Source organism: Triticum aestivum, chromosome 2B, assembly GCF_018294505.1.
Source record: "Triticum aestivum cultivar Chinese Spring chromosome 2B, IWGSC CS RefSeq v2.1, whole genome shotgun sequence".
In the NCBI taxonomy this organism is placed as follows: Eukaryota; Viridiplantae; Streptophyta; class Magnoliopsida; order Poales; family Poaceae; genus Triticum; species Triticum aestivum.
In genome coordinates, this window is record NC_057798.1 from 57088659 (window position 1) to 57232837 (window position 144179).

The 144179-nt window shown below is 45.2% G+C and overlaps 2 protein-coding genes, 1 long non-coding RNA gene and 2 pseudogenes across 5 annotated transcripts; 3 read left to right on the forward strand and 2 right to left on the reverse strand.

Annotated features, from left to right (window-relative positions):
* LOC123040397 (5'-3' exoribonuclease 3-like) overlaps positions 1-5558 on the forward strand; it is a 6901-nt pseudogene extending 1343 nt beyond the window's left edge.
* Positions 5559-6957: 1399 nt separating this feature from the next.
* Positions 6958-9761, reverse strand: LOC123043455 (F-box/LRR-repeat protein At3g26922). Of its 2 annotated transcripts, none has more exons than XM_044465908.1 (3): positions 8680-9761; positions 8419-8559; positions 6958-7567 (listed from the first exon to the last, which is right to left on the reverse strand). In XM_044465908.1, exons 1-3 carry the CDS (start codon positions 9673-9675, stop codon positions 7175-7177), a joined length of 1530 nt encoding a protein of 509 aa, XP_044321843.1. In that variant the 5' UTR covers positions 9676-9761; the 3' UTR covers positions 6958-7174. The 2 variants fall into 2 exon arrangements, with proteins under 2 accessions (XP_044321843.1, XP_044321842.1); XM_044465907.1 differs by having other exon boundaries at positions 8659-9760.
* A 5589-nt stretch (positions 9762-15350) lies between these two features.
* Positions 15351-56694, reverse strand: LOC123038946 (uncharacterized; annotated as a pseudogene).
* Positions 56695-57222: 528 nt separating this feature from the next.
* On the forward strand, positions 57223-70554 carry LOC123040398 (uncharacterized). 2 transcript variants are annotated; one of them, XR_006418153.1, is made up of 9 exons: positions 57223-57641; positions 58310-58418; positions 58498-58617; positions 58896-59014; positions 59109-59347; positions 59448-59536; positions 59665-59769; positions 69489-69603; positions 69804-70554. It is a non-coding gene; the product is annotated as an uncharacterized lncRNA (long non-coding RNA). The 2 variants fall into 2 exon arrangements; XR_006418152.1 differs by having other exon boundaries at positions 58307-58418; positions 69804-70553.
* Positions 70555-74751: 4197 nt separating this feature from the next.
* Positions 74752-81810, forward strand: LOC123038948 (ent-kaurenoic acid oxidase 1-like). The gene is made up of 8 exons (XM_044462315.1): positions 74752-74776; positions 77029-77606; positions 78942-79091; positions 79833-80105; positions 80182-80265; positions 81158-81343; positions 81425-81543; positions 81705-81810. The coding sequence occupies exons 1-8, from the start codon at positions 74752-74754 to the stop codon at positions 81808-81810; spliced, it is 1521 nt and encodes a 506-aa protein (XP_044318250.1).
* Positions 81811-144179: the final 62369 nt, after the last annotated feature.

Here is a 144179-nt window from a genome sequence, read left to right on the forward strand (position 1 = left end):
ACCTCAGGTTGAATTATGATCTTGGATGGAAAAAAATTAAAGTAAGCATGACCTTTTTTTTTTTTACTAATTTGGCTTTAAAATGCATTTGTTAATATGCTTAGTCATAATATTTCCTTAAGATTCAGAAACTCTATGGATTGTTATTAGAAAGTATGTAGAAATAATATGTGTCCTGATTTACAATCTTTTGAAGGTTATTCTCTCTGATGCCAATGTTCCTGGTGAAGGGGAGCACAAAATCATGTCCTACATTCGTGGCAATAGGAACCTCTGTAATGAACTTAACGCAAATACCCGACATTGCCTGTATGGCCTGGTAAGTTCTGTTTTTGTATGCTTAATGTTCTCTTTGTTGTTTGCTAATTTATCTGTTATTAGTCTCGCTAACGCATAAATTTAATCTCATGAATGCAGGATGCAGATCTGATCATGTTAGCTCTAGCAACACACGAAGTACACTTCTCCATACTGAGAGAGGTTCTCTTCTCAAAATACAGAATTTACACTTTTTGACCATATTATACATGTCACAGCCTTGTGCTAAGAAAAATTTATACGCCTTTTTGAATTTTACTGTTGTCTATGTTGCTACTCTACTTTTAAAAAAGTAAAGTTTTTTCTTTCTTTTAGAGCACTCATTTTCCTTGAACATTTTGTTCGACGTTATGCCATGAAATCTTATTTGCATACACTTTGTGTTTGCAGGTGGTGTTTACACCTGGACAGCAGGACAAATGCTTCCTGTGCGGTCAAGTTGGACATCTAGCAGCAAAGTGTGAAGGAAAGGCAAAACGGAAAGCTGGGGAGTTTGATGAGAAGGGTGATGAAATAGTACCAAAGAAACCTTACCAGGTAATAATGATCAATTTCTTTAGTTGCAGCTTGTGGTGTGGCGCTATTCAGTGGACTTACCGACGGACTTATTCTCATTTGTACTGCTCCACTTTCATGCTTGCACAGTTCTTGAATATATGGACCCTACGAGAGTACCTAGAATACGAGTTCAGAATGCCAAATCCACCTTTCAAGATTGATCTTGAACGCATCATTGATGATTTCATCTTCATGTGCTTTTTTGTTGGCAATGATTTTCTTCCACACATGCCGACACTAGAGATTCGTGAGGTTAGTTTGTGTAGTGTTACATTTTTCTTCTTTCAAAGTTTGAAACGTTCCTCTGTTTTAGTTCACTTTCTTAGATTGTTGCCACATGACACAATGGTTACTCTCATATCTGTCTGCAGGGAGCTATTAATTTGCTAATTGCTGTATACAAGAAGGAATTTCCTAATATGGGTGGCTATTTAACCGACACTTGCACGGTATTGTACATCATCTGACCTATGTGGTTTCTTTGTCAGAAATTTATTTTATGTGAAATGATCCTCATGGGCACATCAGCAATAACACATTTAATCTTCATTGTTGTAGCCGGATCTGAATAGAGTTGAACACTTCATTCAAGCAGTTGGTTCATACGAGGATAAAATATTTCAGAAAAGGGCTCGTTTGCACCAGGTATAAAAAAGATGACTGTCTTGATTTTGCTTATCAATCTTGCTTAACTTCAGCTATACCTGGCGTGTATATTGTGAAGAGCAATATGCCTATATGACATTTCTTACCTATATACACTTGATGCTCAGCTGTTACTACTTACTAGTAGTGTGTGCTTTCACTGACAGTTTACGTTTACAACGATGCTGTCCTTTGCAGCGTCAAGCTGAAAGAATAAAACGTGATAAAGCCCAAGCAAAGCGAGGCGATGATCTGGATCCCCATGTCAGTGCTGATCTTATTGTACCTGTTGCAAGTTTCCAAGGGCCTCGCCTTGCCTCTGGGTCTGTGGCTTCACCATATGAACATAATGGACCTCATAAAGATAGCACGGAAAAGGGCGGTCGAGCTAAGAAAGCACGCGTATCATCTTCAGATTCCAGCCTTTCTGCTGCTGTTGTTGAAGCTGAAATTAGCATCGAAGCACAGGTACTTAATTTGATCTTGTTTGAGAAGGTATTATATTTGTTTTGAAGATATTTTTATGGTTTCATCTGAATCTTGCTGCATCTCTTACAGGCACGTGAAAACAAAGAAGAACTGAAGTCAATGCTTAAAGTCGCACTTCGTGATAAATCAGATCTTTTTAATTCTGAAAATCCAGAGGAGGACAAGGTATGCCTTGTATCTTTGGTATCTGTGCACAAGTTTTCTTCTGCTGCTGTATCAGTTGGTTGCAGTTGTAAGTTCAAGTTTGTCCTAATATAAGTTCTCAGAGACTATTCCCTGCTGTGGGAGCTAGTGCCCCACCCCTTGTTTTTGGAACTTCTAATATGTTGCACACAACACTAAGTTATCAAAGATATTTGGGGCTTTGGGAATTGAAAGTACACTTCTATTTTTTTGGATCTTCTGAAACTCTATTTTTTATATTTTACTCAAGTATGTTAATATTCAGATAAAGCTTGGAGAACCAGGATGGAGGGAAAGGTATTATGAAGACAAGTTTGGGGCAAGAACACCTGAGCAAATTGAAGAAATACGTAGAGATGTTGTAAGTATCATGGAAGTGTCTTTAATATACTGCATTCATGAATAAAAGCAAACCGCATTCATGATTCATGTGGACACCATACCCTGTTGCCATTATTACTGAATTCATGATAGAAATTTTCACTTGATCATTATTTAAAAAAAACATTTCCCCTAATTCTCTATTATCTTCTTATATGATGTGCTCTATGCTCCTTCAGGTTCTCAAATATACCGAAGGTCTGTGCTGGGTAATGCACTACTATTATGAAGATGTCTGCTCATGGCAATGGTAATTTAGCTTGTTTTAATTGGCCAATTATATGCCACACAGTTCTATTTGTAGCACGATTGCTGATATTTTTAATTAATTCCTCTACCCATCCTACCAATACCTGTTTCATTCTAATTTATTCTCACTATGTGTAGGTTTTACCCTTATCACTATGCCCCTTTTGCTTCGGATTTAAAAGGTTTAGGCCAGCTTAATATATCTTTTGAACTTGGGTCACTATTCAAACCTTTCGATCAGCTTATGGGAGTATTCCCAGCGGCGAGGTGAATATTCTAATATTATATTTTTTTTCAATCTTAGTACCTTCATGTGGTGGATTATTTGATAGTTTGTTTCTTTGCATTTCAGCTCACATGCACTCCCTCTACGGTATCGGCAGTTGATGACTGATCCAAGTTCGCCCATAATTGATTTTTATCCGATTGGTATGCTTATTTTTCAAAGATATAATCACAAATAGTATCTGATTCTCCTAGCTACAACCTTAAGCGAATTCTAATCCGGTTGAACCTTTGTACGTATGCTGCAGATTTTGAAGTAGATATGAATGGAAAGAGATTTTCTTGGCAGGTACATTTATCTTAGTAAGCATAATTATGTATATCATACTTCTTCCATGTTGAATTTAACTAAAATTTGTACTTAACAGGGGATAGCCAAACTGCCCTTCATTGATGAAGCTAGGTTGCTGTCTGAGATTGAAAAAGTCGAGCATACTTTGACGGTATGGAACAGTGTCTCGTGTGTTTTTGTTTTTATGGCATACATGTAGTAGAAGATCTTGTTTTAACTTCTAAGATTTCCATATTTTCCTCATCTTTTGTGTAGCCTGAAGAAGCAAGACGAAACAGTACAATGTACAATATGCTTTTTGTGAATAGCTTGCACCCAATTGCGCCTTATATCTATTCTCTCAGCAGCAAATTCGGACATCTGCCCAATAATGAGCGAAATGAAATTAAAGAGCCACTCAAGCCTTCTGCCAGGTTAGCTAACCCTACCAGGATTCTTGATTGACTGCAGATAGTATTTTCTTGTTAAACTGTACTAGTTCCACCATATTATATAGTACTCCCTCCGTCCGAAAAAGCTTGTCCCAAGCTGACACTCAAATGGATGTATCTAGCACTAACTTGGTGATAGATACATCCATTTAAGGGACAAGCTTTTCCGGACGGAGGGAGTACTGTATAACAAATAAGCGGCTCTTATTTGAGCTGCTATAACTACAACATCACTTAATTAGCCGCTCTTGCTTATTTTGTGCAGTGGAGGAATGAGTGGTTACATCTCACTTTGTGGTGGGGATCCAAGTCCACCTGTCTTCAGATCTCCTGTCGGTGGACTGGAGGATATTATGGACAATCAAGTGATGTAAGTTCATCTTCCCCCTGTATTATTGATATGATCTAGTGGCACTTGAATTCAAGATTGTGACATTTGGCTTCTCTAGATGCTCAATTTACAAGCTTCCAGATCCTCATAAGCACATAGAGCGTCCACCTGCTGGTGTCATCATGCCCAAGAAGGTACAGAACTGTTGTTTATTTTCGGGTAACATCAACATGTGTATATCATTCCACTCGGGAAGTGTTCACGGTTAACAAGCGTTGTTTAATCTGCTCTGAAGATTGTTGAAGCTGGTGATCTGAAACCACCGCCTGTGCTGTGGCATGAAGACAGTGGCAGGAGGCCTTATGATGATAACAGGAGGCATTGTGATAATAGCAGCAGGTTGGTAGTGTATGAGCCTTTTGCCCTTCGATTTAGTCAATCCTTGCTTCCACGCACTGAGAATCCTAACCAACTTTTGAAATGGTTCAGGCAAAACCCTGCAGGATCGACACAGGGACGCCAACTAGGGGAGGCCGCACACCGACTAGTTGCAAACAGCTTGAATATTCGCGGCGGCGGGCATTACCCCCCTGTTAGGCCATATCAAACTATAATGAGTGGTCTGCATTATCCAAATGGAATGCCAGCATGGATGGAGCAGCCTGCTGGACGTAGTCCTGCTTGGCATGTTCCTCCTGGTGATAATCTACCCAACAATCAGGTATCGGCCTATGCGCTGCCATCAGGATCAGGCCATCAGTATACAAGAGATAATCGCGGAAGGCACCAACCATACGCAAGAGACAGCCACAGCGATTCAAGAGGAGCGGGCCAGCATCCATCTCGATACCATCAGAATAGTAGCAGCAATGCATATTCATCGCATCCTGCTCCTCCATCATCAGGTTTTGGACGATACGGGCAACCCCCATCGTATGCTGGGGACTACCAGCCTGCGCCGTATGCAGGAGCCCAGCAGTGGCAGCAGCAGCAACAACCTCATGGTTCCTATTCTGGAGGAAGGGCGCTTCCTGCAAGACCTAATTCACGACCACAGCAGTCACAGAACTCCTACGGCAGCTTAGATAGGACTTTAGACAGGAGACCACCAGGCCAGGGGTTTACTACTTACTAGAACTTTACTTCGACTTAGATCAGGCATAGGAATAGGCACGGCATTTGCAAAGTCTGGTGATCTTCAAGCCTCTTGCTCATGGTATAGAAATTACCTAGGGGGAAGTGTTGTATACTAGCAATTATTGCCATTTTTTGAAAAAGAAGAAATTTGGCTCCTTCTGAGAAAGAAATTGATAAGGCGGCTTCCTCATCACGGCTCCTGGCCTGGAACCGGGTTTCGGTTACGTTCCTCTAGAAATTTTATAACATCCTCAAACCTTCGTCTACAAAGTTATTATAGGTTTTTGTATTAGCACGGTCGACATCAAATGTCTGAATTAATACCTTATTTATAAGGTTAACGGAGCTGATAATATTTGTTTATTTTGATCTATTGCCTTAATTAATAATTTCTGTAAGTTCCATGTAAAATGCTTTGCCGCTCGGCTTTTCCTGGTGGCCCATCGTGTGATTAGTAATACTCAAACCGCCTTCATTAAAGGTCGCTTTATTTTGGATAGGATCCTGACCATCCATGAGATTATTCACGATATTCACTCTTGGGGGAGTGAAGCAATCATCCTCAACCTCAACTTCACAATTATTCACTCAAACACTTTACATTCTGAAATGGGTGGTAGAAAAATATATGAATAAAAAGCAGGAAAGTTAACTTTTGAATTCAGAGAAGTTTCTAAAAGATAATAAAATTGCTATCAACGACCAATGTTGACTAATGCTTCTATGAAACAATTGTACTACAAAACTCAAATTGATGGGTAGTTATCTTGACACATCTGACTTAGTTATTGAAGTTTTATAGTATTTCATTTTGTTAACATCTTTTGTGAAGTTTCAAATTATTGTCCTTCAGGACATTGATGCAGTCTTCAATATGATGCTTTGATCATTAATTTCTACAAAAGTAAGTTGCTTTGGCAAAAAAATGTTATAAAATATTGAAAGGGCATTTCATGGTATATTCATTAGTATCAATTTCATGTTCTCATTTTCAATATCTTTTTCTGAACTTCCAAAATAACTGAAGTTCTGGGTTTGTCCTACATCAAACTTGTTTAAGTTTGACCAATTATTTTGGAACAGAGCGAGGAATAGATAGGAAAGATTGATGACCACAGCTGCCCACACGTCATAAGAAAAAAAAATCTTATGTCATCAATTTAAACCTCTTTTTGCAGAACTGATACAACTTTTTATAACCAGAAATGGCTCTCAAACAAACTACATCAGAAACCCAGAAATGACGGCTTTCTGTTGATCTAAGAGGGGGAATGTCAGATCCCGCTACGGATCAAACAACCAAATCACAGATCACACAGGACAACAATAACGATAAGCTCCCGATATGGAGACCCTTCTATCAATTGGGGAATTTGCTACACTAGAGTCTACAGATAAGAGCTAGGGTTTAGCTTTTGATACAATGGTTGGCAGTCGCAGGCGGGTGAAGGTAAATAGTGAATCACAGCGGAAAAGTAACTATTAGCAGTTAAACGCAGTGTCTTCATCCCAGCTGTTGATCAGCATCCGCGGCGTCTCAGCCGTCAGATATCAGTTAACTGTAGCTGAACCGATACGCTACAGTTAACTGAATTTAAGCAACACTTGGGTTCAGAGTTCAGTTACCTTCCAGGGAAACCCAGCAACTGCAAGGAATTAAACATGTCGCCACAAATGAAATGGCTCGTGGAGCATACATAGATAGACCGGGTAACAGGTAACACAGGTTACATGCAGGGCAAGCAAAATATCAGCTCATCAAGCCTCAAATTCGACGGACCATCACAAGGGCACGGCTAGCAAGAGACAGACACCATACTTACTTCATAGTTTGCACCAGAAAACAGCCAGCCCACTTCTCCACAGAAACTAAGCTCACCTGACCAACACCTGGGAAAAGGGGTCATGGAAAGAAAAATCTGCCCCATCTTTGAACCTCCAAACTTCACCTCCTGAAGGGCCGGTACTCCCACGGACAACCATGTGGCAGGACTTACTCGCCTTGTTCCTGTAGCAATATTTCACTTTGGCGTGCGCCTCCTCCGCCGAGAACGGTGTGAAGCTTGGATTGGCCATGGAAACAGATGCGGTCTTCAGCGCCCTCGCATTCCGGAAGAAGAACTCCAGGAAGCCAACCTCACCTGGGTCCCCTCTGAACTCACGGATACTCATCACGTTGATGCGTGAGAGGACATTCTCAATGGGACCGGACTCTTCCCAGAACTTGAGGCTCAGGTGGTTGCCAGTGGGTTTATCACATTTCTCACTCTGCAAAAAAATAGATTAAATAAGTGAACAGTTGGGAAAGCATCCGAGGAAGGTGGGCTCACGACACGGTGAATAAGGGAAGCCTCAAATTATATTTTGTTAGAGAAAACTAACACAAAGTAGCCTAGTGTAGTTAATAATCAGAGATAAGTGCCACTTACTGTGGCATTGATTGGCATAATGTACAGACCTCCAAGATACTGTACACAGCAAATGTGCAAATATCCATACCGTATACCATTCGTGCCAAATAAGCATTACATGGTATGAGTAGCATTTGGTAGGAGCAGCAAATGTGTTACTCATACCACGTAGGTACGAGTGCCAAGACATTTATATGTGTAGTTTAAACAGTTTGAAATAAGCATTGCATGCCATTTGCATCATCCACATTCCACATCACAAATACTACTAGCTAGTATGAACAGAACGCGAACAAACTAAAACAAGGAACTCTGGAAAAAACAGAAAATCAAGAAGCAAAGAAATAGAGATCAAAACAATGGCATTATAAACTATGGCACAACAAAACTTCACAAATGTCTTACATAAACAGATGAACATGCAAGCCCAATCATTCTAATTGATACTCCAGTCTGCGTGCATAGAGACGGCCTGATGGCTGAGAATAATAACAATGCTTGGCTTTTTAGATATATTGGTCAAGAATGTATATGACCATTGATCAAGTATGCCTACTCGTATTGATGATGTTGTCATCATCTTATTCTGTTGTGAGGGAGGTTATTCTAACGGGGTGTACATGTGCCCGGGAGCAGACTATCACAACCAGCAACAATAAGCAAGAAATCCGTACAAATGCAAGCAGAATATGGATTGATGACAAATACCAAAATATGGAGTCTCTCAGCGTTGGGGAAGCATCTCAGAAAGTTGGGCACCATCTTGACCTCATTGCGAACTCCGAAACGCACATTCAAGCTCAAAATCTTGACGCTTCTCATCATGGTACTTGTGCTTGCTATCCCGGGCTGAAATTCCCCCAATTCAAGAAGGAATGTCACACAAGTGAGTCATGGACATAATTGCCAACTGAACAAAAATGGAGAAACCAGAGATGAGAGATGTACCATGATGATGGTGTCTCGGACCTGTAGGACCTGACCTGGATCCAAGTATCCAAAAGCGTGCAGCTTGGGGACATCGCCGATCTTGAGTCTGCTGCACAAACCACGAGCGATTTCGCCAGATCCAAAAATGATGAGCCGCTCGAGGCATGGAGCCTTCACCACGGCGATGTGCTCCATTTTCGAGCAGCTGATCTGCAGGCAGCGTAGGCTCTGGCTGAGGAGGCGGAGACGCAACCCATTGATGCATCCCAGGATGTTGAGGACCTCCAGGACGGGGCTCCTGGCGACGAGGGAGTCGACGACGCCGTGCTCCATTTCGACGCTGCAGAGGCCGAGCTCGCGGAGGTGGGGGAAGGAGGCGCCACGCAGGGCGGCCGTGTCCGGCAACTTCCAGAGGCCGAGGTAGAGGCGGGTGAGGGTGGTGATGGTGAAGAGCGTGGGCGGGAGGGGCACGTCGCGCGGCCACGGGCGGTTGACGAGGACGAGGTCCTGGACGGCCTTGGCGGCGAGGAGCTGGAGCCAGCGCGCTAGCTGGTTCCGGTACGTGCTCTGAGTGCAGATGAGGTGGATGCAGCGGAAGGGCCCCGGGTGCGCTTCGAGGATGTCGGAGACGGCGGCCGTGAGTGCCGGCGAGTTGGCCGGCGTGGGGCGGAAGCCCTGGCCTTTGGGGAGGAGGAAGGAGTCGATGAGGACGAGGGGCGTGGAGGGCCAGAGCGCGCGCCAGCGGGAGGAGAGCACGGTGGTGCGCGCGGCGTCCTTGACGGGGAGGCGGGCGACGATGTTGCGCAGGGGCTCGTCGGGGAGGAGGCTGATGCGGTCGACGCCGTCGGAGGAGGCGGCGAGGGCGGGGAGCCGCGTGCCGGGGTAGACGGGGAAGCTGGGGAGGGTGGCGTAGATGTAGGATAGGACGTTCTCCGCGGCCTGGTCGAGCTTGCGGGGGTCGCGACCCTGGAGCCGCGCATCAGCCGCCGTCGCTGGGTCGACGTTGGCGAACGGCGGCTGCTCCTGCTCGGCCATGGCCGTCGGCGGCGCCGGCGAGGGTTTGTGGTTGTGGATTTGGGGTTTCTGAGTGGTGTCTGTGGGGATGTCTGTGTGTGGAGGGGACACTCTCGGTCGTCGTCCACTGAGTGGAGGTTTCGATGTTGGTTGGGCCAAAACTAACCGGCCCATGAGTGCGGAACCCACTGGTCAGCTACTTATTTATTGACCCCTCAAAAAAAAACTACTTATTTATTGAAGCTTGCCTAAAAAAAACTTATTTATTGTTGCTAAAAAAACTACTTATTTATTTATTTTGTCTCAAAAAAAAGCTACTTATTTATTTATTTTATCTCAAAAAAGCTACTTATTTATTTACCTTTGAGCTATGGTCAGCCACTTATTTGATGCTTTAAAGCAAATGAAACCACACTTGCCTAATTTAGGCCCCTATATGGTCTTAACCCTCTGTAACCGTCTCCGTCATTTCTCACCCTCACATCCGTAGTGAATCACATAGAGTTGCCCCTACCTGCCAGCACGCAGATAGATAGGGCAGGCAAGCGCGGGGATGGATGTATGAGCGGTTGAAAGAGTCGGTCTTGAAAACTGAAGTATTGATAGGAATCGAGTAAGGAGCGTCGCGAGGAGAGCGAGAGAATGAAGTGGCCTTTGATCATGTCAGAATTTGCACCTATTTGTATCTATTTACTGATCAGTCCGCTAGTTTCTTTGATTCCACTCGGTGTTCCTTTTCCATTTGCTTCCTTCCTGGCCTTATACCGAAAGAGGTCAGCAATTCTTTCGTGTAAATCCTTTTGTTTACTGGTCTTCACTTCAAGCAATCCTATTAGTCCAAGTCTGCAGCGGTAATAGGAGATAAGAAATTTGTGGTCGTGGGTAAACGTCGATGTCTGGAGGAGGAGATGAAAGCTTGGGTCGAGGAGGCTATCAACAAGTATCAAAGGCGATAGATTGGTTAAATTCGGATTCATTTGATTTTGATTTTTTTTTTTGAAAGGTCTGAGTCCACAACCGGGGAAGAGTCGTCAGATGACAATTGAAGTAGAGAATGCCTCTTTCAAAGGGAAGCAAGAAGGAGACCCTACTCCTGGTATTTTTTTTTGAAAAGCTTCCCTTTTCCAATGATGGTGGAACCAGATCCAACACTTTTGGGTTTCATTCGTTTTGTTATGGATTGAATGATGAAAAAACCAGCAAGCAAGCGTAGTTAGAAAAGTTGCCGTACTACGGAGTTGTACAAAGTAAGCAACCGTTTTAGAGCACAAGCATAGGACCGATGACGGGGTGGGCGCGCAGTGAATTGGTTTTCTAAAAAGATTGGACCAAAGAAATAGCTTAGTAGCCACAGTAGATGCGCTTGGGATGATTTTAGGCGCGACGTATTCCCTTTGTCTATATAATCGTGTGGTTTCTAGAAATTTAAAACCCGTGGTTAGTTTCAGTTCAAATGACGAATTGAGACAAAAACTAATGGATTCCGATGGCTGGGGATCGTATGTCTAGATAGATTCAAGTACCATTCTATACCCCTTCCCTATCGCCCTATATATAGACCTGTTCTGGTTCTTTGATTTATATGTAGAAGCGGTAGTAGTGAAGAAAATGGTGGGAGGAGAAAGAAAGTGAATGGTGAATTGAGGTAGAGTAGACCGATGATCCGGTAGTAATTTGGCCGTATGGAAAGAAAAAAATTGCATCAGCTCCTCCTAAATTATAACGGGTCCTATCTCTCTCCAAACCTAATGTCCAATATGTTTTATCCTTTTCCAAGGCTTCTTCAGCAATTATGATGGGTCATTCCTGTCCTGTAGCTCAATACACTAGTCTAAGGCCAGTTGCCTATACATGACCTCAAGTTTCTAGTATAGTCAGATTTGGTTATCGCTACACACTCTCTGGATTTCTAAGGAAGAAAAGAGGCATCCACCAGTCATTGAGAATAGCTAATCCCGGAATTAGCTGGTCAGTATGCGAAGAGAAGTCTTTCGGTATTGAATCTGTGAGGCCAGGTGAAGAAAAGTCCCGATACTACAGCACTTATCCAATACAGCTCAGATCAAGGGAGGTTCAACTAGATTGCAAGGGAAGAGAAATGATCCAAAGCCATATACTATGAATTTTACTAGGAAAGGAGAGGATTCACTGCTTTGCCTTGCCCTCCCCATTCTCATCTTGCATCAACCAGTATACTCGCGTATGATGTTTCACAAAGAAATGACATCCATGGTAATCTTGCAGAAATGACCAAATCATAGCTATAGTGAAGAACAATGTTTGATGAAAATTAATGTTCCAATTGTATTGTCTTCACTAAGAGTATCACGGGTAACACATCACACGTGAGTAGAATGGCATACCAAGTTTGATACCCCAAACTTTCAGAATTTCAAAAAATTCCTAGTTTTTTTTTTAAAAAAAATATTCACATGGGTGTGCATGAAACCATGTTCACCTTGGTATTTTTGGATGGATGGGTAGATATCATAATGCATTTTGGATCTATGGGGAAAAAGATATCTTAATGCATCTGGTGTAGTTATTATATCTGTCTTCATTTTGTTGAGATTTTTTTCTGAAGTTTGTTATTAAATTCTTTTATTAGTACTCCCTCAATTTCAAAGTATTGTTCCTTAGGACACGGATACAGTCTTCAATGTGATGCCTCTGACATTAGTTTCTACAAAAAAAAGAATTATAAAATATTGAAAGTGCATTTCTTGGTATACTTGGCAGTATCAATTTTTTTTCGCGAAATGGCAGTATCAATTTCATGTTCTCGGTTTCAATATATTTTTCTCAAACAACAGTTAAAAAAGATTGACGACCACACAACGGCGCATACGTCATAAGAAAAAAAAATCCCATATTGTCAATTTTAGTATCTTCATCTAGGCTGATACAATTTTTAACAACCAGAAATGGCTCTCTGCTAAGCCGGTTTGGGTGGCTAGCGTTGAATGCTATGGTAAAGCAGGTTCTGTTGGTTCCCCTGCCTGAAGTGCAATACTTAGCTACTGCTATCATAGTTTGCTTACTGCTTTCATGTTTTGAAATTAAAGAACCTGATCTTTTTATCATGTTTCATTCATGCAGAGTAATGATAAGGGTGGGGGGCGTTTTCGGCTTCCCGTCGGTCTAAAAGAAAGAAAGGAAAAACCAGGTACTGCAAGGAATGAAACATGTTGCCACAAATGAAATGGTTCAAGGAGTATAGATAGATAGACAGGGAAACTGGTAGCACAGGTCAAGCAAAATATCAGCTCATCAGTCTGCCGCATAGTTTTGCATCAAGCCTCAAATTTGCCAGACCATCACAAAGGGCACGGTTAGCAGCAGACAGAGTTTTGCATCAGAAAACAACCATCCCACTTCACCCCACAAACTAAAGCTCAGCCGACCACCTCCACTTCAGAGAAGGGGTCATGGAACGAAAAATCCGCCCCGTCTTTCAAGCTCCAGATCTCACCTCCCGCGGGGCCGGTGCTTCCAAGGACAACCATGTTGGACTCACTTGCCTTGATCCTCGAGCTGCGTTTCACTTTGGCATACGCCTCCTGCGTCGAGAACGGTGTGAAGGTTGAGTTGGCCATGGAAACAGACGCGGTCTCCAGCGCCCGCGCACTCTGGAAGAAGAACTCGAGGAAGCCGACCTCGCCTGGTTCCCCGGTGAACTCACGGAAACTCATCACACTGATGCGCGAGACGAGGTTTTCTTCGAGGTCAGACTCTTCCCAGAACTGGAGTGTGAGGTAGTTGCCAGTGGGTTCAGCGCATCTTTTACTCTGCAAAAATTGGTAGAACCAGCGAAAGCATCTCAGGGAAGCTCAAATTAATTATCTTGTTGGAGAAATGACAAATCAATACTACCACGCATCAAATGCTGGTTTATTATGTATAGTTTGGTCAGTTCGAAATAAGCATTACATGCCATTTGCATCATCGGCACTCCACAACACATTGCCAGGTAGCATGAACACGATGAGAAAAATTATAAATCTGGACATACTGGCAAATCAAGAAGTGAAGCAATACAAATCAACTGTTGCACAACAAAACTAGGGTAACAAATGACTTAACATAAAGAAAAACAGATGAACATGCAACCCCAATAACTATAATTGCATACTCTAGTCTGCATGGGCAGTAGAAATGGACTGATCGCTGAGAATGAATGGCAATGCTTGGCCTTTTAGCTATATTAGTCAAGAATGAATATGGTCATTGGTCACTTACGCCTACTCATATTGATGATGTTATCATCATCTTATTCTGTTATTCGCGGGCCGCCTAGCATCCATAACTACATACATGGCTCACATTCCCAAGTTAAAAAACTAAAAAGAGCATAAAGGAGTCCAATGATAATTGACTTGACAAATCTATGCAAACAAGAGAGAACACTGCAAGCAACAAAATCTGCTCCAAGATGAAACAAAAAATTTAAGTGGCATGCACAGAAATTTATTAAGCAGAGCAAGAATAAGGTGAGATAAATTGGTCCTTAGTTTCCATTAGCTTTCCGGAAAGACAAGGTAAGAAAAGGGAATTGTATTATGAATGTCTTTATTTTTGTGAGCAAATAGAGCATGTTTGCTGCCAAGTTCAAAATCTACACCACGTGCAGTGCAAACTGCTCAACACTAAAATACTGCGAATCATATACTGATCCATAACTAAATGCTGGATCCCATTTGTAGGAGATGTGATGACTAAGGACACTTACAGATAAGTAGCAGAATGTACTACTAAGTACTAAAGAGCCTAGTAGTGCAGAGAAGAAGAAATCAGAATGGTGTATGTGGCTGCGCTAAACAAGATCTGACAGCATAATTCATGAGCAGCAAATAAAGGTATATGTGAGGCTGCAAACTTCAGTCCACAATGGATGACTTTAGTCTTAACAAAATTTTGTAATGTTGGTATACCAATACCCTAAAAGCAAACTGTCAACATGAGCGCGCTAGTTTACTATGTGTAACTCTAACAAGTCTCAAATAAGCATTGCCTCCTGACAATAACATACTCCCTCCGTCCGGAAATACTTGTCGCATAAATAGATAAAAATGGATGTATCTAAGAACTGAAATACGTTTGGATGCATCCATTTCGCTGACAAGTATTTTCGGACGGAGGGAGTAGCAGTTAGCACAAATACTCTTTTTCTAAATAAAAAAGTTGGCACAAATACTAGTAGTTCGTAAGAACACTGTGAGAAACACTAGAACAAGAAAATCTGGATATAAGTAAAGAAGTAAAGCAATATAAATCAAGATACAGGAATAATAATCATTGTGCCACAAGAAAAAAAAATCTTGCCAAATGTCATTGACACAAACAGATCAGCACGAAACCCTCCATAATTCTAACTGTGTATTCTAGTCTATAGATTGTCGAGAAGAACTGGTATGGTGGCTGAGAATAAATGGCAAGGCATGAAATTTAACTTATAACACATATCTTACTCTGAATTACAGGGTACGAAACCAAAAAGACCAAAAAAAAAGACCATTTAAAAGAGCTATCACAAGTTCACAACGACTGACTTGATGTATGCAATCAATCATAATATGCAGCGGTCTCCCCCGCAACTACCACATATAAAGAGCAGAACATGTATTGGATGAATTACCATGATATGCAGTCTCTCGGCGTTGGGAAAGCATCTGAGGAAGGTGGGCACCATCTGGACATCACTGCGAACTCCGAAACAGACATTGAAGCTCAGAATCTTCACGCTTGTGACCACGGCACTTGCGCTTGCTATTCCTGGCTGAAATTTGCCCAATTTCAAAAAGTAAAACACACAATTGAGTCATGGACCTCCACCGGTCGAACATACAGTATTTGTTAACTGAACAAAATGGAGACCAGAGATTTACCATGACGATGGTGTCTCGGACCTTTAGGACCTGCCCTGGCTCCAAGTACCCAAAAGCATGCAGCTTGGGGGCATCGCCAATCTTGAGTCTCGTGGAGATGCCACCAGCTATTTTGCAAGATCTAAACAGGATGAGCCGCTCGAGGAGCGGAGCCTTTACCACGGCGATGTCCTCCGTTCTCGAGCACGCACCGTAGGCTCTGACTGATGAGGCGGAGGCGCAGCCACTTGCATCCCAGGATGTTGAGGACCTCCAGGAATGGGCTCCTGGCGACGAGGGAGTCGACGACGCCCTGCTCCATTTCGACGCAACCCAGGCCGAGCTCGCGGAGGTGGGGAAAGGAGGCACCACGCAGGGCGGCCTTGTCCGGCAACTTCCACAGGCCGAGGTAGAGGCGGGTGAGGGTGGTGATGGTGAAGAGAGCGTGGCCGGGAGGGTCACGTCGCGCAGCCACGGGCGGTTGACGAGGGCGAGGTCCTGGCAAGGATTTAGTTACTGAATGAGGCAATTTTACCGAGGGGGGCGGGTAAACGTGGTTACCACGGTTACCGGAAAATACCAAGAATATTTCAAACAAATTTTGTAGTTGAATTTTGAATTCAAATGAATGAATGAGTGAACATTCAAACCAGAGACCTGTCAAAACAGGAACTAGACTGCTAAGAACACGTCGGAAACAACTCTCATGGCATTAATTAGATCGTACGTACTTTACTACAAATGGAGCGTTTAAATTCAAAAATTTCAAAAAAGATATTTTTTTTGCTCTGTATGACGATTTATCGAGGGGCATGGAAATATGCGCACTAGTAGAAAACAAGGCTATCGTTCGGGCCTGGCCAGCCCATTAGTCCCAGTTCTTTAAGAACCGAGACCCATGGGGGGTATTAGACCCGGTTCGTGAGCCCAGGGGGCCGGCCGGGGCCTCGTGGGCATTGGTCCCGGTTCGTATGGAACCATTTGTCCCGGTTCCAGGCACAAACCGGGACCAATGGTCCTTGCTCCTGGCGCACAACCATTGGTCCCGGTTCGTGGCTTGAACCGGGGCAGAAGGGGAGCTTTAGTCCCGGTTCATGCCATGAACCGGGACAAATAACTTGCCTATATATACCCACAGCCGCGGCAGAGTACTCCATAGTGCTCTGTTTTTTCAATCCGGCGAGGAGAGGGCATTTGGGTGCTCTAATTCACCTCCTAGGCAAATGAGGTGTTCGATGAAATGCCCGAGCCACACTAGTTAAGGTTTCTCCTCTCGAAGCTCGACCTCGGAGCTCCATTTTTTCCGAGATTTGTCTAGATTTAGCGGTCCGTCACGCCCCGTCCCCGTTTTCACCGTCGTTGATCGGCCGCGCCGATCTCGTCGCCGGCGCCACCGTGGTGAGCCTCTTGTTCTTATCTTCTTTCTGATACTTATCTGATTTTCTTACTTTAGATAGATATTTGTCTGATTTTCTTACTTTTGACACACATAATTATATATAATGCATGCAGATGAACCGACAATGGATGTATGGTGACAGACACACCTCCGAGTACATTAAGGACGTGCATAATTTTCTCGAAGTGGCTGAGGCAAACAAGCAGAATGGTTTTATGTGTTGTCCATGCACTAAATGTGGGAATACGAAGTCTTACTCTGACCGGAAAATCCTTCACACCCACCCGCTTTACAAGGGTTTCATGCCACACTATAATGTTTGGACGAGGCACGGAGAAATAGGGGTTATGATGGAAGACGACGAAGAAGAAGAAGACGATGACAACTATGTGCCCCCTGAATACGGTGATGCTGCAATGGGGGGAGCTGCTGAAGATCAAGAGGAACCAGACGATGTGCCCGATGATGCTGCAATGGGGGAAGCTGCTGAAGATCAAGAGGAACCAGACGATGTGTCCGATGATGATCTCCGCCGGGTCATTGTCGATGCAAGGACACAATGCAAAAGTCAAAAGGAGAAGCTGAAGTTCGATCGCATGTTAGAGGATCACAAAAAAGGATTGTACCCCAATTGCAAAGATGGCAACACAAAGCTGGGTATCGTACTGGAATTGCTGCAGTTGAAGGCAGAGAATGTTGTGCTCGACAAAGGATTTAAGAAGCTACTGGAAATATTGAAGAAGTAGCTTCCAAAGGATAATGAATTGCCCGACAGTATGTACGCAACAAAGAAGGTCGTATGCCCTCTTGGATTGGAGGTGCAGAAGATACATGCATGCCCTAATGACTGCATCCTCTACCGTGGTGCGTACGAGGATTTGAAAGCATGCCCGGTATGCGGTGCATTGCGGTATAAGATCAGACGAGATGACCCTGGTGATGTTGACGAAGAGCCCCACGGGAAGAGAGTTCCTGCGAAGTTGATGCAATGGCACAGTGAGGACCGTAAGAAAGACGGGAAGTTGAGAGCACCCGCAAACGGGTCGCAGTGGAGAAAAATCGAGAGAGAGTACTGGGCTGAGTTTGCATGTGACCCAAGGAACATATGGTTTGGTTTAAGCGCGGATGGCATTAATCCTTTCGGGGAGCAGAGCAGCAATCACAGCACCTGGCCCATGACTCTATGTATGTATAACCTTCCTCCTTGGATGTGCATGAAGCGGAAGTTCATTATGATGCCAGTTCTCATCCAAGGCCCTAAGCAACCCGACAACGACATTGATGTGTACCTAAGGCCATTAGTTGAAGAACTTTTACAGCTGTGGAATGGAAACGGTGTACGTGTGTGGGATGAGCACAGACAGGAGGAATTTAACCTGCACGCGTTGCTGTTTGTAACCATCAATGATTGGCCCGCTCTGAGTAACCTTTTAGGACAGACAAACAAGGGATACCACGCATGCACGCACTGTTTAACTGACACCGAAAGTATATACCTGGGAAGCTGCAGGAAGAATGTGTACCTGGGCCATCGTTGATTTCTTCCGACCAACCATCAATGTCGAAAGAAAGGCAAGCATTTCAAAGGCGAGGCAGATCACTGGAAGAAGCCCACCATGCATACCGGTGATCACGTACTTGCTATGGTCAATGATTTACACGTAATCTTTGGAAAGGGTCCCGGCGGACTAGCTGTTCCGAGTGACGCTAAGGGACACACACCCATGTGGAAGAAGAAATCTATATTTTGGGACCTACCCTACTGGAAAGACCTAGAGGTCCGCTCTTCAATCAACATGATGCACGTGACAAAGAACCTTTGCGTGAACCTGCTAGGCTTCTTGGGCGTGTATGGGAAGACAAAAGATATAGCTGAGGCACGGGAGGATCTGCAACTTGCACGAAAAAGACGGCATGCCTCCAAAGCAGTATGAAGGTCCTGCCAGCTACGATCTTACCAAAGAAGAGAAGGAAATCTTCTTTGAATGCCTGCTTAGTATGAAGGTCCCGACTGGCTTCTCGTCGAATATAAAGGGAATAATAAATATGGCGGAGAAAAAGTTTCAGAATCTAAAGTCTCATGACTGCCACGTGATTATGACGCAACTGCTTCCGGTTGCATTGAGGGGGCTTCTACCGGAAAATGTCCGATTAGCCATTGTGAAGCTATGTGCATTCCTTAATGCAATCTCTCAGAAGGTGATCGATCCAGAAATCATACCAAGGCTAAGGAGTGATGTGGTGCAATGTCTTGTCAGTTTCGAGCTGGTGTTCCCACCATCCTTCTTCAATATCATGACGCACGTCCTAGTTCATCTAGTTGACGAGATTGTCATTCTGGGCCCCGTATTTCTACACAATATGTACCCCTTTGAGAGGTTCATGGGAGTCCTAAAGAAATATGTCCGTAACCGCGCTAGGCCAGAAGGAAGCATCTCCATGGGCCATCAAACAGAGAATGTCATTGGGTTTTGTGTTGACTTCATTCCTGGCCTTAAAAAGATAGGTCTCCCTAAATCACGATATGAGGGGAGACTGACTGGAAAAGGCACGCTTGGAGGGGAGACAATAATATGCAGGGACGGATATTCTTGGTCTCAAGCACACTACACAGTTCTACAGAACTCTACCTTGGTGACCCCTTATGTCGATGAACACAAGAACAGTCTGCGCTCCAAACACCCAGAGCAGTGTGACGACTGGATTACACGTGAACACATCAGGACTTTCAGCAGTTGGTTGGAAACACGTCTCAGAGGTGAATACACTGTTTGTGAGGAGTTGTACTCGTTGTCCAGGGGACCATCTTCGACTATAATAATTTGAAAAGGATACGAGATAAATGGGAATACATTTTACAGGATCGCCCAAGATCAAAAGAGCACCAACCAAAATAGCAGTGTCCGCTTTGATGCAGCCACCGAGAGGGGAAATGACACATATTATGGTTACATAGTGGACATATGGGAACTTGACTACGGAGTAGATTTTAAGGTCCCTTTGTTTAAATGCAACTGGGTCAATCTGTCAGGAGGCGGGGTACAGGTACACCCACAGTACAGAATGACAACAGTGGATCTGAACAATCTTGGTTACACTGACGAATCGTTCGTCCTAGATAATGATGTGGCACATGTTATCTATGTGAAGGACATGTCTACCAAACCGAGAAAAAGAAAAAATAAGAAAGCGAATACATCATACGATGAGCCAAAACGCCACATAGTTTTTTCAGGAAAAAGGGATATCGTGGGAGTGGAGGGCAAGACAAACATGTCCGAAGATTATGAAAAGTTTCATGAAATTCCTCCCTTCAAAGTCAAGGCTGACCCAAGCATCCTGATAAATGATGAAGATTATCCATAGTTACGACGCAATAAGGAAAGGACACAAGCGAAGAAAAAGTGAAGACTTTGTCCACAACTATTATGATGATACCATGCCAACTTTCAACCTTTTCGTAGTTCATTTAAAATGCCTATTGTAACAGACAAGTTTCCGTATGAAATCCTGATACTTCGAAGGAGATTGTCCGTTTATACATGAAGTGCATCCAGTTTTTGCCGTAACCCTCTCATCTTTCTTGCACATGCTATGTGGATGAAATGATGATACCATGCCAACTTCCAACCTTTTCAGAGTTCATTTGAAATGTTTTTCAATTTCAGGGTCTTATACCTCAAAATAATCAGTAAATGCATGAAAAATAACAAATGAAGTCAGAAAGGGTTGAAAATTGATGATGTGGCTTTGAATGGTGCATTTTGAACACACAAAAAGTAAGGAGTTCAAATAAGTGTGCATTTTGAACACACAAAAAGTCAGGAGTTCAAATAAGTTTTAAAGAATGAAACCCCTTTGTATCAGACGAGTTTCCGTATAAAATCCTGATACTTCAAAAGAGATTGTCCGTTTTGTACACGAAGTGCATCCAGTTTTTGCGTAACCCTCTTAACTTTCTTGCACATGCTATGTGGATTAAATGATGATACCATGCCAACTTTCAAAATTTTCAGAGTTCATTTGAAATGCTTTTCAAGTTCAGGGTCTTATAGCTCAAAATAATCAGTAAATGCATGAAAAATAATAAATGAAGTCAAAAAGGGATGAAAATTAATGATATAAGTAGAAACCAAATAAAATAAAATAAACTTTAATAAAATATATAAGTAGGAACAAAATAAAATAAAATAAACTTTGATAACATAAATAAAATTTATGGACCTAAAATTAACAAAGTATTTTCTCTTCAAAACATTATAAGCAAAAGAATTTTCCTGAAAAAAAATAAAATAGCAACAGTAAGTATTTTGTTGTAAGTAGAAACAAAACAAAATAAATAAAGAAAAAAAGAAAATAAAAAATTGGGAAAAAATTAAAAAAATGCCACCTACTAAATGCATGAAAAATAACAAATGAAGTCAAAAAGAGATGAAAATTGATGATGTAAGTAGAAACCAAATAAAATAAAATAAACTTTAATATAATATATAAGAAGAAAATAAAATAAAATAAAATAATGTAAACTTTGATAACATAAATAAAATTTATGGACCTAAAATTAGCAAAGTATTTTCTGTTCAAAACATTATAAGCAAAAAGAATTTTCCTGGAATAAATAAAATAGCAACATTAAGTATTTTGTTGTAAGTAGAAACAAAACAAAAAAATAAAGCAAAAAAGAAAATAAAAAACTGATATTTTTTTTAAAAAAAATGCCACCTACTAGGCCACCACGGTGTGAATACGACTAGAAACTCATCCATGGGCCAGGATTCAGGCCCACAGAAGGCCCAGCAGACCCACATGCATAGCTGTGCGAGAGTAGGCCTAGAGGCCTACAGTTGAAGGAGCTCAACGGAGTTGGCGGGGCAGGGCTTATAAACCGGTCGTGCCGCTCCTCGGCTAGTGAGGTGGGACTAAACATCCCACCGCACCGCGGCTTTGGCAGCAGGACATTGGTCCCGGTTGGTGCCACGAATCGGGACCAATGCACACCTTTGGTACCGGTTCGTGGCACCAACCAGTACCAATGCCCCCCCCTTTAGTCCCGGTTGGTGCCACCAACCGGGACCAAAGGCCCGGTTGGTGCCACCAACCGGGACTAAAGGTCATATTAGTCCCGGTTTGTCTCACGAACCGGGACCAATGCGCCATCTATATAACTGGCACTCGTCAAAATTTCGTTCAGTTCGTTCTTCCCCGCCCCAACGCCGCCAGACTGCCCGTCTCCGCCTCGCCATCGCCGTCGTCGCCCCGCGCCCGCGACGCCGCGGCCCTGCCTCCCCCGTCGCGTCGCGCCGCCCCTCACGCACCGTCGCCGTCGCCGTCCGCTGCCCGTCGCCCTCGCCGCGCCCCTCACGCCATCGCCATCCCGTGAGCTTAATTATATGCATTTTGCTAATTTAATTAGATGTGTAGTTAATTTAGATATGTAGTAATTTAGATGTGTAGTTAATTGAGTTAGATTTTGTTAGATTTTTTTGTAGTTCATAGATTTTTTTGTTAGATGTGTAGTAATTTGGATGTGTAGTTCATAGATTTTTTTGTTAGATTTTTTTTCATATTGTGTAAATTGTTCATGTTGTGTTAGATTTTTTTTCTGTTAATAGATTTTTTGGTGATATTATTGTTGAATATGCATGTTTGTATGTTCATATATATGCAAAGATCGAATATGTCAATTTTTTATGATTTTTTTCTGTTCACAGAATTTTTATGATTTTTTTCTGTTCATAGAATTTTTATGATTTTTTTTGTTCATAGAATTTTCTTTGTCAATTTATGTATATGTTCATATTGTGTATGTATAGGAAAATTGTGTATGATCAAAGTCATTTATGAATATGTTCATATTTAGAAGAGAGGAAAAAGGAAAATAAGAAGAGAAAGTGTTTAATATAATTTGTTAGAAAAATAATAAAACTAGTTAAACTAGTTTATTTTTAGTAAGTACTACTTTATTTTATTTATAATAAGTGCTTAATATATAGTTAAACTAGTTGATTTATTAAATTACTTTATTTTACTATAGAAGTAGTTTATTTTTAGTAAGTACCACTTTATTTATTTATACTAAGTGCTTAGTAGTTGAACTAGTTGATTTAATAAAACTACTTTATTTTACTATATATAGAAGTAGTTCCCGCACCGACGTCGACGATGCCTATCCCGCATCCTCGTCGTCGACTCGGTGGTGGAGGCCTGCTTGATCAAGGCCATGTCCGGGACTGGGCTCTGCCGGGCTGGTATTGGGAGGTGCTACCTTCCGGGGGGCGTAAGTTGGTGAGGAGCCAGCCCGTTGTTGACCCGATCCTTGTTTGGTGGTGGTCGCTTGGGCCAGTGACGGTGCCGAGGCTTCCGGACACCGCGGAGGTGGTACGTTACCGTGTCAGCGAGGAGGACGAGCACGTCCGTCACTACATGGTTGCGTTGGAGGGCAGGTTCGACAATACCTGGCAGGTTCTTCAGGGATCTCACTAGAGCTATGATCATGTGATGGTTCCTCATCTTTGGGTGTCCACCGCCCGCGACGATACCCGTCAGGCGCTACGGTTCTAGCTGTATTAGCGATGCTATATGTATGATAGTATTCGAGAAGTATTGGTGATAATATTCGACGATGTACGGACACAAGAGATGATGTACTTTTGCTTATAATTGAATGCATGCTAATTTGAATACTACTTTATTTTACGATTTGGTTTTGCTTATTGAATGCTCATATTGAAAAAGTACTCCTCCTTTGAATGCTAAAATTGGAGAGCACAATGCAGAAATCTAGGAGCCCCTCCATCATCCACGCCATCATGGGGGTAGCTTCTCCTTCATTCTCGTGTGTGCTAGACAATTTGGTGTAATAATGCACTCGGAAATGAAAGGAGGAGCTACCATCACCGATAGTCAACCCGTGATTAATAATAATGATCTAATTTAGGTTGTTTAGTACATATATTTAATTGTACAAGTTTAATATTTTAATTATGAACATAGGCCGAAAATGTCGTACTCGGACGATGAAAACCGCCCGGGGGAGTGCGACTGGTGCCACAACGGCCGAGGTATATGCGACAGGTTCCTTGAGCTGGACGAAGATCGGCGCTACAGCATTAAGCTCGAAGAGACCTTCGATGTTGAAACGGTATATGCAACGACGACAATAGTTTTTTTCGTAATTAAGCACGACTTCAACTATTTTAACATGTATTTTTCATCTTTTCCAATTCGACTAGCTTATCGCATGCTATGCAAGACGCTATGTCTTGGAGAGGATGGGTTTTGAAGACCATGAAAGTGTGGAAACCAAAAAATCCACTTAAGTGTTGGGGAACGTAGTAATTTCAAAAAAATTCCTACGCACACACAAGATCATGGTGATGGCATAGAAATGAGAGGGGAGAGTGTATGTCCATGTACCCTCGTAGACCGTAAGCGGAAGCGTTATGACAATGCGGTTGATGTAGTCGTACGTCTTCACGATCCGACCGATCCAAGCACCGAACGTACGGCACCTCCGAGTTCAGCACACGTTCAGCTCGATGATGATCCCCGGGCTCCGATCCAGCAAAGCTTTGGGGATGAGTTCCGTCAGCACGACGGCGTGGTGACGATGATGATGTTCTACCGGCGCAGGGCTTCGCCTAAACTCCACGACGATATGTTCGAGGTGGAATATGGTGGAGGGGGGCACCGCACACGGCTAAGGAACGATCCGTAGATCAACTTGTGTTGTTATCCCTTGAGGTGCCCCCCTGCCCCCGTATATAAAGGAGCAAGGGGGAGGGGTTCGGCCGGCCAGGAGGGGCGCGCCACGACAAGTCCTACTCCCACTGGGAGTAGGACTCCCCCCTTCCTTGTTGGAGTAGGAGAGAAGGAAAGAGGGGGAGAGGAGGAAAGAAAAGGGGGCTGCACCCCTTGTCCAATTCGGACCAGAGGGGGGCTGCGTGCCTCCTTCCTTTCGGTCTCTCCCCTCTATTCCCGTATGGCCCAATAAGGCCCATATACTCCCCGGCGAATTCCCGTAACTCTCCGATACTCCGAAAAATACCCGAATCACTCGGAACCTTTCCGAACTCCGAATATAGTCGTCCAATATATCGATCTTTACATCTCGACCATTTCGAGACTCCTCGTCATGTCCCCGATCTCATCCGAGACTCGGAGCTCCTTCGGTACATCAAAACTCATAAACTCATAATAAAACTGTCATCGAAACCTTAAGCGTGCGGACCCTACGGGTTCGAGAACTATGTAGACATGACCTAAAACTATTCTTGATCAATAACCAATAGCGGAACCTGGATGCCCATATTGGCTCTTACATATTCTACGAAGATCTTTATCGGTCAAACCGCATAACAACATACTTTGTTCCCTTTGTCATCGGTATGTTGCTTGCCCGAGATTCGATCGTCGGTATCCAATACCTAGTTCAATCTCGTTACCGGCAAGTCTCTTTACTCGTTACGTAATGCATCATCCCGTAACCAACTCATTTGGTCACATTGCTTGCAAGGCTTATAATGATGTGCATTACCGAGAGGGCCCAGAGATACCTCTCCGACAATCGGAGTGACAAAACCTAATCTCGAAATACGCCAACCCAACATGTACCTTTGGAGACATCTGTAGTACTCCTTTATAATCACCCAGTTACGTTGTGACGTTTGGTAGCACCCAAAGTGTTCCTCCGGTAAACGGGAGTTGCATAATCTCATAGTTATAGGAACATGTATAAGTCATGAATAAAGCAATAGCAACATACTAAACGATCAAGTGCTAGGCTAACGGAATGGGTCATGTCAATCACATCATGCTCCTAATGACGTGATCCCGTTAATCAAATGATAACTCTTTTGTCCATGGCTAGGAAACATAACCATCTTTGATAAACGAGCTAGTCAAGTAGAGGCATACTAGTGACTATATGTTTGTCTATGTATTCACACATGTATCATGTTTCCGGTTAATACAATTCTAGCATGAATAATAAACATTTATCATGAAATAAGGAAATAAATAATAACTTTATTATTGCCTCTCGGGCATATTTCCTTCAGTCTCCCACTTGCACTAGAGTCAATAATCTAGTTCACATCGCCATGTGATTTAACACCAATATTCATATATGTATATGATTAACATAGTTCACATCGTTATGTGACCAATACTCAAAGGGGTTACTAGATTCAATAATCTTGTTCACATCGCTATGTGATTAACACCCAAAGTGTACTAAGGTGTAATCATGTTTTGCTCGTGAGAGAAGCTTAGTCAACGGGTCTGTCATATTCAGAGCCGTATGTATTTTGCAAACATTCTATGTCTTCAATGCTCTGCATGGAGCTACTCTAGCTTAATTGCTCCCACTTTCAATATGTATCCAGTTTGAGACTTAGAGTCATCTGGATCAGTGTAAAAGTTCGCACCGATGTAACTTTTACAACAAACTCTTTTATCACCTCCATAATCGAGAGACATCTCCTTAGTCCTCACTAAGGATATTCTTGACCGCTGTCCAGTGATCTACTATTAGATCAAAATTGTATTCCTTTGTCAAACTCAGAGCAAGGTATACAATAGGTCTGGTTCACAACATAGCATACTTTATAGAACCTATGACTAAGGCATAGGGAATGACTTTTCATTCTCTTTCTATTTTCTGCCATGGTCGGGTCTTGAGTCTTACTCAACCTCACACCTTGCAACACAAGCAAGAACTTCTTCTTTGACTGTTCCATTTTGAACTATTTCAAAAATTTATCAAGGTATGTATTCATTGAAAAATCTTATCAAGCGTCTTGATCTATCTATATAGATCTTGATGCTCAATGTGTAAGCAACTTTTACCGAGGTCTTTCTTTTAAAGAACTCCTTTCAAACACTCCTTTATGCTTTGCAGAATAATTCTACATTATTTCCGATCAACAATATGTCATTCACATATACTTATCAGAAATGTTGCAGTGCTCCCACTCACTTTCTTGTAAATACAGACTTCACCGCAAGTCTGTATAAAACTATATGCTTTGATCAACTTATCAAAGCGTATATTCCAACTCTGAGATGCTTGCACCAGTCCATAGATGGATCGCTGGAGCTTGCATATTTTGTTAGCACCTTTAGGATTGACAAAACCTTCTGGTTGTATAATATACAACTCTTCTTTAATAAATCCATTAAGGAATGTAGTTTTGACATCCATTTGCCAAATTTCATAAAATGTGGAAATTGCTAACATGATTCGGACAGACTTAAGCATCGCTACAGTTGAGAAAATCTCATTGTAGTCAACACCTTGAACTTGTCAAAAACCCTTTTGCGACAAGTCGAGCTTTGTAGATAGTAACACTACTATCAATGTCTGTCTTCCTCTTGAAAATCCATTTATTTAACATGGCTTGATGATCATCGAGCAAGTCAATCAAAGTCCATACTTTTGTTTTCATAGATGGATCTCATCTCAGATTTTATGGCCTCAAGCCATATCGTGGAATCTGGGCTCATCATCGCTTCCTCATAGTTCGTAGGTTCATCATGGTCTAGTAACATGACTTCCAGAACATGATTACCGTACCACTCTGGTGCGGATCTTACTCTGGAAGACCTACGAGGTTTGGTAGCAACTTGATCTGAAGTTTCATGATCATCATCATTAACTTCCTCACTAATTGGTGTAGTAGTCACAGGAACAGATTTCTGTGATGAACTACTTTCCAATAAGGGAGCAGGTACAGTTACCTCATCAACTTCTACTTTCCTCCCACTCACTTCTTTCGAGAGAAACTCCTTCTCTACAAAGGATCCATTCTTAGCAATGAATAACTTGCCTTCGGATCTGTGATAGAAGGTGTACCCAATAGTTAACTTTGGGTATTCTATGAAGACGCACTTTTCCGATTTGGGTTTGAGCTTATCAGGTTGAAACTTTTTTCATATAAGCATCGCAACTCCAAACTTTAAGAAACGACAGCTTAGGTTTACTGCTAAACCATAGTTCATACGGTGTCGTCTCAACGGATTTAGATGGTGCCCTTTTAAACGTGAATGCAGCTGTCTCTAATGCACAACCCCAAAACGATAGTGGTAAAACCGATAAGAGACATCATACATCACACCATATCCAATAAAGTGCGATTACGACGTTCGGACACACCATAATGTTGTGGTGTTCCAGGTGGCGTGAGCTGTGAAACTATTCCACATTGTTTTAATTGAAGACCAAACTCGTAACTCAAATATTCGTCTCCGCGATCAGATCGTAGAAACTTTATTTTCTTGTTACGATGATTTTTCCACTTCACTCTGAAATTCTTTGAACCTTTCAATTATTTCAGACTTATGTTTCACCAAGTATATATACCCATATCTGCTTAAATCATTTTGTGAAGGTCAGAAAATAACGATACTTGCCACGAGCATCAACACTCATTGGATCGCATACATCGATATGTATTATTTCCAATAAGTCAGTAGCTTGTTCCATTGTTCCGGAGAACGGAGTTTTTAGTCATCTTGCCCAAAAGGCATGGTTCGCAAGCATCAAATGATTCATACCCAAGTGATTCCGAAAATCCATCTTTATGAAGTTTCTTCATGCGCTTTACACCGATATGACCCAAACGGCAGTGCCACAAATAAGTTGCACTATCATTATTAACTTTGCATCTTTTGGCTTCAATATTATGAATATGTGTATCACTACGATCGAGATCCAACAAACTATTTTCATTGGGTGTATGACCATTGAAGGTTTTATTCATGTAAACAGAACAACAATTATTCTCCGACTTTAAATGAATAACCGTATTGCAATAAACATGATCAAATCATATTCATGCTCAACGCAAACGCCAAATAACATTTATTTAGGTTTAACACTAATCCCGAAAGTATAGGGAGTGTGCGATGATGATCATATCAATCTTGGAACCACTTCCAACACTCATCATCACTTCCCCTTCAACTAGTCTCTGTTTATTCTGTAACTCCTATTTCGAGTTACTAATCTTAGCAACCAAAAAAGTATCAAATACTCAGGGGCTACTATAAACACTAGTAAGGCACACATCAATAACCTGTATATCAAATATACCCTTGTTCACTTTGCCATCCTTCTTATCCACCAAATATTCAAGGCATTTCTGCTTCTAGTGACCATTTCCTTTGCAGTATAATCACTCAATTTCAGGCTTTGGTTCAACTTTGGGCTTCTTCGTGGGAGTGACAACTTGCTTGTCTTTCCACTTGAAGTTCCCTTTCTTTCCCTTTGCCCTTTTCTTGAAACTAGTGATCTTGTCAACCATCAACACTTGATGCTCTTTCTTGATTTCTACCTTCGTCGATTTCAACATCACGAAGAGCTCGGGAATCGTTTTCGTCATCCCTTGCATTATAGTTCATCACGAAGTTCTACTAACTTGGTGGTGGTGACTAGAGAATTCTGTCAATCACTATCTTATCTGGAAGATTAACTCCCACTTGATTCAAGCAATTGTAGTACACAGACAATCTGAGCACATGCTCACTAGTTGAGCGATTCTCCTCCATCTTTTAGCTATAGAACTTGTTGGAGACTTCATATCTCTCAACTCGGGTATTTGCTTGAAATATTAACTTCAACTCCTGGAACATCTCATATGGTCCATGACGCTCAAAACATTTTTGAAGTCCCGATTCTAAGCCGTTAAGCATGGTGCACTAAACTATCAAGTAGTCATCATATTGAGTTAGCCAAACGTTCATAACGTCTGTGTCTGCTCCTGCAATAGGTCTGTCACCTAGCAGTGCATTAAGGACATAATTCTTCTGTGCAGCAATGAGGATAAACCTCAGATCACGGATCCAATCCGCATCATTGCTACTAACATCTTTCAACACAATTTTCTCTAGGAACATATCAAAATAAACATATGAAAGCAACAACGCAAGCTATTGATCTACAACATAATTTGCAAAATACTACCAGGACTAAGTTCATGATAAATTTAAGTTCAATTAATCATATTACTTAAGAACTCCCACTTAGATAGACATCCCTCTAATCCTCTAAGTGATTACGTGATCCATATCAACTACACCATGTCCGATCGTCACGTGAGATGGAGTAGTTTCAACGGTGAACATCAATATGTTGATCATATCTACTATATGATTCACGCTCGACCTTTCGGTTTTCGTGTTCCGAGGCCATATCTGTATATGCTAGGCTCGTCAAGTTTAACCTGAGTATTCCGCGTGTGCAACTGTTTTCCACCCATTGTATTTGAACGTAGAGCCTATCACACCCGATCATCATGTGGTGTCTCAGGACGAAGAACTTTCGCAACGGTGCATACTCAGGGAGAACACTTCTTGATAATTAGTGAGAGATCATCTTATAATGCTACCGTCTAACAAAACAGAATAAGATGTATAACAGATAAACATCATATGCAATCAAAATATGTGACATGATATGGTCATGATCATCTTGCGCCTTTTGATCTCCATCTCCAAAGTACTGTCATGATCTCTATCGTTACCGGCACGACACCATGATCTTCATCATCTTGATCTATATCAATGTGTCGTCACATGGTCGTCTCGCCAACTATTGCTCTTGCAACTATTGCTATCGCATAGTGATAAAGTAAAACAATTATTTGGCACTTGCATCTTATGCAACAAAGAGACAACCATAGGGCTTCTGCCAGTTGCTGATAACTTCAACAAAACATGATCATCTCATACAACAACTTATATCTCATCACGTCTTGACCATATCACACCACAACATGCCCTGCAAAAACAAGTTAGACGTCCTCTACTTTGTTGTTGCAAATTTTACGTGGCTGCTACTGGCTTAGCAAGAACAGTTCTTACCTACGCATCAAAACCACAACGATAGTTCGTCAAGTTAGTGCTGTTTTAACCTTCGCAAGGACCGGGCGTAGCCACACTCGGTTCAACTAAAGTTGGAGAAACAGACACCCGCTAGTCACCTGTGTGCAAAGCACGGCGGTAAAACCAGTCTCGCGTAAGCGTATGCGTAATGTCGGTCCGGGTCGCTTCATCCAACAATATCGCCGAACCAAAGTATGACATGCTGGTAAGCAGTATGACTTGTATCGCCCACAACTCACTTGTGTTCTACTCATCCATATAACATCAACGCATACAACCTAGGCTCGGATGCCACTGTTGGGGAACGTAGTAATTTCAAAAAAATTCCTACGCACACACAAGATCATGGTGACGGCATAGCAACGAGAGGGGAGAGTGTATGTCCACGTACCCTTGTAGACCGTAAGCGGAAGCGTTATGACAACGCGGTTGATGTAGTCGTACTTCTTCATGATCCGACCGATCCAAGCACCGAACATACGGCACCTCCGAGTTCAGCACACGTTCAGCTCGATGATGATCCCCGGGCTCCGATCCAGCAAAGCTTCGGGGATGAGTTCCGTCAGCACGACGGCGTGGTGACGATGATGATGTTCTACCGGCGCAGGGCTTCGCCTAAACTCCGCGGCGATATGACCGAAGTGGAATATGGTGGAGGGGGGCACCGCACACGGCTAAGGAACGATCCGTAGATCAACTTGTGTTGTTGTCCCTTGAGGTGCCCCCTGATGGGGTCATGTACCTAGGGTAGGGTCACAGACCTGATCTAAGTACCCTGCCTAAGGACACCCTTAGAAGAGGTCACCTTCCAGTCGACCAACGAGAGACTCACTCGACTAACTTGAAGGACTCGACCACGAAGAATCACTCGACTACCGGGAGGTCAAAAGGCACTCTGCACTGCAACGGCCTGTAGTTAAGTAGACTTTATGATAGTTAAAGACACTTTATGTGGGGCGTTACCTATAACGCCCCGGACTTAATACACCTTAAACCCTTCATTACGTGGGCTGGCTGGGGTCCTGGCGCACTCTATATAAGCCACCCCCCTCCACAGGCAGAAGGGTTCGGCACCCTGTAACTCATATACACATAATCCACTCGACCGCCTCCGGGCTCCGAGACGTAGGGCTTTTACTTCCTCCGAGAAGGGCCTGAACTCGTACATCTCTTGTGTTTACAACCTCTCCATAGCTAGAACCTTGCCTCTCCATACCTACCCCCACTCTACTGTCAGACTTAGAACCACGACAGTTGGTGCCCACCTTGGGGCAGGTGTTTTAGCAATTTTGTGGAGAAGTTGCGATTCTTCCGAATACTTTCATCATGGTGGCTGCTGGAGTTTTGGTCGAGGGTCGAGAGATCCGTCTTGGCGCTCTCACCTTCATCGCCGACGACTCCGCCTGGCTCCAGGAGACTCCACTCGACGTTGACGCGCTCCCCGTCCGCGGTGCGACGCATTTTCGCGCATGTGTCCGCGGCGTTCTGCTGCGGCAACCGTCGACCCCGTATCGGTCGACTCCCCCATCGGCCACCCTCCCGGTCTTCCGCCAGCGCAAGCGCTCGGGCCGGTCGAGGCTTCAGCGGTGGGTGAGGCACGCGGTGGCTCGCCAGTCGGCCACCACCCAAGTTGCGGCAATCGAGCCCGACGAATCCCTCTACGGCCTGTTTGATCTGTCGACTGGCTCCGTAGAGACTGCATCCGAGTGCGATAGCAGTGATCCAGCGGCGGAAGTCCTGATGGTCGACGGGCCCCGCAGTCCCCCTGGCTTCGCCCGTGATGGTGGAGCAGGAGACGGAGGCGACCCCGCACGAGACCACGAAGAGTACCAGCCCGAGCCACTCGACTCTCTGCAAAGAGAGGAACTTCGCCGCAGGAACGTGGATGCCCTGCGTACTCCCATCGCAGGAGAAACCCACGAGGCTCGCGCCTTGGAGGAGGCACGTTTGGCCAATTTGGCCGAACGCACTCAACTGGAGAATCTTCAGCGAGCACTCGACGAGCGCGCGCGGCAACGAGTTCCCGACACCAGTCGACGTCAACTCTTCCCGCCGACTCAGGTATATCGAACCCCAATCCAGAATTTAGCAGCTGCGACCCGTATAGCAGAGTCCATCCAGCCTTCTCAGTCGGAAGCTGGCAGAGGCTTGATGCAGATCAGGGATCTGCTCCGGGCAGCAGGAGATCAGAATTCGGCCGTGTCGCAGTCGCGCAACAGAATTCACAGTCGATCCGTCGCTGCGAATACGGTTCAGTCGGCTCACAGCCCCAGATCGCCTCCGCGGCGTGAAGGGCGCGAGAATCGGCGAGACCAATATGGTGACCGACTCGACCGAGATGATAGGCGTCGAGTGCCCAATTCCCCTCCGAGGGGCGGGTCTTACGCTCCTCGGCAGCAAGATGACAGGCGTCAGCCCAGTGCGGGGCGAAGAGTTCCAGTCGACCCCCGAGAACCAGGCTTCGACGCGCGATCCATTATCGTGCAAGGTTTGGTCGACCGGAACAGAGCCCATCGAGGTGGACTCGACAGAGATGCGCCCACAAGCAGTCGAGTGCATGTTTCTGGTCCTGAATGTTTCAGCAGAGCTATCAGAGCCGCAGTTATCCCTCCCAATTTCAGGTTGGCAACAGGAGTCAGCAAGTTCACTGGTGAGTCTAAGCCTGAAACTTGGCTTGAGGACTACCGAGTGGCAGTTCAGATTGGTGGTGGAAACGACGAGGTGGCCATGAAGCATTTGCCCCTCATGCTGGAAGGTTCTGCCAGGGCATGGTTGACTCAATTACCTCCTAGCAGCATTTACACTTGGGAAGATCTGTCCCGAGTGTTCATCAGAACGTTTGAAGGAACTTGCAAGCGACCGGCTGGATTGACGGAGCTGCAAGTCTGCGTGCAGAAGACCAATGAGACTCTCAGAGAGTATATTCAGAGATGGATCACTTTGCACCATACTGTGGAGAATGTGTCTGATCATCAGGCAGTCTGCGCCTTTAAGGATGGTGTCAAGAACAGAGAATTAAGTTTGAAATTTGGTCGAATCGGTGACATGACCTTGAGTCGGATGATGGAGATTGCTACCAAGTACGCCAACGGCGAAGAAGAAGACCGACTCCGAAGCGGCAAGCACAAGCCGAGTCAGTCGGAAAAGGGAAACACCAGTCGGAAACAGAAGCGGAAGGCTGAACCGGCAGCTCCTGGAGAGGCTCTGGCCGTGACTCAGGGAAAGTTTAAAGGGAAACCAAAAGGATCCTGGAACCCTAAGAAGGTGAAGGATAAAGAAGGGAACGACGTGATGGATATGCCGTGTCACATCCACACGAAGAAAGACGAAGAGGGGAATATCATCTACCCGAAGCATACCACTCGCCAATGTCGACTCCTGATCCAGCAGTTTCAGGGAAAACAGTCTAAGGACAAGGAGAAGGAGTCGGACAAGGCCGAAGACAAGGAGGACAGTGAGGAAGGATATCCGCATATCAACTCCACTCTGATGATCTTTGCAGATGTGGAAAGCAAGAGTCGATTGAAAGTCATTAACCGAGAGGTGAACATGGTTGCCCCAGCAAAAGCAAATTATCTGAAATGGTCCCAAATACCCATCACATTCGACCAATCTGATCACCCGACTCATATTGCCACCCCTGGGAGGCAAGCTTTGGTGGTCGATCCAGTTGTCGAAGGCACTCGACTGACAAAAGTGCTGATGGACGGTGGTAGCGGGCTGAATTTGTTGTATGCAGACACACTGAAAGGAATGGGCATTCCGATGTCCCGACTGAGCACCAGTAACATGAGCTTTCATGGAGTTATACCAGGGAAGAAAGCCGAGTCACTCGGCCAAATAGCTCTGGACGTGGTGTTTGGTGATTCGAAACATTTTCGCAAAGAAAAGTTGACGTTTGAGGTCGTGGATTTTTAGAGTGCATATCATGCCATTTTGGGGAGACCAGCTTACGCACGGTTCATGGCTCGACCATGTTACGTGTACCTCAAATTGAAGATGCCCGGCCCCAAAGGAGTGATCACTGTCACCGGTGATCGGAAAAAGGCAGAAGAGTGCTTTCAGAAGGGCTCAAAGATTGCCGATTCCCAGGTGACAGCGGTCGAGTTCGAAGAATACAAGCAAAACGCAGATCCGAGTGATTTGCTGCGATCCAAGAAACCCGCCACAGAATCTGCATTTCAGTCGTCCGGTGAGACGAAGCCTGTTCACATTCACCCGACCGACCCCGATGCAGCTCCGACCCACATCTCCACAACACTCGACCCGAAATAGGAAGAAGCGCTCATCCAGTTCCTCCGTGAGAACTGGGACATTTTTGCATGGAAGCCCGCTGACATGCCAGGTGTTCCCAGGGGACTGGCTGAGCATCGCCTAAGAGTCGACTCATCTGCAAAACCAGTCAAAGAGCATCTTCGGCGGTCCGCCGTCCAGAAGAGAAAAGCCATTGGTGAGGAAGTGGCTCGACTGTTGGCGGCAGGATTTATCCGAGAGATATACCACTCCGAGTGGCTCGCTAATGTCGTCATGGTTCCTAAGAAGGACAAATCGCTCCGAATGTGCATTGATTTCAAGCACATCAACCGGGCCTGCCCGAAAGATCATTTTCCTCTCCCTCGCATAGATCAAATTGTTGACTCGACCGCGGGATGCGAGAGATTATCTTTTCTAGATGCCTATTCCGGGTACCACCAGATCCGTCTGTACGGACCCGACGAGGTAAAAACAGCTTTCATCACTCCATTCGGGTGCTTCTGCTATATCACCATGCCATTCGGCCTCAAGAATGCCGGAGCCACATTTATGCGAATGATTCAGAAGTGTCTACTCACTCAAATCAGTCGGAATGTGGAAGCGTATATGGATGATATCGTCGTCAAGTCACGAAAAGGTTCCGACCTGCTCGCTGACCTCGCCGAAACATTTGCCAACCTCAGAAGGTATGATATCAAGCTCAATCCATCAAAGTGCACATTCGGAGTTCCTGGTGGCAAGTTACTCGGTTTTCTCGTTTCCGAACGAGGAATCGACGCTAATCCAGAGAAGATTGGCACTATTCTCCGAATGAAACGCCCTGTGCGAGTGCACGATGTCCAGAAGCTTACTGGATGCTTGGCCGCATTAAGTCGATTCATCTCACGACTCGGTGAAAAGGCATTGCCTCTTTACCGACTGATGAAGAAGGCAGACAAGTTCGAGTGGACTCCAGAAGCTGATGCAGCGTTTGCCGAGCTAAAAGCTCTGCTCTCCACCCAGCCGGTGCTTGCTGCTCCAATCAGCAAAGAGCCTCTGTTGCTTTATATCGCAGCCACAGGACAAGTCGTCAGTACTGTGCTTACGGTCGAGCGGGAAGAAGAAGGAAAAGCTCTCAAAGTTCAGCGCCCAGTGTATTATTTGTCTGAAGTCTTGACTCCATCCAAGCAGAGATATCCTCATTATCAGAAGCTTGTGTATGGAATATACATGACCACAAAGAAGGTTGCTCATTATTTCTCTGATCATTCCATCACAGTCGTCAGCGACGCTCCACTATCAGAGATTTTGCACAACAGAGATGCAACTGGTCGAGTGGCTAAATGGGCGATTGAACTTCTTCCCCTTGATATCAAGTTTGAGGCAAAGAAAGCCATTAAGTCCCAGGCAATAGCAGATTTCCTCGCCGAGTGGATTGAACAGCAGCAGCCGACTGAAGTTCACTCGGAGCATTGGACCATGTTCTTTGATGGCTCTAAGATGTTGAATGGTTCCGGTGCTGGGGTTGTCCTGGTTTCCCCCAGAGGAGATAAGCTCAGATATGTGCTCCAGATTCACTTTGATTCCTCCAACAATGAGGCAGAATATGAGGCCCTCTTATATGGGTTGCGCATGGCCATTTCACTCGGCGTCCGTCGCCTGATGGTCTATGGCGACTCGGATTTAGTGGTCAACCAAGTGATGAAGGAGTGGGACGTGAGAAGCCCAGCCATGACTGGATACTGCAGTGCAGTGAGGAAGCTGGAAAAGAAGTTCGAGGGGTTGGAGCTCCATCATATACCCCGACTGAAAAATCAAGCAGCTGATGATCTAGCAAAGATAGGTTCCAAGAGAGAAGCCATTCCGAGTGGTGTGTTCTTGGAGCATATACACACTCCGTCAGTCAAAGAAGATCCTTTCACCGAAGAAGCTCCACAGCCCAAGAGTGCCACAGATCCGACTGAGGTTGAAGTCCCAGCGGTGGTCGACTTGATCATGGAGGTCTTGGTGGTCATTCCCGACTGGACAGTTCCATATATCGCGTATATCCTGAGAAAAGAGCTTCCGGAGGATGAGGAAGAGGCTCGACAGATCGTCCGTCGATCTAAGGCCTTTACCGTAATCAAAGGACAATTATACAGAGAAAGCGCGACTGGAGTTGGTCAGAAGTGCATAACACCAGAAGAAGGTCGACTCATCCTCAATGATATCCACTCGGGGACCTGTGGTCATCATGCGTCCTCTCGGACCATCGTGGCCAAAGCATACCGAGCCGGATTTTACTGGCCAAAGGCGAATGAGATGGCAAAGGAGATAGTGGATAAGTGCGAGGGATGTCAGTTCTACTCGAATATGTCGCACAAGCCTGCATCGGCTCTGAAGACCATCCCACTCGTCTGGCCTTTCGCAGTATGGGGGTTGGACATGGTAGGTCCTTTGAGAACAGGGCGAAGTGGCTTCACGCATGTACTGGTGGCAGTCGACAAGTTCACCAAGTGGATCGAGGCTAAACCAATCAAGAACCTTGACGCCGGTGCTGCTGTTAGCTTCATCAGAGAACTAATATTCAGATATGGAGTCCCGCACAGCATCATTACGGATAATGGGTCGAACTTTGACTCGGAGGAATTCAGAGATTTCTGTAACTCTCAAGGCACACGAGTCGACTACGCTTCAGTCGCTCACCCGCAGTCGAATGGACAAGCAGAGCGAGCCAATGGCCTGATTCTCAAGGGACTGAAACCCCGACTGATGCGTGATCTCAAGCATGCAGCTGGAGCTTGGGTCGACGAACTTCCCTCGGTGCTTTGGGGATTGAGGACCACACCTAATCGGTCGACCGGAAGAACTCCATTCTTCTTGGTCTACGGAGCTGAAGCAGTCTTGTCGAGTGATCTTCTCCACAATGCTCCTCGAGTTGAAATCTACAATGAAGCAGAAGCTGAACAAGCGCGGCAGGACGCAGTCGACCTTTTAGAGGAAGAAAGGGAGATGGCTCTGATCCGGTCGACCATCTACCAACAAGATTTGCGTCGTTTCCACGCCAGAAATGTGAGAGGTCGAGCCTTCCAAGAAGGAGATTTAGTTCTCCGAGTGGATCATAAGAAACAACACAAGCTTGCTCCTTCTTGGGAAGGACCCTTCATCGTCACCAAAGTTCTCCACAACGGGGCGTACCGTCTTTACAACGTCAAGCATGATATCGACGAGCCCCGAGCGTGGAACGCGGATCTACTCCGCCCATTTTACACTTAAGTTTTATCACTCGGATGAGTTGCAATAAAGTACTTCTGTAGTCCATGGACCTCAAAATAATAGTGTCATAGTTCCTCCATAATTTTTGTCACTTTTTATTCCAATAAAATTTCCCCTCAGTGGGTGACTTAGCCGCGAATCCGTTTCGCCTAAGTTTGTAAAAAATCCTACCGAGTGGTGAGCCAGACTCCCACTTGAAGTCTTAGCTGCGAATCCGTTTCACCTAAGTTATCAGAAATCCTACCGAGTGAAGAGCAAACCTCTCACTCGGGGGCTTAGCTGCAGTCCAAGCACTCGCCTAAGTTATAAAAATCCTGCCGAGTGGTAAGCCAGACTTCCACTCGGAGGCTTAGCTGCAGTCCAAGTACTCGCCTAAGTTATAAAAATCCTACCGAGTGGTAAGCCAGACTTCCACTCGGAGGCTTAGCTGCAGTCCAAGTACTTGCCTAAGTTATGAAAATCCTACCGAGTGGTAAGCCAGACTTCCACTCGGAGGCTTAGCTGCAGTCCAAGTACTCGCCTAAGTTATGAAAATCCTACCGAGTGAAGAGCAAACCTCTCACTCGGGGGCTTAGCTGCAGTCCAAGTACTCGCCTAAGTTATAAAAATCCTACCGAGTGGTGATCCAGACTCCCACTCGGAGGCTTAGCTGCGAATCCGTTTCGCCTAAGTTATCAGAAATCCTACCGAGTGAAGAGCAAACCTCTCACTCGGGGGCTTAGCTGCAGTCCAAGTACTCGCCTAAGTTACAAAAATCCTACCGAGTGGTAAGCCAGACTTCCACTCGGAGGCTTAGCTGCAGTCCAAGTACTCGCCTAAGTTATGAAAATCCTACCGAGTGGTAAGCCAGACTTCCACTCGGAGGCTTAGCTGCAGTCCAAGTACTCGCCTAAGTTAAACAAAATCCTACCGAGTGGTAAGCCAGACTTCCACTCGGAGGCTTAGCTACAGTCCAAGCACTCGCCTAAGTTATAAAAATCCTACCGAGTGAAGAGCAAACCTCTCACTCGGGGGCTTAGCTGCAGCCCAGTGCTAGCCTAAGTTATCAAAATCCTTCCGAGTGAAGAGCAAACCTCTCACTCGGGGGCTTAGCTGCAGCCCAGTGCTCGCCTAAGTTATCAAAATCCTACCGAGTGAAGAGCAAACCTCTCACTCGGGGGCTTAGCTGCAGTCCAAGTACTCGCCTAAGTTATAAAAATCCTACCGAGTGGTAAGCCAGACGTCCACTCGGAGGCTTAGCCGCAGCCCAGTGCTCACCTAAGTGGACTAAGGAATAAGTCGATTGCAGTAAAGGCGCCCTGCTTTGAACCTGCAAAAGACATTTCGAGCCAAAAGCAATCATATTCAAGCACCAAATTCAAGTTCGAATCGATATCTAAAGGAACCGAAAGTGCTCAGGCGCTAAGCCCGTTAAGGTTTATCGGTTACAATTCCACTCGGCATACCGAGGCAAATTTAAAGCATCGAGCTTAGAAGAAGTTTTTTACCCCTCCTGTGGAGGGCTGGAAGGTGCAACAAACTCATCAAGATCAATTCTGTCTGCGATCCGAGTGGCAGCCGCAAGGAAAGTTTCCATAAAGGACCTGAAGTCGTGTTTTTTGGTGTTGGCCACCCGGAGGGCCGCCAGCTTGTCTTCTCGCGCATCTTTGCAGTGGACTCGGGCCAGACACAGAGCAACATCTGCACCACACCGAGCCGAGGATTTTTTCCACTCCTGCACTCGACCAGGGATCATGTTCAAGCGAGCCCTCAGCGACTCGAGGTCGTTCTGAAGTGTCTCCCCGGGCCAGAGCGTCGAGTCGATGCGAGATGTGGCGACCTTCAGCCTTGCAAGATAGTCCACGACAGCTGCAACACGGGACTCCAGTCGGAAAACATTCATGGCAACTTCGTCGGTTATTGGAGAATTGACGGGGTCAAGGTTTGGTTCCAGCCGGCTAGTTTCTTCTTCAAAGTTTTGACAAAATTCTGCAAGGACGATCACCGAGTCAAGACAATGGTCGAATAAAAAAACCACGTTTGGAAACGAGTGCCGAGCATAGAGATTTACCTTCAAGCATAAGAAACAGCTTCTTGGCAAGACCATTCAGGAAGGCCTCCAGATCTTTTTTCTTCCCAAGAGCAGCTTTCAGATTGGCATTTTCTTGCTCAAGCTTGGCAACTGAAGCTAACTTCTCGTCAACAAGCTTGACCTTCTCAGCTAGTTCAAGGTCCTTCTTCCGTTGGGCCTCCCTCACCTTACCTGCAAGTTACAGCAAGATCAGATTTTGAAACAAATGAAGGGAAAAAGCAGTCGTCAAGGTCTCACCAAACATACCTTCGGTCTCCTCCTTTGCCTTCGTCAGTTTTTCCTGAACCAGCTTCAAATTCAGCTCGAGGTGAATGTGCTTATTTTCCAGCTCAGAATAGCGAGCCACAAGATCACAGGTGTTCTGCGAAGAACCAATCGACTAAATGTCAAATATAGTTCACTTCCGAGTGGAAAAGGAAAAATCACGCGTTTCTAAGACTACAGCCGAATTCAAGCATTCGACCGTAGTCTCGGGGACTACACCCCGTGGGTGCACTCAGCGTGCCCCCACTAATCCTGTTGAAAATAGAGTCGACCAGTCGACCTCAAAAAAAAGGGAGATATATTCTTTAAGACTGTAATCGACTGCAAGCAGTCGACCACAGTCTCGGGACTACACCCAGTGGGTGCACTCAGCATGCCCCCACCGGTTTGCGAAATCCAGTCGACATAGTCGAATGACGGAAAGATTGAAATTATAAAGCCTAAGGCCGACTGCCAGCAGTCGACCTTAGCCTTGGGGACTACACCCAGTGGGTGCACTCAGCGTGCCCCCACTAATCCTATTGAAGACAGAGTCGACCAGTCGACCGGTTTGCGAAATCCAGTCGCCATAGTCGAATGACAGAAAGACTGAAATTATAAAGCCTAAGGCCGACTGCCAGCAGTCGACCTTAGCCTTGGGGACTACACCCAGCGGGTGCACTCAGCGTGCCCCCGCTAACACGGAGTTTAAATCGACACACCCAGTGGGTGACTACTATAAATTCTGGAAAGGAAAAGTTTTTGGTAGCATATCCTAACAGAACAAACGGTGGTCGACTGACCTGAACATTGCTTTGGAGGGCAGAACTGGCGTCGTAAGCTGCCTGGCTCGCATCCCGGATGGTCTTCAACTGCTCCATCATGATTCCTGCCTGGCGTATCGCCTCCTTCGCCGCGCCAGCTTGGTCCTCTGGGACGTGGTGCGTCGTGAAGAGGGAGGGCTGCGGGGCACTCGTCAGTGGATCTGCGAAGGACACGGTGTGTCGAGTGGTGTTCTCCTCCGCCGCGACCAGAGTCTCAGGCACCGTCACATCCTGGGTCACCCTGCTGGCAGACGCCTTCCTTCTCATTCTGTGCTTCAGTGGTTCCTCATCTTCATCATCATCAGGGAGAGTGATAACAACATTGGATGGAGCTACAGAAAAGAATCAGAGTTAGAGATCATGAGTCAGTCGACTAAAAATGGCGTTAAGAGTATAGTACCTGGTTTTGAGGTTGCTGCGTCCTCCATCTCATGGTCATCAGCCTGGGCTGAGGTCTCAGAAGTAGCAGCACTGCAACTCCAAAGAATCAATCGACTAACTCCAGCGCCAACTAGAGACAAAGTTCACACAAAACAAGAAGACTTAAGCAACATGATTACCCTGATATGGTGGGGATGGACACCTTCATCTTCGGCAGGTGCTTGGTCGGCTTCGACGGGGCCGCCCTGGGCTGCTTCGACGCCTTTTCAGTCGGCGCCGGAGTGGTGGTCCGAGGGCGCTTGGTCGACTGTGTAGCAGTTGCAACCCCTTCGCCGCGTTCGGTCGCAGGATCATGGACAAGTTTCGACCGCCTTTCCGAGTGCGGTGGTGCGACCTCCTCCTCCTCCTCCTCTTCCTCGTCCTCATCGTCATCGTCATCATCGTCATCGTCATCATCATCGGCCTCAGCGGCGTCCGAGTCCCACTCCTCCTCCTGGCTCTCGCCCCCGCTCGCTTCTCCCTCCTCAGTTGGAGCCTGCGCTCCGTTGGGCATTGAGTACAGTTCAGTGAGGGCCTGATGGACAACAAGACAAAGATCAGTCGACCGATCGGCAGAGAAAACAGAGATAAATATGACAAGAATACAATGGGAAGTGGAGCAGGCATACCTTGTTTGGATCGCTGTGGCAGTCGAGTGGAGGAATCCTTCTGGCTCCGCGAGGGTTATCTTTGTTCCCAGTAACAGCGGCCATCCACCTTTCCAGAGTGGTATCGTCGACTGTTTCTGGATTGACCCGAGTCACATCCTCAGTCCCGCAGTACAACCACAGCAATGGCTCCGGAACTGGAGAGGCTGGATTCGGCGCCTAAGGAAAACCTCCAGGAGATCCATACCCATCACTCCCTCCCGAACCAACTGAACTACGCGCTCCATCAGCATCTTCACGTCAGCTTTCTCCTCCGGAATCAACTTCAGAGAGGAGGGCTTGTTCACTCGGTCCATGGTAAATTGAGGAAGTCCACTCGACTGCCCCGGCGTCGACTCATCCTGGCAGTAGAACCAGGTCGACTGCCAGCCTCTGACTGACTCGGGAAATGTCATGGCTGGGAAGGTGCTCTTGTTCCTCACCTGGATCCCCAGACCTCCACACATTTGGACCACTCGGGTTCTTTCATCGCCTGGGCTCGCCTTCTTCACGGTTTGAGAGCGACATGTGAATATGTGCTTGAACAAGCCCCAATGCGGTCGACAGCCCAGAAAACTCTCACACATAGACACAAACGCGGCAAGATAGGCAATAGAATTCGGGGTGAAGTGGTGGAGTTGCGCTCCAAAGAAGTTCAAGAAACCACGGAAGAAAACGCTTGGCGGCAAAGAGAACCCGCGGTCGACATGGGTAGCCAGAAGCACGCACTCACCCTCTTCCGGCTGGGGCTGCCACTCTTTCCCCGGAAGCCTCGCAGCTCCATGAGGGATCAGGCCTTCGTTGGCCATGTCGAGGAGGTCCTTCTCCGTGATGGTCGACTGGATCCAATCTCCCTGGACCCAGCCTTTCGGCAGGCGAGATCTAGACGAAGACCCACCGCGGCTGGTGGATCTCCCCTTCGCCTTCTCCGTCGCCGACGCCTTCTTTGCACGCTCCAGCGCCGCCGTCTTCTCCTTGACCATGGCTACCGGCGAGGCGCGTGAGGAGAAGTGGTGCGGAGGCGAGAGCGAGCACGTTGGGCGGAGACGGAGAGGGCAGAGAGAGGATGCTGAGGCACTGCTTCAAAGAAAACCCTCGCCGGGCGCATTTATAAGATCCCTTCCGAGTGGATGACAGGTGGGCCCGGTCGATCTAATCATATCCTGGAACTGTTACACGGGCGGGATACGTGGCGAAGAAAGCGGCGCGGGGATCGAGGCGTCTATGTCCCGTCCCATCCGAACGCCACGGTCCGCTCCGCTTCGCGCGTTTCCCCAAATTTCGCATCCCGCGGAATCCGCGAACGGCAGATCAGTCTGTCAGGCGCGGGATTTCCTGCGATCCGTTGCTCGGAAATCGACGAAGCCCGAAAGATCACTCGACGAAAGAAAAGAATGGATCGAGTCGACTGAAGACAAGTTGCTCACTATCAACGAAGAGATTCTCTGGATTCAGAACAACGCACGACCAGTGTGCAAAGGTTAATCGGAAACAGCATCAACTCCTCCGTCACTCAAAGCCTCAATCCATTCGGGGGCTAATGATGGGGTCATGTACCTAGGGTAGGGTCACAGACCTGATCTAAGTACCCTGCCTAAGGACACCCTTAGAAGAGGTCACCTTCCAGTCGACCAACGAGAGACTCACTCAACTGACTTGAAGGACTCGACCATGAAGACTCACTCGACTACCGGGAGGTCAAAAGGCACTCTGCACTGCAACGGCCTGTAGTTAAGTAGACTTTATGATAGTTAAAGACACTTTATGTGGGCGTTACCTGTAACGCCCCGGACTTAATACACCTTAAACCCTTCATTACGTGGGCTGGCTGGGGTCCTGGCGCACTCTATATAAGCCACCCCCCTCCACAGGCAGAAGGGTTCGGCACCTGTAACTCATATACACATAATCCACTCGACCGCCTCCGGGCTCCGAGACGTAGGGCTTTTACTTCCTCCGAGAAGGGCCTGAACTCGTACATCTCTTGTGTTTACAACCTCTCCATAGCTAGGACCTTGCCTCTCCATACCTACCCCCCACTCTACTGTCAGACTTAGAACCACGACACCCCGACCGATCAACACCGAAACTACGCACTCGAGTCCAGACAGTTCAGGGATGACGTCCCTCGAACACGGTTCGGAGACTCGCACCAGAGGTGCGCGCAGCGCAGGAGTTCGTACTCCCACCAGGAGTAGGACTCCCCCCTAGTCTTGTTTTGAGTGGTAGAGAAGGAAGAGGGGGAGAAGGAGGAAGGAAAAGGGGCTGCACCCCTTGTCCAATTCGGACCAGAGGGGGCTGCGCGCCTCCTTCCTTCCGTCTTCCCCTCTATTCCCGTATGGCCAATAAGGCCCATATACTCCCCGGCGAATTCCCATAACTCTCTAGTACTCCGAAAAATATCTGATCACTCGGAACTTTTCCAAACCTCCGAGTAATAGTCGTCCAATTATCGATCTTACATCTCCGACCATGTTCGGGAGACTCCTCGTCATGTCCCCAGATTCTCATCGCCGGGACTCCGAACTCCTTCGGTACATCAAAACTCATAAACTCATAATAAAACTGTCATCGAAACCTTAAGCATGCGGACCTACGGGTTCGAGAACTATGTAGACATGACCTAGAACTATTCTTGGTCAATAACCAATAGCGGAACCTGGATGCCCATATTGGCTCCTACATATTCTACGAAGATCTTTATCGGTCAAAACCGCATAACAACATACTTTGTTCCCTTTGTCATCGGTATGTTACTTGCCCGAGATTCGATCGTCGGTATCCAATACCTAGTTCAATCTCGTTACCGGCAAGTCTCTTTACTCATTACGTAATGCATCATCCCGTAACCAACTCATTTGGTTACATTGCTTGCAAGGCTTATAATGATGTGCATTACCGAGAGGGCCCAGAGATACCTCTCCGACAATCGGAGTGACAAAACCTAATCTCGAAATACGCCAACCCAACATGTACCTTTGGAGACACCTGTAGTACTCCTTTATAATCACCCAGTTACGTTGTGACGTTTGGTAGCACCCAAAGTGTTCCTCCGGTAAACGGGAGTTGCATAATCTCATAGTTACAGGAACATGTATAAGTCATGAAGAAAGCAATAGCAACATACTAAACGATCAAGTGCTAGGCTAACAGAATGGGTCATGTCAATCACATCATTCTCCTAATGACGTGATCTCGTTAATCAAATGACAACTCTTTTGTCCATGGCTAGGAAACATAACCATCTTTGATAAATGAGCTAGTCAAGTAGAGGCATACTAGTGACTATATGTTTGTCTATGTATTCACACATGTATCATGTTTCCGGTTAATACAATTCTAGCATGAATAATAAACATTTATCATGAAATAAGGAAATAAATAATAACTTTATTATTGCCTCTAGGGCATATTGTCTTCATTAAGGACCCATCATGGTGTGGATTTTGACGTATAGATGTACAATGCTGAGAGTGTAGCCCATTTTGGTTGCAAAAATTGGGAAGCACTTCGCAAGATGTATGGTTTTGATGAGGGTATGCTTGTCACCATGGATTTTGGTGATCCTACAATCGAGCAAGACAATATGGACATTTGGGTCCTTGTTGATACACTTCCAATTCTTCCCCCATGTGAGCTTCTCAAACATAGTTATTAAGTAATTTATATTGTTTATTTCAAAATAGTTGACAACTTATTTCCATTGACAGCTTATTTTCATTCTTCAAATAATGTGCGGAAGATGATAGACAAAATCCACTACACCGATGGCTTCGAATTAACTTATAAGGAGAAAAATCATCTGATCGCAGTTTGTACTTATCTTGAGAATTACAATGTCTATAATCGAACTCCTCAACATTATGGTCAATACGTGTCACTAGTGCACGTGTTGAACTACGGTAACTACCATGAAGATACCCTGGTAAGATTTTTTACTATTACGACATCCGTGCATCTTTTTGCATACTTCTAAAACTAGTACATCATTGCTAACTACGAAGTTATTACTATGTTTTTCAACAGATAACCCTGAATAATTGTGTGCCTCATCTGATGTATAAGCACGGTCGCCTTGATCTTTTAAACATACAACCAGGTCGTCCTACGAATCTCAACTGTCCATACCGAATTTTTAAAAGAAGTGGAGACATGACAATCAAAGAATGGAAAAAATGTATAGACAGTCGTAAGGAGCTTCTTGAAAGCAAAGGGAAGCGAAGCGCAAGAATTGGAGACAGGATGATCTCCATTCTTCATAATGGAAAGTCAGGGTCTATATTGCTTTATGTTATTTTACCTTAAGTGTGTTTAGGTCCTACCTGATACTGATGATCATGTGCGCTAAGAACAATTATGTAAGGTTGGGTTCGATGACTATGAGGATGATGATCGTATGACTTGTTATTAATAACGAGTAGAAGTTGTATGATGATGCATGATTAGTAGGACTTGTTATTATATATGATGATGTATGATGCGAACATGAAGAGTTATTATATATATCAGCAGGTGAAATGAACATAGCAGTAGCGTTGGTAAACCAAGCACGAAGATATAAGAAAGGACACTTCTCTCTATTAGCTAGCTAATAACAACCTAAATTAACCCCCAAACCCCTAAACCAGCCACTTAAAAAAAAAACCTCAGCTCCAGCCAGCTGCTGACGCGTGGAAGCCTATTAGTCCCGGTTTATGTCACCAACCGGGACCGAAGGTCCCCCTGCCTGGACTGCCCGCAGTGGCCACGTGGAGGCCCATCTGTCCCGATTCGTGTAAGAACCGGAACTAAAGGGGGAGAGCATTAGTACCGACCTTTTAGTCCCGGTTCTTAAGCCGAGACAAAAGACCCTTACGAACACGGACAAATGCCCTGTTTTCTACTAGTGACGGTAACCATGAAAAATGTTGAAATTTCGACCGGTAACAAAACCATGGGTCCTGGACGCCCTTGGCGGCGAGGAGCTGGAGCCAGCGCGCGAGCTGGGGGCGACGCGTGCTCATGTTGCTGCAGACGAGGTGGACGCAGCGGAAAGGCCGGGAGACGACGGTGGTGACGGGCTTGTGGTTCACAACCCTGACATGGCGCGCGCACCGGCCGCTGTGGCTGGGTCGACGTATGAAGCGAACGACGCCTGCTCTGTTTCTGGCTTGGATTCGATCCGATCCGATCCAGCGCAGGTCGTTTCGTTTGGTTTCAAGGGGGCGAGACGTACGTACGTAACCCAGCCAGCCAGCCAGCCAAATCTCTACGCGCGACCACATATGTACGTCTTTCCTGAGCGAGCGAGCGGGTCTGCCGGATCTGCTCTGCTCGTCCTTTCCCCTTCCTTCCTCTATGTTCCTGCATGCAACAACAAAGCCAAATTAACGACCCCTTCCTCTATGCTCTTGCCTGCAACAACAAAGCCAAACGACAGATATACACACACGCCCAGAGCAAACACTCACTCACCCACTCACTCACAAGTCACAAGGAAGCATCGCCTCTCGCCGTCGCCCAAGCCTCAAGTCCAAGTCGCACACGTCCCCCGCACGCGGATGAACGACTGCTTCTTGTTTATATAGAAGAACATGGAGGCATGGAGAGAACAAGCTCTAGCTCTTGAGGAAAGGCCTTGCCGCACATCCATGGGGTGGCGCAAGCCTGGCCCTCCATCTCCCTCGCTGATGGGCATCGTCCCTAGGAACATGCAACTACTGTTATTAATGGCATCACCAAAGACTGAGCGTCCATTTATTTATTTTGCGTGCTGCTTGCCTCAACCCCACCCGCCTCTACCTTTACTGTCCAAGCATGCATGCATGCATGGACGGCTGGGCTGGGCTGGCTCGCATTAAAAAAATGTGCGCATACAAAAGTGAGTGGGTGGGTGTCTGGGTGTAATAGTAAACTGCTTGCTTGCTCGTCTTCATGCCGAGTTCAACCGACTTCTTCTTTGCCTCCAAGCCCGGCATCACACGCTTCATGCCGTCGCCTGACACCCTACTAAGACCCCAATGAAAAACCATCTTGGTTTGGCGGCGTGGAATGCAATTTCTCAGAATCATCGTCCTTATAAAAGGATACATCTTCTCCTTTACTATATGCAACCCCAGGGTACAGACAATCCAATCAGCTGACATGTTTGAAAATTACATGAGATTGATTGATTCAGAACCACGACAGGTTTGTACCTGATTCATTCAATCCAAGTCAAAAGGCTCCACAGGAAGAAGCATATTTATACCAGCTAGATAGATTGAGTTTATACAAGTAAATGGACCATAGGCCAGGTGACAACAAATGGATTGTGTCATCAACAGGACAAGGCCTTTATTTAGATCATCAGAAAACAAAGCCTTTGTTTTGTTTTCTTGATTGCATCTAATTACTACAGGATTACAAAAGGGTACATAGGTCGGTTTAGATCGTCAAAAAGGATTTCTTTCTCGAAACCAACTCATTCAAACAACTACAAGATTTCAAAAGATAAATTTCACGAGTCGAGGCCCCTGCATTATCATCAAAGCAAAGGGCTCCACACCACAATAAAATTCGCTCCCTCCCAGTACAAGCAACCATCCAGACCCAACGCTACAGCCTACAGGACTACAGAAAACAAAAGTTAAAATGTAAACTCCAATCCATCCATGTCTGTTGGTTCTTGGCGCGGACCAGCAAAAACATGATGATCATCCATTGCTTCCTGCAGGACAAACATGACAGGGTACATACAAGGTCGGTCAGTAGGATGCTTGATGGACATGACTTCATTTCTCTCTGGTTCCCCACCACATAGCCAAAATGTCAAACCACAAATTGCTCCCATGGCATCATACTATTTCACAACAAAATCATGCTACACAGAAACATTCTACTCTTATACTTGCAACATGCACTTGATTGAATGCTAGCATGCTAAATCCTACTCCCTTCGTCCCTAAATATAAGTCTTTCTAGAGATTCCAATATAGACTACATACAAAGCAAAATGAATGAATCTACACTCTAAAATATGTCTATATACATCCGTATGTAGTCCGTACTGAAATTTCTAAAAAGACTTATATTTAGGAACGGAGGGAGTACAATGCACAACATCACCACACAATCTGCATCATTTTGTTCTACAACAAGGAAACAATTCAATAATGTCATCATGTATTGACATATCATTGCAACTTCATTTCAACATCGTACTAGCACATGACAGACAAAGCATTGCATCAATAGTGATGGTCATCCTAAATTGGAATGCAACAGGTCCCACTCCCACGGTGGGTAGGAAGTTGATAAATTTGGTGGGCATGGGGATGAAGAGGGTACCTTTGATTGATGCTCCTTCTCCTTCTCCGTCCTGTCCTGCAATGTCTTTTTCCTGGGAAGTATTCATGCCTCAGACAACACGTCTTCACCAGTCTTCACCTCTGTTTTACTAGAGGCATGCAAGGGGGAGATCGATGGCTCTGTGTGCGGCAGCTCTTTCCTTGATATCTGAAATGCACAAACAACAACGAGGTAATAAGAAAGAGTTCATGCTCTTTTTTTAATATTAAGGGAAAACATAACCAGACTTCCAAAAATGGAGAAAAACCCAGTGGGTAGCAAACAGGGAGGGACCTCATAATTGACTTCCATATAAAAAAGTTAACATGCTAATACAGAACGCGAAACAAATTCGGCACATGCCTGCAGTTCCACTGTGGACGTAGTAAGTGAATATTCATGTTACACTATTGCAATTTTTATGTGAGGAAAACTATAGCTCCTGTTACAACAAATAAACAATACCGGTGGTCCAACTCAAGCAACTACATGGCATACCCCTGCCATAGGTACAACTCCAGCGATGGACTCCAGTAGTCATTAATACACCCATAACTGGCTGAATTAAGTCGATTTCTCCGTGGTTTATACGAGAGAAGAAGTGCTCTACAAGTCACCTCCTCAAAATCAACCAAAATTAGTTGACATTTTCAAGCAGTAGCATGGTAAGTTCTCAGCAAAACACACTAGTATTGTCAAGTCAACCCCCTCCCCTCAAAAAAACAGTTGTGGCTTATTTGTTAGCAAGTGAACCGTATGACTCGGATTTGATAAAACAAGGCATGAGCTATGTTATCGCATCTTAGATTCCAGTATGGCTAGCTGGCTAAAAGCAGACCAAAATTTGAGGACAAATTTTTCTGGAAGTAAGAATGCATTTTATGTAGTACGTTCGAGGGCAATCTAATAATACAAGAGTCCGGACTGAACCTCTGACGCTAGCAATGAAAGGAGTTGCTTTGACTCAACAGCGATGATCAAGACATGTACAGGCGTATTTCAATTCAACAACAAAATTCTCAACAAATATAACAGCTAGCACATGCTTCATATTTTCTCAAGCATAAAATTCAAATTACATGAGAAGGCTTTTCTAAACATAAACTCCTACAAGAAAAGCGCCGCTAGGCTGCTATACTAGCTACTACAGTATGATAAAACCCTATAAGTTAGCATGGCACGGTGGCCAGCCCAAAAGATTCTCTTTGATTGTTCAATCTAAAACTTCAGAAATATAAAGTGACCATAGGAACAACCCGTCTTGAATTGCTCAACTTAATAAGCTAGTATTGATCAATGATATGTTCTTTTCGGATGGAACAAAGGAGGAAGAGGAGCTCATAGTGGAGTTTTGTAGGCGATGCCAAATAGTGCCGCCGGCGGCAGTGGGTCCGTCCAATGGAAGATGCTGCTGAGGCCGCCGCGCACCTTGCTTGGCATGATGAAATGGGCTCCTTCACCTCTGTTGTACCGAAATCATCCTCCTGCTGCTGCTGCAGAATGATGAGAGAGAGAGAGAGAGAGAGAGAGAGAGAGAGAGAGTTTAGCACAAGGCAATCATCCTTAAACAACAGACAGGCAAATGGAGCTATTTATGCCCAAACAATTGCAGAACCTTAACTAGCCATAGATCATCCATGGACATGAAACAGAACATTACATATCATGGAGATACACATAAATAAACCCTAAATAATTAAGCCCATTCAGAGCAAGATGACCAATCAGGTCATACAAAGCATTATAAGGTACCTCTGTCTACATTTATTAGAGAGTGCCATGCAATTAATAGTACTCCCTACATTTTTATATACAAGGCCACAAACTTAGATTACATGTACCAACGTAAAATTTAATGCCTGCTTTGCAAGTTAGATTTTTTTTGTTTACTGAGATCATTAATACGCCGCATGCATGCAAGCAAACTGAGTGGAGGAAGTAGCTGACTGTCATTATAACTGCATGCATGCAAGTATTAAACAAGTTGCTAGTACAAGAAAATATAATTAATTTTGCCTTGATTACTGTTGGTGGCCTTGTATAGATGCAAAATGTATATTTTATAGTGGCCTTGTATAAGTAAATGGAGGGATTATCACTATTGAAAAGGAAGCACATCTAAGAGGACAAGAACGATCTAGCCTACAACAGCACATATACACACAAGCATAAAGGCAGAAAACAAACACACAGTTGTTCAAGTTTCTTTACAAGTGAAATAGCTCGATTTCTTCACTTGGTAACATAAACTTTCACTTGATAGCAAAATCTAGAGGCCATACATAGCAAGCGGCATTTAGCACAAGCAATCAACGTTAAACACTAGGCAATCGAGCTAATTGAGCCAAAACAGTAGCAAAATCCTAAATAAGCCCGAATCATCCATGGCTCGACAATGTCTAGGAAATAGAGCATGGTCGATGGCCACAAGGCGTAGAGCAGAGGAAGAGAAAGAGCTGGAGTAGCTCACCATGGTGATTTTGTAGCCGGTGCTGAACAGCATGCCTTCGTTGCATGGTTGCGGGGCCAATATCTGATGTCCCGAATCCATCATTCTGCTGCACAAGGACAAGAGATCAACCTTAAACAGCGGGCAATGGAGCTAATTAACTTCAGAAAAAGCGAATGCATAATGAATGATCGTCCGGATCAGATTGCATACATGAAGATGAAACTGAATGACACACACAAAACAAGTTGATCGGGAGCGAGGAAGGCTTCCAGGGATGGAACCCACCAGCTCTTGTGAAATTCAGCAGCCCCTTGTTGATGCTGTCCCTTGACTTTGATCCCCCCAAGTCATCAAACTCTACAAAAATTAAACATTCAAATTTCGCTGACTAGGGATTGAACATTGGTTTAACGGGAAGCAAGGCATGTTACTTTCAAGGACACCAACCTAAACTTTTAGGATAATGCTTACATCACAACACTACAAACACAAGATTATAAAATAACATTTGCCAATGCAAACCAGAACTAGCTGGGTTGTTTTCTGAAAATTGACACTACAAAGACTTGAGAGTTGAAAGTAATGGCACTTGTTCACAGAAAGAAGAACATACATTTGTATGTACACAAAAAGCCATCTTTTAACTGATTTTATTCATCTGTCAAAACTCATGAGCAAGATCTCGGGGATAAACAAACACCACAGGGAAGAAAGAAACAAGACCTCCACAAAATAGGTAGCAAGAGATCATAGCTAGAAACAAAGCTGGGCTTGTTTTCTAGCTGTGATCTCTGGAAACAGAGTTGAAAGCAAACTAAACATTGCTATCTACTCGTATCAATCAAGCCTCTGCGGATTTCATTCATAAACAATAAAGCACACAAAGCTGGGAAGATGTTGATGCAGAAAGTACAAAAGTGAAGCTAAAAATGGTGCAGATTCATGGAATAAACTGAATGTCCAAGCACAATTAATTTAATTCTGGGCATGCACATATATATACAAATTGAAGGACCAAACTTCTAGTGATGTGTATCCTGTATGTACCTACAATTTGCAGGTGCATATCAGCTAGCTAGTATATATGGGACCTCTGCTCTCTGAAGCAAGGAAGAAAGATTCAGTTTTCTTGTCACACATATATAGCTAATGTGGTTGTGAAGAAGAAAGTTGCAGTTTTCTTGTGACGCTCTAGGTGATGTGGTGTAGCAAGCAAATTGGATGGCCATGTTTGGTTTGATATGCCATAAACACAAACATGAGAGGAGGCTACAACTGAAATACCGCTGCTGCAAATTAGCTTATTAAGTGGATGAACATGAAAGGTGCAAACTTGAAGTCAAATGCTACTATTGTCAACTCCCTGCCTGCTCTTGCCTTTCTAGTGGACCACAAGCAGTAGCAGCAGCATGACACCCAACTAACAGAGAAGAAGAGAAAGGAAGTTGAGTGGCTTACTGAAGCGGCCATTTAAGAGGTGTTCGTTGCGAGACCGTCTTCCCCTTGCTCTTGACCCTGCCTCTTGCCTCCTTAACATTCCCATGGTCCTGCAGCCCGTTTGGCAAGGGGTCCATCGTCAAGGGCCGAAGCAGCAGCGGTGTGCCGCGCCCTGTTGAGAAAGGGGGTGGACAGAATTGACCTGATGCTGCTGACCTCCATCACGCTGCAAATTTCATTCATAGATAAATAATACAACACACACATGAACTAAAGCAAAAAGCGGTGCAAATTCATCATGGAATAAACTGAACATCAAAGCAAATTTAATTTTCATTTTTGGGCATGCACATATATACAAATTAAAGGACCAAACAACCAGTAGTGTATATCTTGTAGGCATAACATGCAGATGCATATCAGCTGGTTACGATAGGACCTGACCTATCATCTTTTTTTTATTATAGAATTGACCCCTCATCTTATCTCTGAAGAGAGAAAGCTTCGGGTTTTTTACTCACACCTAGTGTGGTTGTGAAGTGAGATTCAGTTTTCTTGACACATTCTAGTTAGGTGTAGCAAGCAAATATGATGGCTCCCAAAGATAAATTTCCAAATACGAGTTACAGTGATTAATCACATAAACAAAACAAAAAAGTGGACAGTAGCATCCTGAGTGTTTCTTTCTTCTCTTCAATTTAAGCAAGCGGAGATGTAGCAGAAAGGATAAAACAGTATCATTGCGGCTTTAACAGGAACAACCATGACAGTACATTTGTAGGATGAAAAAAAGGTTTAAGACAACCTAGTTTATTACATACATGACCACCAGAATTTATTAAGATGTGGAGATTAACAGACCGGAATAGACCCTATTTAGGATATCTCTTAGTAAAAAAGAAGATCCTAGATTATCACAGCAAAATTAAATGGCATGGTAGGCACTAATAAGAATGCCAGTAGGAGACCTCGGTTTGTGGCCTCATTTTGATTTGTAATTTATTCACCTAGTGTGCTCCCTACTCCCTCACCCCCCCCCCCCCCCCCCCCCCAACAACAATACATGTAATCCTTTTGTACTCGTTTGATGTCTTAATTTAAAAGTCAGTAGGAGACTCTCCTACTGTCTGAAAGTTATTTTTTTTAAAAAAAACTAATAAGAATGCCAGGTACAACCTGCTGCATACATTCCTTCGGTTTGGTGCCGTCTTCATCTCCTACTTGGGCCTTTAAAGCTTCCATCTCGGCCTGTAGTAATTATTCAGCTATGAGATTCACAATAATGGATCTTCCACAATAACACAAGAAAGCATGACGGCAACTTGTTCTAAATTTGTGTGGGCACACTTTAAATAAATCACAATGTTGTTAAGCTGGTTGATCTTGCAAACAAATCCACAAGCCGTACATTCGTTCAGGTTGCAGCTCCAAGTTCAACCACAAACAACAACATCTAGCTTTGTTTTCTATCCCACAAGCAAGAGACCATGTATAGCAGGGAGAAAAGCTCTACCAGAAATAAACAAATGCTAAGTAGGAACCTGTAGCATCAAAAGGCTATTATTACTTCAGGAAAGAGTGCTCAACTTGAACTAGCACATAAAAATATCTACACTGGCCTAGCCAGACCACAAACTTGTAAAGCTAAATTCTAACATGAACATATATAAGCCCAGAGTTTAACAAAAAAAAGGACCAGTTGTTCTCCTCCATAATAACAACAGTACATAATTGTGCAAACAAGGCAGATCCACTTACACATCATGCAAACACAGGTATACAAGGCATACAACAAGCATGTGACAGCAAGTGGGCAATAGCATCCTGAGCATTTCTTCTCTCCAATTTAAGAGGAGATGTAGCAGGTAGGGAGCCATCATCTATGTAGAGCATAAATAAAATCAGCATCTAACTTGAACTGCCTTGCAGATTACAGACAAGATCACGAGCGCATGAATAAGAAGCCATCTCGAGTAGCACCACAAGCAAGCTATGGTCCTGAGAGAGAAAGGAGAAGGAAGAGGAGGAGGGCATACCTCGGACGAAAGGACTCAGAGATGCTGTGGGAGGCCTAGGGCGACCAGCAGGTGGTGCCCATGATGGCACTCGCTGGCTCCCAGCTTGCCGCCTTCAAGGACCACCACAACAGTGAGCCTTCCAGCATCCTCTTGTCGACGCGGCCGATCTTGCTAGGCGGCCACACCATGTGCATCACCTGTAGCACAAAAAGACACAGAAATAAATTAAGATGATCATCGCCATTGCTAGGAGAGCACTATGTATGGTTGATTGCCTAGAAACAAGCCGTGAGTATTTTTAGTGTGGTTAATAAGTAGTAACACAGGAAGAACTCAACGTTTACTCAGATATATGGTTAAACCTGAATCCCAATGTATTTCACATACAAACAAAGGAGGGGCTCTGCTTGCTCATGTCCTCTGCTCAACATGCAAAGACATTCAATGATAAGTAGATAGGAGAGTTTTTATCTTTTGACTGACAAAAAACTGAGCATGTCCTCTACTCGCTCTATTTTAACACAAGACATCAAACATTCTTCTGAGTGAACAGCAGCCACAAATAAGTTGCCCTAGCAAAGTAGCAATAGCATGCTCGACGTTGTTAACCAAGACAAAAACCATCATTAGCCACACTACAAGCTGCCTGAATTAGCTAGCGTCTCGAACGAAACTAACTGACCACCCTATCAACATATACTGCAACGTATAGGTGACTCACACGGTCTGAATCCATGGTGACCCACTGCGCCATCCGGTACGCCTCCGACGCCGAGCTATTCTGGCGCACCAACGACAACCAGGACGCGTACTCATTGCTGTAACTGCAGTTGCAGTTCCCACGAGACGGCGTCTACTGCTCCGTCTTCCTGACCGGCGCCAACGCGAACAACAGCGGCGAGCATAGCCCCGACGACGACGACGAGTAGCTGCTCGCCTCCCACTTGAAGCTCGCGTTTACGCTGGACCCGGTCCCAAAGCTCATGTCATCATCACACTTCCTAGCTCCTGCTATATGGCCACACAGTAGAAACTGAAATAAAAATGGTGCAGATTCATGGAATAAACTGAACGTCTAGGCAAATCTAATTTAATTTTGGGCATGCACATATATATAGAAATTGAAGGACCAAACTTCCATTGATGTGTATCCTGTACATACGTACAATTTGCAGGTGCATATCAGCTAGCTAGTATATATAGGACTTCTGCTCTCTGAAGCAAGGAAGAAAGATTTAGTTTTCTTGTCATGCATCGAGAAATAAGAATGACAGTGATGCTCCCGGCTCCTCAGCCATTTGGATCCCTAGTCGTCGGATCTGGCTGCTTGATGGGATCTGGGCCGTTGGATCCAGCCCTGGGAAGACCTCGCTCATCGGATCAAGGAGGAGCTCCTGTAGCAATGAACAGTTTACCCCGCCGTAAAGATCTCGTGCCACCGCCGATATTACGGTGCCCCCACTAGGGTATTTTCCTCATTTCATGTATTAGGTCACCACGTGCTCATCTTAGATTCGCTGCCTCCTCCCCAATCGATCTCTCTCTCTCCCGCACATCTCTCTCGTCCGCCGCCGCCACAAGCCATCCTCCCCGTCCTCTCACCTCCTCCGTCCACTCCCTCCTCCCTCCTCCCTCCTCCTCAGATCCCCTTCTCCGGGGTTGGGGAAGCGATGGCGGCGACAGACACATCTCCTTCCCGTCCGCCGCAGCGAAGAGCCGACGACCACGAGCTTCCGCGTCGGGCCGTCGCGATTCGCATCTCCTCCCCGCTGTTTTCCCGCGCCGGCCGCCGCATCTACTTTCCCGCCAGGGCTGCCTTCTTACCATCCACGATAGTCACGAGCCGACGACCGCATCTCACCTTGCTCGACGTCCACCGCAGAGGACCGGTAGCTGTTGACCTACTGCCTACCCGTCCGCCACAAGTGCAAGGTATGTTCTTGTTCCTACATTCAGTGGATTTGTTCCTGTATTCAGCAGCTCAGTACTGTATTGATAAATTTGTTCTTTACAATGATTTTGCTGCTGCTGCTGTATATAGCCTATTCAATGGACTTGCTGCTGCTGTAGCAGGGTATCCAATGATTTTGCAATGGATTTGCTGTTGTTACCTCTGAAAATAGTCCAGTTTGCCGCTATTTAAGTATTGCTGTCAAAATATTAGTGTCATGTGGCTGTGAACTGCTTTTGTATTTTTGTCAAAATATAGCTCTTTTGCTATCAAATGTTTGCTTTTTTTGCTGCCAAAATACTTGCTTTTTCGCTAATAGATTATTGGCATTATGCTGCTGTGAAGATATTCCAGTTTTCTTGTTGAAATAGCACTGTTTTACTGTTGAATTTGACATGTCTCTGATGGGCAAAAGTTTTTGTACTGATGAGCTTATGTTTAACTACTCTAATTCAAAGTGATATGCTTAGAACAATATTGATAGGCAGGATTGTTTGAAGTTTGTTAATCTTTTCAAAAGAAGCAGGAGCAAAGCAAAGGTCAAAGTGTTTCTTCTTTTCAAAAAGTAATTTTTGATGTATGAAGTTTGTGCCTCCAGGATCTTGTGCTCCTACTAATCTTTTCTGAACTTTGTTAATTGTGTCAGAAGAAGCAGGAGCAAAGCAAAGGCAGGATTCCATGGTGAGTTTGGAGTTTACCCTCTGTCCCTGGAAATTGAAATTGGCTCTCATGCGAGCGTCCACCTTTTCTTAGCCATGGTGAGTTTGAGGCTTACCCTCTGTTCTTGCTACCCAAAATTGCTTTCTCATTGAATAATGTTCATCACATTGTACTCAGGAATACAAAGGAAGCTACCGAAATGTGATAGATCCTACTCTTCAGTGGCTTAAATTTGAAGATGTAGTGGCCGAACAAGACTAGGATCATGTTTATGATGCATTTTCCATCGATACAGAGGTATGAATCCTATGATTGACATTGTAAAAACTCTCAGTGAACAGCCTACCTCCTGAATTTATAGTGAGAAGCCGTATATTTTACTTTTAGTGTAAACAAATAGTGAAAGATGAGGTAGCCATCTCCTACTAAATTAATAGTGAGAAGCCTACCAACTGAATTTTATTCTTAGATGATATGAAGAATTATCGATATTTACTATTTAGGGTGTATGCATATATTTTACTGGTCAGCATGATACTGTTAGTAGAAGTTTTAGTGCTCTTTATGGTTGACAGTGGTGTGCCTCTCCAAGCCACTCTGCTTTCCATCAACGCCGACAACCACAACAGGGGTGGATCCAGCCGACAAGAGGTAGAGCGGCGGTCAATGGTGGGGGGCTGCTACCAGGCTGCAGGTGAGATGGTGACGCGGTAGTGGTTGGTTTGCATAAATATTGATCAATGCATTCTGAGAATATTTTGTGATGTATCCTGATTGGCATATCACAGGTTGCTAGAGTTGTTCAAGCAGGCACGTGCGTTCTACTTTTGGTAAATTTGTTTAGTTTGAGTCGGTACCATAACAAAGCTAGGTTCTGTAACTTATTTTTTTTGCATTTTTACATACGGCTGAATCAAATGCTCAAGTTAGTGTGTATTGGTTAACAATGGAGGGTTGTTGTGGTGCCTGTTGGGCCTTTGGTGTTGTGGAGTGTCTGCAAGATTGTCTCTGCATTCCTCACGACATGGTGGGTGCATATGGATGAGCTGTCTACTCTCTGGTCTATTCTTAAATAGGCATGTTGGTCTTTTCTTACATAACCAGCCTGCCATTTCTATTACTCGCAGAACATTTCACTTTCTATCAATAAGCATTCTTCTTCATGCTAACTTGGTGTAAGGTAGCCTTGATGATGTGTTGAGGCGGTATGCTCAGTGTAAGAACAAATAGATGGCCGCTCCCATTTTGATCTCATTTCGTAACCACAGTATGCCTATGTCAGTATCTGAAAGTTTTTGGTGTTTGTTTCTCCTCCTTAAATCAATATTTTCTTTTGAATTGTAGGACTGTTAGTAAGGTTGATCATAGGCAAGCAAAAGTGCTTTGTGGATACTTGCATAACCAAGGAAGAACTTTGTTATTTGAAGTATGCACTAGAGATATTGCAAGGTATTTCTGTTACCAGATTCATATCTTTTGGGACCTATGTACAGATAATGAATCATAGCTGCAGTTATTTTTGTCCTAAAGATACAAGCAAATTGAAGAGTTAGACTTACGTATGGAAATTTAAATAGTGGTTACCTGGAAAGTAGTTTAATTTCTTGCACTGGTTCCAGCATGGCGCCATGCTGGTTCCAGCATGGTCGTCCGCCCGACCGTCGCAACTCGCAGCCTTGCTGGTTCCAGCATGGTCGGCCGCCCGTCGCACCTCGTGGCCTTGCTGGTTTCAGCATCTTGTGCCGCCCATAGTAGCACATTGCCATGCCAGTCGTAGCAGAAAAAAAATGGTGCCTTCCATCTCAAGCCGTAGCCCATCACCGTAGCCGATTGTAGCAAAAAACAGATGCCGGTTCCAGCATTTGGACATGCTCTATAGTAAGTTGCTGATTTCCAAGTGTTCAGGCAAAAAAATGTGTGTTTAGTCAGATTTAGCTTTTGAACTTCTCTCGAGATATGTCCCAACCATCATATTTTAAATAGCTTCTATTTTATAAATAAATACATTGGACATGACAGTATGTAACAATGTGTCGATGTTACTTTTCATTCACATTCACATGCTGCTGTAGTGTCCCAGGCTTGAAAATGATAAAACATTGTGGCAGTATAGTTGATTTAATAAGATCCTTAACAGCTGCATCAAGGTCCTGAAAGTTTTATGCTATCTTCATACAAGTATCTGCTAAAATTTTACAGTGTACACCGACCTCTTTTCGTCTGAAGTTCTATGGGTTCAATTTGCAGTATTACACGGTACTTGTAGCAAGGTAGAGTTCACCATAGCTGATCTGAACTCTAAAAGTCTATGCCGCCATGATGTAAGCATGTAGCATTCTAGATTTGTTTGATTCATACTTTCACAAAATAGGGTATGCTTATCATGGTTTATATATTTTGGATGTCCATTGTGATAAGGTTTACGTCTGATTTCCCCAGCAAACCTATTAGCCGTTTTGTTGTTTCGAGCTTTTTGAGATAGATCCACGCATAACCATGTATTTATTGGGGAACGTTGCAGAAAATAAATTTTTTTTCTATGGTTTCACCAAGATCCATCTATGAGTTCATCTAAGCAACGAGTCATGGGAGAGAGATTGCATCTACATACCACTTGTAGATCGCGTGCGGAAGCGTTCAAGGGAACGGGGATGATGGAGTCGTACTCGCTGTGATCCAGATCACCGATGACCAAGTGCTGAACGGACAGCACCTTCGCGTTCAACACACATACGGAGCGAATGACGTCTCCTCCTTCTTGGTCCAGCAAGGGGGAAGGAGAGGTTGAGGAAGATGGCTCCAGCAGCAGCACGACGGCGTGATGATGGTGGAGAGGCAGTACTCCGACAGGGCTTCGCCAAGCACTCGACGGAGGAGGAGAGGTGTTGGGGAGGGGAGGGGCTGCGCCTTGGATCAGGTGTTCAACCCTCCCCTCGCCCCTCTATTTATAGGGGAAGGGGGAAGGGGCCGGCCCCCTCTAGATGGGATCTAGAGGGGGGGCGGCGGCCAGGGAGGGGGCTTGCCCCCCAAGCAAGGGGGCGCCCCCACTAGGCTTCCCCCCCCAACCCTAGGCGCATGGGCCCAAGGGGGGGGGGGGGCGCCCAGCCCTTCAGGGGCTGGTTCCCTGCCCCTTGCGGCCCATGAGGCCTTCCGAGAAGGGTGGCCCCTCCCGGTGGACCCTCGGAACCCCTCCGGTGGCCCCGGTACAATACCGATATGCCCCCGAAATTTTCCGGTGTCCGTATGACAACTTCCCATATATAAATCTTCACCTCCGGACCATTCCGGAACTCCTCTGACGTCCAGGATCTCATCCGGGACTCCGAACAACATTCGGTAATCACATACAAGTCTTCCTAAAAATCCTAGCGTCACCGAACCTTAAGTGTGTAGACCCTACGGGTTCGGGAGACACGCAGACATGACCGAGACGGCTCTCCGGTCAATAACCAACAGCGGGATCTGGATACCTATGTTGGCTCCCACATGCTCCTCGATGATGCCATCGGATGAACCACGATGTCGAGGATTCAATCAATCCCGTATACAATTCCTTTTGTCAATCGGTACATTACTTGCCCGAGACTCGATCGTCGGTATCCCAATACCTCGTTCAGTCTCGTTACCGGCAAGTCACTTTACTCGTACCGTAATGCATGATCTCGTGACTAAACACTTGGTCACTTTGAGCTCATTATGATGATGCATTACCGAGTGGGCCCTGAGATACCTCTCCGTCATACGGAGTGACAAAATCTCAGTCTCGATCCGTGTCAACCCAACAGACACTTTCAGAGATACCTGTAGTGCACCTTTATAGTCACCCAGTTACGTTGTGACGTTTGGTACACCCAAAGTACTCCTACGGTATCTGGGAGTTACATGATCTCATGGTCTAAGGAAGAGACACTTGACATTTGAAAAGCTCTAGCAAAACGAACTATGCGATCTTGTGCTATGCTTAGGATTGGGTCTTGTCCATCACATCATTCTCCTAATGATGTGATCCCGTTGTCAATGACATCTAATGTCCATAGTCAGGAAACCATGACTATTTGTTGACCAACGAGCTAGTCAACTAGAGGCTTACTAGGGACGTATTTGGTCTAAGTATTCACACGTGTATTACAATTTCCAGATAATACAATTATAACATGAATAAAAGACAATTATCATGAACAAGGAAATATAATAATAATCTTTTTATTATTGCTTCTAGGGCATATTTCCAACAGTCTCCCACTTGCACTAGAGTCAATAATCTATTACATTGTGATGAATCGAACACCCATAGAGTTCTGGTGTTGATCATGTTTTGCTCGCGAGAGAGGTTTAGTCAACGGATCTGCGACATTCAGATCCGTATGTACTTTGAAAATATCTATGTCTCCATCTTGAACATTTTCACGGATGGAGTTGAAGCGATGCTTGATGTGCCTGGTCTTCTTGTGAAACCTGGGCTCCTTGGCAAGGGCAATAGCTCCAGTGTTGTCACAGAAGAGTTTGATCGGCCCCGACGCATTGGGTATGACTCCTAGGTCGGTGATGAACTCCTTCACCCAAATAGCTTCATGCGCTGCCTCCAAGGCTGCCATGTACTCCGCTTCACATGTAGATCCTGCCACGACGCTCTGCTTGTAGCTGCACCAGCTTACTGCTCCACCATTCAACATATACACGTATCCGGTTTGTGACTTAGAGTCATTCAGATCTGTGTCGAAGCTAGTGTCGACGTAACCCTTTACGGTGAGCTCTTTTTCACCTCCATAAACGAGAAACATGTCCTTTGTCCTTTTCAGGTACTTCAGAATATTCTTGACCGCTGTCCAGTGTTCCTTGCCGGGATTACTTTGGTACCTTCCTACCAAACTTACGGCAAGGTTTACATCAGGTCTGGTACACAGCATGGTATACATAATAGATCCTATGGCTGAAGCATAGGGGATGACACTCATCTCTTTTTTATCTTTTGCCGTGGTCGGGCATTGAGTCGAGCTCAATCTCACACCTTGCAGTACAGGCAAGAACCCTTTCTTGGACTGATCCATTTTGAACTTCTTCAAAATCTTATCAAGGTATGTGCTTTGTGAAAGACCTATGAGGCGTCTCGATCTATCCCTATAGATCTTGATGCCTAATATGTAAGCAGCTTCTTCAAGGTCCTTCATTGAAAAACACTTATTCAAGTAGGCCTTAATGCCGTCCAAAAGTTCTATATCATTTCCCATCAAAAGTATGTCATCTACATATAATATGAAAAATGCTACAGAGCTCCCTCTCACTTTCTTGTAAACGCAGGCTTTTCCATAAGTCTGCATAAACCCAAACGCTTTGATCATCTCATCAAAACGAATGTTCCAACTTCGAGATGCTTGCACCAGCCCATAAATGGATCGCTGGAGCTTGCATACTTTGTTAGCATTTTTAGGATCGGCAAAACCCTCCGGCTGCATCATATACAGTTCTTCCTTAAGATGTCCGTTAAGGAATGCCATTTTGACGTCCATCTGCCATATCTCATAATCATAGTATGCGGCAATTGCTAACATGATTCGGACGGACTTCAGCTTTGCTATGGAAGAGAATGTCTCATCGTAGTCAACCCCTTGAACTTGTCGATAACCCTTAGTGACAAGTCGAGCTTTATAGACGGTAATATTACCATCCGCGTCCGTCTTCTTCTTAAAGATCCATTTGTTTTCTATCGCTCGTCGATCATCGGGCAAGTCTGTCAAAGTCCATACTTTGTTTTCATACATGGATTCTATCTCGGATTACATGGCTTCAAGCCATTTGTTGGAATCTGGGCCCGCCATCGCTTCTTCATAGTTCGAAGGTTCACCGTTGTCTAACAACATGATTTCCAGGACAGGTTTGCCATACCATTCTGGTGTGGAACGTGTCCTTGTGGACCTACGAGGTTCAGTAGCAACTTGATCCGAAGTACCTTGATCATAATCATTAATTTTCTCTCCAGTTGGCGTAGGCACCACAGGAACATTTTCCTGAGCTGTACTACTTTCCGGTTCGAGAGGTAGTATTTCATCGAGTTCTACTTTCCCCCCACTTACTTCTTTCGAGAGAAAACTTTTTTTCCAGAAAAGATCCATTCTTGGCAACAAAGGTCTTGCCCTCGGATCTTAAGTAGAAGGTATACCCAATGGTTTCCTTAGGGTATCCTATGAAGACGCATTTTTCCGACTTGGGTTTCAGGTTGTAATTTCTTGACATAAGCATCGCATCCCCAAACTTTTAGAAACGACAGCTTAGGTTTCTTCCCAAACCATAATTCATACGGTGTCGTCTCAACGGATTTAGACGGTGCCCTATTTAAAGTGAATGTAGCTGTCTCTAGAGCGTATCCCCAAAATGATAGTGGTAAATCGGCAAGAGACATCATAGATCGCGTCATATCCAATAGAGTGCGATTACGACGTTCGGACACACCATTACGCTGAGGTGTTCCAGGCGGCGTGAGTTGTGAAACGATTCCACATTTCCTTAAGTGTGTACCAAATTCGTGACTTAAGTATTCTCCTCCACGATCTGATCGTAGGAACTTTATCTTTCGGTCACGTTGATTCTCTACCTCATTCTGAAATTCCTTGAACTTTTCAAAGGTCTCAGACTTGTGTTTCATTAAGTAGACATACCCATATCTACCCAAGTCATCAGTGAGAGTGAGAACATAACGATATCCTCCGCGAGCCTCAACGCTCATTGGACCGCACACATCGGTATGTATGATTTCCAATAAGTTGGTTGCTCGCTCCATTGTTCCGGAGAATGGAGTTTTGGTCATTTTGCCCATGAGGCATGGTTCGCACGTGTCAAATGATTCATAATCGAGAGACTCTAAAAGTCCATCAGCATGGAGCTTCTTCATGCGCTTGACACCATTGTGACCAAGGCGGCAGTGCCACAAGTATGTGGGACTATCGTTATCAACTTTACATCTTTTGGTATTCACGCTATGAATATGTGTAACATTACGTTTGAGATTCATTAAGAATAAACCATTGACCATCGGGGCATGACCATAAAACATATCTCTCATATAAATAGAACAACCATTATTCTCGGATTTAAATGAGTAGCCATCTCGTATCAAACGAGATCCAGATACAATGTCCATGCTCAAACTTGACACTAAATAATAATTATTGAGGTTCATAACTAATCCCGTAGGTAAATGTAGAGGTAGCGTGCCAACGGCGATCACATCGACCTTGGAACCATTCCCGACGCGCATCGTCACCTCGTCCTTCGCCAGTCTCCGCTTATTCCGCAGCTCCTGCTATGAGTTACAAATATGAGCAACGACACCGGTATCAAATACCCAGGAGTTACTACGAGTACTGGTAAGGTACACATCAATTACATGTATATCAAATATACCTTTAGTGTTGTCGGCCTTCTTGTCCGCTAAGTATTTGGGGTAGTTCCGCTTACAGTGACCCTTCCCCTTGCAATAAAAGCACCCAGTCTCAGGCTTGGGTCCATTCTTTGACTTCTTCCCGGCAGCTGGCTTACCGGGCGCGGCAACATCTTTGCCGTCCTTCTTGAAGTTCTTCTTACCCTTGCCCTTTTTAAACTTAGTGGTCTTCTTGACAATCAACACTTGATGTTCTTTCTTGATTTCAACCTCTGCTGACTTCAGCATGGAAAATACTTCAGGAATGGTCTTCACCATCCCCTGCATATTGTAGTTCAACACAAAGCTCTTGTAGCTCGGTGGGAGCGTCTGAAGGATTCTGTCAATGACCGCCTCGTCCGGGAGGTTGATCTCCAGCTGGGACAGGCGGTTGTGCAACCCAGACATTTTGAGTATGTGCTCACTGACAGAACTGTTTTCCTCTATCTTACAACTATAGAACTTGTCGGAGACTTCATATCTCTCGACCCGGGCATGAGCTTGAAAAACCATTTTCAGCTCCTCGAACATCTCATATGCTTCGTGTTTCTCAAAACACTTTTGAAGCCCCGGTTCTAAGCTGTAAAGCATGCCGCACTGAACGAGGGAGTAATCATCAGCACGTGACTGCCAAACGTTCATAACATCTTGGTTCTCTGGGATGGGTGCTTCACCTAGCGGTTCATCTAGGACATATGCTTTTTTGGCTGCTATGAGGATGATCCTCAGGTTCCGGACTCAGTCCGAATAGTTGCTGCCATCATCTTTCAGCTTGGTTTTCTCTAGGAACGCGTTGAAGTTCATGTTGACATGAGCGTTGGCCATTTGATCTACAAGACATATTTTGCAAAGATTTTAGACTAAGTTCATGATAATTAAGTTCATCTAATCAAATTATTTAATGAGCTCCCACTCAGATTGACATGATATGGCCAATATCATATAGCTCCTTCGATCTCCATCTTCGGGGCTCCATGATCATCTTCGTCACCGGCATGACACCATGATCTCCATCATCATGATCTCCATCATCGTGATCTCCATCATCGTGTCTTCATGAAGTTGTCACGCCAACGACTACTTCTACTTCTATGGCTAACGCGTTTAGCAATAAAGTAAAGTAATTTACATAACGTTCTTCAATGACACGCAGGTCATACAAAAATAAAGACAACTCCTATGGCTCTTGCCGGTTGTCATACTAATCGACATGCAAGTCGTGATTCCTATTACAAGAACATGATCTCATACATCACAATATATCAATCATCATTCATCACAACTTCTGGCCATATCACATCACATGACAATTGCTGCAAAAACAAGTTAGACGTCCTCTAATTGTTGTTGCATCTTTTACGTGGCTGCAATTGGGTTCTAGCAAGAACGTTTTCTTACCTACGAATAACCACAACGTGATTTTGTCAACTTCTATTTACCCTTCATAAGGAACCTTTTCGTCGAATCCGCTCCAACTAAAGTAGGAGAGACAGACACCCGCTAGCCACCTTATGCAACTAGTGCATGTCAGTCAGTGGAACCTGTCTCACGTAAGCGTACGTGTAAGGTCGGTTCGAGCCGCTTCATCCCACAATACCGCTGAAGCAAGAAAAGACTAGAAGTGGCAAGCAAGTTGACAAGATCTACGCCCACAACAAAATTGTGTTCTACTCGTGCAATAGAGAACTACGCATAGACCTAGCTCATGATGCCACTGTTGGGGAACGTTGCAGAAAATAAAATTTTTTCCTACGGTTTCACCAAGATCCATCTATGAGTTCATCTAAGCAACGAGTCATGGGAGAGAGATTGCATCTACATACCACTTGTAGATCGCGTGCGGAAGCGTTCAATGGAACGGGGATGATGGAGTCGTACTCGCCGTGATCCAGATCACCGATGACCAAGTGCTGAACGGACAACACCTCCGCATTCAACACACGTACGGAGCGGATGACGTCTCCTCCTTCTTGATCCAGCAAGGGGGAAGGAGAGGTTGAGGAAGGTGGCTCCAGCAGCAGCACGACGGCGTGATGATGGTGGGGAGGCAGTACTCCGACAGGGCTTCACCAAGCACTCGACGGAGGAGGAGAGGTGTTGGGGAGGGGCTGCGCCTTGGATCAGGTGTTCAGCCCTCCCCTCGCCCCTCTATTTATATGGGAAGGGGGAAGGGGGCCGGCCCCCTCTAGATGGGATCTAGAGGGGGGGGGGGGCGGCCAGGGAGGGGGCTTGCCCCTCAAGTAAGGGGGTGCCCCCACTAGGGTTCCCCCCAACCCTAGGCGCATGGGCCCAAGGGGGGGGCGCCCAACCCTCCAGGGGCTGGTTCCCTGCCCCTTGCGGCCCATGAGGCCTTCCGAGAGGGGTGGCCCCTCCCGGTGGACCCCCAGAACCCCTCCGGTGGCCCCGGTACAATACCGATATGCCCCCGAAACTTTTCGGTGTCCGTATGACAACTTCCCATATATAAATCTTCACCTCCGGACCATTCCGGAACTCCTCGTGAGGTCCAGGATCTCATCTGGGACTCCGAACAACATCCGGTAATCACATACAAGTCTTCCTAAAAATCCTAGCGTCACCGAACCTTAAGTATGTAGACCCTACGGGTTCGGGAGACACGCAGACATGACCGAGACGGCTCTCCGGCCAATAACCAACAGCGGGATCTGGATACCCATGTTGGCTCCCACATGCTCCTCGATGATGTCATCGGATGAACCACGATGTCGAGGATTCAATCAACTCCGTATACAATTCCCTTTGTCAATCGGTACGTTACTTGCCCGAGACTCGATCGTCGGTATCCCAATACCTCGTTCAGTCTCGTTACCGGCAAGTCACTTACTCGTACCGTAATGCATGATCCCGTGACCAAACACTTGGTCACTTTGAGCTCATTATGATGATGCATTACCGAGTGGGCCCTGAGATACCTCTCCGTCATACAGAGTGACAAAATCTCAGTCTCGATCCGTGTCAACCCAACAGACACTTTCGGAGATACCTGTAGTGCACCTTTATAGTCACCCAGTTACGTTGTGACGTTTGGTACACCCAAAGTACTCCTACGGTATCCGGGAGTTACACGATCTCATGGTCTAAGGAAGAGACACTTGACATTTGAAAAGCTCTAGCAAAACGAACTATACGATCTTGTGCTATGCTTAGGATTGGGTCTTGTCCATCACATCATTCTCCTAATGATGTGATCCCGTTGTCAATGACATCTAATGTCCATAGTCAGGAAACCATGACTATCTGTTGACCAACGAGCTAGTCAACTATAGGCTTACTAGCATTGTATTTGGTCTAAGTATTCACACGTGTATTACGATTTCCGGATAATACAATTATAGCATGAATAAAAGACAATTATCATGAACAAGGAAATATAATAATAATCCTTTTATTATTGCCTTTAGGGCATATTTCCAACAATATTGATATGGTTTATATTGTTTCATCGGTATTCGCTCTGATTCCTTTTCTTTCTTCACCCTTTCTCTGAAATTGTATGTGCACGTGCTTTTTTTTATTGTTGTGGAAGGTAATTGTGATTTTTGGACTTTGAAAGAGTGTTTTTCCTTTGGTTAGCAGTTGCTCAAAATCTTTTTATTGCCAGCTGTTTTCTGAAGTTAGTCTCGAAAAGACGAGATGCCTATTCATATTCACATATTCAAATGTATCTCATCCATTCAAAGTTGTTATTTCAATATTGGTTGTCATACTTAAATCTGTGTTGTTCTGGATGCAGACTTACGCCTTCGACCTGCTTGACCAAGCAGCAAAAAGATGAACCAAACCCAATGTGACTCAACATGTTGGGCTTTTTTAGTGGAGCAGAATGACGAGGCTTCTGAGAATCAGAGGTAGTGTAGAACTACATAGCTGCCTTGTGGATTAGTTGAGGGGCTTATATGTTGGCTGTAGAACCAAGTGTACAGACATGTTTACTTGCGATTGTTTTGTTTTGGTTATGTTCTGGTACAAATGGTTTTCCCGATGAATTGCTCGCCATGAGGAGGGCAATTGATGTGTGTCTTTTCCTGATTCATTAATCATCTCGCAGTTGGACCTTGGCAGCCGCCGCTCCTCGGCAATCAGCAGGAGGTACAACTGCCGCAACCACTTCTTGGCAGAGAAGCAGGCCAGCGACGAGGAGGCTCACCACAAACATGTTGTTGATGGACAATCGGGGCAGCCTTGATGGTGATATACCAGCCTGCGCCCCTGGCTGCCAGGACACATGAAGGAACCAGCAGCAGCCTCCAGTAGGACAAACCGGGACGAGGACGGGGATGGAGAATGCGGCATCCATCTCGCGGATCTGGGCCATGGCGCCCGTAGCGGTGCTTCCAAAATCGGGCCGTTGTCAAGTGCTTCTTCGACCTAGAAGATAAGATTACAAATCCTGTGTCTTCGTTTATATAGAATCTTATGTGTTTCGTGATAATTCACAAGATTCTCTTAATGAACATTTTGAGTATAGTCTCTTAAACAATCTGGTTAGAAGAAAACAGGGAGAAAACACGTGTAGTTAAATATGAATGCATATATTATTTCGAGGTAAATTTCAATGCATATACCGGCTCTTAAGGAGTATTACATGGTTTTTATTTTCGCAATTGGATGGAAGTGTTGGTTCTTTCCAAGTCTTTGGAATAACAATTGTACAACACCATCTGGACTATCTATCTTTCTATGGTGGTGAACTATAACCTGCTTTTTGGTTTGGATCTGAGCGCTGGACCATTGCGCTGGACAGGGCACCACGCCCCAAGACCGCCTTTTGGAATTCCACTATACTTGAAGAAAGAAGCGAATGTTGAGGACCAGGTTGTTCTGAGTATATTTGTATATTTGTTACAACAAGTATGATTTGGCATATACATTTCATATGAAATTTGCCAATGGTGTGTGACAGACCTTGATGTTTTGTACTGAACCATTAGTAAGTGTTTACTACTTGCTTTTTGAGATGTTTCCTTTGTAGTGAATTTGCTTTTGGTATAAATTTAGCTTATAATGGGAATCTGCTTTGCCTATATATGATACGTTGCAAATTTTGTTTTAGTTTAGTACTTCCTCTCATGTTTGCGCTCTTAGTACTGAAATTAATGTCAAGTGGTTATCTTTTGCTGTCTTGCTTCTATTACAAGTTAATGTTTCTTTTTTCTTTTATTTTGTTTTCTTGTTCTAATACATATGCCAAATGAGGGTTCTTACTATCTTGAGCATTACCTGCTTGGTTAAAACGTTAGAACCGGCACCCTCGCGCCTTGGCGCGAACCCGATCTAGTATATAACTAATGTGGTTGTGAAGAAGAAAGTTCCAGTTTCCTTATGACGCTCTAGGTGATGTGGTGCAGTGTAGCAAACAAATTGGATGGCCGTGTTTGCTTTGATATGAGACGAACACAAACATGAGAGTAGGCTACAACTGAAATCCTGCTGCTACAAATTAGCTTATTAAGTGGATGAACATGAAAGGTGCAAACTTGAAGTGAATTTTATTCAGTCTGGCCTATGTATGTATGTTTCAAGTTGCTGCTACACTTGTCAACTCCCTCCCTGCTCTTGCCTGTCTAGTGGTGACCACAAGCAGCAGCAGCATGGCACCCAACTAACAGAGAACAAGGGTATGGATACTCTGTTTAAGTCTGCTCTCTTGAGTGTTCTTGGTGAGAACATAATTGACGCTTATGCGTCAATTGATAATGGAAAAGATATGTGGGACGCACTCGAGACCAAGTTTGGGGTCTCAGATGCTGGCACTGAGCTATACATCATGGAGCAATTCTATGATTACAGGATGACTAAAGAGCGCTCCGTGGTTGAGGAAGCTCATGAGATACAGTCATTGTCTAGAGAACTTGAGTATTTCAATTGTATGCTGCCAGACAAGTTTGTTGCCGGAGGTATCATCACCAAGCTTCCTCCTTCGTGGAGGAACTTTGCTACCTTACTGAAGCATAAGAGGCAGGAGTTTTCCGTTTCGGATCTCATTGGTACTCTTGATGTGGAAGAAAAGACGAGAGCAAAGGACACACGTGCTCGAGGTATTGAGGGAGGATCTAGTGCCAATCTGGTATAGAAGAAAAACTTCCAGCCCCATAAATTCAAGAATAAGGGCAAGTTTGATGGTAAAGCAAAGTTTGAGGGGAAGAACAAGGCTGTGCAACACACGGACTTCAAGAAGAAGAATGACAAGAAGAAAGGTGTTTGTCATGTGTGTGGAGATCCTGATTATTGGGCTCCTAGTTGCCCTAATCGCTATGACAAGCGTCATCTTTGGAAAGGCGGCAAGACCGCTAATGTTATCATTGGAGACATTGACATGAAGGATGTTGGGTATGGTATATTTCCCACTATTCTTTCAATATGTCATTCTCTTGATTGGTTAATTGACATAGGTGCTAATGTGCATGTATGCGGTGATATTTCCATATTTTCATCTTATCAGACCGCAGGGACTTCCACCGTGCTGATGGGCAGCGGTTCAAGTGCTTTTGTTCGTGGTGTTGGCACGGTCGATTTGAATTTTACTTCGGGGAAGATCGTGTGGCTGAAGAACGTGCATTATGTCCCCTCCGTCAATAAAAATCTTGTTAGCGGATCTCTTCTGTGTAGAGATGGCTACAAACTTGTCTGTGAGTGCAATAAATTTGTAATATCCAAATATGGAACCTTTGTTGGTAAAGTCTATGAGTCAGGAGGCCTGTTTCGTTTATCCTTATCAGACGTTTGCAATAAAGTTGTTAATCATGTTTGCAACAATAGTGAATCAAATGTGTGGCATTCACGTCTCTGTCATGTTAACTTTGGTTGCATGCATGTCACGACCAGCGAAGTTAAAATTAATCCCTAGTTTCACCACTGTCAAGGGATCTAAGTGTCAAGTGGGTGTGCAAGCTAAGCAACCTCGTAAGTCTCATGTGACTGCGGAAACGAAAAATCTTGCACCACTAGAGCTCATACATTCAGATCTATGTGAAATGAATGGTGTTTTGACAAAAGGTGAAAAGAAGTATTTTGTGACGTTAATTGATGACTCCACTAGATAATGTCATGTGTATCTTCTGAAATCTAAGGATGAGGCTTTGAACTATTTTAAGATCTATAAAGCTGAAGCGGAAAACCAACTTGATCGAAAGATCAAGGGGCTTAGGTCCGATCGTGGTGGAGAGTATTTCTCAAATGAATTTGATTCCTTTTGTGTGGAACATGGTATAATACATGAGAGAACGCATCACTATTCACCTCAGTCAAATGGGGTGGCTGAAAGAAAGAACCATACTCTAACTAATTTGGTTAACGCCATGTTAGACACATCGGGTCTCTCCAAGGCATGGTGGGGGAGGCGATATGGACTGCATGTCATGTCCTAAACCGAGTTCCCACGAAGAACAAAGAGATAACACCATTCGAGGAATGGGAGAAGAAAAGGTTAAAGCTCTCTTATTTACAAACCTAGGGTTGTTTGGTGAAAGTCAATGTGCCAATTCCAAAGAAGCGGAAGCTGGGACCAAAAACTGTGGATTGTGTTTTCCTAGGATATGCTTTTTATAGCATTGGTTATAGATTCTTGGTTGTAAAATCTAAGGTACCTGACATGCATGTCAATACGATCATGGAGTCGAATGATGTGAATTTCTTTGAAGATATCTTTCCCATGAAGGATATGGCTACCTCATCTAATCAGGAGATGCCTAGTTCATCGGATCAGGAACCAGTTACAATTACAGAACCTGCCATTTCGATGGAATACTTTGAAAATCCTGTGGAGGAGAATAATGAAGTTCCTACTAGGAGCAAGAGATAGAGGACTGCAAAGTCCTTCGGTGATGATTTTCTTGTCTATCTAATAGATGACACTCCAAGTTCTATTTCAGAGGCCTATGCATCTGAAGATGCTGACTACTGGAAGGAAGCGGTCTGTAGTGAGATGGATTCCATCATGGCAAATGAAACTTGGGAGATAACCGATCGTCCTTATGGGTGCAAACCTATAGGATGCAAATGGGTATTCAAAAAGAAACTTAGGCTGGATGGTACTATTGAGAAGTACAAGGCACAACTCGTGGCTAAGGGTTATACCCAAAAGGAAGGTGAAGACTTCTTTGATACTTACCCACGTGTGGCTCGACTGATCACTGTTTGAGTTCTACTTTCACTAGCTACTTCACATGGTCTTCTCGTTCATCAAATGGATGTTAAGACTGCTTTCCTAAATGGAGAGTTGGGAAAGGAAATTTATATGGAACAACCAGATGGGTTTGTAGTAGATGGTCAAGAAGGAAAAGTGTGCAAGTTGTTGAAGTCTTTGTATGGACTTAAGCAAGCACCCAAGCAGTGGCATGAGAAGTTTGAAATAACTTTAACAACCGCAAGCTTTGTAATAAACAAAGCTGATAAATGTGTGTACTATTGCCATGGTGGGGGCGAGGGAGTTATCCTCTGCTTGTATGTTGATGACATACTGATTTTCGGAAAAAAATCTGAAGGGTATTAAGGAGGTCAAGGATTTCCTATCTCGTTGCTTTGAGATGAAGGATTTAGGAGTGGGTGATGTCATTCTGAACATCAAGTTGTTGAAAGACGATGATGGTGGGATTACATTGCTTCAATCTCACTATGTGGAAAAGATCTTGAGTCACTTTGGCTACAATTACTGCAAGCCCTCTCCAACACCATATGATGCTAGTGTGTTACTTTCAAAGAATCGAAGAATTGCTACAGACCATTGAAATATTCTCAGATTATTGGCTTACTTATGTATTTAATCAGTGCTACAAGACCTGGCATCTCTTTTGCTGTTAGCAAACTGAGCCGGTTTGTCTCAAAACCAGGAGATGTGCATTGGAAAGCTCTAGAGAGAGTTTTGCGTTATTTGAAAGGCACTGTGAATTATGGAATTCACTACACTGGGCACCCAAAGGTTCTTGAAGGGTATAGCGACTCAAACTGGATCTCAGATGCTGATGAGTTAAAGGCCATGAGCGGATATGTATTCACTCATGGAGGTGGCGCTGTTTCTTGGAAGTCTTGCAAGCAGACCATCTTAATGAGGTCAATAATGGAAGCAGAACTTGCAGCACTATATACAACCACGGTCGAAGCAGATTGGCTTCGCCATCTCTTGAATGACTTGCCGGTTGTTGAGAAACCTGTACCGGGTATCCTTATGAACCGCGACAATCAAACTGTGATCACGAAAGTGAGCAGCTCAAATGATAACATGAATTCATCAAGACACGTTCAGAGAAGGTTAAAATCTGTCAGAAAAATGAGAAACTCCGGAGTTATTGCATTGGATTATATCCAAACGTCTAAAATCCGGCAGATCCTTTTACTAAGGGTCTATCATGTAATGTGATAGATAATGCATCGAGGGAGATGGGTATGAGACCCACAATATGAGTTGTTTACAGTGGTAACCTAGTCTATGTGATCGAAGATCCCGTGAATTAGATGTGGAAGACAAGCTGTTGGTCAACGGAGAGGAGAGTATCCTTAGTGTTAACAATACCACTCCATGAAGATGCAATACTCTTCTAAATCTGCATGGCAGGTTGATGTATATCTTAATGTGTTCTAAGTGGCTCATTGAAGCAGAGATATTGTCCTGCAGAACATCTTTTGAAGAACGCACCTATACGAGTCTGATTGTTAAACGTCGCAATCTATGAGAGTAGGGTTCTTTCTGGTAAACTCATGAAAGGTCTCGGAGTATGATGCATAAGCTCCACCCGCGGGGAAGACCCACGGTAGACACGTATCGGTCAAGGCTTTATGTGAAGCTAAATTCACAGAAAACTTGCAGTTCAAGGCCTAGTCCACTGTTAAAGTTGCTCACTAGTGTAGCATAGAGTTCTAGGCGGAAGTTCAACTTAACAGTCTCCACTGCAGTACCGGTATATAAAACAGTGTTTTGGAACCAAAGGCAAATTTTGTGTGCCTCTGGGATCTGGTTGGGGATTGCTGGAATTTTGTCTATTTTGGGCCTACCCAATAGCTGTTTTAGAAATTCCTAATAAATCCTAGAGGCCCACGCAGCCCATTCATGCAAGGCAAGAGGTGGAACTAAAGTTTAGTCCCACATTACTAGTTTAGAGGGAGTTGGACCTCTTTATAAGGGAGGTTCTTTCCCCACATGTATGAGGATGAGAACAAGAGGGACATCCACGCGCGCTCCTCCTCCGTCGCCCGCCTCGCCACGCCTCGCCGCGCCGCGCCGCGCCATGCCACGCCGTGGGTGGCGGGAATGAGCCAAGCCGATGTCTAAATTTTTGCCATGCACTATGGGTATACGAAAGGTCACACGGAAGCTGAAAAGATTTTTGCGATAGTGGAGTTCGAATGCGAACGGTGCAGCCACCGGTTCTCTCAGAGAGACGCACAAGAACTACTTCTTCCTCTCGCCACCGGTTCCTGAGCACTGCGCTGCTGCTACGTTCTTCCCCATCCCGGTTTGCGACGTGCACCGCGGGTCGGGACAGTAGGCCTCCGAAACCGCACATCTTTGAGTCCTGTACGTGAGAAGAGTGATAAGGTTTTTGGGGAGCGTTCTGCGCGATTACTGACCGGTTCATCATGGACACCGATGACCACTTCCCCAACGACGACTTCTTCCCTGACGTCGACAACCTCCTCGGCGATATAGCTGGCGAGGATGACGAACCCAAGTCCAGTACTCCTGTTGCTGCTGCTGTCCCGTACGTGTTCTTGTTCTTTCTGTTAGAGCTCGTGCCACAGTTCCTTGTTCTAGTGTTTACCCTAGATATGTTTGAGTATAATTCATATATGCAGATGCTTTTTACCTTCTCTCTGTTAGATTGCATGACTAATTTTATTTTTGCTATTTTAGTCATGCTTTATCTAGTATTTCTGTTAATAAAATCATTCGGAAAATTGGTCATATTTCCAACACCCCCTACCCGCGCATCGGCGACGAAGACGAACGTGCATCATTCAGGGCTGCCTGGCCACTTCCCCACTTCAATATATATATGGTGATGCAACAATAATTGACCACGCCCTGACAAAATCGCTTTCTCATAAAATACAGTTAATGCATTTGGATCTTGGCGTATTCCACTGCTTGCCTCCTGCTCAGCTTGCAAACGTATAAGCATGAATTTGTTTTCTTTGCTTTGTTTGCATGCGGTTCTACCCACTGGAGGAATCTAAACCTGCGAATCTATTGGTAACTATATACACATGGCAAATTAAGCAACCAGCCTTCAGCCGCTCACAACCAAACGATCTATCAATCAACGACGAAGAAATGCAAGTGGGCGACTTGGCATGGTGGCTTGGCCTCCTGCTCGGCGCCGTCCCGTTGGCCGCTCTCGCTGTCTGGCGCTGCAACGACGCCTGGTACTGCGCCGCCTTCGCGCTGCGGCAGCGGCGGTGGCGTCGTGGTCGCCACGTTCGGCTCCCACCAGGCCACATGGGCATCCCCTTCTTTGGCGAGACCGCCGCGTTGTCCTGGTACTTCAAGGTGGCGCGCCGGCCGGACGGCTTCATCGAGGCCAGGAAGAAGAGGTACGGCGAAGGGGTGGGCATGTACAGGTCCCACCTCTTCGGCAGGCCGACCATCATCGTCTGTGACCCGGCGGCCAACAAGTTCGTCCTGCAGTCCCACGACAACTTCTGGCTCCGGTGGCCAGCGAGGGACCTCCTCGGCCTGTCGTCCATGTTCAACGTCGAGGGGAGCATGCACAGGAGAATCAGGGGCTACGTCGTCGCCACGTTCAGCAAGCCGAGGTCCCGGAGGAACATCGCCCGTATGGCTCAGCCCTGTGTCGTGGAGGCGCTACGGTCGTGGGCGGACAAGGGAACCATCATCGCCGCCAAGGAGATCAGGAAGGTAGTACGTCAGTTACCGTGAGTTGTCATGTTATTTTCAGGTCATTGCTTTTATTTTTTTGACATCGATAACTGCCACACTTGTGGCAGGAAAAAAGACGCACCACACGTTTCTAATGCAAATAAATTGCCACGTCATTGCATGTATGCATGCGAGAATCTTTTTGGATTTTCAGTTTTTAAGATATTTTATTTCTTAAATGAAAAATTCGATTGAAGATCTGTTTTTACCATTAAATCCCTCGCGACGAGATCTTCAAAACTAGATCTCATATCGATATATTTCGGCGATTTTTTTGTTAAAAGTTGACATGTCTATTGCACATGAATTGCCATGATATTTATCTGAAGTTGCCATGATATGTTTCAACTATTTTATTTTACATTTAAAAGTAAAACATATTATAAAATGAAGAAATAAGAAACTAGACTTGCCATGCAACATTAACTAAAATTGCCATGATACATGCACTTAAAATTGCCATGGTTCAATAAAAAAATATTTTCATGGTCAAAGTACTGGAATTGTCATCATCAAAAAACTAAAATTGCCATGATCTACAAACTAAAATTGCCACATGGCAACTTTAGTTTAAGCACTATGACAACTATAGTGTAAACATCATGACAACTTCTCGGCAAAAAAAAAATCGTCAAAACATATCAACATGGGGTCTAGTTTTGAAGATCTCGTCGAGACGGATTTAATGGTGAAAACGTATTTTTAGTTTGCTTTTTTATTTAGGAGATAAAATATTTTTAAGCCGAAAACCAAAAAGATTTCTGCTGATGTCATCTATTCATACGTGACAAAATGAGTGGTGATGGAGGCTTGTGGGCGATCTGCAAACGCCCACACGTGTGAGCGTTAATTTTTCCAAATTTTTTTCCGGGAATGAGCTCGTTGCTTTTGCAAGAAAAGAAAAACAAAAACAATCATATACACCTATTTTTTGCAAAAGGAACAATTGTATACATCTGGCGTCAGATATTTGAGCACGACAAATCGAATGCCTGAGATGGCAAATTATATTGTCGTAAGGACGATAATGTTTTTAGCGAGCATGACAAATCCTTGCCACATTCGGTGTTTTGTCAAGAATTATCATGCTTATTAAAAATAATTGCCATCCTTACGACAACATAAATAAATTATCCAGAAAACGTTTGTTTTGTCAGCCTTAAAAATACGACGTCAGATTTTTAGCATTTCATGAAAAAACATCAGTTTAGTTTAGAGGTTTTGTTTTATATAGCGAACCCCTCATGTCGAGCAGTTATTTTAGAGTTTTGATGAATGCATGAAAAATAAATCTGACTATACCGTGAATTTCAGGTGATGTTCGAGAGCACTCTCGAGATATTTATAAGCATGAAGGCGTCTCCTCTCACAGAAAAGATGGATAAATGGTTTGTAGGCGTACTTGGCGGGCTCACGGCACTGCCACTGGACTTACCGGGAACAGCGCTGAATCATGGTCGGAAGGTATATTACACCGCAGACTATTTTATGTGCTATGTTTTTTTTTCATAAATAGGTTTCGGTTGCTTTTTATGTGCTACTTCCTCCATTCCTAAATAAAAGTCTTTTTAGAGATTCTACTACAAACTACATACAGATGTATGTAGACATATTTTAGAGTGTAGATTCACTCATTTTGCTTCGTATGTAGTCCATAATGGAATCTCTAGAAAAAGTTATATTTAGGAACAGAGGGAGTATAAGTTTTCCAAAAAGAAAAAAACCCGATACATCCTGTTTTATTATACATGGCCCTGCCCAGAGGTTATGCCCTTCTTTTGAAGAAAATGGTGACCTAGTGAGCAAACAATTGGCCAATAGGCTCGTGATGTGAGCTGTAATTATGCCTACTAATCGAATATATATTTAATATATGTATTCTCACGTACAAAGTATTTAGTGTTCCATACTTTTAAATATATCATCCTAGGTAGTGGTCGTTCGGTGGTCCAGAGATCTTCTTGGTGTAATTTTTATTATGTTGGGAATGCTATGTATTTCTAATGAACTTTTTTAAAAGATCCGGATCATTTTCGTGCAAAAAATATCAGCCTCAGTTTACAGTGCACATTTATCTAAATTACACAATGAAATAATATAACGTGCTATTCATGTTAAGTTTCCTGAAGATGATACATATAAAATCAACGTGCAATTGCGGATGAAAAAATAGATGAATTAATTGTGGGTATATCATATATGCAGTGTCGAAGGAGGTTACATGCAGTGTTTGAAAAGGAGCTTCAGAAGAGGAAAAATAACGTGAAATGGGGGCTTGCCGCGGAGGAAGACTATGATGATGATTTGATGAGCGGGCTGATGGAAATGGAAGATGAACAAGGGGAAAAGCTGAGCGACGAGGAGGTGCTGGATAACATTGTCTCGCTGGTCTTTGGCGGTTACGAGTCCATTTCCAGTGCTGTGTTGTGGGCTGCCTACCATTTGGCCAAATCGCCGGTTATCCTTGCCAAGTTGCGGGTAAATAATTGTGTGGCACTTTGGGCGAACGTAATCAAGTAAATTAAGTTTGTTAAATATTGTTTTTAATTTTCAGAATGAGAATGCCGCAGTGAGCGAGGGTAAAAGTTCAAACTTTCTTACTCTTGATGACATTCCAAAGATGAAATACACGGCCAAGGTATGTACCCACCCACTTTATCACCTATAAATCTAAGAAGAAGAAGAAAATACTCTTACTACGGATATTGTTAGTTGGCTCAATATTTCCTATAAACCTTTCATGAACGAGTCAACCCCCTAAACTACTTTACCACCTGACCAATTCTGTAATGAGGAAACCACCAGCGAATATTTTGAGAAGGATGAAACAAATCATTTATGTAGTTTTTTTGCGTATGAAGTATATTGATGTGAATATTAAAAAATTATATGACAATTCTTGACTTGCATGGAAAGTTTTTACTTTGATCATATCATCTTTAAAGGTTAGAAACCACCCATATGCTCCTAGATTCTAAGTTCGTAATGTCCATAAGGAAAGGGTCCTGTAGTTTATCCTTCATATCTTGAAACGCCTCGTGATCAGAAACATACCAACAATTTAAACAATTTTGAGGAAGTCCCAAAAATTTAAAGCTAATTCTGTTAGGGCAAAGAGAGTCCCATGATTGGACTAAAAAAAGGCGGCAACTCAAAAAAAGATAGTGTGGGGTTTCATCATCTCACAAGTGAACAAATCACGGTTGTAGCTTGTGGGTAAAAAAAATACCCTCCTTAGCAAATTCCTGTTTCCCAGCCATCATGAAAAATAGTAAAATTTCATATTCCATGACCGAAATTTGCATGCATATACTATTTTTGTTACTTATGTATATGATTCTTTTTTCTGTTTGTTAGAACATGGTAGATATGATATTCTAAGTAGAATTAATTTGAGAGAAATGGTCCCAAGCTATGAGTTAATGAATAATTAAAATGGATTTTACGAAATGCAAGTGTGTCATAACATGGACCCCAAAGGAAAACATTTAGTTTAATTAGTTTTTTCCTTGTGTGATGGTTGAGTGAAGGTAGTTGAAGAGGCAATTAGACTGGCCAATATTGCTCCTATGGTCCATCGTGTGGCTTATAGAGACGTCGAGTATGGAGGATATACAATCCCACAAGGGTGGCAAGTTGTGGTGTGGCTCCGCGCAATGCATATCGATGCGAAATACTATCAGGATCCACTGATCTTCAACCCAGATAGATGGAATGTAAGTCGATCGATGTGGGGGAAAACTAACAACAAACTACTAGAATACTACTAACACTATGAAACGTCTGGTTGAGAGCAGGAACCACCAATGGCAGGAACAAATCAACTGTTTGGAGCTGGCAACAGGACATGTGCGGGCAACATGCTTGCCAGGCTACAGATCACCATCATGTTGCATCATCTTTCACTTGGTTACGAGTGAGTATATTACTTCGTACCTATTCCATATTTCATATCATAGACAGTACTAGCAATGCCATTAGAACAACAAGGACCGCATCACCTTCATATTTGTGTACTGCAGTTGGATTTTCATGCTCAATGTCATTAATTGTCTCCTTATATATATCTTGTTTTAGATGGGAGTTGCTTAATCCGGATGCGGGGGTTAAGTACATTCCACAACCAATGCCAGTTGACGGAGCACCAATGGCGTTCCATAGACTTAGTACAAGTACTCAATGAAATTTTAGAACACTACACATTTATTGCTACTTCAACTAAAGACTATCTCGGATCTTATTGCTACCCTATATTATGTGCCACATATTTATTTCCATTGATTCATATATGAAATTCAACACATGTGAATGATGTCTTGTAAGTCCACATGGCTAGTTGTAGTTACTTTTGCAGTAAGATTATCAACCCCACGAAGAGCTGAGAAAATCGGTATTGCTCTTGTAGAGGTTTGTTGTGTTGTGCATGCAAGTTATTCATGTCGACATATTACTTTTAGGGTATTGGTATACCAACATTGCACAAAATCTCGATAATACTAAAGACATCCATTGTGGACCGAAGTTTGCAGCCTCACGTGTACCTTAGTTTGTTCTGCATTTTTATGCTATTAGATCTTGTTTAGTGCCAGCCGCATACACCACTCTTTTTATCACTCTGAAGTACTAGGTTGTTTAGTAATTAGTACTACATTCTGCTCCTTTCCTCAATTAAGGTATAGAGTTGTCAGTAAGGGTTCATAGTCCTCACATCTCCTACAGATCGGATCCAACATTTAGTTATGGACCAGTTTGCACTGCATGTGGTGCAGATTCTGAACTTGGTAGTAATGTTGGGAATCGTTGCATGGAAAACAAAAAAAATTCTACGCACACGCAATGATCTATCCATGGAGATGCATAGCAACTAGGGGGAGATTGTGTCTACGTACCCTCGTAGACCATAAGTAGAAGCGTTTCACAACGCGGTTGATGTAGTCAAACTTCTTCGCGCTTCAACCGATCAAGTACTGAACGCACGACACCTCCGCCTTCTACACACGTTCAGCTCGGTGACGTCCCTCGCCTTCTTGATCCAGCAAGACATCGAGGTAGTAGATGAGTTCCGTCAGCACGACAACGTGGTGATGGTGATGGTGAAGTGATCTGTGGCAGCCCGGCTCAGAGAAACCGGAACGCCCCATATTCCAGCCCAGAGATCGAGGAGAAGTCTTCTGGAATATGGCACTGCTTAGCATAGAACAAATCAGCTCTTTATTACAATCTATATTGGGTACAACGGGATTCCGATATAACAAGGAATTACATCGGCAAGGCAACACTACGCCTGCCACGGTTGCTCTATGCAAGTAGTAGAACAACACGAAGCAGCGGAATAACTACTAGTAGCGGAATAGCGATGACGGCGGTGAACTCCACTCCGCAGGGACTCTGGCTGGAACACTTATCCTAGCTCGCAAACCAGGCATCCACGACAAACAAGCAATCAAATCCGGCATGACCTGCAAACTGGCATGACACGCCAGGTTAGTACATTGAATGTACTTGCAAGCTCAGAATAACCAGAAGCATTCAAGGCAAACAACAGCATGGCAATTACAGGTTAACAAGGATTAACATGATATCATCAGCATAACATGGCATGAACTACATGATTCCGCTAGGACAATATGAGCATGTCATGAACATCTAAGCATGATGATACTAACATGCAACATGATGACACTATCATGCACCAACTTACTGTGCTAGGGGTTACCTCGTAAACAGCACCTGCATCACTTACCAACGTTGGACATCACACGATCATCTTAGGATCAAATCAAGCTTGGTATAAACAATACCGTAGTAATCAGTCATGACCACAAGGAGCTTGATCTTTACCCATGATTCTCGCACAACATCACAAGTATTCAACAACTCGGTATCCTCGATACCACGGTGACCCTCTCACGGTCACATAAATATCAACCAACTCCTTTCATCATCGAACCGGGGTTGTTATTAAGCACATCATTATTATTACTGTTGACCCATAGTGTGACCAACTACAAACTGGGCCCATATCCGTGGGCGCGGCTATCGATAGGTTTTAACACACACTCTGCAGAGGTTAGCACACTGTACCCACACCACGGCTCGAACCCATGGCCCTCGCGCTCCCATTCTGGTGGATAAATGACATTCCGACAAAACCGATCTACTGCCATGACACTCTCCGGCCACTGTGACCAACCCCCCTTTGGGCTAAGTCATGGGTGGCCCCGTGCCTACCAAAGGCACCAACGGCCACCGTTGTGGCAAAACAATAAACGGTCCCAAACAGGGACAAGCCGGCTATAACAACTATGGGCACACAAGGCTTATGCCGTCCTACCCGGCCAAGGTAGCACCCGCGCATAACCTTCCCTCGTTGGAGGCACCTGCGAGAGGCATGACAATAAACCCAGTTAGGACCCCCCATAAGGCAAGTGTGGCTGCACTGGTCAGCTTGATTTGGTGGCACCATGACTTAGCCAACAGTTGTTCAAGTTCAATTAAGTCCGGTTAAACTTGAATGCAATAACCTGAGTCATATGAAAATAACATGATGCAACTACAATACATGAGCATGACATCAACATAAGCATGGTTGAACAACATCACTTCTTAACATATCAACAACAATAAATCATATATCCGACTGAGCATGGCATACTGACTAGCATGAACATCACAAGTATACACTACTCAGAAACATAGCATTACCACTGGCATCAATAATAAATATCATGCAAGAACATATCAACAATGCTGCCATGCAAGCATTTAACCAACTGGATGCAATGGAACATGCATAACAATGGCACTCGGAATAGACGACAGTCATGCACCGAAGACCATCACTGACATAAATATGTACTACTAGCAAGCATAAGCATATGAAAGGAATACTAGCAACTAGTACAAGATAACCAGGTGCAGAACAACATAGCAAGAGAGTGAACATGAAACTCTAAGCATTACCAGAACAACGATAACCAAGTTTTAAGCAGACAAACATTTATTAAATATTCAGGTTAAAAACCATGGCTACTGCATGGCTATCATGCAAGTGGGTATTGTGGCTTGCCTAGGGATGAAGAAGGCACTGGGAAGAAGTGCGGTGAAGCCGCGGAAAGATTTGCCAGAAACAGTTATCTCCCGGAGCGAGCAGTTTACATGCAAGGGAAAAATGGTCATTTTCAGAATGTTAACACATGGTGAAAGCATAGCCAACAGAACGGGCTCGACGATACGAAGAAATGGGCTTTGGAATCACCTCATTTGGAGTCTCGAGCAAAAATATATAGTTGTTTCTCTGCCAGGGACCTAACTAGTCAGCAGAAGTGGGACCGGGCGCGCGGTCACTGATGGGTGGGTCCCACGGGGTTGGTGAAGGAAATATGCCGTAGAGGCAATAATAAAGTTATTATTTATTTCCTCATATCATGATAAATGTTTATTATTCATGCTAGAATTGTATTAACCGGAAACATAATACATGTGTGAATACATATACAAACTTAATGTCACTAGTATGCCTCTACTTGACTAGCTCATTAATCAATGATGGTTATGTTTCCTAACCATAGACATGTGTTGTCATTTGATTAATGGGATCACATCATTAGGAGAATGATGTGATTGACTTGACCCATTCTGTTAGCCTAGCACTTGATCGTTTAGTATGTTGCTATTGGTTCCTTCATGACTTATACAAAGTTCCTACAACTATGAGATTATGCAACTCCCCTTTACCGGAAGAAAACTTTGTGTGCTACCAAACGTCATAACATAACTGGGTGATTATAAAGGAGCTCTACAGGTGTCTCTGAAGGTACATGTTGAGTTGGCGTATTTCGAGATTAGGATTTGTCACTCCGATTGTCGGAGAGGTATCTCTGGGCCCTCTCGGTAATGCACATCACTATAAGCCTTGCAAGCAATGTAGCTAATGAGTTAGTTACGGAATGATGCATTACGTAATGAGTAAAGAGACTTGCCGGTAACGAGATTGAACTAGGTATTGGATTCCGATGATCGAATCTCGGGCAAGTAACATACCAATGACAAAGGGAACAACGTATGTTGTTATGCGGTTTGACCGATAAAGATCTTCGTAGAATATGTAGGAGCCAATATGAGCATCCAGGTTCCGCTATTGGTTATTGACCGGAAACAGTTCTAGGTCATGTCTACATAGTTCTCGAACCCGTAGGGTCCGCATGCTTAACGTTACGATGACAGTTTTATTATGAGTTTATAAGTTTTGATGTACCGAAGGTTTTTCGGAGTCCCGGATGTGATTACGGACATGACGAGGAGTCTTGAAATGGTCGAGACATAAAGATTGATATATTGGAAGCCTATATTTGGATATCAGAAACGTTCCGGGTGAAATCAGGATTTTACCGGAGTACCGAGGGGTTACCGGAACCCCCCCGGGGGTTAATGGGCCTACATGGGCCATGAGGGAGAAGAGGAGGGCCGGCCAGGGCAGGCCGCGCGCCCCTTCCCCCCTAGTCTGAATAGGACAAGGAAGGGGGGGGGGGCGCCCCCCTTTCCTCTTTCCCCTGCCCCCTTTCCTTCTCCACCAAGGCAAGAGGGGGGAGTCCTACTCCCGGTGGGAGTAGGACTCCTCTAGGCGCACCCCTAAGGGGCCTGCCGCACCTCCCCCTTCCTCCTTTATATACGAGGGCAGGGGGACACCTCTAGACACAAGTTGATCATCGTGATCGTTCCTTAGCCGTGTCCGGTGCCCCCCTCCACCATATTCCACCTCGGTCATATCGTTGCGGTGCTTAGGCGAAGCCCTGCATTGGTAGAACATCATCATCGTCACCATGCCGTCGTGCTGACGGAACTCATCCCCGACACCCTGCTGGATCGGAGTCCGGGGATCGTCATCGAGCTGAACGTGTGCTGAACTTGGAGGTGCTGTACGTTCGTTGGTTGGATCGTTCGGATCGTGAAGACGTACGACTTCATCAACCGCGTTGTCATAACGCTTCCGCTTACGGTCTACGAGGGTACATGGACAACACTCTCCCTTCTCGTTGCTATGCATCACCATGATCTTGCGTGTGCGTAGGAATTTTTTTGAAATTACTACGTTCCCCAATAGTGGTATCAGAGCCTAGGTTTTATGCGTAGATGTTATATGCACGAGTAGAATGCAAGTGAGTTGTGGGCGATACAAGTCATACTGCTTACCAGCATGTCATACTTTGGTTCGGCGGTATTGTTGGATGAAGCGGCCCGGACCGACATTACGCGTACGCTTACGCGAGACTGGTTCTAACGACTTGCTTTGCACACAGGTGGCTGGCGAGTGTCTGTTTCTCCAACTTTAGTTGAACTGAGTGTGGCTAGGCCCAGTCCTTGCGAAGGTTAAAACAACACTAACTTGACGAACTATCGTTGTGGTTTTGATGCGTAGGTAAGAACGGTTCTTGCTTAGCCCGTAGCAGCCACGTAAAATTTGCAACAACAAAGTAGAGGACGTCTAACTTGTTTTTGCAGGGCATGTTGTGATGTGATATGGTCAAGACGTGATGCTATATTTTATTGTATGAGATGATCATGTTTTGTAACCGAAGTTATCAGCAACTGGAAGGAGCCATATGGTTGTCGCTTTATTGTATGAAATGCAAACGCCCTGTAATTGCTTTACTTTATCACTAAGCGGTAGCGATAGTCGTAGAAGCAATAGATGGCGTAACGACAACGGTGCTACGATGGAGATCAAGGTGTCGCGCCAGTGACGATGATGATCACGACGGTGCTTCGGAGATGGAGATCACAAGAACAAGATGATGATGGCCATATCATATCACTTATATTGATTGCATGTGATGTTTATCCTTTATGCATCTTATCTTGCTTTGATTGACGGTAGCATTTTAAGATGATCTCTCACTAATTATCAAGAAGTGTTCTCCCTGAGTATGCACCATTGCGAAAGTTCTTCGTGCTGAGACACCACGTGATGATCGGGTGTGATAGGCTCTACGTTCAAATACAATAGGTGCAAAACAGTTGCACACACAGAATACTCAGGTTAAACTTGACGAGCCTAGCATATACAGATATGGCCTCGGAACACGGAGACCGAAAGGTCGAACGTGAATCATATAGTAGATATGATCAACATAGTGATGTTCACCATTGAAAACTACTCCATCTCATGTGATGATCGGACATGGTTTAGTTGATTTGGATCACGTGATCACTTAGATGACTAGAGAGATGTCTGTCTAAGTGGGAGTTCTTAAGTAATATGATTAATTGAACTTAAATTTATCATGAACTTAGTACCTGATAGTATTTTGCTTGTCTATGTTTGATGTAGATAGATGGCTCGTGCTGTTGTTCCGTTGAATTTTAATGCGTTCCTTGAGAAAGCTAAGTTGAAAGATGATGGTAGCAATTACACGGACTGGGTCCGTAACCTGAGGATTATCCTCATTGCTGCACAGAAGAATTACGTCCTAGAAGCACCGCTGGGTGCCAGGCCTGCTGCTGATGCAACTGACGATGTTAAGAACGTCTGGCAGAGCAAAGCTGATGACTACTCGATAGTTCAGTGTGCCATGCTTTATGGCTTGGAACCGGGTCTTCAACGAGGTTTTGAACGTCATGGAGCATATGAGATGTTCCAGGAGTTGAAGTTAATATTTCAAGCAAATGCCCGGATTGAGAGATATGAAGTCTCCAATAAGTTCTATAGCTGTAACATGGAGGAGAATAGTTCTGTCAGTGAACACATACTCAAAATGTCTGGGTATAATAATCACTTGATTCAACTGGGAGTTAATCTTCCTAATGATAGTGTCATTGACAGAATTCTTCAATCACTGCCACCAAGCTACAAGAGCTTCGTGATGAACTATAATATGCAAGGGATGGACAAGACTATTCCCGAGCTCTTTGCAATGCTAAAGGCTGCGGCGGTAGAAATCAAGAAGGAGCATCAAGTGTTGATGGTCAATAAGACCACCAGTTTCAAGAAAGGGCAAAGGGAAAAAGAAGGGGAACTTCAAAAAGAACAGCAAACAAGTTGCTGCTCAAGAGAAGAAACCCAAGTCTGGACCTAAGCCTGAGATTGAGTGCTTCTACTGCAAGCAGACTGGACACTGGAAGCGGAACTGCCCCAAGTATTTGGCAGATAAGAAGGATGGCAAAGTGAACAAAGGTATATGTGATATACATGTTATTGATGTGTACCTTACTAATGCTCGCAGTAGCACCTGGGTATTTGATATTGGTTTTGTTGCTAATATTTGCAACTCGAAACAGGGACTACGGATTAAGCGAAGATTGGCTAAGGACGAGGTGACGATGCGCGTGGGAAATGGTTCCAAAGTCGATGTGATCGCGGTCGGCACGCTACCACTACATCTACCATTGGGATTAGTTTTAGACCTAAATAATTGTTATTTGGTGCCAGCGTTAAGCATGAACATTATTCTAGATCTTGTTTGATGCGAGACGGTTATTCATTTAAATCAGAGAATAATGGTTGTTCTATTTATATGAGTAATATCTTTTATGGTCATGCACCTTTGAAGAGTGGTCTATTTTTATTAAATCTCGATAGTAGTGATACACATATTCATAATGTTGAAACCAAAAGATGCAGAGTTGATAATGATAGTGCAACTTATTTGTGGCACTGCCGCTTAGGTCATATCGGTGTAAAGCGCATGAAGAAACTCCATACCGATGGACTTTTGGAATCACTTGATTATGAATCACTTGGTACTTGCGAACCGTGCCTCATGGGCAAGATGACTAAAACACCGTTCTCCGGAGCTATGGAGCGAGCAACAGATTTGTTGGAAATCATACATACTGATGTATGTGGTCCAATGAATATTGAGGCTCGCGGCGGGTATCATTATTTTCTCTCCTTCACAGATGATTTGAGCAGATGTGCGTATATCTACTTGATGAAACACAAGTCTAAAACATTTGAAAAGTTCAAAGAGTTTCAGAGTGAAGTGGAAAATCATCGTAACAAGAAAATAAAATTTCTACGATCTGATCGTGGAGGAGAATATTTGAGTTACGAGTTTGGTTTACATTTGAAACAATGTGGAATAGTTTCGCAACTCACGCCACCCGGAACACCACAACGAAATGGTGTGTCCGAACATCGTAATCGTACTTTACTGGATATGGTGCGATCTATGATGTCTCTTACTGATTTACCGCTATCATTTTGGGGTTATGCTTTAGAGACGGCCGCATTCACGTTAAATAGGGCACCATCAAAATCCGTTGAGACGACGCCTTATGAACTATGGTTTGGCAAGAAACCAAAGTTGTCGTTTCTTAAATTTTGGGGCTGCGATGCTTATGTGAAGAAACTTCAACCAGATAAGCTCGAACCCAAATCGGAAAAATGTGTCTTCATAGGATACCCAAAAGAGACTATTGGGTACACCTTCTATCACAGATCTGAGGGCAAGATTTTTGTTGCTAAATTCGGGTCCTTTCTAGAGAAGAAGTTTCTCTCGAAAGAAGTGAGTGGGAGGAAAGTAGAACTTGATGAGGTAACTGTACCTGCTCCCTTATTGGAAAGTAGTTCATCACAAGAACCGGTTCCTATGACAACTACACCAATTAGTGAGGAAGCTAATGACATTGATCATGAAACTTCAGATCAAGTTTCTACTGAACCTCGTAGGTCTACCAGAGTAAGATCCGCACCAGAGTGGTACGGTAATTCTATTCTGGAAGTCATGATGCTTGACCATGGCGAACCTATGAACTATGAGGAAGCGATGATGAGCCTAGATTCCGCAAAATGGCTTGAAGCCATGAAATCTGAGATAGGATCCATGTATGAGAACAAAGTATGGACTTTGGTTGACTTGCCCGATGATCGGCAAGCCATTGAGAATAAATGGATCTTCAAGAAGAAGACTGACGCTGATGGTAATGTAACTGTCTACAAAGCTCGACTTGTTGCAAAAGGTTTTCGACAAGTTCAAGGGGTTGACTACGATGAGACTTTCTCACCCGTAGCGATGCTTAAGTCTGTCCGAATCATGTTAGCAATTGCTGCATTTTATGATTATGAAATTTGGCAAATGGATGTCAAAACTGCATTCCTGAATGGATTTCTGGAAGAAGAGTTGTATATGATGCAACCGGAAGGTTTTGTCGATCCAAAAGGAGCTAACAAAGTGTGCAAGCTCCAGCGATCCATTTATGGACTGGTGCAAGCATCTCGGAGTTGGAATAAACGCTTTGATAGTGTGATCAAAGCATATGGTTTTATACAGACTTTTGGAGAAGCCTGTATTTACAAGAAAGTGAGTGGGAGCTCTGTAGCATTTCTGATATTATATGTAGATGACATATTATTAATTGGAAATGATATAGAATTTCTGGATAGCATAAAGGGATACTTGAATAAAAGTTTTTCAATGAAAGACCTCGGTGAAGCTGCTTACATATTGGGAATCAAGATCTATAGAGATAGATCAAGACGCTTAATTGGACTTTCACAAAGCACATACCTTGATAAAGTTTTGAAAAAGTTCAAAATGGATCAGGCAAAGAAAGGGTTCTTGCCTGTATTACAAGGTGTGAAGTTGAGTCAGACTCAATGCCCGACCACCGCAGAAGATAGAGAGAAAATGAAAGATGTTCCCTACGCTTCAGCCATAGGCTCTATCATGTATGCAATGCTGTGTACCAGACCTGACGTTTGCTTAGCAATAAGCTTGGCAGGTAGGTACCAAAGTAATCCAGGAGTGGATCACTGGACAGCGGTCAAGAACATCCTGAAATACCTGAAAAGGACTAAGGATATGTTTCTCGTTTATGGAGGTGACAAAGAGCTAGTCGTAAATGGTTACGTCGATGCAAGCTTTGACACTGATCCGGACGATTCTAAATCGCAAACCGGATACGTGTTTTTATTAAACGGTGGAGCTGTAAGTTGGTGCAGTTCTAAACAAAGCGTCGTGGCGGGATCTACATGCGAAGCGGAGTACATAGCTGCTTCGGAAGCAGCAAATGAAGGAGTCTGGATGAAGGAGTTCATTTCCGATCTAGGTGTCATACCTAGTGCATCGGGACCAATGAAGATCTTCTGTGACAATACTGGTGCAATTGCCTTGGCAAAGGAATCCAGATTTCACAAGAGGACCAAGCACATCAAGAGACGCTTCAATTCCATCCGGGACCAAGTCCAGGTGGGAGACATAGAGATTTGCAAGATACATACGGATCTGAATATTGCAGACCCATTGACTAAGCCTCTTCCATGAGCAAAACATGATCAGCACCAAGACTCCATGGGTGTTAGAATCATTACTGTGTAATCTAGATTATTGACTCTAGTGAAAGTGGGAGACTAAAGGAAATATGCCCTAGAGGCAATAATAAAGTTATTATTTATTTCCTCATATCATGATAAATGTTTATTATTCATGCTAGAATTGTATTAACCAGTAACATAATACATGTGTGAATACATGGACAAACTTAATGTCACTAGTATGCCTCTACTTGACTAGCTCATTAATTAATGATGGTTATGTTTCCTAACCATAGACATGTGTTGTCATTTGATTAACGGGATCACATCATTAGGAGAATGATGTGATTGACTTGACCCATTCCGTTAGCCTAGCACTTGATCGTTTAGTATGTTGCTATTTGCTTTCTTCATGACTTATACAAAGTTCCTACAACTATGAGATTATGCAACTCCCGTTTACCGGAAGAACACTTTGTGTGCTACCAAACGTCACAATGTAACTGTGTGATTATAAAGGATCTCTACAGGTGTCTCCGAAGGTACATGTTCAGTTGGTGTATTTCGAGATTAGGATTTGTCACTCCGATTGTCGGAGAGGTATCTCTGGGCCCTCTCGGTAATGTACATCACTATAAGCCTTGCAAGCAATGTAGCTAATGATGCATTATGTAACGAGTAAAGAGACTTGCCGGTAACGAGATTGAACTAGGTATTGGATACCGACAATCGAATCTCGGGCAAGTAACATACCGATGACAAAGGGAACAACGTATGTTGTTATGCGGTTTGACCGATAAAGATCTTCGTAGAATATGTAGGAGCCAATATGAGCATCCAGGTTCCGCTATTGGTTATTGACCGGAAACAGTTCTAGGTCATGTCTACATAGTTCTCAAACCCGTAGGGTCCGCACGCTTAACGTTACGATGACAGTTTTATTATGAGCTTATAAGTTTTGATGTACTGAAGGTTTTTTGGTGTCTCGGATGTCATTACGGACATGACGAGGAGTCTCGAAATGGTCGAGACATAAAGATTGATATATTGGAAGCCTATATTTGGATATCGGAAACGTTCCGGGTGAAATCGGGATTTTACCGGAGTATCGGGGGGTTACCGGAACCCCCCCGGGGGTTAGTGGGCCTACATGGGCCATGAGGGAGAAGAGGAGGGCCGACCAGGGCAGGCCGCGCGCCCCTCCCCCCTAGTCCGAATAGGACAAGGAAGGGGGGGGGGCGATGCCCCCCTTTCCTCTTTCCCCTCCCCCCTTTCCTTCTCCACCAAGGCAAGAGGGGGGAGTCCTACTCCCGGTGGGAGTAGGACTCCTCAAGGCGCACCCCTAGGGGGACGTCCGCACCTTCCCCCTCCCTCCTTTATATACGGGGGTAGGGGGGCACCTCTAGACACAAGTTGATCATCGTGATCATTCCTTAGCCGTGTGCGGTGCCCCCCTCCACCATATTCCACCTCGGTCATATCATTGTGGTGCTTAGGCGAAGCCCTGCGTCGGTAGAACATCATCATGGTCACCACACTGTCATGCTGACGGAACTCATGCCCGACACCCTGCTGGATCGGAGTCCGGGGATAGTCATCGAGCTGAACGTGTGCTGAACTCGGAGGTGCCGTATGTTCGGTGCTTGGATCGGTCGGATCGTGAAGACGTACGACTACATCAACCGCGTTGTCATAACGCTTCCGCTTACGGTCTACGAGGGTAAGTGGACAACACTCTCCCTTCTCGTTGCTATGCATCACCATGATCTTGTGTGTGCGTAGGATTTTTTTTTGAAATTACTATGTTCCCCAACAGTTGGGGCCCATCACTTATCCACGTGGGCAGCCCGAGTCAATGCCCGCTTGCCGACAGGTGGCACCGCGTGGAGATGGGGCCCGCCTGGCCCGAGGTCGTTATCCACCTAGCGCGATGAGAACCTGCGCGCTCCGGCGAGGCTCCTGGCTGGCTCCGGGCACCATTCTCGCCGACCGACCTACCAGGATGATCAGCGCATCAAGCCGCACCCATCGCATGGCAGAACGGACCTCAAGGAGAGCAAGGTTGAGAGCAACAAGGACTCCGGCGGAGGGGGCTTCGTGCACGAGTGGGTTCTTGGCCATAGTGGAACTAGCGAGGGGGAGAGAGGGCATGGGAGGGATCGCCAGACTTTGGGTCAGCTTCTGGTTGTGGTTAGGGGAGGAAGGGGACTTAGGCTTGCTCGAATTTAAGCAGAGCACCGCGGCGGCCATGGCGGGGATGGTAGGGCAGGAGAGCTCCTCGAGGTCAATGGAGAGGTTGGGCAGGTTGTTGGGGGTGAGGTGGAGCTAGTGGAGTGCAGGGGAGGCGAGGACAGGGGCTTATATAGCCGTGCGAGGGCATGGCTGAGCTGGCATCGCCGCAGATGCGTGGCCGGCGCCGCGGACGCGTGTGCTCGTGCATGAGCTCGGGGGAAGGTGACAGGGAGACAGAGGGAGAGTCTCACGAGGCAGGAGACGACGAAGTGACACGGGGAGGAAACGAACAGAGGAGGAAGGCGACGACCATCTACAGATCGCCCGTGGGCGCATGGCGACAAGCGCCAGGGAGGAACCTGTCGGAGGGGGGAAATGGCTCCAGGAGGACGGTGACGACACGGGGAAATTGTTGGACATGCTCCCGTGTGCGAAGACGGCGAGAGGAGGAAGGGCCCGAGCGCAAACGACATCCTGGCCATGCACAGTGCATGCTGAATCAGTGGTCACCACCAGTAATGGCATCACGAGGGGGCAACAAGCTGGCAAAGGTTGTCTGGGAGTTAGTCCATCCAAGGGAGGTCGCAATTGAGGTTGTGTCTTAGTTCAATATGCTCTGGTTAAGTGGAGATTTACCTCTGAAGTTTGCTGTTGCAAACTTGCTCAACTTAGTGTGATCAACAGAGAGATGATATGGGTCAAATGGGTTGTCTGGGATGTTTAGGCTAGGAAGGACTACAGTCCTTGGGAGTTTGGCAGGAAATGGACCAAGATTTAGTGCAGTTGCTTCACAACTGACCAAAATGGTCCAGAAACTTGATCAACATGATGCACTCCCATGGAGTGTCAACTTTAGCTCAAATTGGGCAAGGCATGGTCATTTGGTCCTATTAAGATGCTCAAAAAGTTTCATACCAATTGACCAAGCCAAAATGGTACTTGCTTCACAAGCATCTCCTCTGGACAAAAACTTGCAAAAATTCTAGAGGAATAATGGCTAGATGAAATAGGCCCAAAATGGGTGGGGATAGGTTATATGGATAATAGAAGGCCTAGAAAAATTTACAGCCATAATGGAGTAAGATAAAATATACTTGCTTCACAGGCTGAAATTTTGGACAGAATCAAAGAATTGAAATGAGCTCACATGGAGGCATGACATGATCTCAACTTTGGTGGACGGCTATGATATGACGATATTGAGGACCATGCAAAATTGAAACTCATTTGGATATGCCTAGCTTGTATCTCCTTCACAAAGCTTCTTTCTAGATAGAAACTTTGGAAAATCATAATTAAATAATTACTAGGCAAATGAGGTTTCATTTTGGCATGTGGCAATGATATGGACATGAAAACATGTCCAAGGATTTTGAGGTCAATTGGGCAAAGGAAATAGCACTTGCTTCACAATGTGCCATTTAGGGCAGAATATGAAATGAATTATTTGAGGATTATTTTTTATCATGTCAATGAAAAGTTTTGCCATATTTGATCAAGATATGACCCAAACAATTTATGATAATTATTTGGTAATTTTAGGAGTGAGGGACATATAGGTTTCTTCACAACCTAGGGTAAATTGAGTAATTCCTTTAATAGAAAAGTAATTTTCCCAATAATAAGAATATTGGGGTTAAGTCCAAGGTGGAAGTGGAAAGGTCTAGAGAAGGGTTTTAGGTATGACAAGCCACTCTAAAAGCAAAGAAGAGTTCATCTTCTTCAGTTTCTAGACCACAAAACCACGAAAAAAGAAAACTCAGGCAAAAACCTCGGAAAACCAAAAGGAAAAGAAAGGGTCAAAAATCAGGGTGTTACAACTCTTACTCCCTTAAAGAAATATCGTCCTCGAGATTTAGTTGCTCAGGGAACAAGTATGAATATATTGACTTAAGCAAACCGTTTCCAACTCGGGTATCCTTTTTCCTTTATTGTTGTTCCCACTAAATTTTTATCTGACTGGCCCTGGGGTGGTTTGTTTTACTGTATCCACATTCTGACAGATCTTACCTTGCTTGTTCATGCTTATATAGGCTCCCATTTCCTCTCTTTTTTAGATCTGCTGACTTAGCTGAGTGTGATTTTTTATCATGCTGAAATATATGCCCGTTTCACAAATCCAAGAGTAATTTCCGTTGGGTGTGTCATCCGGCACTGACAACCTTTCATGAAGTGGTGATCAGGTTTTTCTAATGAGCACTCAAGCTCTGACTCCTTGCATTGGTTGTCTCCACTAAATGCAAGTCCTTCGGGTTCCAAACGGTGAGTTGAGGCATAATTGTTTTCCTGATAGATTCTGACTTATCGCAGGAATTTCTGAATCATCTTGGCTGGCTCCACTGTCTTGAGTTTCAGATTCATACCAAATATTTGATTGTCGCTTGTCGTGGCCAGCATGAAGGGGTATGACCTTTTGTGATAATATTCTCAGACTTGACTGGCGGTGGGTCTGGTGGAAAATATTTGTTCCAGACAGGCTATCCTTTGATGATTCACATAAGCGCGGGCTCATGCTTTCAGACTATTATTTCACCTTCTGATTATTCATTCTGTCGGTATGTCCGTGGGGATAGAGGGCTGTGTGATACTTTACCATAGTAAACTGTTGAATTGACCCTTAGTCTGACTTGACAGACTCAGATATTTGATACTGACAAATCTGAGCATATACTGTTAACGGAGCGGGTTGCCTGGATAGGGGTCCTTACCAAAATTGAGCAGACCCCACAGGTAAATATTCATAGTGATCGATACTGACTCAGACGGTCCGGGGTATCTACACCATGTGGGTCATGCAATAATTTTCATACCTGTATTTCCGGTCTTGCTCCTTCATTATTGTTCTCTTTGTCTGGGTCCTTGGTTGAAAGAGCTTGATCATGTTGCATTCTCAGGTGACCGTAGGTATTTTTGGTGCAATTCTTTGGCAATCATAACTTATCCTCATTCTTCTGATATGGTAATATTGTTTAAATGGCAGGTTCATCACTTCTCAAGTTCTGACTGTTGGGAAATGATCATCCGAACCCAGAGAAAGAAGACAAGGGCTCATCAGGATCATATTACAGGTTCACATGTACTTGTACTGAGCTCATTGTTGTCGTCAATCCTCATAATCCTTTGTTACACAGCGGTGTGTACCGGCTTTCTTTTCTTAACAATCCTCACGTGGTTGACAGATCCTCATCCGAGTGATTTGCAAGATCTTGGTACTATGCTTACCGCATATATATGAGAATTTGATTCCCGAGGCAGATGTGTATTCTGACTGATTCTTGCTTCTCACTAACAGTTGCGGATCTGATTCTTGGGATTCACTGCCATATGCTGTCAATTCACAGGTACTACCTTGTACCAATGCCTTACTGGGGAAGATTGGATGGCTTGTGCTCAAAACTTTCATCAGACAGCTTGCCGAAGAAGACTGGATATCGTGCTTCATAAGCTTACCCCCTTAAAGATTTTGCTGGGGAAATACTAGGTACCTTATGCCGGAAGCTTTCGTGGTTTCTTATGAAGAAGATAGGGTACCTTGCACGGGAAATCATCCATGTATCATACTGAGGAAGATAGATGAATCTTGCCTTGGAAGCTTCTCGGGTTGCTTGCGAGGAAAGACTGGGTTGCTTACACCAGAAGCTTCTCATTGTGACATGCGGACAGATTACCACACATATATACCATCTTAACATTTCCGCTGTTGATTTCTTGTTTGAAATGGGGTTTTGTAGGAATATCTTCTTTTCTGAGTATTAAATACATGCCATATTTATTTATTTTTTGCTTGCTTCCGGGTATATCATGCTTCAAAATCATCCTCAACGAAGAATCAAACTTGTATCTGAGCCATACCTTTGACTGAGAATATTCTGTCAATCTTGCACATAATTTTTCTTCTTGTTGATTTGATCATTTCTGCTATGAAGAGTGCACACTGAGCGAGACTTGATATTCAGTATCATGATTAGATATCCCCAATCTCAATGCAGTCGACTAAGAATTCCATATTGTCGTGAGGAGTGCATGCTAATGCAAACTTTAAACTGTCAGTCCATCCAGGATTTCTTTTGCATTCAGACGATATATTCCCAATTTACTATAGTCTGCTGACAATTCCATTCTTGTTTAGCTGGGTTTACAAATATATGCAGTCATTGCTGACTCTTCGGGTCCGGTGTCGGTTGATGAGCAACTTTAATAGGGGAAAATTGTAACACCGAAGGCCCAAAGAAAGAAACAACGAAAACAAAAGCACACAAGCATACTAATAATATAAAATTAATCAAGCAATCATCACATATTACTGCTACTAACACAATAATATGCATGCATTCCTAAGCAGTCAAATCTCATGGAAACTCCAGCATTATGGTCTAATATGTTGTGACGGTGTGCACGAAAGTGAAATCCAGGTGTGTAAGGATTTGGCGTAACCAAGGCTACACCATGCGTTGGCTGAACGCCGGTTATAACTGGGTGGATATGGAGGCGAGGAAGGACTTGGTGATCACGTAGCGAGACATAGCTGTCACGACTACCTCATCATCAAGCGTACGAAAGGAACCGTACACGTCCTAAGAATGGAATGACAGGGCAAGATAACGGTGGAAGACTAGGTTTAATGGCATTGCCCTTTTCTGATAACAAAGATCAGCAAGGGTTGCCAAGGGGACGAGATGGATGGCACGATTCGGGATAGAAACAAGTCTATCACTGAAATAACATGGGTGGGTGGCAGAAAAATATCGACGCGATACCTGAGCAATAACTCCTGCAAATGGTGTCCGAAACACTCGGCAATAGGGCATCACTCTGCTGGGACAGAGATGACGCTGAACACCAAAGAGCAGGCATGCTAAGAAGGAGGGTGCAGGCAGTGGGTCGACACCGATACCACCTACACTCTCAAGATTAACCTTTAGTAACAGATAATGAGTCTATATGCATGCAATGCAACAAACAAATGCAGCAATAAAGTGCAACAAACCAACTGGGGTCTATACTACCGCTTTTTAACGTTCGCGCGGTCTAGGGCATCCTACAGCCAGACCTTCTCTGATACCAAGCCTGTGGCACCCCGGCTCAGAGAAACCGGAACGCCCCATATTCCAGCCCAGAGATCAAGGAGAAGTCTTCTGGAATACGACACTACTTAGCGTAGAACAAATAATCTCTTATTACAATCTATATTGGGTACAACGGGATTTCGATATAACAGGGAATTACATCGGCAAGGCGACACTACGCCTGCCATGGTTGCTCTATGCAAGCAGCACAACAACATGAAGCAGCAGAATAACTACTAGTAGCAGAACAACGACGACGGTGGTGAACTCCACTCCACAGGGACTCTGGCTGGAACGCTTATCCTAGCTCGCAAACCAGACATCCACGACAAACAAGCAATCAAATCCGGCATGACCTGCAAACTGGCATGACATGCCAGGTCAGGACATTGAATGTACTTGCAGGCTCACAATAACCAGAAGCATTCAAGTCAAACAACATCATGGCAATTACAGGTTAACAAGGATTAACATGATATCATCCGCATAACATGTCATGAACAACATGATACCGCTAGCACAATATGAGCATGTCATGAACATCTAAGCATGATGATACTAACATGCAACATGATGACACTATCATGCACCAACTTACTGTGCTCGGGGTTACCTCGTAACCAGCACCTGCATCACTTACCAACATTGGACATCACACGATCATCTTAGGATCAAATCAAGCTTGGTATAAACAATACCATAGTAATCAGTCATGACCACAAGGAGCTTGATCTTTACCCATGATTCTCGCACAACATCACAAGTATACAACAACTCGGTATCCTCGATACCACGGTGACCCTCTCACGATCACATAAATATCAACCAACTTATTTCATCATCGAAATGGGGTTGTTATTAAGCACATCATTATTATTACTGTTGACCCAAAGTGTGACCAACTATGAACTGGGCCCATATCCGCAGGCACGGCTATCGATAGGTTTTAACACACACTCTCCAGAGGTTAGCACACTGTACCCACACCACGGAACCCATGGCCCTCGCGCTCCCATTCGGGTGGACCAACGGCATTCCGACAAAACCGATCTACTGCCATGACACTCTCCCGGCCACTCCGACCAACCCCCCTTTGGGCTAAGTCATGGGTGGCCCTGTGCCTACCGAAGGCACCAACGGCCACCGTCGTGGCAAAACAATAAACGGTCCCAAACGGGGACAAGCCGGCTATGACAACTATGGGCACACAAGGCTTATGCCGTCCTACCCGGCCAAGGTAGCGCCCGCGCATAACCTTCCCTCGTTGGAGGCACCGGCGAGAGGCATGACAATAAACCTAGTTAGGACCCCCCATAAGGCAAGTGTGGCTGCACTGGTCAGCTCGATTTGGTGGCACCATGACTCAGCCAATAGTTGTTCAAGTTCAATTAAGTCCAGTTAAACTTGAATGCAATAACCTGATGAAAGGACCACGATGTCGCCTGGAGGTGGGGTGAATAGGCGTTTTAAAATCTTCTACGGATTTGGCTATATCCTAATGCGGAAATAAACTAAGCGGATACTTTTCAAGCACAAATCCTAAATATACTAGGCTCACTAAGTGCACCAACAACACAAGATAAAGAAGACAAGGACAACGAGGATATGAGTAAGCACACATAAGTTACACAAACTTACTCAATGTATATCACGATATATGGAAATGAAAAATACACACAACCACAAGTAAGCAATACAAGCTTACACAAATTGTATCACAATATATGGAATTGAATGATACAACCAAACTCAAGTAAGCACTACAAGCTTACACAAGTTATTTCACAAGATATGGAAATGAATGTTACAAAGCTAGCAATTCACACTGAGCACAAGATAGAACAATAGTAGGAAGTATGAATTGTGGACTATAAAGTGTTAGCCTAAATAATCTCTTCAAGGGAATAGCCAACACACTACAATGAGAACAACAAGATATAGTGAATGCAAGGTCAAGAGACTAAAGTAAACCACAAGTAAGGAGTTAGGGTTAGGGATAACCAAAGTCACCGAGACGAGGATGTATCCCGATGTTCACTTCCTTGGAGGGAAGCTAGTCACCGTTGGAGGGATGGGTGTTACCACGAAGGCTCACCCTATTCTCCTTGAGATATCACCACAAAGGCGATTCCGAACCACTAGTGGTAGACCTTGAGGCGGCCTCCAAACCTTCACAAACTTTCCGGGGGACAAATAACAAGTTGATTCCTCACCGGAGCAGTCCTACCGCCTAGGAGTCTCCAACCTCCAAGAGTAACAAGATCAAGGGGGAAATGCTCAAGACTTGCTCAAATCACGAATTGATTTGGTCACAAGAGGGAGAGGGAGAGAATCTATCTTTTGATTGGAACAACTCTCAATAACACTCACTAATCTCTCTGGGATCTAAGATTTTGCGTAGGAGAAGTGAAAGGGAGCCAGTTGTGTTCTTGGGGTGATTTTGGATGGAGTGGTCAACCCTCTCCCAGAGTGGGAGAGGGATATTTATACCCCCCAAGACAATAGAGCCATTTCCCACAGTTGTTGACCTATCCGAATGATCTAGATGCACAACTGGATGATCCGGGCAATGTACGGATGTGTGGGAAGGTCAATATACAATGTGGTGAAGCAGAAACCCGGATGTCCGGGGATGTAGCCGGATGATCCGGGCAATTCCCGGATGATCCGGATGGGTAACCGGATGATTCGGCTAGTAGAATAAGTTTCTGTGATGATTTTGTCGAGAAACCCGGATGATCCGGGCTGGAACCCGGATGATCCGGCCAACAAAAAAAAACAGCAGGAGACCCGAAACTAAAACATGCATAACTTTTACATCCGGACTCCGATTTTGATGATCTTGGGCTCGTTTTGAAGCTATGGAAAAAGCCCAGGTCCTCACATAGAGAACCACCAAAGATCAACAAAAATGGAGGATGAAAATTATGCAAAGGTTTTATCATGTATTTGGGTGACCTATTTGGCTTTGGATTTTCTTTGGTAGATGTATAGGCATTTTGTATTTGTATTGGATAGGAACAAAATATGCCTATGTTGGAATATGATGTGAGGAAGTAGAAATAGAATATGTTGACTTGAGAAAATCTATCACTAACCCCTTTGATCCCCTCTTAATAGTGCGGGATCCCTATAACTCAAGAATCATAAAAGAACTATACTAGATAGCTTTCGAAAACTCATTCTTCAGCATATATCCTTTTCGATGGTCATCAATCCTCACAACTAAAGCCAAATGAACTAATACCTTTGACTAAAGCATTCCAATTGAGCTTGATGTTGACGTTTATTCTTGGCTCAAGTCAGAACGATGATCTTGATCATGACACTTGGTGAAGGCTTCAAATAGACCCCCCATACACAATGTGGGAAGATTTGCTTTGTATTCATCTTCACATGTCCATCATGTGATCATCCACAAGCTTCAAGCATGTAGTCCTTCGGGATGGTTATCTTGAACTTGCCCTTGTCAACCATGATCATCAACACTTGATGTCATCCTCTTATGGACATTTGAAATCTCTCTCTGAATGCGAGCCCATGAGAATCACCTAACCCTCAAAAACATAGATAACACGTAGTATGGGTTAGTACACAAAGTGCAATTGATAATTGCTTATCATACCACAAGATCCTATGTGGTGCATCGTTTGCACTCGTGTGTTGACCATTTAGTGTTTGATCTTTGAGCTTCCTCTTGGTCAACCGATATCTCTACTCCATGTTTAATCTTGACGTGTTGAAGGGTATATTGAATTCTTCACTTGAATAGCTTGCTTGAATACTTGATCAATTATGACTCAACACATGAGTCCATTATGATCATGTCTTTTAGCCACTCCTAGAATTCATCATTCAAATCATCCTTTTAGGATCTCGATCCATTGTGGCTCAAACCATAGCTCTAAGTAGGTAATCCTTCAGATACTCCGATGAACTCCATTTTGATCATCTCTATGTAATTATTGCTTCAAAGGAGTTGTCTTCCAATATTCTTCAATCATTTTCCAATGGGGCTAACCTTCAAATGTATATCTCAATGTAAACATTAGTCCATAAGGATTGTCATTTAATTACCAAAACCACACATGGGGCCTTACATGTACTTTCAATTTCCCCCATTTTGGTAATTGATGACAATCTCAACAAGAGGGTTTGTATAATGAATTTTACACAAGCACGTAATTTATCCGAGGATAAATTGTATACTTGGGATGGTTGTACTATCATGAAGACACTACACAAGCATTTGATGTTAGTACACCCATAGTATATAGAGCAAACTCCCCTACAATATATGCATGTGTGAATGAACTTTGAATGTCATTGCGTATATTGGTTGACATAAACTAGGAGAAGATTTCTCTATATACAATACTCATCAATGCAACAAGAATATATAACAAGGCTAGATATGCATGAGTGACAACAAGCACTACAAAAATACTTATCTTAAACCCTCTAAACTTCTCCCCCATTGGCAACAAATGCCAAAATGGACCAATATAGTATGAGATCCTCCTTAATGTGTGCATATCGCAAAAAAAATGTGAGTGAAATCAAATGCACATATTCAATGATGAAAAAATTGAGGAGCTCAACCCATATATAGGATCTATAGAATGTAACAAGATAGTATGATATGAAAATAAGATTAGACATGGGAGGAAAACATTCAAAAGATCCAAAGAATATATTTTGGACAAGATAAAATAGGAATATCCAATGTGATCATCATGCCAAGTATGGGTTCAAAATATATTCAAAACACATGAGAGCACAAGATCATGAGTGCACAAGATTATATGCAAAACATACAAGCACTCATGACACAACCTCTTACCGAAGCCACCTTAAGAATGAAAGGAAACATACAAAGTGGCCGACAAGGAATAAATGATATCAAGGAAAGATATGAGCTTTCTCATGTATAAAATTTCTAAGTGGCCAATAATAATCATGATATGTATCCACAAAGAAACTTGTATACACAAAATAGACGCAATTAATAAGAACATGATATCTACAAGTGAATCCATTATTATACAACTGTGATCCTAGCATGAGAGCAAGGCACATGGCACAAAGCACATGGCACAAATTGATCTCATTTGCATAACGCAAAGTGAAGCAAGCAATCAAAAGACCCGACGAGCCAAAAGGATAAAAGAATATTATGATTTGGGCAAAGGAGTGTTCTAAGGAAAATAGAGAAGCTCCCCATGATTTGTGCACTATTTAGTATTTTTGTATTTGGATACAAGTGCACAAAATAGGATCATCACTCCCCAAAATCAATAGGAAGGCAAAACAATTGCAAGCAAGCGTAGATAAGAAAAGAAGCCTAGCATTTTCAACAAACGTATGGTTGAGCAACATGTAAATGAGGCAACCTAAGAATCGGCACAACCAAAATGATGTGTGTGAGTCACGTCAAAGCACTTGAGAAGACTAGTATAAGGATGATAATTAAGCATCAACATAGTCTTGAGTAAATGAGATACAAGGTGCAAGACATGTCCTTCCCACACGCACGAAGTTAAGAAGGTCACACACACACATCAAGCAAATGGGTTCACAAGCTCACTAATAGAAAATTAAAAATCAAAGCTTGTGACAACCCATGATGAAGATAGGAAATAATAGGCTTGTCATGACAAGCACGAGGACAACAATCTTCACCAAACATGAGTGCACTAAGATGCAAAGAGGTTAGACACGCACGCATACAACAAATGCTTCCACGGAGCCACCAAAGATATAAAAAGAGAATGAAACGGTGGACATGAAAGAATAGGGATATCAACTAGGGATGTAACTTGTCTCACGTGTATAAGATTCTAGGTAGATGACAATCATGATGATATATATATCCACAAAGAAGGATGTACACATGAAATAGTTACAAAAGGAAAGAATAAGATATCCAAACGGGAGACATAAAATATACCAATGAGATCTTTGCTTGAAAGTATAGCACATGGCTTAATGTAATCTTATCGTATATTAATTAACTCCAAACACACAACCATCAAAGACATCACAACTAGCAACAAGAGATCATTGTTGTGATTCTTTGATAAAGGAAACAAGTATGACAAGAACGAGTCAAGAAATTCATGCCATGATGCAACCTACACAAGGTTGAATGCAAGAAGTGTATGCATGAAGTAGATACTTGTTACCGAGATAGCATTGGAATGATGTAGTAGGTAATGGTTCGAGCTTGGCTCTAATTTCCTCATAGTGCCACCACTTTCATGAATAAGCCAAGCACCCAATGCTTCTCAAATGTACCTAAAACAATTTAAGTACAATATGGTCCCCAAACTTATTAGGTCCAAAGTAGTTAGCATAACTACAAAACATGGGGTAAAATCACTTAAATGTGTGCATATCGATATGAATTTGAATATCATGCACATCTTAGCTATTAAGAATTCGATGGATTTACCATATATATATTGGATCAAATAAAGCAAACAAGGCATGCGAATTTACACATAGTAAATACACATGCACAAGCCTCCCAAAATCCAGGGAGATACAAATTGGACAAATGAACACATAACCGTTAATACTTCCAATAACATCACTAGTCATTCATGTTGTCCAAAATGACTCAAAGTGACAAATCAACATATGATAGCACACAAAGTTCAACGTATGAACCAAGGAAAAACAATGAGCATATAAGATATGCATTGCACACATACTCATGGGAATATCTCACTCAAGTAGATATAGGACACTATAAACAATGAGATAACAAACTACCATAACTCCATACAAACTAATAAGATGAACTCGAACAAAATGGTGTTTCAATTTGACATTCGGTGTAGAAACCAAATGAGTACATGATCATCTATACTAACACAAGCATAACATGAGAGTTTAGAAATAAACACAATGCTTGGATAGCATATTATTAACATTCCAATTAGATAGATCATCATGCAAAGCAACAATTGGAATGGATCTATTCAAATGATTTTCCAAATACGATTTTTAAGATAACCATGGGCAAAACCGCACAAGAATACCATACTCAAACAAAGCATTGCATGCCACAGAGATATAAGATAATTTCAAATATAAATTCTATGTGGCAAACTGGCAAACCTCTATTGTTATGTTCACACGAGAAGTGATATGCACAAAGTATATCACTCCCCCATAATCTGATAATCCATGTATTATCCATAAGAGGCAAATGAAACCCAACTAAGGATAATTAATGGATGAGGATTTGAGTTTCAAATGAACTTTACATACCACATAGTAACTAGATAATATTGCACTAACAATACTAGCTAGTATCCTACATATATACATATTTAAGGTTTGTGATATGCGTAAAACCCCATAATGTTATTTTCCATTAATATCTCAAAAACACCAATGAAGATTCAACTAATGAAGCAATAAAGGCTCGAAACCACACACACAACTATATGATGTGCATAGCAACTTACGCATGCTAGATAACACGAATCAAGTATATTAGGAGATACAACATAAACAAACACATGCTAGGTACAAAACCTAAACATGCATGGGGCTAGTAACTTTCAATGTAGACAATATAAATACAAGTTACCGCCACGAGGAGCATTGGAATGACAAATATGATGGTAATTCACATGACTTGGTTTGAACCATAATGAATGGTGAGAATCATTTTTCTTCATGAACTAGCCAAGTCTCCAATGCCCTCCACACACCTATTGATCAAGTTTGAGCTCGATGGTCCCCAACCATGTTGGGTCCTAAGAAGTTAGTAACAATAGGCTTGGCAACCTAAATGGTCTTATCCACTTTCAAACCACTTTGGCCACCAACACACTTGGCAAACATATTACCATAAATATCCTTCTTAAGTGAATAATGATCATAGATAATTGGAGGCTTAGAGATGTTACCATTGGGACATGATGAAGCTATGTGTCCCTTCTTACGGCAAATATAGCAACATGTACTACCCCTTCTCTTCTTATTTACTTTCTCAACTTGGTAAGTAATAACATGGTTCATCATGGATAGTGGACGTTGATGTCTACTACACAACCTTATTCTTGTAGACGTTGTTGGGCCTGCAAGTGCACAGATTTGTAGGACAGTAGCAAATTTCCCTCAAGTGGATGAGATAAGGTTTATCAATCCGTAGGAGGCGTAGGATGAAGATGGTCTCTCTCAAACAACCCTGCAACCAAATAACAAAGAGTCTCTTGTGTCCCCAACACACCCAATACAATGGTAAATTGTATAGGTGCACTAGTTCGGCAAAGAGATGGTGATACAAGTGCAATATGGATGGTAGATAAAGGTTTTTGTAATCTGAAATTATAAAAACAGCAAGGTAGCAAGCGATAAAACTGAGCATAAACGGTATTTCAATGGTAGGAAACAAGGCCTAAGGTTCATACTTTCACTAGTGTAAGTTCTCTCAACAATAATAACATAGATAGATCATATAACAATCCCTCAATATGCAACAAAGAGTCACTCCAAAGACACTAATAGCAGAGAACAAATGAAGAGATTATGGTAGGGTACGAAACCACCTCAAAGTTATCCTTTCGGATTGATCTATAAAAGAGTTCGTACTAGAATAACACCTGAAGACACAAATCAACCAAAACCCTAATGTCACCTAGATATTCCATTATCACCTCAAGTATCCGTGGGCATGATTATACGATATGCATCACATAATCTCAGATTCATCTATTCAACCAACACAAAATACTTCAAAGAGTGCCCCAAAGTTTCTACCGAAGAGTCAAGATGAAAACGTGTGACAACCTCTATGCATAGGTTCATGGGCGAAACCCGCAAGTTGATCACCAAAACATACATCAAGTGGCACGTGATATCCCATTGTCACGACAGATAAATACGGCAAGACATACATCAAGTGTTCTCAAATCATTAAAGACTCAATCCGATAAGATAACTTCAAGAGGAAAACTCAATTCATCACAAGAGAGTAGAGGGGGAGAAACATCATAAGATCCAACTATAATAGCAAAGCTCGCGATACATCAAGATCGTGCCATAGAGAGAACATGAGAGAGAGAGAGATAAACACATAGCTACTGGTACATATCCTCAGCCCCGAGGGTGAACTACTCCCTCCTCGTCATGGAGAGCGTCGGGATGATGAAGATGGCCACCGGTGAGGGATCCCCCCTCCGGCAGGGTGCCGGAACGGGCTCCCGAGAGGTTTTTGGTGGCTACAGAGGCTTGCGGCGGCGGAACTCCCGATCTATCTTCTTCTCCGATGTTTTTAGGGTACATGGACTTATATAGGCGAAAGAAGTCGGTCGGGGGAGCCTCGAGGGGCCCATGAGAGGGTAGGGCGCGCCCAGGGGGTGGGCGCGCCCCCTATCTCGTGGCCTCCTCGATGATCCCCTAGCTTGCACTCCAAGTTCCTGGGATTGGTTCTGTTCCAAAAATAACTTTTCCGAAGGTTTCATTCCGTTTGGACTCCGTTTTATATTCCTTTTCTTCGAAATACTGAAATAGGCAATAAAACAGCAATATGGGTTGGGCCTCCGGTTAATAGGTTAGTCCCAAAAATGATATAATATGTGTAAAATAAAGCCCATAAACATCCAAAAGGGGTAATATAATAGCATGGAACAATCAAAAATTATAGATATGTCGGAGACGTATCAGCCGTTCTTCAACTTGAGGTTGAACTTGAGATTGAGCTTGAGGCCGCTTCCCATGTAGCTTCCCTTTATAAGCCCTTTTCTTCAATGGACAAGATCTCACGTGATGTCCAAACTTTTTACACTTAAAGCAAGAAATGTTGGAGTCATTCTTGGCTTGGTCTTGCCCCCTTTTCTTGTTAATGGATTTCTTCTTATTGGAGTGAAAACTATGTCCATCATCGCGCTTTTCCAAGTCTTTCTTCAAACTAGTGACTTGGGCCTTGAGCTCATTAATTTCCTCTACATGGTTAGTTTCAAGACTAGAAACAAGAGGACTAGTGGAAGTAGAAACTTCATGGTTAGAGCAACAAGACAAGGTGAGCAATTCATCATGAGGTGTATCAATATCATGTAGATAGGAATTGCAAGGACTAGCAAATGGCAATAAGGCATTTCGAGTAGAAGATGTGCTAATATCCACATGAGACTCACACGATTTTACCTTGGTGACCGTAGCCTCATGAGCTAACTTTAGCCCATCATGGGAGATTAGAAGATCCTCATAAGTGCCCGAGAGGTTTTCATGACTTTCTTCCTGAAAGTGCGTTATGTCGACTAGAGGGGGGGTGAATAGGCGATTTTTATGAATTCTTCACTGAGGAATTTGCCGGTGAGGAAATTCCTTAGCGAAGAACTACTAGCAGTGGAATAAGTACTCAGAAGTAAGCATAACAGAATACAAGCATGGTCATCATGATGAAATGAAGGCAAGCACAGAGTGCAGAAAACATAATCACAGGATAACACAAGATGAAGACAACAGACTGAAGAAATTGAACTGAGGAAATTGAGAAAGTCTTCAGTCAAGGTCTGCAAACACAGATATGAACAAACATACAACACAGTAATGAGGAAATGAAAGAGTTGAGGAAATAGAACCAGTTAGGTTGGTGAAGACAATGATTTGGTAAACCAGTTCCAACTGCTGTCTCAGTTGTACGTCTGGTTGGAGCGGCTGAGTATTTAAACTCGAGGACACGCAGTCCCGGACACCCAGTCACTGAGCTGCAACTCAGGACACCCAGTCCTCACCGTATTCTCCTTGAACTAAGACCACGCAGGCCTCGTCCAATCACTCGTGGTAAGTCTTCAGGTGACTTCCAAACCTTCACAGACTTGGTCACTCGGCGATCCACAATTCCTCTTGGATGCTCTAGACCTTGACGCCTAACCATCTGGAAGAAGCACAATCTTCAAAGGTAACAAGCGTCGGATCCACGCAGGATCAATTTCTTCGATGATGCTCAATCACTTGGGTTTGTAGGGGTTTGGTTTTGGGTTTTCCTCACTTGATGATTTTCGCTCAAAGTCCTCGGAGGATGGGTTGCTCTCAAATGACAAGTGTCAAGTTCTCTCGGAGCAGCCAACCAACTAGTGGTTGTAGGGGGCGGCTATTTATAGCCTAGGGAGCAGCCCGACATGATAAGACATAAATGCCCTTCAATGATATGACCGTTAGGTGGATAAGATATTTTGGGACAGCTGGCGCGCAGCACAGCAACGGTCGGAAATTTGACTTTCAAATTCCTCAGGGCTATCATGTTCCTCACTGTGTAGGCAATTCGCACTGGCGAATTCCTAACTCCTTAGTCAGAGCAAAGTCCTCAGTGACCAGAAGAACTGCGTCTCTGTCACTGAAGAAATTGACTGAACTGTATGAGATTTCCAATGGCTTCACTCGAAGGGATTGGCAGGTGTAGGATTTTGAGTTGAGCATCACATGGAAATTTTTTCTTAGTATTTCCTCGACCCCCTTTAACAGTACGGTGTTTCCTATGACTCAAGAAAGAGAAAATGAAACTACGAAAACAAAAGTCTTCACGCTTCATGTTCCACAAATGAATACCAAGTCTTCAAGGTCACACCAATTTCTTCACTTTCAAAGTCTTCAGAAAGTCTTCAGAATATCAAAGTCTTCAGTCGAAGAACTTCATTTTTAGGGGTCGACTTTCTCTGTAAATATCAAACTCCTCATAGACTTATAGACCTGTGTACACTCACAAACGCATCAGTCCCTTAACCTATAAGTCTTCAATACACCAAAATCACTAAGGGGCACTAGATGCACTTACAATCTCCCCCTTTTTGGTGATTGATGACAACATAGGTTAAGTTTTCAACGGGGATAAACATATGAAGTGTATATACTGATATTGAGGAATTTGATTGCAAGATATAGAAGAACTCCCCCTGAAGATGTGCATAGTGAGGAATTTGCTTTTGAGGCAATGCACATTTGAAGAGTTGAATCATGGAGATCTCCCCCTATATCTTGTAATTCATACACGCATTTGACATATAATATGAAGAATTTGAAATGCATGATAAAATATGGTGCCTGATGAAATTCAGCATGCGTGCAATGTCATTAACGAGGAATAAGCATGCCGAAAGCATCAAAAGTATCAGAGCATGGTGCATCAAAAGTATCAGAGCACCATCGGGTTTAAGATTACAACTCGATCCAATAAAAGTTTCAGAAGAACGAGAGTTGTAACTTAAAAAAAACGCCCTTAGTATAAACCCGCTTGAAGACTAACTCAGATTTCTCCCCCTTTGTCATCAAATGACCAAATGGATTGAAACTGAGGACTAACGCCCCTGAAGAATTTCAAGTCGATGGAGGAGCGCCAGCGTTGTCGGGGTTGTTTGTTGTAGTAGGGCATGCCGCAGTGTCGTCCAAATATTCATACTCATCAGTATCACGCGATGAAGAATAAGAGCTGGCCACCAGTGGAGGAATTTTGACCCTCTTGAATTTGTTCGGAGGAGGTGCAGACCAGTCAAATTCTTCCTTGAGACCCATGGTCTCCAGTTCTTCAGCGCTATAAACATGAGTGAGAATAGCCCAGGTGCGGTTGAGGGTTTCATGAAGGTAGTAGTGGTTCTTCTTCACTGCATTGTGTGTTGAGGTCATGTTGTGAAGAATTGCACCAAACTGACGCTTTACCCATTTGTGATTGCGATCAACCTTCTGATGAAGACTGAGGAGTAACTCACGGCCAGTCATCACCCTAGGAGCTGTGGCTTGAGGATTTTGCTTGGCTGAGGTATTTGCGGCAGAGTCATGTGTGGCAGAGTCGTCATTGGTGGAGTAAGATGCAGCCTTGCGAAATTGACCATCCAATGGACGAATGCCTTCATCGATCACAGCAGCGGCCTTGCCTTTATCATCAGCTGATGAAACTGTCCGTTTGAGGACTTCAATGGGAGGCAAGTAGCTACCGTGGTTCAGAGTGTCAGCTTTGTAATTCAGTGAAGATCTTGCCCTGATGAATCTCATAATCCAAGGGGCATAGGGCTTCAGCTCGAATGGTGACATAGCAATATTGGCCAGAGTCCTCATGAAGAAATCATGGAAGTTGACAGGAACGCTATTGAAAAGCATATTCTTCATGATGCCAACGACTTCTTCATCATTTGAGTCGTGGCCTTTGATAGGACTCATTGTCTTCGTCAGAATTCGATAGGCAGTCCGAGGCACATAGAGTAATTCCTTGACGAGGAATTTGGTTCGTGGGGCCTGCCTTGGCTTCAAAGGCTTCATCAGTACTTGCATATAGTGATCTGAAAGTTCTATTTCGTTGTAGATGCAACGAGCACCGTCAAGTGGAGGATCGAGAGGAAGGACCCGAAGCAATTCAGTTGTCGGTGCCTTATAATGAGTGTTTTCAGTCATCCAATCCAGCACCCATGAATTGACATCTTCAGCGCCTCCAGTGATATGCAGTGTGGCATAGAATTGAAGAACGAGTTCTTCATTCCAATCGCAGATGTTAGTGCAGAAATTCAGAAGTCCCGCGTCGTGAATAACACTGAGGACTGGCGCGAAGCCTGGCAGAGATTCCATATCCACGTGAGGAATATGTTCATGATCGAAGATTTTGTCTTTGTCAAACAGCACTGAGGAATAGAAGTTGGCTTGACTAGCAGTCCAGAAAGGCCTCTTCCTTATGCGAGCAGAGTCATATGGATTATAATCAGTGAAGAACACATGCTCCGAAAAGAAGTCTTCAGCCTTGAACTTTTGCTTTCTTGAGAACGGATTTTTTGGCTTGGGCAGAGGAGTGTCAGTGATTTGTAGCACAACCTCAGGAATCGCGAGCTCAGGTTCTTCAGGCTGAGGAATTTCTGGTTCCTCTACTTGTGCAGCTTGGGGATCAACAGCAGGTTCTTCAGCACTAGCGGCTGGAATATCTTCATGAACAGATGGAGTGGGTTGAGTTTCTTCAGAGCCCATCTGAACTGTTGTTGCCGGGGACTGAGGAATCTGTTGGATAGGTGTGAACAGAGGAGTATTGGGATGCTGACTTTCCCAAAAGTCATCATCCATCACTGGTGTGGTGCATCCAATATCCACATCTTCATCTTCAATTTCCTCAACACCAGCCTCTTCAGCGGTGAACTGAGGCATAGGTGAGGAAATGATTGGCGTTGAAGGGATTGCGTCCACTTCAATTTCTTCATCAAGCTGCTCTGACGTAGCAGCAGAATGATTTTCTTCATTAGATCCACTTGGGATCTTATAGTCTTCTCCATAAGGAACAATTTCCTTCGATGACATGGAGGAAATTGGAACAACATCAATAGGATTTTCAAAAGAGCTGGTCATTGGCTTCATTTTCTTCGCAGCCGAAGAATTTAACGCAGCTGATGCCTTCCGTTTCTTCACAGCAGCTCGCTCTGCAGCCTTGGTTTTCTTCACATCAAAGGCAGATGGAAGAATTAGAGTTGGTGTTGGCGCAGGAGGAGCTGAGGAATCTGGTTGATTTACCTCAGGCGCAACTGATGCAGTTGCCCTGTCTTGTTCAGTTTCTTCAGGCGCACCACTAGTGGATGCCCTGGCTATTTCTTCAACGGCTGGAATGGGATCATCGGCCCTGAAACTGGCATTTTCTTCAGCAGGCTGAAAGTCATCAGCGGTGCTGGCATGATCTTCAGCAGGCTGAGCAGAGTCTGCAGCCTGAAGATTTTCTTGTTGCGATGGGGCTGCAACATTTGTGAAATTCTTCGTCAGGTTGACGAATCTGACCTTGGCTCCTTGCCAATCAGCATAATAAGCATCGAAGTTTTTGCTGAGGTCTTGAATTTCAGTCTGGACCTTGAGAAGTTCCTCAGGTGTCATTTTGACAACGTTTTTCTTCAGGAACTTCTCCTTCCTGAACTGAGCCTTCTTTATTTGTCTGGCCTTCTCAAATTTCCATTTCTCTTTAGAGATGAAGTGGGTCAGCATGTGACTTTGGCCAGGTGTCAGATGAAAATCAGGCATAGGAGTGTTTGGGTCCTTGTGCCAGAGATCAATGTAGTCGAGGATCAACTTAGGATCCAAAAGCAGTGGCACAGATGTGCCTTTGGCTCTAGCGGCCCTTTCTTGGCGGTCTCTGATGATTTCTGCAAGTTCATCATCAGAAGCTTCATCATCTTCAGGTGGCTCTTGGAAGGCGACCTGTTTCTTCTTGGGACTTGGCCGAGGACCTCGTCCAGCTGTGGCCTTAGTCTTCAGCAGAGTCGGGCCAGATGAAGACTTTGGTGCAGCTGAGGAACTTGCTGAGACACCAGAGGCAATGGAGAAGCCAACAGTCCTTTGACATGTAGCCAGATGCACGGGAGCTGAGGACTTTGAAGGAGCTGTTGAGGACTTTGGTGGAGCAGTAGCAGTGTGAGGAATTTGCCGTGAGGGCATTGCTAAGGAACTTGGCCGTGAGGGCGCTGTTGGTGAAGCACTTGGCTTATGAGCAGGCTTCTTTGGCATGGATTTCCTCGGTTTGACCGAGGCCTCAGTAGCAGTAGCAGCGGCAGAATCCTCATTGAATTTCTACACTGCCTCCTTGGCTTGTCTTGCCAACTTAGCTTGGCGCTTAGCCCATTCATCAGGAAAGTCCTCACCACGCTTGATGCTGGTGGGATCAGCTACTTGACAAGGTGCCAATGGAGCTCTTGGGCATGGAGGATTAAGGGCGAATTTCTTCATGTACTTAGGAGTAACATATCTGTATTCCCTCCATTCTCTTGCCCATCTCCGTTCAATCTTCTGTATGCGCACCTTGCGCTGATTTTTGGTTTCTTTGCCAAATTTTGCTTCATCAGGTGTGCAATAGCCAGCATAGATTTCATCAGGGATTTCGAAAGCAGTCATGACCTCAGGCTTCTTTCCTCCTTTCTGCGGTCTCTTACCGTCTGCCATATTCTTCAGTTGAGGAATTTGAACAATTGAGTTCTCTGAAGAAGTATGCAGTTTTTCTTCGAGGAACGCTGCAAGTGAGTTAAGTTGATGAGAACCTAGTGATTCAGTAGCAGACATGAGTACCTGTGAACAGAGATCAGGTGCGAGGAATTTGGAGAGGTCATATGCGTTCTCAGAAGGTTTTTCGAAAAGAACAAGTTTTGAGGAATTTGACCAGATGAACCTTGAGGAATTTCACTAAGCTTTCTTGTCTTAGGTTCCAGAGTTGTACAGATCGAAGATCCACACAATTGAGGAATCTTGAAGAAAAATGATTGCTTAGAGAAACGAATCAAGAGCATATAACTAGTGAGGTGTTTGTGTGTGATGATTTGAAGAATAAACACCTTTGAAGATTTTGTAGTGTAAAATTTCGGATCAACGAGGGCAATAAAAGTAACTTTTAATTACCCTAAATGAAGAATATGAAGAACTGGGTGTTGTAGATGTGAAGCTCGTCTGTTCAGATCTTCCACGCCCTAACTTGGCAGAGGAAGACAGCTACGGCGGCGGCGGATTGAAGATTTCCGCGGTCGGCGTGAGTACGACGGCAACGAGGTCGAGGCAGCGAAGCTCTTCCTCACCGGCGACGATGGGGTAGCGGCGGCGCTAGGGTTTGAGGAGCTCGAGCGGGAGAGAGAGGTCGAGCGGAGTAAATGAAGTGAGGAAGGGAGAGGGGTTTTTATAGACGCGGTGAAAAACTGTTCGCCTAAAGATTTGGGACGAACGTGCCCCTGACCATTTTCCTTCTCACGACATGTGTCACCCACGTACTGTGTAGTGGAGATCGTGTACGATCGTGGGTGAGTAAAATAATGCATCATGGGATGCGGAACGGTTTGAACGGCAAAACCGAAAGTTTGGATAAGAAAAGTTTTAAAGTTCCGTTTGCAATTTCTTCAGCTGACAAGGACACAGTGAAGATTTTGAACGAGTTTCAAATAGAATGCACATGAAGAATTTGTGAATAGATTGGGTTGAGTATATCATAGAGGGGGAAGGGTCCGATCACACTCACTTAGCAGGAAAAGAAGCAACTTGAAGAAATAGCTATAAGTGAATGCTGTAGAGGACATAAACTCATATATATATATATATATATATATATATATATATATATATATATATATATATATATAGCCAATGAAGAAAAACGAAGGAAACGGTGAAGATTTTGAAAAGTTGAAGAATTTGAAAAACTGAAGAATTTCAAAACTGAGGAAAAACTCAAATTGAAGATTTTCAACTTTTTGTGGTGGCGTTACCCATCGTATAAGAATGATGATTTCAGACACCGCGTACAATTGTCGTAGGGTTCTGAGAATCAAATTCTTCATTAATTTCTTCACACTTAGAGTGTTATTCTTCATTGATTGAAGAAAAACGTTTCTTCATGTGTTGCACATCTAAGTCATCAATTTTGCATAAGTGTTAGGATGTGTGTCCTTTTCAAAGAACATTCGAAGATTCTAAGATATTTAGCTCACACCGCAACTTGCTAAATCTCTTCTCATCCAAGGGCTTAGTGAAGATATCAGCTAGCTGTTCTTCAGTCTTCACGTGCTCGATGGAGATGTCGCCCTTCAACACATGATCACGAAGAAAATGATGACGAATCTGTATGTGCTTTGTCTTCGAGTGCTGAACTGGGTTGTGAGCAATCTTGATGGCACTCTCATTGTCGCAGAGGAGAGGCACATTCTTCACGTTGACGCCATAGTCCTTGAGTGTTTGGTTCATCCAAAGCAGTTGAGCACAGCAAGAGCCAGCAGCAATGTATTCAGCTTCCGCAGTAGACAGTGATACGCAGTTCTGTTTCTTCGAGGACCAACAGACCAAAGATCGTCCGAGGAAATGACAAGTGCCAGAAGTTGACTTGCGGTCCACACGATCACCAGCATAGTCAGAGTCAGAATATCCAATGAGATCAAAAGCAGAGCCCTTGGGGTACCATAATCCTAGTGTTGGTGTGTGAGCTAGATATCGAAGAATATGCTTCACAGCATTATGGTGTGATTCCTTCGGTGCAGCTTGAAATCGGGCACACATGCAAACACTAAGCATTATATCTGGCCTAGATGCACATAAGTACAATAAAGAACCAATCATGGAGCGGTATACCTTGTGATCGAAGTCAATACCATTTTCATCAGTGCATAGATGGCCATTTGTGGGCATAGGAATTTTGATGCCTTTGCAATCTTGCATGCCGAATTTCCTCAGTACTTCTTTGAGGTATTTCTCCTGGGATATGAATATGCCATTGCACTGTTGACGAATTTGAAGACCTAAGAAGAATTTCAACTCTCCCATCATAGACATTTGATATTCTTCACTCATCATATAGGCAAATTCATCACTATAACGTTGGTTAGTACAACCAAAGATAATATCATCAACATATATTTGGCACACAAACAGTTCACCATCATAAGATTTAGTAAAGAGAGTAGGGTCGAGTGAACCGGGTGTGAAACCATTCTTCACGAAGAATTCCTTCAATGTATCATACCACGCCCGAGGGGCTTGCTTGAGGCCATAGAGGGCCTTATTAAGTCTGAAAACTTTTTCAGGATTCTTTGGATCTTCAAAACCTGGGGGTTGAGCAACATATACTTCTTCCTCAAGCTTACCATTGACGAATGCACTTTTCACATCCATTTGTTGTAAGATAATATTATTATGGTTAGCATAAGCAAGTAATATGCGAATAGCCTCAAGTCTAGCAATAGGTGCAAAAGTTTCATCAAAATCAATTCCTTCAACCTGTGTGTAGCCTTGAGCTACCAGTCATGCCTTATTCCTCACCACAAGGCCATTTTCATCTTGCTTGTTGTGGTAGATCCACTTTATGCCAATGACATTATGCTTGCGAGGATCTGGACGTTTGACCAGTTCCCAGACATTGTTGAGCTCGAAATGATGTAATTCATCTTGCATAGCCTGAATCCACTCCGGCTCCAGAAATGCTTCATCTACCTTAGTGGGCTCTGTGATAGAGACAAAAGCATAGTGCCCACAAAAGTTAGATAAATGTGAAGCTTTTGAGCGTGTGAGAGGACCTGGTGCTTTAATGTCATCGATGATCTTCTCCACTTTCACTTCTTTTGCAACGTGAGGATGAGCTGGTTGTCGCTGAGGAATTTGATCAGCATTTTCTTCAGCACCATTTCCCTCAGCATTTTCTTCAGGATCATCAGCTCGATGTTCTTCATGAACTTGAATGAATTCTTCAGCAGATTCTTCAGTAGGAATGACATCCTCAGTTGCCTTGAACTTGATAGAATCCTCAGGTGCTGGTTCATCTAACATAGAAGGTAGGTGCTCTATTGGGTTTCTTGTCAGTGAGGAGTTCATAGGCCGTTTTCTTGAAGAATTTGTGAATATATACTCTGTTGATGATGTGGCACGTAGTATCAATTGCATCAATCCAAAAATGATGAGGCGTTTTGTATTCATCAAGCATAGTGCGAGCCATCTCAACAAGAGTTCTGTTCTTGTGCTCCACGACGCCATTTTGCTGAGGAGTATAGGGAGCAGATAACTCATGAGTAATACCAAGTTCATCAAGATAGTCATCAAGACCGGAATTCTTGAACTCAGTTCCATTGTCACTTCTGATGTGCTTGATCTTCACACCAAAGTTGGTTGAAGCCCTCGAGGAAAATCGTTTGAAGACTTCCTGCACTTCATGTTTGTAAGTAACAATGTGTACCCATGTATATCGAGAGTAATCATCAACAATGACAAAACCGTATAGAGATGCATCATTAGTGACTGCTGAGTAATGATTAGGTCCGAAGAGGTCCATGTGAAGCAATTCGAATGGACGAGTAGTGGTCATGATAGTCTTCGCTGGATGCTTGGCCTTGGTCATTTTTCCAGCTTCACAGGCTCCGCATAAGTGATCCTTGAGGAATTTGACATTCTCAATGCCAATGACATGCTTCTTCTTCGCAAGCGTGTGCAAATTCCTCATGCCTGCGTGACCAAGTCGTCGATGCCATAGCCAGCCTTCTGAAGCTTTTGCAAGTAGACACACGGCTGGTTGTGGTCCTGTAGAGAAATCAACAATATACAAATCTCCTCTCCTAAAGCCTTCAAAGACTTTGGAATTGTCAGCTTCCATAATCACAACACAGCGATACTTGCCAAAGATAACAACCATATCAAGATCACAAAGCATTGAGACTGACATGAGGTTGTATCCTAAGGACTCAACAAGCATGACTTTGTCCATGTGTTTATCCTTAGAGATCGCAACCTTACCAAGACCCAATACCTGACTTTTGCCTTTGTCAGCAAAGATGATATGCTTCAGATGTGACGGTGATAAGGGAGCATCCATCAAAAGATTCTTGTCACCAGTCATGTGATTTGTACATCCACTATTGAGGACCCATTCAGTGGTTTTGGGTTGATCATCCTGCAGATGAATTAGTGTAACTTACAATCTCATATGCTTCATCAGTGAAGAATATGATATCAAGTTCATCAGATGAATTTCATCAAGCAGTAAACATGTATAGCAGTAGGAGGATGTGTGAAATGAAACTTCATTTCATCATGATTCGCCTGCGTCCTTTCAGGCATTTTTGTCAGGTCCCCAGCAAATTCTTCAGACGTTAAAGCACGTCTGGAGACTTGACCCTGCAGAAGAGATTAGTTCTTTTTCTTGACCACCCACATCTGAAGGGGTGGCAAAGAGTTCATCACTCTGCGGGCACCATATGAGAATGGTGGCATAGAAGCCAAACCATTTCGTTTCACATAAGAGGGGTTAGGGTAAGCATATGAATAAGCAGAGAAATTCTTCGAGGACTTATGAACATAATGGTTTGAAGAATAATGCGCATAGTCATAGCCCTTAGCTCTACCCTGCGAAACGGAGTTGTTAACACGATGATAATCATATGAGGACTTTGATCCTTTTGAGGAATTTGATCCATGTGAGGAATTTGGTCCGTATGAGGACTTGGATCCATATGAAGAATTTGGTCCATATGAAGAATTTGATCTGGGGTTCCTGTTCTTCACAGGTGGTGTCATGAGGACATTCACCTGAAGACTTTCAAGGCACTTCTTGGGAACCCAGATTTTCTTCATAGGAGCACCGTTCCTGCAGTTAGTGCCAACATATCTAGCAAATACTTCACCATTCTGATTTTGAACAGTTTGTAGTTGGAGTCAAATGACTCATCAGAAGGATGAGGATATTCACATATAAAGCCAGATAAGTTAGATGGATCAACTGGAGGTCCCTTTGCAGCAACCCATGAGGTTTTTGGGTACTGCTTAGGCTTCCAATATGTTCCATCATCATTAAGTTTCCTCTCAAAGGCGATACCCTCTTTCCTAGGGTTTCTGTTGAGGATCTGCTTTTTAAGCACATCACAAAGAATCTGATGCCCTTTGAGGCTTTTGTACATGCCTGTCATGTACAATTCCTTCAGCCATGCATCGTCAGTGATACTAGCAATGTCCTCAGATGAGGAATTAGTGATACCAAAGGCAGGTGAAGAATTTGTAACAGTTGAAGCATTTGAACATTCAGGTGAAGAATTAGCAGATTCACGTTCAATGCACTTTAAGCATGGAGGAACAAATTCTTCCTGAGAAGCGCTGATTTGTTGAGCTAGTAATGAATCGCGCTCCTTCTGAAGATCTTCATAACTCACTCTTAGCTTCTCAAGATCTTGCTTTCTTTGAAGAAATTCATAAGAAAGTTTCTCATGATCAGATAAGAGAGTGTTATGATGACTTTGAACGTTATCAAACCTAGACTGAAGTCTCTGAAGATTTTCAGTCAGGGCTTGAGTGCGATCCATTTCTTCACCCAACATATCATCACTTTTGTCTAGCATGTTTTGAACCTTTTCAAAAGCCCTTTGTTGTTTTATAGCAATCTTAGCAAGTTTAGAGTAGCTGGGCTTGAGATCCTCATCAGATTCATTTTCACTAGATTCAGAGGAGGTGTATTTGAGTACCTTGGCACCTTTTGCCATGAAGCAATAGGTGGGAGCGTAGTCATCATTATCTTCATCTGGCTTGTCGGCGGGGTCAGTTTCTTCAGTGTTGAAGATGGACTTGCTAACGTAAGAAGTAGCAATGGCCAGACTCGCCACACCAGATTCGGATTCTTCAGACGCCTCCTCTTCCTCATGTTCCTCAGATTCAGCTTTAGAGTCCATTTCCTTGCCAATGAATGCCCGAGCCTTCTTGGAGCTGTTCTTCTTGTGAGATGAAGACTTCAAGGATTTTGATGGCGAAGATTTTGACGATTTCTTCTTCTTCTTCGCATCATCAGAACTGTAATCCTTGTATTTCTTCTTCTTCAATTCCTTTTCCCATTGAGGACAATCTTGAATATAATGACCAGGTTTCTTGCATTTGTGGCACAGCCTTCTCTTATAGTCACTTGATGAGGAATCACTGCTTCTTGAGGATTTTCCAAAGCGACCATGTCTTGAGAGCTTCTGGAATTTCTTCACGAATAGTGCTAGCTCCTGGCTCAATTCTTCAGGATCTCCAAGGCTACTACCAGAGTCTTCGCACTCAGATTCAGACACAGCCTTGGCCTTCAGGGCACGTGTTTTTCCATAGCTAGAACTATAGAGATCTCTCTTTTCAGCAAGCTGGAACTCGTGAGTATTTAGCCTTTCAAGGATATCGGCAGGATCAAGAGACTTGTAGTCAGCACGCTCTTGTATCATCAGTGCCAGAGTATCAAATGAGGAATCAAGCGATCTCAACAATTTCTTCACCACCTCATGGTCGGTGATGTCAGTGGCACCAAGCGCTTGAAGCTCATTTGAGATGTCAGTGAGGCGATCGAAGGTTTGTTGAACATTTTCGTTGTCGAGTCTTTTGAAGCGGTTGAAGAGATTGCGAAGAACATCAACTCGAGAGTCACGCTGAGTTGAGACTCCTTCATTTACTTTGGACAGCCTGTCCCAGATGAGCTTGGCAGTTTCCAAAGCACTCACTCTTCCATACTATCCTTTACTCAGATGGCCACATATGATATTCTTCGCTTGAGAATCGAGTTGCTTGAATCTCTTCACATCGGTAGCGTTCAGTGAGGGAGAGACAGAGGGAACACCATTTTCCACAACATACCAGAGATCGTTGTCAATTGCCTCGAGATGCATTCGCATCTTGTTTTTCCAGTAGGGGTAGTCCGTCCCATCAAAGGTAGGACACCCAGCCGAGACCTTGATCATACCTGCGGTCGACATAACAAAAACTCCAGGCGGTTAAACCAAAATCACACAGAACAAGGGAGTGCCTTGCTCTGATACCAATTGAAAGTGCATTATGTCGACTAGAGGGGGGGTGAATAGGCGATTTTTATGAATTCTTCACTGAGGAATTTGCCGGTGAGGAAATTCCTTAGCGAAGAACAACTAGCAGCAGAATAAGTACTCAGAAGTAAGCATAACAGAATACAAGCATGGTCATCATGATGAAATGAAGACAAGCACAGAGTACAGAAAACATAATCGATAACACAAGATGAAGACAACAGACTGAAGAAATTGAACTGAGGAAATTGAGAAAGTCTTCAGTCAAGGTCTTCAAACATAGATATGAACAAACATACAACACAGTAATGAGGAAATGAAAGAGTTGAGGAAATAGAACCAGTTAGGTTGGTGAAGACAATGATTTGGTAAACCAGTTCCAACTGTTGTCTCAGTTGTACGTCTGGTTGGAGCGGCTGAGTATTTAAACTCGAGGACACGCAGTCCCGGACACCCAGTCACTGAGCTGCAACTCAGGACACCCAGTCCTCACCGTATTCTCCTTGAACTAAGACCACGCAGGCCTCGTCCAATCACTCGTGGTAAGTCTTCAGGTGACTTCCAAACCTTCACAGACTTGGTCACTCGGCGATCCACAATTCCTCTTGGATGCTCTAGACCTTGACGCCTAACCATCTGGAAGAAGCACAATCTTCAAAGGTAACAAGCGTCGGATCCACGCAGGATCAATTTCTTCGATGATGCTCAATCACTTGGGTTTGTAGGGGTTTGGTTTTGGGTTTTCCTCACTTGATGATTTTCGCTCAAAGTCCTCGGAGGATGTGTTGCTCTCAAATGACAAGTGTCAAGTTCTCTCGGAGCAGCCAACCAACTAGTGGTTGTAGGGGGCGGCTATTTATAGCCTAGGGAGCAGCCCGACATGATAAGACATAAATGCCCTTCAATGATATGACCGTTAGGTGGATAAGATATTTTGGGACAGCTGGCGCGCAACATTGCAACGGTCGAAAATTTGACTTTCAAATTCCTCAGGGCTATCATGTTCCTCACTGTGTAGGCAATTCACACTGGCGAATTCCTAACTCCTAAGTCAGAGCAAAGTCCTCAATGACCAGAAGAACTGGGTCTCTGTCACTAAAGAAATTGACTGAACTGTATGAGATTTCCAATGGCTTCACTCGAAGGGATTGGTAGGTGTAGGATTTTGAGTTGAGCATCACATGGAAATTTTTCCTTAGTATTTCCTCGACCCCCTTTAATAGTACGGTGTTTCCTATGACTCAAGAAAGAGAAAATGAAACTACGAAAACAAAAGTCTTCACGCTTCATGTTCCACAAATGAATACCAAGTCTTCAAGGTCACACCAATTTCTTCACTTTCAAAGTCTTCAGAAAGTCTTCAGAATATCAAAGTCTTCAGTCGAAGAACTTCATTTTTAGGGGTCGACTTTCTTTGTAAATATCAAACTCCTCATAGACTTATAGACCTGTGTACACTCACAAACGCATCAGTCCCTTAACCTATAAGTCTTCAATACACCAAAATCACTAAGGGGCACTAGATGCACTTACACTTCCAATTTCCCATAATTCCTAGTTAGCAAATCAAGTTGAGTCCGTAGCTCAACATTCTCCTTCAAAATTGATGCTTCACATGAAATCGAGTTAGTAACACAAGCATCATTATCAATATCATAGGAGAAAGTAGCAATTAGAGACTTCTCATGAGTTGATTGAAGCTCCTCATGAGACTTAGAGAGTTTGATGAGCTCTCCCTTGACATTATTGCATTCAAGGAGAAGGAGCTCAAAATCCTCTTTAAGTTTACCATGAGTACTTTCAATCTCTTCTTTTAAAGACCTCAAGTCACTAATACATTGATGAGCCTTAGCAAGTTCACGTTCAAGTTGTTCACTTTTTGCTTGCTCGTTAAGAAATAAGTCATTATGTTTTTCAAAGCAAGCAAGAACATCTTGGAACCTTTTATAAGTGTTATTTTTAGCTCCATGAAGATTTTTCCCAATCTCATAGAGATTTTGAGTCAAGTCATCATCATCATCCTCATTACAACTATCATCATTATCACTAAGAGAAGATGATACCTCGTCATTACCTCTTGCCATGAGGCACATGTGAACAAAGGGGGTTGATGATGATTCTTTTGGAGAAGAGGGTTCTTCATCAATCAAGCATGCCTCATCTTTCTTGATTTCCTCTGCATGCTTAGTCATAGAACAACTAGAGGAAACCAAGGCATTTCTATCATGGCAACATGGGAGATCAAGCATATCATCACAAATGAGCTTAACACCATCTTCACAAGATATTTATTCACTCACCATGTCATTACCTTGTGGCACGCCACATGTTGGTGAAGTGGAAGATATTGAAGTGTGCAAGTAATAGGAGGTGGAAGTAATAGTGAGATCTTCATGATTTAAAAATGTGGAGAACTCCTCCATAAACTCCCCAAATATAATAATATCTTCATCAAGATTGGACCCACCATATATATCTTCAAGTTTGGTCCAAGTCTCATGAGCCGACTTGCAAGTCGTGACTGCCTTAAACACTTCAAAGGTTAAAGTTTGATGAATGATAAGAGAAGTATCACAATCAAGATACATATCCTCAATCGATGGAGAAAGTCCATCCTTTGCAATAGAAATTCCTACAAGGACAATTCGCAAAGCATTTGGACCCATGGCCTGAAAGTGACAAAGCATGTGAATTATCCATAGGTGATAATTTGTGCCATCCAAATAAAAAGTGTTGTTGTGCACTAAATCATTAGTCGACATCGATACTCTCCAGGCGGTGAAGCCTAATAAGGAGAGACCTTGCTCTGATACCAATTGAAAGGACCACGATGTTGCCTAGAGGGGGGGGGGGTGAATAGGCGTTTTAAAATCTTCTACGGATTTGGCTATATCCTAATGCAGAAATAAACTAAGCGGATACTTTTCAAGCACAAATCCTAAATATACTAGGCTCACTAAGTGCACCAAGAACACAGGATAAAGAAGACGAGGACAATGAGGATATGAGTAAGCACAAGTAAGATACACAAACTTACTCAATGTATATCACGAGATATGGAAATGAATAATATACACAACCACAAGTAAGCAATACAAGCTTACACAAATTGTATCACAATATATGGAATTGAATGATACAACCAAACTCAAGTAAGCACTACAAGCTTACACAAGTTATTTCACAAGATATGGAAATGAATGTTACAAAGCTAGCAATTCACACTGAGCACAAGATAGAACAATAGTAGGAAGTATGAATTGTGGACTATAAAGTGTTGGCCTAAATAATCTCTTCAAGGGAATAGCCAACACACTACAATGAGAACAACAAGATATAGTGAATGCAAGGTCAAGAGACTAAAGTAAACCACAAGTAAGGAGTTAGGGTTAGGGATAACCAAAGTCACGGAGACGAGGATGTATCCCGATGTTCACTTCCTTGGAGGGAAGCTAGTCACCGTTGGAGGGATGGGTGTTACCATGAGGGCACACCAACACCATGAAGGCTCACCCTATTCTACTTGAGATATCACCACGAAGGCGATTCCCAACCACTAGTGGTAGACCTTGAGGCGGCCTCCAAACCTTCACAAACTTTCCTGGGGACAAATCACAAGTTGATTCCTCATCGGAGCACTCCTACCGCCTAGGAGTCTCCAACCTCCAAGAGTAACAAGATCAAGCGGGAAATGCTCAAGACTTGCTCAAATCACGAATTGCTTTGGTCACAAGAGGGAGAGGGAGAGAATCTATCTTTTGATTGGAACAACTCTCAATAACACTCACTAATCTCTCCGGGATCTAAGATTTTGTGCAGGAGAAGTGAGAGGGAGCCAGTTGTGTTGTTGGGGCGATTTTGGATGGAGTGGTCAACCCTCTCCCGGAGTGGGAGAGGGATATTTATACCCCCCAAGAAAATAGCGCCATTTCCCATAGTTGTTGACCTGCCCGGATGATCTGGATGCACACCTAGATGATCCGGGTAATGTCCGGATGTCGGTGTACTAGAGTAGGGGTACCCTAGTATCTCGAACTTGTGCACGGGCAGTTGTAGCGCCCCGCGGCAAGGCTTGCCGGGAGACCGCCAGGGTCCTCCATTGTTTCCTTTGGAGCCATTCAAGAACAAAGTATTTAAGATGAAGAGACAAGGCCCCGGCAAGAGGAGCTTGCCGGGAAGGCCAACCACGGCACCTCAAGAAACTTGCCGCGACGCACCGCGCGTCCCGGCAAGGTCCGGCGAGTGACAAGCTTCCGGGCGCGACAAGACGATGACCCCAACAAGGTACTTGCCGGGGGCCAGCTGCCACTCTATACCCGCGCTCCAGTGCACCCACCCGCGTGTCGCCCTGAGGCTTTCTCAGGGGCGCGTGGCGGGAGCCTGTGCAGCCAGGGGTACGCGGTGGCAAGCGGAGATGAAGAGGAGGTCATCGTGGCAAACGGTGGCGCTCCTAACGGTCACTTTTTGCACTGTTTAGGCGACTCAGATGGGCATTCAATGCCCTTGTCCCCTGCCGTCAGGGTTAGGTAGGATACACTGTGTCCACAGTAGCGGTAGCTGTACCTACCGCATTCTTTTCCCATTTTTACCCCTCTAGTCTACGTTGCCACCTGTCGGTGACCCCTTCAGCATATAAAAGGAGGCCCATGCACAACATAGAAAGGGGTTTGGCTCATTCAAAACACCAAGAACACTCTCATGCTCAGTCTGGTAGCGTTCATCGCTCCTGAGCAAGAACTCAATACAATCAAGCAAGCAGCAGTAGGAGTGTTATCTCTCCGGAGAGCTCCGAAGCTGGGTAAACTGCTCGTGTGCACTGCCTCGATCCGCTCTTCGTGCGACCTCCGCCCCCTCCGAACCGAAAGGGGCTCGGTCCGCCGGTCCCCATAGGTGTTCGTGGATCAGTTTCCCCGACATCTTTGGCGCGCCAGGTAGGGGGCATCGAGATCATGTGAACCTGATCCGGCGTGCACGCGAGCTAAATATTCATCGTCTTCATCGACATGCCACCGAAGAAGAAGGCTTTGGAGGCAGCTGTTCCGTCTGCGTCGCTTCCACCGCCTCCGGAGCAAACGGGTGGTGGAGTGGACGCTGGCGGAAGAACGGGCGTCGACGAGGGAGCTCACAGTGTGGCCAAGTCCAAGGACAAGGCGGCACAGACCTCGGCGTTCGTACGCGCACCGCGCCCGTCTCAGGAGGCGCGGGACCAGCAGCGTCATGGCGTTCGCAGCGCCATACGTCCGCTGGGCCAAGATCAAGCTGGTGGTTCTCGTGGCGTCCAAGACCAGCATGCACGTCAACATGTTGGCCCGAGTGAAGTACGGTCGCCTGGACGGGACACTGCTCCTTCTAACGTGGTTAGGAGTCCGAGCATGTCCCGCTTCTCGCACCATTCACCTCTGCCGCCCACCACTCCAGCAGAAGCCTTGGCGCGAGCCCAACTGCTCCTAGATTACCCTCCGACGGCGGACAAGACCGACGAGTGGAGGGCCACTATCCAGAGCCTCATCGGCTTCGCCAACGGCGACACTGCGCGGCAACCAAGCACCTCGCTGCCGCGGCAGGACTGCCGGACGCGAGCCGATGGCAACAAGACCGAGGGAGGTGCGACTTCCATGCACTCTCCACCATGAAGGCCAAGATCGCCGACTCGTCGGATCCACCCTGACAGCGGCTCCACCGCGTCGTCGGACCCACGAGCTCGTCACGACCAGCGCCAAGTTCTCCACGAACGGCAACAAGAGGACGCTCGTACTCGCATCGAGCGCCGAAGAGAAGCGCGGCGTCAATCTGACCAGCACGCTGGGCCCTCTGTCGACAAGCACGCGCCGGGGGAGCCAGGCGACTTGCCGTACGCGGTAGGTTGCCCTGCGTTCACCCATGAGCTGCAGCAGGTCCGGTGGCGCAGCAAGAAAAACTTCAAACCAGACGTACCAGAGAAGTACGACGGCAAGTCGCATCCGTCGGAGTTCCTCAACATCTACACCATCGCGGTGCAGGCCGCCGGGGGACGGGACGACAAGATCCTTGCCAACTACTTCCCGCTGGTGCTCAAGCCCAACGTCAGGTCCTGGCTCATGCACTTGCCGGACAACTCCATCTCCTCTTGGGCAGATCTATGCCATCAGTTTGTCGGCGCCTTTACAGGCGGCCACAAGCCACACGGCCAAGAGAGCGATCTTCATATACTCGCCCAGAAGGAAGGAGAGCCACTGCACAAGTACATCCAGAGATTCAGCCGCGTACAGCACAACACCCCAGACGTCCACCCTACCACGATCATCAGCGCGTTCCATCAGAATGTGCGAAACCGCAGGATGAGGGAGGAGATGTCGATGTGTAAGATCAGAGACGTCAGCGAGCTTTACGCCCTGGCTGACAAGTGTGCGCGCACTAAAGAGGGAAGGAGGCTCCCCGGAGAGAATATAGGAGCAGGAGGATCCGATAGTGAGGATGCCGCCCCGGCAAGGAAAGGCCGGCGGCGAAACAACAGAAGGAGAAAGGGCAAGGAAGTGCTAGCTGTCGAGCAGACCGGCAACAGAGGTGGCGCCAAGGAAGCTAAAGCTGGTGGCTCCGGCAAGGAGGCCCAGCCTATGGCGGCCGCCGACAAGCAGTATTGCAAGATCCACCGCACCAAGGGTCACGATCTCCAGAGCTGCAAGAAGGTCGAGCAGCTTGTTGAGTTGCAAAAAGCTGAGTACGAGCGACGCGACAAGGAGAAGGCCCAGGAAGGTGCCGGAGGAGCCGGCAAGAAACGCCCCGGCCAGGGAGGACGCCGCGGCAAAGCCAAGCAGCGGCAAGGAGACAGACCTCCCCGCGGCCGCGACAAAGATGAAGACGACGACGACGATGAAGACATGGATGATGACGAGGCCGACGAGCAGGAATTTCAGAAAGCCATAGAGGTCCTGTGCGTTGACGGTGGCGCCTCTCTGCATACTTCGCACCGCAAACTCAAGCAGTGGATGCGGGAAGTAAATGCAGCAGAGCCATCCATAGAGTCACGCAAGCCCCTGAAATGGTCCAGCACGCCTATCATCTTTGATATTGAGGACCACCCTGATCGCGTAACTGCGGTCGGGTGCTTGCCGATGTTGGTTTCTCCAACTATCCGCAACCTCAATGTCACGAAGATGCTAGTTGACGGCGGGGCCGGCTTGAACCTGATATCCTCCGCGGTCGTCCAGAAACTCCAGATCCCTGACAGCGAGCTCGAAGAGACCAGCACATTCCAAGGAATCAATCCGGGAAGGAGCAAGCCAAAAGGAAAGATCACGCTTCCGGTCACATTTGGCAGCGAGCTGAACTGTAGAACTGAGAGGGTCACTTTTGACATTGCCGACTTTCTGTTACCCTACAATGGGATCCTTGGCCGTCCAGCGCTCGCCAAGTTCATGGCAGCCTCTCACTATGCATACAACATGCTCAAGATGCTAGGCCCGATAAGTGTCATTTCTGTCCCTGGCGACAAGAAAGATGCCCTTATCTGCGCCGACAAGATTTACCGGGAGGCAGCAGCCGCAGCCGATCGCAAGTCACTTGCCGCTGAAGCTCCCGGGGGGAAGAAGAAGACCAAGTCCGTCAAGAGCTTTGGTGCCCACTCTGGCAAACGCACCTCTTCGGAGTGCTGCGCTACCGACGAGGACACACCATCGAGCTCCACCGGCAAGTTTAAGAAGACGATGGTAGCTCCACCAGAGACCAAGAAGGTGTCCGCCAAGGAGGACGGCACTGGTGGTACCTTCACCATCAGTGCCACTCTCGACCCCAAATAGGAAAGCGCGCTCGTTGCTTTCCTGCGGGCGAATTTTGACGTGTTTGCATGGCAACCGTCTAACATCCCCGGTGTTCCTAGGAAAGTGATTGAGCACCACCTAGCCATTTGTCCTCATGCGCGGCCCGTCAAGCAGAAAGTCAGGAAGCAAGCAGTGGAGCGCCAAGAGTTTATTGCAGAAGAAATCAAGAAGTTGGAAGCAGCAGGTCTTGTCAGAGGAGTGCTCCATCCCACGTGGTTGGCCAATCCTGTAGTTGTGCGCAAGGCCAACGGGAAATGGAGGCTTTGTATAGACTTCATTGATGTCAATAAAGCTTGTCCCAAAGATCCATTTCCCTTGCCGCGCATTGACCAGATTGTTGACTCCACGGCCGGATGTGATTTGCTTTCATTTCTTGATGCATATTTAGGGTACCATCAGATCTTCATGGCAGAAGAGGATGAGGAGAAAACTGCATTCATCACACCATGTGGCACATACTGCTTTGTACGAATGCCCTTCGGATTGAAGAATGTTGGTTCAACATTTGCAAGGGTAGTCCATGTCGCTTTTGAGCCCCAGATACACAGAAATGTGGAAGCTTACATGGATGATATAGTGGTCAAGAGCAAGGACAAGGCTATCCTAATTCAAGATTTAGATGAAACTTTTGCAAATCTGTGCAAGATCAACCTCAAGCTCAATCCCGAGAAGTGCGTGTTTGGAGTCCCTTCCGGCAAGCTTCTCGGATTCTTTGTGTCACAGCGGGGGATTGAAGCCAATCCTGACAAGATCAAAGCCATCGAGCATATTGAAGCACCAAAGCGCGTCAAGGATGTACGAAGGCTTGCCGGTTGCGTGGCTGCTCTCAGCAGGTTTATCTCTCAGTCCGCAGAGCGCGCCTTGCCGTTTTTCAAAATATTGAAAAAGGCAGGTCCGATGAAATAGACTCCGGAAGCGGAGGCTGCGCTGCAAGACTTGAAGAGGTACCTATCCTCACTCCAATACTTGTCACACCTAAGCCACAAGAGAAGTTGCTGCTATATCTAGCAGCAACCAATCAAGTGGTTAGTGCTGCGTTAGTAGCGGAGAGGGAGGCAGACGATGAGCCAGCAACCGCAGCAAGTGATTCCAGCGACAAGCAGGGGGCTTCTCCGACAAGCTCTGGTCCCGACAAAGATGGATCTGCGCAGGCATGCAAGGAGGTGCAGAAGAAAATGGTGCAGCGCCCAGTTTACTTTGTCAGTTCCCTTCTACAGGGGGCTAGATCAAGGTACTCTGGCATGCAGAAATTGCTTTTCGGCCTTCTCATGGCCTCGAGAAAGCTGCACCATTACTTCCAAGCACATGAGATAACACTTGTCACTCGCTTTCTGTTGAAGAGGATATTGCAGAATCCAGAAGCAACAGGCAGGATTGTCGAGTGGGCACTGGAACTATCAACCTTTGGCCTCAAGTTTGAGAGCACTTCAACTATACAGAGAAGAGCATTGGCAGAATTCATAGCGGAGTGGACGCCAACACCAGATGAAGAAACTCCAGAAACGAGCATCCCCGTCAAAGAGGCAAGAAAAGAATGGTTGATGTACTTTGATGGTGCCTTCTCGCTGCAAGGCGCCGGTGCTGGCGTGCTGCTTATCGCACCCACCGGAGAGCACCTCAAGTACATAGTCCAGATGCACTTTCCCAAGGAGCAAGCAACGAACAATACCGCAGAGTATGAGGGTTTGCTTGCTGGCCTCAGAATCGCAGCAGACCTTGGGATCAACAAGCTCATTGTCAGGGGTGACTCGCAGTTGGTCGTCCGCCAAGTAAACAAAAACTATCAGAGTCCGTTGATGGAAGCATACGTTGATGAAGTGAGGAAGCTAGAAGAACACTTTGACGGCCTGCAAATGGAGCATGTTCCACGAGCTCAGAATGATATTGCTGATGGCCTGTCAAAGTGCGCCGCACTAAAGTTACCTGTGGAACCAGGGATCTTTGTGCTCAAGCTGACTCAACCATCCGTAACACCATCGACTGGACAGAGTAAGAAGAGAAAGTTGGTTTCTGGTGACTACTTTCCGGCAGAGCTTCCCGAAGCCGCCGCCAAGAAGGTCACCAAGATCGACGACAAGAGTGCTGAGGAGCAGTCTGCTCCGGCGAACCTCATGATTTTTTCCGTTGAAGCAGACACTCCCGACAAGTTTTGCTCCGGCAAGCTTGCCGGGGAGCATCACGCTCCGGCCGAACCACAGGTTCTTGCCGTAGAAGCGGATGTTCCCGCAGCAACAGATATGCCTTTGGTCCTTGTTGTCGAGCCGCAAGCTCCAGCATGGGCGCAGCAGATTGTCCGTTTCCTTCAGACAGGAGAGCTTCCCGAAGAGCAAGAAGAAGCGGAAAGAGTAGCCCGGCAGTCAAGTATGTACAAGTTTGTCGGCGACACACTGTACAGAATAAGACTCAACGGTGTGAAATTGAAGTGCATTCGCCGGGAAGATGGACAACAGCTGTTGGCAGAGATACATGGAGGCATATGTGGTCACCACATTGGCGCAAGAGCACTTGCCGGCAAAGCGTTCCGACAAGGTTTCTTCTGGCCGACAGCCCTCCAGGATGCGACTGCACAAGTAACCAAGTGTGAAGCGTGCCAGTTTCATTCCAAACAGATACACCAGCCAGCTCAAGCTCTCCAGACGATCCCTTTATCCTGGCCATTTTCGGTCTGGGGGCTCGACATCCTCGGCCCCTTTCCCCGAGCTGTCGGGGGCTTTGAGTTCTTGTACGTCGCCATCGACAAGTTCACAAAGTGGCCGGAAGTGGAACCAGTGAGGAAGGTGACAGCACAGTCAGCAGTCAAGTTCTTTAGGTCGATTGTTTGCCGTTTCGGGATCCCTAACAGGATCATCACCGACAATGGCACGCAATTTACGAGCCGCACCTTCATGCAGTACGTCCAAGATCTTGGCGCCAAGGTCTGCTTCGCTTCTGTTGCTCATCCGAGAAGCAACGGTCAAGCGGAGAGGGCAAATGCTGAAGTGCTACGAGGCCTCAAGACCAGAACTTTCGACAGGCTGCACAAGTGCGGAAGAAACTGGATCGAGGAGCTGCCGGTGGTTCTTTGGTCGACCAGGACGACGCCAAATCGAGCCACTGGCCAGACACCTTTCGCTCTAGTCTACGGAGCAGAGGCAGTTCTCCCCACGGAACTCGTTTACGGGTCGCCTCGAGTGCTCGCTTATGATGAGCTCGAGCAAGAGCAGCTGCAGCAAGATGACGCGCTGCTCCTTGAGGAAGACCGTCTTCAGGCTGCTGTGCGAGCCGCTCGCTACCAGCAAGCTTTGCGTCGCTACCATAGCCGCAAAGTTAAAGCTAGAAGCTTCGAGGAAGGCGACCTTGTTCTTCGGCGTGTTCAGTCCACCAAGAATTCCAACAAGTTGACGCCGAAATGGGAAGGCCCTTATCAGGTGAAACGAGTCACTAGGCCCGGCGCTGTCCGCCTTGAGACCGAAGATGGCATTCCGGTGAGCAACTCCTGGAACATTGAACATCTTCGTAAGTTTTACCCGTAGGGCGCGGTTGTCGGAAGCTTTTCCGGCAACCACCTTTTGTACAAGTCTTGCCGCTGTTGCATGTAATCCTTTGTACAAAGCCGGGCGCAGACCTCGTGCACAAGTAAAATTCATGTGCCCCGCACATCTTGTCAATTTCATGCTGTAATCGTTTTTGCATATGTTATCTGACACTTTGTGCAGCACCAGACCCCGGTAAGCAATAACAAGCCGTAAAGCTCCATATCATTACTTTCTTTTTCTGTCTCTTTCTCAAAAGAAGGAAGGTTCCCTCGCCCACAATGTTTGCCGGGGGGGGGGGGAGGAGAAGATAATGGTGTGGACCGGGCCGTTCAAGAGAGTTTCTCCTTGCCGGGAAGCAGACGATAGAAAAGCTAAGTTGCTAAAGTTTGAGCAATCAGTTTTTAAGTTTTTGAGTTATTTTCCTTGAACGACTGTGCTTTGTATGGAAAACCTGTGCGCGGAGGAACCAACTCGTAGCTAGTTGCGCCCTTACTTTGTTTCGAGTCCGCTCAACAACTTAAGTGAGCTGCGACTAGTTGCGACAAGGTTGCTTGTCGGTAGCGGCTCTGCCAGCAGGCTGATGAAGTTCCGCACTCAGCGCTCGCGGCAAGGGTGCCTGCGCCGGCAAGTTTCCCTAGAAAGCGTAGGGCAGAAACATACAAAGCCAAGAGTCTAGTAAAGGAAGTAACATAGCAATTTTTACCTAAGATAGAGTTATATTACAAAAATAACTTGTCGCGCCTCTAATAAAGTGTTCCCATGACATGACTGGCAGCGGCAAGAAAAGAAGAAAACAGACGGCCTAATCTACGCGACCGCCGTCAACCCTTTTGACCTCGTTCACCCTATCCACAATGGGTGCGACGAGGGCCTTGAGTGCGTCAAGATCAGCATCCGCCGGCAGCCGCTTGAGGACGTTGGTGAGGTTGAGGCCTGGGTTGCGGAAGGCCACCTTCACCAGCACCTTCTCCAGAACTCCGGCATAAATCGTGCGCGACTCGTCGGCCAGCTGCTTTGGGATCCGTTCCCGGAGTTGCTGGAGGGCCGTCGCCACGCCTTTGAAGAACAGAGTGAGCTTGGCGCTAGGTTGGAGGTTCTCGTCGGAGGAGTACCTGAGGCCCTCCACCCCCAATTGCACCAGCTCCTCTTCGATGACTACAGCAATGTTCACGAGGCCCTCCGTCCAGAGCTCCACAGTATCTCTGAGGAGATTCAGGGTTTCAGCGGCCCTCGCCAGCAGCGCCTCATTGGCCTTGATATCCTTCTTCAAGTCCGCCTCCCGTTTCTTGGCACCGTCCAACGTCTCCGTCAAGGTGGCCAGCTTCAGCTTCAGATTGACGTTGGAATCCTTGGCGGCGCTCAGCTCTTTGCCCTTCTCGGCGAGTCGGCCCTGCAGCTCACCGTGGGTAAGGGCGTCCTTCTCATGCTCCAGCTTGAGCGCGGCAAGCTCTTCGCCACCCACCTTCAGATCAGCCTCCAGCTGCGCCACCTTTACCTCCAATTCCTTCTTGGCGGTCTCAGCAGCCGCAGCCGCATCCTTTGCTTCTTGGAGCGTCCCGCCAAGTGCTTGTTCGCGCGCGGCAAGCTCCTCCTCATGGCTGTCGAGGTTCACTTTCCGTTGAGCCAGCTCGCCTTCTTGCGCGTACAGCTTCTCGCCGGTGAGCCGCTGCTGCTCTTCAGCTTCGGCCTTCTCGAGGAGGAAGGCCTTCCGCTCCTCAGCAAGCTGCTCCCGCTCCTCCGCCAAGGCCCGGAGAGCTTCCTGGCGAAGACCCCGGAGCTCCTCCGCGCGCTTCTCTATATCCACGCTCGCCTTCGCGACGAGCGCTTCCCGGGACTCCAACTTGGCTTGGCGGGCGCGGTAGAGCGCCAGCAGCCTCCATAGCAGCCGCTCCTCCTCAGGCTCGTCGCTGCTGCTTCCCGGCACATCGACGATCGACAACCCGGCGGAGGCGAGCACCTCCCCATCCAGAGCTTCCCCTTCCACCGGCGCCCTGGAGCTTGACGCCCAGGGGAGCTTGATGAAGATGCCCTCGCCGTCCTTCAGATAGGTGTCGGGCTGGGACTCCTCAGAGCCTGGCGCTGCGGCAGTGGCGGAGGGATCGGCGGTCGGTGCAGCGCCTGGCGCTCCTGCGGCCTCAGGGCCGTTAGTACGATCGCCAGATCCCTCGCCAGCTTCTTCGGCGGCAGCCTTGGCGGCCTCTTCGCCGGCGGGCACATCAACACCGGCTCCTTCTTCGGTGGCCGCGGCATCATCAATGTTGCCGCGCGTGTTCTCCTCGCCGCCCGCCTCGGTCTCCATCGGATCCACGCAAGGTGGATCTGACGACCGGAGAAGAAGGAGAAATCAAACAAGCACTCGAGAAGAAAAATCAGCAGAAGAATACAAGGAAAGTTTCGAGCAAGAAGGACTACCTGTGCTGGGATCCGCTGTCATGGGCTCCACCACTGGGGGATCGTTGGCGCTGTCCCTTGCCGGAGACTCCTCCCTTGCCGGAGTTTTCTCCCTTGCCGGAGTTTTCTCCCTTGCCGGAGAACGCTTCCTTGCTGGGGAGTCCGCCCTTGGCGGCGTAGTCGAAGCAGACGACGAGTCGGAGGTGATCACCACGCCCTCCTGATGAAGCTGTTCTGCTCCTGCACAAACAAACCATCAATCAGATGTCAACATAGGAAAAGAGCGACCGCGCACGCCCAGAAGCAGAAAGTAAACCATGTACTTACGCTGGGGGCTGCGCTGGGGGCTGCTCTGCGGAGTAGTGGCCAGATCCGGCAAGGTGGTCTTGGGTGCGCCTCCTGCCGTCGCAGTGGGCTCGTCCTCGATGATAACCACCGGAGCCTTGGCCCTCTTTGCCGCCCTCTGGGCTAGAGTCCTGAAAAGGGAGAGTCCAGGGTGGATCAGATCAGATGCAAGACAAGAATAGCAAGTTGAAGAACTACAAGAACAACAAGGGAATCTTACTCTTCTTCTTCCTCCTCGTCGGAGCTGAGCGCGGAGAGGTCGAAGTTCTGCCCACCTCCGGCGCGACGAGGTGGAGGGGTGGGATCCCTTGGCCGCTTGGCGGTGACTGCAGCGCTAGCCCGAGACGACCCCGCTCCAGTTGCCACCACGGCGGGAGGCGCTCCCGCGGCAACTGTACTTGCCGTGGCGGAGCGCGTCGCGCGGCGCTGCGGCTGTTGGGCCACTTGCCGCCCTGCTGCGTCCCAGGCCCTGCGGAGGCGCCTTCTTGGCTGCGCTGGGGGCTGCGCTGTGGGCCCTGCTCGCAGCAAGCTCCTCGGAGATGGCGGGCCGCTTGCACCCTCGGCGGGCTCGCTCGACTCGGCGTCGGGCACGACGAGCTCTTCTTCGTCTTCAGGCCACTCCCGTTCGGCAAGGCTCGTCGCCGATGCCGCGTCTGCTTCCTCCACTGTGAACCCGAATTCACCCGCGGCTGCGGCTGCCGCCGCCTCTTCCGCCCTGGTGGCGATCGTTCCATCTCTTGATCGGTGGTGTCGCGGGTGAGGAGCTTCTTTTCGTCAGCATTGACCGCCACTTCCACTAGGCCGTCGAAGAACTGTTGCACGACGTCGCCGGCAGGTTCTTGCCAAGTTGGAACGATCCCGTGCGAATCGCACAACGACATCATTGCGCAGATGCGGTCGCGCGAGGAGTTGTTGCACAGAGGAACGACGCCTGCCGGCAACCTAAACCACTCGGGATGCTGTGGGTCGTGCTTGAATATCTCCTTGAGTATCCCGTCCAACTCCAGGACGGTGAAATTGAAATTGAGGCCCGGGCGCAACCTCATGATATCTGCCGGGCCTCCAAATTCCCAGGCGAGTCTCCCCCTCGCCTGCAGGGGGGCGATGCGGTGGCGAAGGAAATCTGCGCCGACAGCACCTCCAGTCAGCCCGGCAAGCCTGAGATGCAAGATCCGGGTGGTGGCGATCTTCAGCTTGTCATCGTCCACGGACAGGGCGCTCCAATCATTGCCACGCACTGCTGGGGTTTGGCGCAGGGAGGTGAACGGCTGCGGGTTCTCCTCTACAACCCAGCACCAATCTGCTCTCCACTCATCCCACTTGCTGCGGAGCTCCCCCTATAGATAGGTCTCCTTCTTGCCAGCTCGCGAGATCCAGGCGATCCCACCGGCAAGAGTTTCCCCTCTCTCGACACGAGGCATAAAGAAGTGGCGGAAGAGGGCTACGTTGGGGTGGACTCCGACAAAGTTTTTGCATAGATGGGCGAAAACTGCCATGGTTAGAACGGCGTTGGGGGTGAAATCAAGGAGGTGGAACCCGTAGGTGTTCATGATGTCGCAGAAGAAATCAGAGAAGGGCGGGCAGAGCCCGCAGTAGAAGAACACGACAAAGAAAGGGTACCCGCCAACTGGAGCTTCTTGCGAGGCGACGACGGAGAGTACCTTCGTGCGCGGATGCGCCCGCGTCTCCGTCGACCAGAAGAGATAGTTCCACTTCCTCAGCTCCTTTGCGGATAGCTCGGGGGGGAAGGTGGCCCGCTCCTTCCGCAGTGCCTCAAGCCGCTGCGCTTCGGTCGACTTCACAGCCTTCACGGCCGCAGTCTTCGCGGCCTTCCCCTTCCCGGCTTTCGGAGCCATGGCAGAGGCGGTGGGGGAGATTGACGGCGCTGGTGGTGGCGGCGGCGATGGGGACGGAACGCTGCTCTCTTTCGACTTTGGAAGCGGAGGGGAGCGGCGGAGATTTCTCAGATTGCAGCAGCAAATGGCGAAAGTGGGGGGACTGCCCCTGTTTCCCCTGCTTATAAAGAGGAGGAGGCGAACGTTGCGCTTTTTCCGAATAAAGAACCACCCACGATCTCTCCCACGACGCCGCGATTGATGCGTGCCGTTACGGGGGGCGCGGTGGATACGGAGTTAGATTTGGCATAACTTAGGCCTGCGCGTGCCCGTGCCCTGTTTTGGGCCTGGCCCAACAGCGCTCGGCACCATGTGTGGCCCAGGCCCGGGGGCTCCTGTCGGTGTACTAGAGTAGGGGTACCCTAGTATCCCGAACTTGTGCACGGGCAGTTGCAGCGCCCCGCGGCAAAGGCTTGCCGGGCGACCGCCAGGGTCCTTCGTTGTTTCCTTTGGAGCCATTCAAGAACAAAGTATTTAAGATGAAGAGACAAGGCCCCGGCAAGAGGAGCTTGCCGGGAAGGCCAACCACGGCACCTCAAGAAACTTGCCGCGACGCACCGCGCGTCCCGGCAAGGTCCAGCGAGCGACAAGCTTCCAGACGCGACAAGACAACGACCCCGACAAGGTACTTGCCGGGGGCCAGCTGCCACTCTATACCCGCGCTCCAGCGCACCCACCCGCGTGTCGCCCTGAGGCTTTCTCAGGGGCGCGTGGCGGGAGCCTGTGCAGCCAGGCGTACGCGGTGGCAAGCGGAGATGAAGAGGAGGCCATTGTGGCAAACGGTGGCGCTCCTAACGGTCACTTTTTGCACTGTTTAGGCGACTCAGACGGGCATTCAATGCCCTTGTCCCCTGCCGTCAGGGTTAGGTAAGATACATTGTGTCCACAGTAGCGGTAGCTGTACCTACCGCATTCTTTTCCCATTTTTACCCCTCTAGTCTACGTTGCCACCTGTCGGTGACCCCTTGAGCGTATAAAAGGAGGCTCATTAGAAACACCAAGAACACTCTCACGCTCAGTCTGGTAGCGTTCATCGCTCCTGAGCAAGAACTCAATACAATCAAGCAAGCAGCAGGAGGAGTGTTATCTCTCCGGAGAGCTCCGAAGCTGGGTAAACTGCTCGTGTGCACTGCCTCGATCCGCTCTTCGTGCGAACTCCGCCCCCCTCCGAACCGAAAGGGGCTCGGTCCGCCGGTCCCCATAGGTGTTCGTGGATCAGTTTCCCTGACACCGGATGTCTGGGAAGGTCAATATACAATGTGGTGAAGCGGAAACCCGGATGTACGGGGACGTAGCCGGATGATCCGGGCAATTCACGGATGATCCAGCTAGCAGAATAAGTTTCTGTGATGATTTTGTCGAGAAACCCGGATGATCCGGGCTGGAACCCGGATGATCCGGCCAACAAAAAAACAGCAGGAGACCCGAAACTAAAACATGCATAACTTTTACATCCAGACTCCGATTTTGATGATCTTGGGCTCGTTTTGAAGCTATGGAAAAAAGCCTAGGTCCTCACATAGAGAACCACCCAAGATCAACAAAAATGGAGGATGCAAATTATGCAAAGGTTTTATCATGTATTTGGGTAACCTATTTGGCTTTGGATTTTCTTTGGTAGATGTATAGGCATTTTGTATTTGTATTGGATAGGAACAAAATATGCCTATGTTGGAATATGATGTGAGGAAGTAGAAATAGAAGATGTTGACTTCAGCAAATCTATCACTAACCCCTTGGATCCCTTCTTAATAATGCGGGATCCCTATAACTCAAGAATCATAAAAGAACTATACTAGATAGCTTCCGAAATGTCATTCTTGAGCATATATCCTTTTCTCTGGCCATCAATCCTCACAACTAAAGCCAAAGGAACTAATACCTTTGACTGAAGCATTCCAATTGAGCTTGATGTTGATGTTTATGCTTGGCTCAAGTCAGAACGATGATCTTGATCATGACACTTGGTGAAGGCTTCAAATAGATCCCCCATACACAATGTGGGAAGATTTGCTTTGTATTCATCTTCACGTGTCCATCTAGGAAAAGGGCTATAGATGGGATGGACACTAATGGCGCACCTGTCATGTGGTGTGCCATTAGTATATACTAATGGCGCACCATGTTTTGGTGCGCCATTAATTAGTGTGGAAGACACTAATGGCGCACCAGGCATTGCGCCACTAGTAACAATTTTTTTTATTTTTTTTCCAAACATACTAATGGCGCATCATGGCTCGGTGCGCCATTACTAGTGCTAACTTGTAATGGCGCACTGGCCACACAGTGCGCCACTACTGTTGTTTATTTTTTATTCTTTTTTTTGCAAAACTACTAATGGCGCACCGTGGCACAGTGCTCCATTACTAGTTTAAACTAGTAATGGCGCACTGTGCAACGGTGCGCCATTAGAATATATACTTTTTTATTTTTTTGCAAAACTTCTAATGGCGCACCAGAAGCAGGTGCGCCATTAGTAACCAGGGTTACTAATGGCGCATTTGCATATGGTGTGCCATTAGTAACCTGGGACCAACAAGATATTTTGGACAGCCCACCTACCCACTCACTTTCCCCACTTCATTCTCTCCACCTCCTCCTCCAAGCTTGTCTCGGCTGCCTCCTCCTCCTCACCTCATTTGCACCATAGATTCATCCAAATTAAGTGGTTAAATTACCTTTTTTTGATAGGTAAGTAAGGGGGGAAGCTATCTTTTATGTTGTTCTCCCTCTCCAACAACGTGCACATGCACTTTTTGTGGCCTAGCTAGATCTATGTATGTTCGTGGTGTTGCATATGTTTGTGGTGATGCATATATGTTTGTGTTTGTAGGTACCGGTATTTGAAATGCGATAGTTGCCAATATTTTGCCGGAATGTTGATTCATTTCCGTTTCGGCGAGAATTTTGGCACTATGCATTCTTTTTGGTCCTATTTTTGGGGAAAGTCATGCCAAATTTTTTCTTGGTTCTAAAATATCGTTTTGCTCTACCCCGCAGGCGACCATGGTCCGCACGATGACCGAAGGCATCGTGAATAGGTTTTTGAGCTCCGCGAAGGCCGAGATGCTTCAAAAGAACGAGACAGAGATAAGATGTCTATGCCGAAGATGCAAGCTGAAGAGCCTTATTGCGGACCCGGATTCCGGGCAGGTGCGAGACCACCTGCTCTTGCGTGGTTTCATGGATGGCTATCGGTGGCAAGTTGATGAATATGACTATGAAGTCGTCCATGGGGGCCGGGCTAGAAATGAGGAAGGGCAGCAAGATAACCACCGCGGCTCGGGCGGGCGAGAAGACGAAGAATCTCCAGGACATGATCACGACGGTGATGCTGTACACAGTCATCATGTAGAAGATGCCGGACATGATGATGAGGAAGATGCCGGAGCAGATGAAGGGCATGATCATGAAGACGAAGATGTCGGCGGAGCAGACGGCGATGGACCATCGATGGGCTGGGTGCAAGACCCTCATATTCAAGAGCTGCTTCTCAAGCAGACGGATAACGCAAGAGCTGCCGCCCGAGAGAAAGCCAAGCTGGATCAACTGGAGATAGACGTGGTTACTCTATTGTATGAAGGATGCAAGCCCGAGGATACCCGCCTGAAAGTAATGCTCATGGCTCTGGAGATGAAGGTAAAACACAAAATGACCGACGCATGCTTCGACGAGAACATGTCATTCTGGCACGAACGTCTTCCCAAGGGGAACAAGTGCCCGACCAGTTTCAAGGAGGCGAAGAAAATCGTGTGTCCTATGGATTTACCGCATGTGAAATACCATGTGTGCATGAACAATTGCATCATTTATCGGGACGAGCATGCGGAGTCTACCATATGTCTGGTGTGCGGCATCACTCGATACAAGAAGAGGAAGAAAGCTCCTCGAAAAGTGGTGTGGTACTTTCCGATCACTCCTCGTCTGCAGCGGTATTTCGTGGACCCTAAGGTAGCGAAGCTCCTGCGTTGGCATGCGGATATGGAGGAGAAGAAGCGAGAATATGACGCAAATGATCTAGAGATAAATAAAAAAGATAAGATGCTAAGTCACCCAAAGGATGCGAGCCAGTGGCAAGCGTTGAACTTCGAACACCCAAAATTTGGGAAGGATCCAAGGAACATCGTGCTGGGCGCGAGCACCAATGGAGTCAATCCATTTGGCAGCCAGAGAAGCACACATAGCACCTGGCCTGTGTTTGTGTGGATGTACAACCTTCCCCCCTGGTTGTGCATGAAGAGGAAGTACATTCACATGAGTATGCTAATTGAAGGGCCGAAACAACGAGGGAACAACATCAATCTGTATCTGGGCCTGCTGAAAGAGGAGCTAGACACGTTGTGGAAAACGCCAGCCAATACGTGGGACGCTACAGAGAAAGAATATTTCCCTATGAGAGTCGCGCTGCTCACGACGGTGCACGACTATCTCGGTTACAGATATCTCGCGGGGCAGGTGGTCCACGGATTTTCTGGATGCGTCAGGTGCATGGATGACACAACGTATCGCCAGCTAGATAGAGATCCCGGGTCTTCGAAATCCGTGTTCATGGGACATTGAAGGTGTCTTCGCGACGATGACCCGTGGAGGAAACGCAAGGATCTGTTCGATGGTGAAACTGAACCCCAAAGACGCCCACGTATGAGGAGCGGCGAGGAAATAGACCAGCTGTTGAAAAATTGGAAAGATTGCCCACTGCCGGGAAAGAAGCAAAAGGCGCCAGAGCCGGGAAAGAAGCGAAAGGCGCCAGAGCCGCTGCTGAAGGTATGGAAAACAAGGTCTGTTTTCTGGGACTTGCCATACTGGAAGATCCACCATGTGCCTCACACTCTTGATGTCATGCATATCACGAAGAACGTGTGTGAGAGTCTACTTGGTACCTTGCTCAACAAGCCAGAGAGGACCAAAGATGGGCCAAAAGCAAGGGCAGACTTGAAATCAATGGGCATCAGGGAGGAGCTTCACGCTAATGATCATGATGATGATGATGATGATGAGGCGAAGAAGGACACGGAAAGTCATCGCAAAGGCAAAAAGGCCAAGAAGACCAGAAATGACTACCCTCCCGCGTGCTTCACTCTAAGTCAGGAGGAGATCGATCGCTTTTTCACCTGCCTCGTAGGAGTAAAACTTCCTTACGGTTACGCGGGGAAGATAAGCAGATACCTAGACCCAGCGAAGCAGAAGTTCAGCGGGATGAAGTCTCACGACTGTCACGTGCTGATGACGCGGATACTTCCAGTTGCAATCTATGGGATCATGGAAGCGCATGTCCGTGAACGGCTACATGAAGAGATCGTGGTGATACTATGCGAGCTTGAGATGTACTTCCCGCCCGCATTCTTCGACGTTATGGTGCATCTGTTGGTCCATATCGTGGAGGATATCATCCAACTCGGGCCGACGTTCCTGCACAACATGATGCCGTTTGAAAGGATGAACGAAGTCATCAAAGGATACGTTCGCAACATGTCACGTCCAGAGGGAAGCATAGCCAGGGGCTTTCTGACCGAAGAGTGCATCTCCTACTACACGAATTATCTAGGCATCGAGGACCCCGTTGGTCTTCCCGTCAACAGGCACCTCGGCAGGCTCGCTGGATGGGGTCACCATGAGGGTTGCCGTGAAATGCATGTCAACTTCGAGGGTCGACTCGCCGACTTTGAAAGAGCAAACCTAGTCGCGCTACAACACATAGACGTGGTCGATCCTTGGGTGGTAGAGCACAAAACCTTTATTGAGAAGACGTACAATGACCGAGGCCAACAGAGGACGAACGGAGATATAATCAAAGAGCACAACTCATGTT

Bases quoted from the DNA above. Each gene is read 5' to 3' on its own strand.
- LOC123043455 (XM_044465907.1), bottom strand. From the start codon at position 9,675: ATGGCCGAGCAGGAGCAGCCGCCGTTCGCCAACGTCGACCCAGCGACG. The intron at 8,560-8,658 runs GTACATCTCTCA...GGGGAATTTCAG, and splicing joins TCCGAGACACCATCATCATG to CCCGGGATAGCAAGCACAAG. The intron at 7,568-8,418 runs GTATTTGTCATC...ATTTTTTTGCAG, and splicing joins CTGAGAGACTCCATATTTTG to AGTGAGAAATGTGATAAACC.
- LOC123038948 (XM_044462315.1), top strand. From the start codon at position 74,752: ATGGAGGTGGCGCTGTTTCTTGGAA. The intron at 74,777-77,028 runs GTCTTGCAAGCA...AAGAAATGCAAG, and splicing joins GGTGGCGCTGTTTCTTGGAA to TGGGCGACTTGGCATGGTGG. The intron at 80,266-81,157 runs GTATGTACCCAC...GGTTGAGTGAAG, and splicing joins AGATGAAATACACGGCCAAG to GTAGTTGAAGAGGCAATTAG.